Source organism: Numenius arquata, chromosome Z, assembly GCF_964106895.1.
Source record: "Numenius arquata chromosome Z, bNumArq3.hap1.1, whole genome shotgun sequence".
Taxonomy (NCBI): domain Eukaryota; kingdom Metazoa; phylum Chordata; class Aves; order Charadriiformes; family Scolopacidae; genus Numenius; species Numenius arquata.
The window spans coordinates 28,953,120-29,097,298 of record NC_133616.1 but is presented as its reverse complement, the minus strand read 5'-3'; the positions used below and the strand labels follow the sequence as shown (position 1 = coordinate 29,097,298).

The 144,179-nt window shown below is 41.2% G+C and overlaps 2 protein-coding genes across 2 annotated transcripts; one reads left to right on the top strand and one right to left on the bottom strand.

Annotated features, from left to right (window-relative positions):
- Nucleotides 1–57,502: 57,502 nt before the first annotated feature.
- On the top strand, nt 57,503–59,186 carry TMEM252 (transmembrane protein 252). Its single transcript, XM_074166340.1, has 2 exons — nt 57,503–57,780; nt 58,856–59,186. Exons 1-2 carry the CDS (start codon nt 57,503–57,505, stop codon nt 59,184–59,186), a joined length of 609 nt encoding a protein of 202 aa, XP_074022441.1.
- Nucleotides 59,187–64,968: 5,782 nt separating this feature from the next.
- On the bottom strand, nt 64,969–138,537 carry PGM5 (phosphoglucomutase 5). The gene is made up of 11 exons (XM_074165765.1): nt 138,204–138,537; nt 129,506–129,668; nt 126,838–126,984; nt 123,823–123,948; nt 120,718–120,908; nt 119,673–119,827; nt 92,797–92,912; nt 83,766–83,901; nt 82,607–82,790; nt 76,517–76,651; nt 64,969–67,482 (listed from the first exon to the last, which is right to left on the bottom strand). The coding sequence occupies exons 1-11, from the start codon at nt 138,462–138,464 to the stop codon at nt 67,393–67,395; spliced, it is 1,704 nt and encodes a 567-aa protein (XP_074021866.1). The 5' UTR covers nt 138,465–138,537; the 3' UTR covers nt 64,969–67,392.
- Between the last annotated feature and the right edge of the window lie 5,642 nt (nt 138,538–144,179).

Here is a 144,179-nt window from a genome sequence, read left to right as displayed (position 1 = left end):
ATTTTCAAGTGAAATCAGAAGGCCATTTGCAAAAATATACGGAACAATTATGTGGCCAATTTTTGTTCAGCTACCTTGACAGCGCCCACATAGCAAGTAATTTCTCTTCCAGATGGGCAATTATGTATCACACAGATACAGATATGCAACCCATTTCACACAGACTGTCTTAGGGATGTGGTGCCTTTCTGATAACTAGAAACAAAAGGCACAATAAAACCCTGTCTACCTACTCCTTCTTTCCTATTAAATCCACACGTGACTTTACCATTTTGAATTTCTTCTGAAACCATCTTTGGCTCTGGCCGTTCCTACCAGATGTTTAATTGGAATAAGAATTTAATCCAGTAGCATTTTGTTTCTCAGAAATTTTACTGAAATCACTACACACCCATCATTCTCACTTACGTGCTTCTATGCAGATCCTGGTAGGGTTTTTTGCCTGAAGGAGTTTCTGCAATTTTGCTTAACACCCATTGATCAGAGCGGTATGGAGCCTTACAAAAAAACCTGTAAATAATGCTGCATATTGTTGAGCAACATCTTCTGGTACGATAGCCCCATTAGCCCTGCAGCTACTGCTGCAGATGCAGCACAGGCACTCTCACACTAGGCAAGGCTTTCTTAGAAAGCTGTGAGGGCATGTGGGGACAGCATGGCTCCCGCTGCCTGGCTGGGGCAGGCAGCAATGCTCCAAGCCCTAGGTACCCTCTTTGGCTTCTTGACTTCTCCTGAGGCTGCTGGTGCTGCCATCTTCACCCTCTCTCAGCACAAGGGTGTTACATGTCTTGCAGGGAGTATTGGGAATCACCTCCTTCTGAGAAATAGCACCTTTCAAGTCACATTAACAGCCATCAGAAGAGGTTTTTTTCTGCCTCAGTTGCTCTCCGTTCGCCCCAGGTCCCTGGGCAAGGCTGCAGAACCAGCCCCCTACATTGTGGGTCCTTCCTGCACCATCTCCAGCCTGCCAGAATGAGGGAAACACAGCCTCTCCAGGCTGCAACAGCCTCCTGAGTGCTAGCAGCACAGCCTAGAAATGAGGATCCTCTCATCAAACATATTTTCTATTTTTCAGACAAGCAGAATCAGCCCATTTTCTCAGGACAAAGCATCACTCCATGCATTGTCCGTAAGGCAAGTGTTTGCTAACACTGTATGAGTGGGTTACTAAGTCAGTTGTCCTCTTTCCTCCCAAGCAGGTCATTTACAATTCATCATTTACAATGCAAGGGCCAAGATGGAGCAAAGGCACTCACAGCTTCTCTACCTGGCCATGGAACCCCCACATGCCTGTTCTTCAAGGAGAGGAAGGTAATGGCAGTGTCCCCCTTTCCAGGTGAAGGCAGGCACTGGAGGACCAGGGGCAAACACTGGTGTAGCCTTGGCTGGTCTCATGTCAGCTGGCATGGAAATGCTGCAGATGCAGAGACAGAGCTCGGCCCAGGAACGGTTTTAAGTTTTGCCCTTCATGGGCAATAAGCACTCAGCTCTGGTTATAGGAAAGCCTTTTGAAGAATTTCCAGAAATTTAATGCATAAATAATGTGCAACAGAAGATTATCAGAGCAGGTGGCAGACACATAATGAAGAACTGACAAAACCCACTTCTACATTGGGATCACTAGGGCTTCACTGAAAGTATTCCTTCTTTCTCCAGTATTTCAAAATTGCCTTACATTATGGTCCTTGCTTCACAGAGTTACCACTGTCCCCTGGTATTGAAAGTGAGAATACAAAATATATTTCTAGAATGTATTTTTACTTTGGCATCTAAGGAGTATCAATAAACAGAATGAAATCTTCCATCCAGCCCCTACAGTACCAGCCATTTGGAGGTCTGACCGTTTTCAGGGCCAGAGGAGTGCAGGGAAGATGAAGCTGAAAAATTAGAAATTAGTGTGTGTACAGTTGCTAAAATGTGCTAAAAGTCTAAGTGGCTGTATTACAAAACAGATAAATTCTGCATTTACGCTGATTGCAGAATCATTCCCCATGGTTTTTCGCCGTTGAGCCCTGGCTGTGGGAAAATGCGCTGCCCTGCCCCGTGCTGCTGCAACCTCAAGTCACCTGGAGCACCCAGCTACATGGCACCCAAGAGAGAAAGCAGAGGCCTGAGAGCATGGAGCTGAATTCTTCTCCCAGGTTAAAAAAATTGATAAGGAAGTCTTCACTTGGGTGAAAGGCAGAGGTGGGAGCTGGTGCCTGGCAGCATCACTCTGAAAACGAGGCAGAAGGCTTGAACAGTCACTTTTATGTGTTTTTATGGCCTTTGATGAGGTTTTTTTCTGTACTATCAAATTTTTACAGCAGCAGGATTTTGCCAATAGTGTGTGATACCAAAGCAGGAAATTCTGCCAGAGGATTTGCTTGAACACAAAAGGAAGAAGGAGGACAGTGTTCTTTAATTTTATGTCTGAGAACAAGCAGTTTATAAGGTCTGCATATTTAATGTACCTTGCATTGTTCCTGCATAATTCCAGCCTTGCTTTGGAAGCAAATACATGACTGATCATCTCAGTTGTGTTCAAAAGGTTTCCATTTCTTGACACCAGCTGACATTTTGTGAATTATTTACAGTGAGACACTGCAGCATGCATTACATTCCTCCTAAAAGCTTAACTCTTCAAGGCGACTGTCTGGCTTTCCTGACATTGGAACAACTCATCCAAAGACAGGATGTGGAAGCCTAATTCACCCTATAGCCCCCAAAACCAGTTGCTGCCATTTTATCAATCTGCATAGAATCAGACAATTAGTAATGCACATTGCACCTTTGAAAATGAGTGAAATCCAAAGAATATATTTTTTTCTGAAATATCTGCCAAACTCAACATGGGAATCTCTGAAAGACAAAGAGGTAAAAGCTCTGCTGTGACCAACTTCCTCACAAGCTGTAAAGCTTCAAAACTGCTGTCCCAGAGAAGACACAGCCCAGTTCAGCAGATCCCCACAGCCACACTGCTAAATGACTTGAAGGAAAAGATGGTGAACTCCTCTGGGAGACATGGACTCCACTGCCATGTGAGGCACCAAAACACGTGTCAAATAGCAACAGAAACCCAAAGGTTGCATGCTGAGACACAGCACAGAGTAAGGACATCCATCCAATGGGGTAGATAGGGACTGTAGGCTAGGACCACCATTCCTTGCAGCTCTGTCTAGCAGGCTCTGGGCCAAGCCTGGGGGCAGCTGAGCTCCCCATTCCTGTTCACAGCAACTCCCCTACAGGCTCAGGTGAGTATTACCATGGTAAAAGTGGCTGCACAGCTCCTTGAGTATCTCACCAGTATGGATCATAAGCATAGACCTGATTATCTTTGCTCTGCTTTTCTTCAAGAGTAAGGAAAGTTTTGCATAGGAGTGGATTTGCTGGTAACGTTTTCTCTTGGAAGAGAGAAAGTGTATGAGGTTAATGTCTAAGCATGCCTAACTTCAAGCACACGCCAATGCACTTAAGTACAGAATTCACTGTGACTCAAGCTCACAGAAGATTGCTGAGCATACGTTCCCTCGGTCACCTGGAAAATCCATGGGACAACTGGGAGATGGACAGGGAGTTCTTGGTCCTTTATGGACATGCAGGACTCTCCCACTCTACATACATGTGAAATCCTAGACTGGAAGCCCATTTCACACACATGCTTTAGAAATATAATATTCTATTAATCCCTTTGCATTACATGTTGATCATTCAAAAATTTCTATGCCCTGAAAGAAGACGTGCTGTGCAATGCAACAGCAGATAATAAAAATAAAGTCACATTGATTTTTTGGGTTGCTCAAGAAGAGCTGATGTGCAATGTAGAAAAGTCACTTACTTTCCCTGGTCTTGCTGTGCTACTAGACCAGTAGAGCAGACCAAGGTATAGGCATATTGCAAGCCTTATCTCTTTGAGGTGAGGAGGAAGGCCAAAGCAACGGCTTCTTCAGTATCTATTGCCTGCCATGTATGGGCATGCATTTGCCATAGCAAGAACATTTGAGAGCATTGTTTCTTTGAGTAAGACAGGTGCTTTGATGAATCCTTAGCCCATTAGGCTAGAATATGGGAAACTACTGTGCTCAAGCTGTACCTACTCACTAGTAAGCCAACAGAATAGAAATTCTCATCAAGAAGTTTCATCACAGCCAATATATTATGAAGAACAGGATCAGCTACCTGTCTCCTAAAGACCCCACAATGTTCTCTTCCCTGCCTAAGATGCGTGCAGTCACTGTCACCACGGCATCTGAAGACACTTGCAATACTGTGCCGTTGCCTAGCTCTCTTCAACAACCAGAGGAGGTGAGACATAAAAACCCCTCAGTTACAAGGGAATATCATGCACCAAGCTTCAACTTTAGAGAGCAAATTTAAATCCAAAGAGTCACAAACAGGCCTTTTTCTCATTGGAAGCCAGTTCTTTGGAAAATGGAAAAGCATGTGCTTTTTAAAAACGTTGCCATCAGTTGCTCGTTCACAGTGTTGTAGAAAATCCGTCAAGAAACAGCAGTTTGAACATGCAAGTGTCCAAAGCTGCAGGATAGCTCTTTATTCCAGGCCCCCCATTCCTTTCTTTTCAAAATGACTGTTTTCCAGCTGATAGCATTTGCTTAAGTCCCAGTTTATGGTGACTAAGAGGTTTAATGACTGAAAGAATGGCCTAAGGGTCAGAAATCTCCAGCTTGGTTCAGCCCTGGGTCACTGCATTGATCCAAGACTGCGGACAGGAGCCTGACCTCTCCAAGCTGTATTATGCCCTGTAGTGAAACGCAGGTATTGCAACTGATGCGTTGTTTATAAATGTAATTGATTTTAAAGAGCCCAGCGCCTCTTGGATGAAGCCACAAATAGCAAGCAAAGATATTATTGTAATTCTAAAAATTGCTGAAACAAAAGTAATGCTATAAAGAGCAAAGCCCCACCTAGCCGTCTAACTAGGATTTCTTTTTGTACACTCCTGTTCAGAAAACATACAGGAAAAATTATGAAATTTATACCCTGCTCTGATGAATCAGGCAGTATGTTGAGGTTACACTGGCAGTGTAAAGTGAACATTGCTCTGTATCCACACAGAAAAGTGTATGTGTGTATGTACATGTGTGTTATCTTTATACCTGAACACACATGAAAGCACATGGATGAAACAAGGTAAATGCATGTACAGCATTCAACGCAGGTCAGATATCAAGCTTTACAGGTGTCTGTACACAAAAAAAAATATCATATTTGTCTTCATCAGTTTCACATGCTTTGCTGTATATATCCTTCTGGAGAAGCAGCCAAAAAATATCTTATGTATAACTGTGCCACAATATGCAGTCGTATAATGGAAAAGGGAAGTAGCATTAAAGAACCCCAAACAATTTGGCCAGGAAAACATGCTGTGGTCTCCTTGGCAGCCCTTCAGAGAGCAGCAGAACTGGTTTAATTGGTCAGCCATCCGCACAAAACTTAAAAACATTTTCTGTTATTTAACTACAGTATCTATCATGTCATCTGTAGACCAGTTCCTTTCTGACAGAGCACAAGCTGTGACAGTCCCATATTTTATGCATAGTAAACCTCCTGTCTTCCTGTAAATTTATCCATCTGGTATAAATTAGTGTCTCTGTGAAGGGAAGTTTTGGCTCTTGTTTTTTTATTCATTACAGAAGAAAATATAAATATACGCTTTCTCTTTGGAAACTGGTCACGGACAAAATATGGCAATGCAGAGAAGGGAAAAGAAAAGCACAACATTAAAACCAAGCATGAGTAAGGGACAATTTTTTTTTTCCTACCATCTCACACAGCATACAACCAAAGGCCATTTCACATCTTTATATTCTCTCAACAGCACAAATACATTTTGCATACAAAACCCTGGGGAGAAATTACTAGAGAGAAACTCCATAGAGTTGTAAGCCAGCTTACCACGTGGCTCTTTGAGCTGCAAAAGTGACTTTTCCCAACATCCCCCACCACGAGCTGTCAGACGCAGGTTGAATGGCCCGAACCCCAGCTGTTGCCATTCATGAGAACAGGATTCGGGCTCTGCACATGTTATAGCACAGGCTGCAGGGCCCTGACAGCTTACTCCCATACATCCAAGCTGTATAAGGGAGCCCTATGTCTTGAACAACTCAGTAGAAAAATAAGCTTTTGATGACAAATGCAGTCATGCCTTTTTTTTTTTTTTCCTCTTGCAGAATAGATACTGGTAAAATGCTAAATGATGTTTTGACAACACTGTTAAAGGACTGCTTTAAACTGTTTATTCCATAGGCTTGCTAGGCCTGGAAATATGAAAACATGCCTGCAGTTTTATTGTGCTGGTAGCTTATGGCCTCAGTCCAGCAGTCCGTGTTGAAGAGCCCCATGTTGATGTTGCTGGGCTAAGCCTTAGCACTCGAGACACACACAGACACTTCACTGATAAATGCAAACAAGCAGCCCACAATAATATTGGTTTCTAATGCCAGTGACAATATCGCTATTACTAATATGAGTGCCAGCATCAGAAAGGTGCCGATTATCTCAGAAATAAGTCATGATGATGACAATTTGCTAGCATTGCCACAGTCTGCCAGAGGAAATATTTCAGGAGCCTGGAACTGGTACAGGGGATGGGGACATCGTTCCCCCACACTAACTGCACCAAGAGCTGCCAAAACTGCTGCAGCATTTCACTGAGGAATTAACACCTTCTTCCCTTTCAGGTAACACAATCGTCAGTTCTCAGGGTCTGCCACCCAGACAGGGAGAATTAATATTGGGCCATGCAGAAGAGCCCTAGGAAATGCTGGCTTTGGACCTTTGTGCTCCACGGGGGATTGGGGCTTGCTGAGCACCCAGTGAAGCTGCAGTAAAGCAAGGGGTTGGGCTTAAGCATCTCCCATGCAGCCCTTCATGAAACACATGGTAGGGGAAAAAATCCTCTCATGAACACATAGGTTTCTCCAAATTGTAAAAGGCCATCTATGCAAATTTTTTTCTACAGATTACAAAAATCAGATAGGGTCACAACAAAGTATGACAAAAGTGAAAAGGTACATTAGAAGTATGAAAACATCTATTTCTGTCTCTATGTGTCTCATGACTTTTATTTCCTCCCCGATTGCCGTTGGTAATTACACACACACAACAAGCGCCACAGCATGAGGAAAGCTGCATTTATTCACACGGCTGTTTGCTGAGTTTGTTTTGTTTGTTTTGCAGTTTTTTGTCCCAGTGTCTGACAAACAGCATCGTAATTGCCAAGGATTCTGGTGAAAGCAGCAGCAATGCTTCTGCAACGTCACCCAGCATGGCCAATAATGGTCTTAATCTCATAGACAAGCATTTAACTGCTGCAGTGCCCTTTAAATCAATGTGTTAGGTACATGCATTAATACTTAATATTGAAAAGCAATATAAAAATGTGGCAATGCTGCACATAAATAAGCGCATTTAATTCAATACAGTTACACTAAAGCTGAATTTGGCCAGCTTTATTGACTTTTGCAATTAAAAACAGAAGTACAAATAACCCAGCTGTTGAAAGAAAGAAACGAAACAAACATGTTTCCCAGGGGAAAATATACTCAAGTACTGAAAGAAAAACTGTATGAAAGGATAGGTTAAAACCTGAAACGCAAACCACATATTTTTGTGTAGGCTAAGCATTTGGAAAGTGTTTGTGCAATGCTATGGCAGTATTATTTCCCTTACAGAAAGGTGTATGTTGAAGAAGGAAGCACAAGCCAGTTGTGGTAAAGCGGGTGAATCTCAACAATAACCAGGTTCACTGCAGCGAGGTACACCCAGCAGTTCTGGTGCTTTTGTTTTAACAAGTCGCTGACCTTGGAGTTTTCACAAGTGCTTGTAAATTAGCTCCGCACCATCTTTGTTGTATGAGGACAGACTGTGTGTGCATCTATTAGCCACATAATGAATGTCAGAACAGCAGAATTCAAATTCATGCTGCAGCCAATTAAAACTGGACTGGAAGACATGCCAGGGGACTGGAGCAGCCGCAGCTCCCTGCCGGTTACTGGGGAAACCTTTCACCTGTGGCCTGCGCTTTCAACTGCGGGCCCATGCACAATGCCCCCACAATGTTTCCAAAGCAAACACAGACCGTACACTAAGTGTTTTCCCTGCCAGGCTTCACCGAAGGCTTGGTTTGCCGAGTGCTGTGCCAGGAGGGAGTGCGGACCACAGCGTAGCTGAAGCTCAAGATCGTTTCTGGGCACGAGAGTCCCAGTGCACGAGAACTTCCCAGTTGCTTGGATGCTCAGCCCCAGGAGAGAAAACCTGTAAAAATCCGTTTGCACTGAGGCAAAAACAATTCAAACCTTCTAAAACATCTTACAGTCTACGTGTTCAGAAAGAAACCCGAGGGCGTCTCTAGCTTCTCATACCTGTTGTAGCCCCTTGCCCCCACCCCCGCATCACCTTCACTTTCATGCTTAATACTTGTGAACATGTTCTGGTTTTGAAACAGTGAATTACTGGGAGACAGAAATCGTTTTCCTAGTCAAGAAACCTAACATTCATAACCCACAACTATATTTCAATTTGCTTCCCACAAATCCGATAACCCCTCAATGTAAGTCACATGTGGAAGCTTCCAATATCGCCTTTCCTTGCTCCATCCCCAGGCACCACACAATATCTGCAACCCCAAACAGGTCAAATATTCCAGCTGCTTCAAAACATTTGGAAGTTAACTCACAAGAAGCACTAGGTCTTTGTACTTCATACTGTAGATTTTCCCTCAGAGATGCTGAAAGGTTCAGGGATTGACAAGAGCAAGATTGCAGAACTGAGCAGCAGCACACATAAACTAATCAGTGAAGACAACACATAAGCAGCAATCTCTTTTAAGACTGGTTTAATCAAAATGAAAGATCTTACCTGCTCCAGACATAACACTTGATCAAGATGGCATTGTGTATTTGGATCACATTAGGGTAAAGGAGGGAACCACTAGGGAGTAAACATCCTTTTCCCTATAGACATTTCGTATCAGCATCTCTTTTTCACAGCTATATTTTGCTGTGGTCCAACCTATGTTGTACAAGTTGCTTTTCTGAGGAAGGACAAAAACAGCAGAGAAACAAAGTTACTTATAATTTCAGATTTTGTACTCTGCATTATGATTCGATATTTCCCAGGAGACAGGCTAGTGGTGCCTTACCCTGTGGCATAGGAGCAGTAATGTCTCACGATCAGTGACAGCTGCGAAAGTAAAATTTGCATCTCTTTCATTAACGGCAGCCAAGAGGAATTATGTACAAATGGATAAGGGTACCCTCAGCCTAGTGCTGGAGGCTAATGTATCATTGCTGTTTGCCTATATAATCCCCTGCCTCCATAGAAAACCATCATACTCTCACACCCATATCCAGCTCCAGCAAAAGTTTCTCCACGTTTGTAGTGCTGGACAGTGCTCCTCAGCAGGTGGTAACAGGAAGTGAAATAAAGGAGCATTGACACCTGGGCAACGTAAAGAGGGTAACCAGAAATAGCACTTGGAGGCTGCTGAGAAAGGATAGCGGGCAGAGGAGGACAGCTGCCTTTCTGCAGGCACTGCTGGGTGGAAGAGGCCATTACTCCTTGCCTCAGAGACAACTCAATGCAAGTGGTGGTTTCTCTGTCCCCCACAAAATTGTAAGCTCTCTTTTGCTCAGGAATGAGCACTGGGGTTTGGGTGGACCATGGTGGTGCCTAGGGTGGTGCCGTAGTGGAGGGCTTCCTATTTTTGGCCTGTCCTAACTGAAGTGGAGGACCAGAGCATTCACCGTGAGATGAGATCTAGTGTCCACCCGTGCACACCTGTGAGGCCAAGGCTCCAGTTTACCCAGGACTCTGGACAGACAGACACTCCAGGAATGCTCTTCATTTATTATCTGCAAAAATTATGTTTTCACCCCAATTCCCACACCTCTCAGCAGCACTTTTGCTGTAAAAGCAAAGTCTCTCGCTGGTCCTACTCTATTCCCACAACTTCTCTGCCAGTTTAAGGACACTGATGTGGTCTCTGATGCAGTCCCTTGCTGGAGCCACCGGCAGCGGCAGCAGGCCTGAGATGCGGATTGTCCACTTGATTTCACCACATCCACCATCATGGCATGATGCTGGGGCTGGCAGAGAAAAGAGGGAGTGAATGACGCAAGAGGCTCTTGTCTCGAGGATGTTCAAACAGCTGCTGGAGAATGACATTAACACATCGCTGCGGAACCATGGGGAGCATTTTAGCATTGGTCATATGAAAATGATACCACTGTTTTCCACAACCAAAGCTTGTTTTCATAATTTTTGCAGCTCCACATTACCACAAAAATAATGTCTTCATCATGGGCCAAAAAGGAGGCCAGATACTTGGTCTTTTCCATGGGCCTCCTGTCCAGGAGGAGCCATGGTGCCATACCAAGGACCATCAGCAGTCCACAAACTGACAGACTTCAGACAAACTTCCCAGAGTGGCAACACACAGGCTTCCCACATCAGGCAGAGATGGAATTTTTCACTGACAAGTTTGCTGTGCTCAGTTATTGTTTCCATCAATGCTTCCACAGATCCAAAGTTAACGTATTTTTGTCCTGTCAAGTGCAGTGACCCATATTAACCTTCTTCATGCAAATCAATCATCTACTTATTTCCCTCCTCATGTGCTGCCTTCAACAACAGATTGATAATGAGGACAGTTAGACAGACAGATACCATATGATTATGCATTAACCTCAAAGGGCACTGTAGTATCTGGCCCACTTTTCTTCCCTTTATCTCTGTTCTTAGGCATTGCCCTTCTCAAGGATGAAAAAAAAGGAAAGGAAAGTCAGGGAAAAAGACTGTCTTCCTGAAATCTGGCCCATTGCAGAGCTTTTATGCCTAGGCTCAGCTATAGAAGTAATTTCTGGTACTCAGACACAAGGCTACAGTCACAGATAATTGCTTGATTTAGGCTTGGCTACTACATCTTAACAATCTCCCAAACTGTGTCATGCTGTGGGGCTGCAGTGCCTGGCATCTGTTGGCTGGACATGCTTGATCAAACACACTTTGGGAGTGTCATATTTTAAATATGCCTTTGTCTCCAGAATAGGAAAAAAAAAAAAAAATGCCTGACATGGCGATGAAGCCTCAGAAAGAATTTTTTTTGGAGGTAGAAGTCAGAGGGAAGAGGGAAGGTTAATGAAATGTGTGAGGCAATAGAAAAAAATTTCTATTCTTCCCCAGTGATAGCTGGTCATTTGCAATGAAACAAGCGAAAAAATTCAAAATGAATAAAGCATTAGATACCAGACATTGTCAGAATTACAGTGCTGGAGCAGCGTTGTCTGGAGAAATATAACACAAGTTAACTGTTAACTGATTGATATCAGGGCAGAACACTGATTCCTCACAAGATTTCTCTGTTCAGCACTGCCCCTTTCATTCATAGGTTGCCTAATTCAGCACTTTTATCAATGGGAAAACAGTCTCATACTCTCATTATTGCTATTTTAATGCACAGACTTGCACTTCTCCAGCAAGAGTGTGGGGGGCAAAGAAAGCACACCAGCATAATCAGGCATGCTTTCTTTGGCCCAGCACGGGTGATGCATTGCCCCAGCGGCCTTTCTCTATGCTCATGGCTCGTGTCTCCAGTAGCACGTACCCATCCCAAGGGCAGTGAATGACACCTGCACTAAACGTTCAGGAGTGGGCCAGGTTGGTCCAAGGTACAGGAGCTGCTGCCTCCCCAGAATGGGCCATGCAAGACATCTCCTCTCCTGCTGTTCATTGCTGAAGCCCCACCACGGGTCTGTGCACGTACTGACCAGCAGCAGCATCTGCAGCCCACAGATCCCACAGCCTGGCACAGCCAAACACGTCCAGCAGGTTCAAAGTTGGGCATACATTTAAGCACTTCACTGAACCAAGACCCACACACCCATAGTAAGTGTGGTACCTTGTGAGCCTGCGTCTCATCACAGCAGCACACCTGATTCCATGTACCGCAAACCATTTCACTTACAGATTTATTTTAACATGTAAGGTGAGAGCTCATGCTTTTCCTGAGGGCAAGGAAGATACTGAAAAACTAAATATACAGCTCAGTAACACAGAAGAGTTAAGAAATATAAAGCCATGTTTGATGGGAATATATAAGTGTTTGACACCTGTCAAAAAACTTTTATCATACCAGGAAAACAAAAGGAAGAACAACATATCAGGGAAGACCTTCAGGCTGGAAATACCTAAATCATACACCTAAGTGGTTCACAAATACCGTCTTTCTTTAATGCTGTCAACGAGAAGTCCAGGACACATCTGAAATACGTATTATTCAGAAATAACTCATGAAGTAATTTCTACAAATTATCTTTGTTCTCACAAGGAGTTTGTAACAACTGTTTGGCATTCAAAATTTTTTGCTCTGTTTTGTCTGGTTAATGAGCCCAAATCATTGCTTTGGTCATGGCAAGGTTTAGACTCAGGTTGTTGGAGCAAATTCATTCACCTAATAATTTCAAAAACAGTTTCCCAACACTGTTGCCATATGTTGGCATAATACCTGCGCATCTGCAGTGCAGAGCATAAACTCTATTTTGAGACCTGACTTATGCTGCTTAGGACCAGCAGGGAGAAGTCAGGCAGCCCATGTCAAAGCTCCACAGCCTGGCTGTCTCTGCCCCAGCCCTGGGGACCTCTGCTTGATGGACCAGTGGGGGCAGAGGGAAGATGGTGTTGCCAGTGCAAAACCCAAGGAGTTGTGAATTGCTCAGCTGAGCAGAGACCCCAGAGCTCATCAGCTGGTCACAGAATAGGGTCAACAAGACACTCTCCTGCTCCATGCCCAGCTGTCACCAACAACAGGAAAGCACAGATGCTCGGCCGAGGGGACACTTGCCAGAGCTGTGGTTTGCAATTGTAGGGTGTCTTTGAGCCAGGCCAAGAAACAGTGAGACACTGCTTGGATCTACCTGGCCTCAGACTAGAAGAGGGCCAAATGCAGAGCAAGATCATCGACAAGAGAGATCCCAACATGCTGGTTACACATGGACTCTAATACTTCTTTGAGTGCCTTTGACATTAATTTCATTCTTTGTGTTTTGTATAAGATCACAATGAAAAGCTTAGGAAGAATAACAGAAAACAAAAAAGTGATAGGTCATAAGAAAGAACCAAAGGAAGGCTAAAAAGAAAGCAGAGTAAGGTTTTCTGCGTATTCCCCCAGATGCTTATATGAATGGTATACTTTAAATTGTAAAACCATTTCCTAAGAACAGTTTAGCTTATGAAACTCATTAGAATCACAGAATCATTTTGGTCAGAAGAGACCTTTAAGATCATCTAGTCCAACCATTGACAAAACACTGCCAAATTACCACTAAACCATGTTCCTAACCCAGCATCACACATCTTTTAAATAACTCCAGGGATGGTGACTCAACCACTTCCCTGGGCAGCCTCTTACAATGCTTGTCAACCCGTTCGGTGAAGACATTTTTCCTAATACATAATCTAAACCTCCAGTGGTTCAACTTGAGGCTGTTTCCTCTTGTCCTATCACCTGTTACTTGGGAGAAGAGACCAACCCCCACCTCTCTACAATCTCCTTTCAGGTAGATGTAGAGAGTGATAAGGTCTCCCCTCAGCCTCCTTTTCTCAAGGTTAAATGACCCCAGCTCCCTTAGCCGCTCCTTATAAGACTTGTGCTCTAGACCCTTCACCAGCTTCGTTGGTCTTCCTTGGACGTGCTCCAGCACCTCAACACCTTTTTTGTAGTGAGGGGCCCAAAACTGAAAACAGTATTCAAGGTGATGCCACACCAGTGCTGAGTACAGGGAGATGATCACTTGCCTGGTCCTACTCACTACGCTGTTCCTGATACAAGCCAGGATGCTACTGGTCTTCTTGGCCACCTGGGCACACCACTGGCTCATGTTCAGTAGGCTGTCGACCAACACCCCCAGGTCCTTTTCCTCTGGTCAGCTTTCCAGCCCCTCTTCCCCAAGCCTGCAGCGCTGCATAGGGTTGTTGTGACCCAAGTGCAGGACCCGGCACTTGCCCTTGTTGAACCTCATACCATTGCCTTGGCCCATCAATCCAGCCTGTCCAGATCCTTCTGTAGAGCCTTCCTACCCTCAAAGCAGATCAACACTCCTGCCCAACTTGGTGTCATCTGCAAACTTACTGAGGGTGCACTCGATCATTTCATCCAGTTCATTGGTAAGATATTAAAGAGAACGGGCCCATTTAACAGCTTAAGTTTAAAAATGAGAATATTTTAAATATACTGACCTCCTTTGGAACGGCTTTGAAAATTAATGGAGAAAGGCATTATCCAGGAGGTACGTGTTCCTCCACCATTAAAGGAAAGAGCTTTGCTGAATTCAAGACAATAACTGAACGACATTGTGAACAAAGATAAAAACTGCAGTTACAGTAAAACATTTAATTTAAAGAGCCCTAAGTTTTGGCAATGTTATAAGCTTTCATTATTCAGTGCACACACCGACTTGTCATCAAATGGGATTATAAAGAAACTTCTTTTCCAGACAGATTAATTTATGACTATCCATTCCAGTATCTTTTAATCTGTGTCTCAAAGCTTCTTCAATCATCACTGAATACTGGATTAGATGGACATCTCATCCACTATGGCAATTCCCAAGCTCTTATTCCAACCACGGATTTAAAAAGGAATGCAAACATAACTTAGATTCTGCTTAAAGAAACAGATTTTTTTTAATGTATTTAACATTTCATATTACTAACTATATACTCAGCTAATAAATTCTCCTTCCTTTGTCCTGAAAGTTTGTCCATCCCAGCATGTGGTTCCCTAACAAGGAGGTTATTTTCAAAATACTAGTCAACGCTGAAACATCCATTTCAACTGAAGCTATTTTAGTAGCTTAACTAGGTAATCATACCGTAATTCATGTTATTATCGATGCAGTTTTTACAAGATGCTTGCCTTGGCCATGTGAATGACAGGGAATGTGTGAGAGCATTCATTGTGCTTCAGTCTTCAGTTCTACAGGAATTTGAAAAATGTGCAACAAAAAAAATCACGCTTTCTTTGATACTTGAGAATTTAACACTAAACCCATGAAATCCTACTGGAAAAAATGGATAATGATCAGATTAGTTCACCCAGAACACAATGCCTTTATTAATGTATCCTATCATAGAGCAATGATCGAGCTGTATGTATAGTTCTCTGTATCGAGGCTCTGTATAAAGACTTCATGAACAAATCCCAGTGCTTCATTCAATAATTCTACCATATAAAGCATTAATTAGTGTTCTTGCATATGCCAAACATTTAGAAGACCTTTTAACTTTTGCAGAATGCTATTTCTGTACAGGCATAATTATCACAGAAAAAATACTTACTTATTTTACTACATGCTTAGCATAGCTGGTTTTAAATTTCACAAAGTAAAACACCCCAATAGTCTATTTGAAGACATTAATGTTACATTAAAAACTTAAAACTTCTCCAGTTCATATTCTTCTTGGCCTGAAGTATTTCTACAGATAAGTTAAAAAAAAAAATGAAGCTTTATTTTCACTTTCCATTCTTGAACTGGTAGTACATGGATTTTATACATTTCAAGCCATTTATCTCCTCTTTATTCCTGAACGCTACACCATAGTTGTCATTTTTTTCCCCTTTAGTGCTGTGAGGCAGAGGTTGTGCTGGTTTGGACAACAACCCATGTACAGTTGTGATACCAAGCACTACCCAGCTGCAGTACTGGTCCTCCTGGTTCCGGGGTTCCCAAGAACTTTGTGGTTTTCTGCCTCAGGGAGGTTCCAACTTCCATCACGTTATGTTAGCAGGGAAAACACAGCAACAGGGATTGTTGGGGTGAGACCCTCAAAACCAATAAAGGGTGTTGGATGAGAGGGGAGAAAAGGCAAATTCTTTGAGAAAATTAATGAAGTATCTGCACTGCATTTTATTGTTTGCCACCTATCTGTTGTAACTGTATTTACAACTTGGTAATTGAGAGTTTAATTCTTCACTCTGCTTGCATAAGGTTGTGTATTTTGTGTGATGTCCATATAGCGGAGCCTGAAAGGCAGGCTGTTTTCTACAGCAGCACTGATGGCAGTTAAGTTTGGAAACAGGGATATATTTGCCATCAACTGACAAAGAGTCAGTTTGAAGTACACTGGTGGCAAGCCCTAAGCTTCAATTGGCAAATGAGTTGTCCCTTGAATTGAGTGATTGTCTTCTATTTCTTTGATTTATTTCTTAGGATGAAGAAGCTTCACTGATAAGAAATTGATTCCCAGAGCAGAGCGAAACTGCACATCTGAAATGAAAACTTCACATTTGAGATTTTGGCTTTTAAAATATTGTACCTCTGCTTTTGCATCTGTGATGCTTGTGATGAAAAGGTATGCAGAGAAGGCGGCATCTGGGATGGATCACTGGTGGCAATGTGAGTACCAGGGGCCTGTGGATGTGGGCACTCAGTTGAAATGACTCAGAGAGAAGGGTGCCAGGCAGGACTGTGAATGCTGCTGCAGCCAGCTGCTTCCAGCAGCTTCTGGGGAGATACCATCCCAGAGGCCAGTGCAAATGTTTTCCCAGGTGCAGAGCCAGAGAGCAAAGGAGAGCTGGAGTCACAGGGGGCATGGCTGTCCTGTCACACTTCTGTCGTACTGCTGGGCTACAAAGACAAACTGGGGGCAGAGGGGGTGGGCTTCCAGTTTGTGTGGTGAGGTTTGGCCAAAGATGGTGCTGGGATCACCAGAAACTGAGGTCATACTTTGTACAGAAATAGCTTAAATCTCAAAAAACCCCACAAACCCAACATCTGAAAAGTATTTTCCAAATACTTCCTGCCCATTTGAAATAAATCCTTGAGGACTAACCTATATAATTCCACCTTTTGGCATCTCAGGCTAGTTATATCCCATGCATTTATCTCAAACTAAATACTGCTTGCATTAAGCCAGTATTAGTCTGGTATGCTGGATGTAGAAGGCAGACAGAGTGAGAATGACCTAAGGTTAAACATAAGTTCTATTTATATATTTTCAAGTGATCAAGTTAATCTGTATGTACATCTTGAGTGTGACAGTCACTAATAGGCCATAGCAGTTCAAACCAACCCCTTTAAAGGAGATAATACATTTCCTGGAAGGAGCAGAGAAGCGATTCTGCACAGATCTATGAAGATAACAATCACTGCCGTAAGGCTTTACTGTAACTTGTCAAATATAAGGCACCATGCAAATGGAGCAGATCATAAAAGACATTCCAGCCTGGCTTCTAGCAAAGCTTATGAATGGGTTCGTGCTAAGAAAAATGAAAATGCAGAAAATGGCAAAGTGACTAAAGCAGAAAGAGTGGATTATAATGCTATTCATAGTCATTCCCCTGGTGATAATTTTTTTTCAAGATTTGCACATAGCTGTATGATACCTTCTGATAACACAAAAATTTCACATATGGTCTGCAAAATAGTACTCCCTCTTCCAGCCAAGGATAAAACTGGAGTCTTGGCTCAGGTGCACATAATGGTCTCTATGGGCACAGTTGTCTGAAACTCTGGAAGTAACCAAGTTTTTTTGCTAGCTGTTTCTTATTACAGAATTGAAAAATAAATAATGCAAGGGTTTTGGTGGTTTTTTTGAGCCAGGAGAGCTGCATTATGAATTTTTGTATCTGCAAAAAATGTGCTACATCCAGTTTGGACCTTGACAACATATGGTCTTTTGCAGATGATTTTGGAACACAGAGTGAAGAAATACTTTCCTTTTACACATTAATAGCAAATCTAGAAATTTGCTTCTAGATAATTGTTCAGTTCAAATACTAAATTATGCAGCAAAATGCACCATAGATAGTCATAATTTGATCCTAAAGACTATAACAAATTTTGAATCACTTTTCTTCATCTGCCAAAAGAGTTGCAGAATGATAAAAAACTAATTTTGTCAAATATGAACATGCACAAATACCAAAGCATCCTCTCACAAGACAATTATGCCTACATCCTTCTGCTGATAGGCAGAACTTGCTTATCAGCTGTTACAATTTACTTCTGAATATCAGGTCAATTGGAAAAATCTGATCTTACATGCATTGACATGTACAAACAATACATTCCTTGAAGAAAAAGTTGGAGTTCAGAGTTTGCTTCAGCAAGCTATACAATTTGTTCTGTAGCCAAGAAAGTATTTGTCTGGGAACACTTTATAGTCAAGCAGGGAATTAGAAAGTGACTTAACTCCATCCTGTATTTGATCTCAGGCCTTATTGCAGATTACGAAACTGAATTAGCAATTGAAACAGGCTAACCTTGCTCTATTCTCTCCTATCTTTTATTTTGCAGAAAATGATGCTGGCAATTGAAGGTCCCAAGCCTGCTGGCAGGCTAGATAGCATTTGTTTACATCAATAATACTGTAGGCTGAGAAATACAGTTGTGTTCATGCATGCAACTTTTAAGATCTTTGTACCATTTGTAGTACATCCAAGTACCATTTTAAATAATAATCTGAAAATTACAGTGACTGAGCTTTCATTTTGGACAACAGAAAACATACCTTCTTAAGATGTGCTTTGGAACAGACAGCAAGGAAGAATTAAGAATTCACCTTGGAACCAATGACATACAAGATCTATGCATTCATCCCACCACACTCAACATGGCCGACAGTCCATCTTCTTCTCTGGTCCACAGGTATCACCTGCCTTTTTCAGCATCCAGAGCAGATGTAGTCTGAATTCAATCAGTCCACAGCAGGAACATGCGATCCCCTTTCCAAAGTGAAAAGTTCAGGCCATCATCCCTTTCCTCCCCCTTGAAGCATCAGGTACCCTTTTTCTGTGGCTGGGGGACATGTTCTTTCCTCCCCAAGGCAGAGTGCAAACGCACAGGCTCCACTAACAGTATGCTCCCTCAGCTGTGAACGCTTCCCACTTCTCTTCTCCCTTTAACATCCTGCTGGGAAGCCTGGGGTAGCTGGGATACCTGCAAACTGTTGTCTCAGAGCATCTCCGGGTCCATACAGACCTTTATTGCATCATTTATACTCAGGCAGCACGTTCCCACTTCCCTTCTAAACCCCGTGGAACAAATACCTCACTTCAAAATGGAAGAGTCTGCACTAGGTACACAGCGACAGCAGTTGAAGACACTGTACTGGGCAATGACTGGGTCCCAAGAACTAGAACTGAGAGAAGATATTTCCCTGAGTTTACCTCAAAGAGAGCTCAATAGACTCTAAACTGCAGCTGTGAATCTGGCTAGTGGGCTTTGGGCCGGTCAGGCGGCACCTCAGTCTTTCTCCCACATGCGAGAATCAGTAAGATTTTACCTTCTGCAAATGCTACTTCTTGAGTGTTTCCACAAATTTTGCTTTAACTGTTATCTTTCCAAATGAAAAATGGTGCACTCATGGTCAAAATCAGGCAGAAGCTTACAACAGGAGAACATTGCACTCCACATCTGCTGTGCAGGACACAAAGTGCTCTGTTTTTTCTGATTGTTGCCAGTAGACATAGCTCATTCATTTGTGAATTTTATAGACACATTTTCCTATGCAAACCTTAGTATGACAGACTTTTTTCCCCACTGTCCATGAGATTGCTTCCAGTGGGCTAGCAGTGATGTTCACTGCCACAGCAATCATAGCCACAGTCACTCACCTTTTTCCCAGAATGAATTTTCAAAGTATGTCCCTGAAGGGGATGTCTTTGAGTAGCTTAGTCAGAATTTAATTTGGCAACTCACTTTTGGACATGGAGGACTTGAGTCAGCAAGTCTGCAATGACCATGTTCCTACAGACTTCTTCACTTAAATAAAAGTCATGGACGGTATAATGTCTGAGTTACTTAGGCATGACATTAGAACATCTCCCCTCGTTTATCAGCAAAGAGCTTAGCAAAGACTACAACTGATGTTGCTGTTGCCTTATTTGCTTTCTCTGAAGTTAAAGCAGAAATTTAGGCCTTCTTTTTCTGCTTCAGTTGTAATGGCATTGTAGAAAAAATGTTCCTTCCCTGGCAGAAGCACAGTACATCAATAGATCAATTTGTTTTCCTCAGAGGTTTCCATTACACCTAACTGAAAATTGAATTTTTACAGATAAAATACCTTTCTGGAGCAAGGGGAGGAGGGCCTTTGATACTGGGGGCTTTTCTCTCTCTTGTTATTCCCTGCAACCCAGTAACGTGAAGCTCACCATAGCCAAATCCAAACACTACAGCCAAGCAAAAGCTGTTCTTTTGTTGCAGCTGTGCTCCTTGTATTTTGACCTGCAGTACTGCCCAGCACTGCAGTGCATATGCCCACACAACTGCTGCCATCTCCTGAGTCACTGGGAAATTAAAAACAAAGCTGTGACTCAGCAAAACAACAATCAAATCAGAAAAGAATATAATATGCAACACAAAAGAGTAGACCTCAAGTAACTCAGAGCCCAAAGGACAATAAACATCGAAGAAAACCACCACTTTTCTACAGAAGGATATTCCTCATTAAAATGGCATCATCCAGCACCAGCTGCTACAGCAGTTAAAATAAAAACAGCTATGAACACATCAATATCTCAGATGCTAATGTTTCTTTCTTTCTCCCTCCATGCACAACAAGCTTAAAATAGATAACTGTATTAGTGCTTGATTTTTGCCAGCCTGAGATTTCTCTCTCCAAAAGCCTCTTAATGCGCAGGCTTCAGTTGAGCCTGGCTTTGGTCAGCCTGTCAGCTACCCTGTGAAATTCCCAACTTGGAGCCTTAGGCTCTTTCCTGATTTCAGATGGCTTCCAGGTAGTGAGAGAGTTTTAACCTTCCCCTTCTGTGGCCACCGTAGCAAAGCAGGAGAGACCAAGGAGAGAGAGGACTTGCACATATTGTGTGGTGTATCCTTCCTCTCACAGATTGGTTAAGAAGTGTTTGAGCCCACAGCAAGCCCTGTGGAAACATTCACGATTGCATTACTTGGGAAGTTTCCTTTCTGAGGACCCTGCAGAAGCCAATAGGGTTTCCAGGCACACGGCAAGGGTTCTAGGCAAGGGTGCCAGCCTGTTGTTGCCAGCCATCAGCTTCTTCCCCAGCTTCCTCTTGCTGAAAGCAGGGCAGACCTCACTTCACGCAGCAAAACATGCAAACTCACTCCCATGCACTATCTAATTAGTCTCAGTGGAGAGTGAATCTCAAAACGTCAGCTCCTGCAAGCCATGCTGACCTATACCAATTGAGGATCTGCCTTTTAAAGGCTCTCAAGGGCACATTAATTGGATCCGAGTATGACATTCTCCATCACAGCTGCCTGTTCAAGGAGAGCAGTAGTGTAAGGGGAGAAAGGAGAAGTTATTGTAAGGCTGGAAACACTAAGTGCTTCAATGTCTAAACAATATGTTTTTAGAATATTTCTATTTCAGCAATACCCAAGTCAGGAAGTGGGAGCCATCTGTGATACATGGTTGTTTCCCACCCAGGTACAGAGCAGCTTGTAACACTGGGCACACAAGTCTTGCTTTTGTTCACTGACTTTTAAGTTATTATCTTTTGCTTAGAGTTTTAAGTAATGAACTCCAACATGAGAGATACTCTCTACTCTATCCAGAAAGAGCAAAAGAAAGCAAAAGCATGAGGAAAGCATTTAACGGGCTGTTCCTTTATTTCCTGATGTACACTTTCAGAATCAGACTCTCATCTCAGACCTCCTCCATGCCACATCTTGGTGACACATAGCTCCCACCGGCCTCTGTTTTGCGTTGCCATTGGGCGTAGCCAGATGCCCAAGCCAAAAGCGATCACTGACAGCCACAGCTGGGCTCCAGTCCCTACTACCCTGCTGAGTCTCTTTGGATAACAGCTCTTCAGAGTCTGCCAGTCTGTCGCGCTTTGCCACTGCCCATATGCAGAGCTACCGCGTCCTTTTGGATTGTGTTCAGAAGCATTAAAAAAGGACTCTGCTGCTGCGGTCCTCTTATAAAGCATACTCCTTGCCAGGAGCTGGTGCAGACAGTGATACATTTACTCTAGCATCTTGCACATTTCCAGCTGCCAACCAGTGGTAAGAGGTTCTCCACAGCTTCTCCAAAACACAGGCAGCAGGGCTGAGCTCTTCTGTTTCTGCACCTCTCTGTGTTCATCATCCACCTTGATGATAGGATAGGGAGAGGGAAAAGAAACCTGCTCCCCTCCTCACCTCTGCATTAGGTCCCCACCTGCCTCAAGCTCAGTAACAGCCAGGTGGCACTCAACTTCTTTGTGTGTCCACAGCACAACTGTTTTACAATGGGAGAGGGACCTCAATCAAAGATACCAAACCCAGAGCTGATTGGAGCCCATAGAGCATGCTTGTCTGAGGGCTTTCTCCTGTGATGCCAGCAAGGCTGAAGGTGCTCTGCTGCAAGCCGAAGCTACAAAGGTTGGCAAGAGCCATCCTGCTTCTGAAATCAGCTAGCTTCTCCTCCTTGATGAAGAAGTGAAGGAGACGGTGAAATTTTTACAGAGAGAGATAGATAAGGAACTTCAGTGCCCCAGGCAGTGCAGCTAAAGCAGATGGTGAGAGCTGCTGGGGGGGAGGTAACCACTATAATTATAACAGCAAACCATGGGCCCTGACTACTATTAAATAATTACTGAAGCAGAAGAATCAATCTAAAATCAAGTGATATACTGACCAAGGCTGAAGTTTATAAAAGCGATGCACAGCAGGCATCAGTAAAGAAAAGAGGTGACCGGGTAGTTTCAATTTTAAAGGAATTTTCATTTTAAGGATTTTTGGTGTCAGTTTCCAACAACCAGTTTAAAAAAAAGAGACCTATTACCTCACCAGCTTGTGGGAAATTAGCCTGGATAATGTCCATTTATATTAAGGCATGCACAAACCCCCTCGTGAAATACAGAATGCCCACCCAAAACCACCTGGACACCCAGATGGGGGAGCAGTAGCAGCAGCAGATGCTTTTCTCTTTAAGACCTGAAGGCTCAGAGTACTACTAGTTAAGAATTGCCTGGGCCCCATTTAAATACTCAAAGTGATTTTTATGGGAATCGTGCCCTCTGTTGATGTAAATGGAACACTTCACCAAGATGCTGCTGCTAGCTGAAGCATAGCTGCTTTAGTAAGACATGTTCTTATTTAGGAAAGGGTTGGTTTTGTTTGGTTGGTTGGGTTTTTAATGGCATATTTCAAGCAAGCCCATAACAAACATCTCCTGACAAGAATGAGCATGAATGGGCAGGAATGCACTAACCTGAAAAAAATTTTTATGGTCACTACTTATGAATTTTCCCCCTGGGAATAGTGCATGAGAAGAGCAGGACCATGTGTCCACCTCCCTCTGGTGTCCATGCAGCTACAGTAAGAAAAACAGTGGCTTGAGCAAGCAGGATTGGACAAGGTTATCTGCCGCCTTGAGTGCCAGTTGCTCCATTTGCAAGGTTTCAGTGTCTGAATTAAAAAATGGAGCGGGAATGAGAAGAATAATAACAAATTAAAATTCTACAATAAATTAATACTTCACAAAGTATCTGTATTACCTCACTCTTCCTTCAGACATTTGTCTTTTCCAAATCATGCTTCTAACAAATACTTTCTCCCAAAAGAAATCAGAGGAGGCACTGAAACTGCACTTGTCTTACCAAATGAAATATGTCATATTTGGCATAGAGAATATGCCAATACAGAATACCCATGACTTTCCCCTTAAGTAGTGCTCTTTAAGCAAGGATCTCTAAGCAAGCATGTTACCTCCCTTGTGTTTTTCACTCGTCTAACCAGGAGTGCAAGACTCTGGCTTGCCTGATGTACCATTAAACCACTGGGGGAGCCCCTCCAAGCACTCTTTTTGGCTTTCTGCCCTGTAGCCTTTTCTATTCAGACCCGGGTGTTGTGTTCATTAGGGAGATTTCTAGTGGCATTCACTCCAAGCCTTTCTAAAGTCTTGCTGCTTAGTGCCAATCTCCACTTTATTGATTTTTTTTAATCCTTATATGCTACTTACCTTCACACCACCATTTTCTTTTTCCCGTTTGTCACACTTGCTGTAGCTGTAAGCCTCCTTCCCAGCAATCAACTATAGATGTGTTATTTAATATCTTCTGATAAGAATATTTTCTATTTTTACTAAAAAAAAGAAATTATTACAGACACTGATTTCAAATCTTAGTGCAGTTCGTGGATTTGAGTTTCGAGCAGATTGGCTGCAGGGTATGTGCACAGACACACACTTGCATGGATAAAGCATGGCCAGCAGGTCAAGGAAGGTGATTCTGCCCCTCTACTCTGCTCTAGTGAGACCCCACCTGGAGTTCTGCTTCCAGGTCTGAAGTCCTCAGCGCAGGAAGGACATGGACCTGTTAGAACAGCTCTAGAGGAAGGTTACGAAGATGATCAGAGGGCTTGAGCACCTCCCCTGTGAAGACAGGATGAAAGAGTTGGGGTTGTCTGTCTGGAAAACAGAAGGGTCTGGGGAGACCTTATTGCCACCTTTCAATGTCTCAAGGGGGCCTACAGGAGAAATGGGAGGGACTCTTTATCAGGGAGTGTAGCAATAGGAGGAGGGGTAACAGTTTTAAATTGAAAGAGGGGAGATTTAGATTAGATACTAGAAAGAAATTCTTTACTGTGAGGGTGGTGAGACACTGGAACAGGTTGCCCAGGGAAGTTGTGGATGCCCCACCCCTGGAGGTGTTCAAGGCCAGGCTGGATGGGACTTTGAGTAACCTGGTCTACTGGGAGGTGTCCCTGTCTTGGCAGGGGGGTTGGAACTCAATAATCTTTAAAGTTCCTTCCAATCCAAACCATTCTATGATTCTGTGTTAAAATCTGAGGAGTTCTGTAAAGACTTGCTATTTCCATCTCAGAAATGAATAGGATATTTGTTATCAGAGATCAAGACATAAAACTTTGGGAAGAGTGAATATGGTTCAGACTTACAAGCTTTAAAGCCAAGGAGTCTGGCATCTGCCCAATAACAATACTGACTGATGCTCAACAGAGCAGGAAAAGTCTCATAAGGATCCAAGAACCTTTGGAAATGTTAATTAAATGTTGAAGTTGAGATTTTAAGTTGATGCACTTAGTCTGACCCCTTGTTTGCATTGCTGCCTGTGCCTAGCAAGTGACACAGCTGTCTGTCACGCAGCAACACAGGCTTTCTCAAGCCTCACCATTTCTCCATAGGGAGATAATATTCATCACCCAGTGCCCACAGTGGGTGACCCTGGCAGGAGGCTAGCAGGGGAGGCTAACACCTTCACTTCTTTCTCTTCTTACCTGCCTTGTCCTGGGGTGGCTGAGGCTGCTGCTACATAGCCTGGGGGCAACTCCTGCTCATCCTGCTCAGACAAGAAACACCAGGCATGACTAACATGAAGGGAGGCGCCAGGCTCAGACCATATTCTTGCAGATTTACCATAGCCCAAAGGGAAAATGAATACTGATTCCTAACCCTTAGAGACCACAATACATACATATTTATGCTAGATCACCACATTACGGGCACAAGTGTACACTGCAATGACAGCTTCATTTGGCACACATAATGAAAGCCAAATATAAAAGGATCCTAATAAGTCACCATTGCAACGAGACACAGCAGTGCCGCTGACAGCCCCGTTAGGAAGGAAGGGACTCTCTCTCTGAAACTACTGTCAGTATCACAGGTGCTTTCAGAAGTGGCACAGAAGCAGGTAGCAGGGAGTTTGAGCATAGGAGACAATATTAGATGCACAATTTCTTGGTTTCTTGCTCAGCTTTCCGAGGATGTATATCTCAATGTAAAAACGGATAAAATAAAATAATATATTCACCATCAATTGTTATTGCAGGGCTCACATATTTGTTTAGGATAGATAATTACAATATATCATGCTATTTTGTGCACCATTAAACACACCGACAGTCACTGTAGTCACCTCACAAATACACATGCTGCTTTTTTTACAAGAGTTTGAGATGAGAAGAGTATTTAGGGAGCGGGTATGCTAGAGATAAAACAGACTTCCCCCAAGCCTTTGCCTGAAAGAAATCTGATCAAATGTGCTTTCCCATATTTTGTAATAGCTAGCTGATTTCTTTTCACCTCTGAAAAGTAAGATCATCTCTGGGAGTCTAAAGATCTCATAGAGTAATTTATCATAACTTATCAATTTACCTCATAGAAAATTTCTCTCAGATTGGAAGAAAAGCCTGGATGTGTCTCATCTAAGCCCCTACTCAAAACAGAGTTGTTACCAAAATTAGATGAGGTTGTTCATGATCTCCCCAGTCAGGTTCTGTCTATAGAATCATCGAATTGCCTAGGTCAGAAAGGACCTTTCAGATTATCTAGTACGACCATCAACCTAACTCTGACAAAAAACATCACTAAACCTTGTCTCTAAGCACTATGTCTACCCGTCTTTTAAAATACCTCCAGGGATGGCGACTCAACCGCTTTCCTGGACAGCCTCTTACAATGCTTAGTTACCCTTTCAGTGTAAAAATCTTCACTAATATCCAATCTAAACCTCCCGTGGTGCAACTTGAGGCCATTTCCTTTTGTCCTATTGCCTGTTACTTGGGAGAAGAGACCAACACCCACCTCTCTACAACCTCCTTTCAGGTGATTGTAGAGACAGACAAGGTCTCCCCTCAGTGTCCTTTTCTCCAGGCTGAGCAATCCCAACTCCCTCAGCTTCTCCTCATAAGACTTGTTCTCCAGACCCCTCACCAGCTTCATTGTCTTTCTCTCGACACGCTCCTGCAGCTCAATGTCTTTCTTGTAGTGTCTGAGTACAGAGACCCCACAGCATCCTTCAACAGCCTGTTTCAGCGTAATGACTGTGATGATGAGGAATTCTTTCATAATATCTGCTCAGAATTTCCCTTGGTGCAAATTGTGTCCTTTTACCTTTGCACTTTGGAAAAGACTCTGGCTTCATCTCCTCTGTAACCCCCCAGTAGGTACCTGGGAACAGCCCATTTAGGTTTTTTATCTCCCAGCTGAACTTGGTTCTCTCAGTCTCACCACCCAGGAGAGACAAATTTCGATGTGTTATCCCACCCCTGACCCCTTGCAGAGGGCTCACTCAGGTAAAGTGCTGGCTGAGGTGGGAGGAAACACATTTTCATCCACCTAAACCTGCATTTTCAACTGCAACTTCTAATTACTGCTAACTTTCAGGAAGTTCAATTTTAAACGTCAACTGTTTTCCTCTATAGCCACAATTCCTATTCTGGCCCCATATCAGGATTAGCAAATAAAGGAAAGCACAAGACACTATGGTTTGTGTTGCTTCCAGCTCAGCCAAAATCAGGAAACAGTGAGTTTCTCTGGGGATATGGTGACACTGTGAGGCTGCCAGGCCAAGGAGATGTGGTTGCAGATAGAAAAACAGGACTCTTCCTGGGTTTTTTCAGCACAGCTTGTGCTTTTTCTACACCAGTACTGATCTAGTCCTGCTTTTGCATGCCTCAGTGGGAAAACACACTAAGAAAAAAGCCTGGGAACCTAACTTAAAAGCCTTTTGGAGAAACGAATGCCTTTCTTGGACTTTCCATATAGTACCGTGCAAGCTGACAGATCTTAAACAAGGGGTTCATAGAGAGGTAGTTTTATTATTAGGCACGTACAAAAGAACACATATGAAAAATACCCTTATCTTGCACTCAGAGCCATCAGTGACTCAGCACCCCCTTCAAAAGAAATTCCACTAATTTTAACATTGGGTTATGAACATGGGCCTCTTCCCATGTTTAACATTGAACAGATGAGAGCTGCAGCTTCTCTGCACCAGCTGCATGAGCTGCTGCCTCTGCTGTAAGTGCTGCAAGGATCAGATTCCTCCCAGTTTCTCAGATATCTCCATTGTCATTCTGTAAAAAAAAAAAAAGTAAAAAAAATACCTAACAGTATTACTAGTGACCATAATTTTCAAGAGGAGATAAAAAAGCTGACTACTTTTGGGACAGTTCTGATCTAAAGCCTTTCTGTTTGTATCCTCTGTGCCCTTCATTGGTCACTCAAGTGGGTGAGCACATTGAAAATCACCGGGTGCAGGGAGCCCTCACCTCCCATTCCCTTTTTGCATGGGGCCAGTCTGGCTTCATGGAAAAATACACTCCTGGGAGGCGTGAGGAACAGCCATGTTCCCCTGCTACACCTATATCAGGGGCTTCCCACACTCACACACCTGCATAATTGGTTATATTTTCCTTTGTGAAGGAAATAGTCACTGCGAATGACAGTAATACACACCCATGCCCTCTTTGGCACAAGATGGGAAAATTAAGTACCAGCAGTCTTCTCAAAATGGGCATTATTTCACCCTCATTCCATTTGTAGCTGTTTGTTTTACTTAAGCTTCATTAAAAGCACAGACAAGTATCAATGGTGCCCGCTACCCAACAGTGTAACACATTCAATATGGTAGGTGGCCTTTCAAAAATGTTTGCTTTCCAGCATCACCATCTACTCATGTTTTGTGGTGGAAGTTCCCAGTTAAGTAACACACAAATATGCCAGTGGGTTAGTACTTTTTCTTAAGGCATGCAGAGATCTTGAGAAAGGTCAAAACAAAAATTAGGCCAAATGCAAAATGCTGGTCTCAGAAATCCACAGAGTTAGGACACTTTGGCCTCAACTTGTGCTTGAGATCGGTCTCTCAACTATGCTCTGCAGCAGCTGTGATCTCTGCTTCTTTTCTGGCTGTCCCTTATTACAGCAATTTGGTCAAAAACTGCAATGCGTTGCCTGAAATGGCTGTGAAATGTCCATCTGGAGCAATTCATGGAGGTGCCTTGAGCAGGAATTTGATCATAGACACCTGATGTTCTCCAGCCTGGAGTCTGCTATGGCTCCAACACCTCCTTCTGATTCCCTATGTTGCTCCAGGGCATTTTTCTGTCTTGATTCCCAAACCATCTTCTGTAATCTCCCCTGACATGCAATGAAATGAGCATCACTTGTGCTTTATGCAATGTCCCATCAGCACGTGCTGATTATATGAATTATATGAATTATATGACACCCCCATCTTCAGGGCAAAGGCATATCAACAGCATCTGGAGATGGCAGGGCTCAGTCTCTCTGTTGTTGGATCTTCAGTCAACAGCCACGAGACAAACTGCACTGCTGATGGGCAGGGGTAAGATAACAGGTAGATCTTTTTTTTTCTCTTTTAAGTTTCGGAGGGATTGTTTGGTGGTTGTTTTTTTTTTAAGAAAAAAACACTGTCTCACTGACTGGATTTGGCAGCTGCTAGATTCCAAGGAAGAAAAATACCATCTTCAAGCTGCAACAACCCAGGAGCTAAACTTGGTTGTTCTCTTATCATGGTCAGAGCTCTGCCTGGGGCTGAGGACAGGGAGCTCCCCCTTCTCCACAACTTTCCGGCTGTGCTCCTCCTTCTTTCTCCTCTGTGCTGCTTTGCTGCCCCTCTGGTTACAGATTACTCTTCTTGCTCCAGGAGGGAACTGTCTGGTGAGGACTGTATGCAATGTGTACTAAGACAATACCAGCCATGTAACATAAACCACATGTACTGGAGAAGATTAATTCTGGTCTCCACATTATATACTTCTAAACTCACAGGTAAGACCCTTCATGTACAGAGAAAGATGTCACTTTTTGCTCTAATTGTGCCTTTTATTGTTGGTTCTAATATATTCAGTAGTCAGGGTGATTACGGTCATTATGATAATAGATTACTTCAATGTAACCACAAAAATGTAAATACAGCATGTATTTATAAAGTGCTGAGGAGGTGTCCAAATTAGCTGAGAGCAGTGCGACATTTGAATGGCTTTATTCTGAACACTTAATTTAATACCTGGCATTTTAAGTAGCCATGGGAGAATTATATGAGCAGGCTACTGCTGCCCTTCAGTGGGAGTTACTGATATAACAGCATGCAGGAAAGGGTGCCGACATTGCTAAACAAGAGCTCCTGCAAGAGAGAACTGTATCTATTTTAGGGTCTTGAAGAAGGTTTAAAAAAAAAAATCTACAAAGTGTGTGATCAGGGTCTATTACAATAATTGCAAGCAACTAGAGTCCTACCACCAAGAGGTTTTCCGTCTCCCAAGCTTTCCCTGCCAGAGGACTGTTCATAGATCCTCATCTATTGAAAATCACAAGGGTACATAGAATCATAGAATCATAGAATCATTCAGGTTGGAAAAGACCCTTGGGATCATCGAGTCCAACCATCAACCCCACTCTACAAAGTTCTCCCCTACACCATATCCTCCAACCCCACATCTGAACGACTCTTAAACACATTCAGAGCTGGTGAGTCAACCACCTCCCTGGGCAGCCTATTCCAGTGTCTGACCACTCTTTCTGTGAAGAATTTTTTCCTAATGTCCAGTCTAAACCTACCCTGTTGCATCTTGAAGTCATTCCCTCTTGTTCTATTGCTAATTACCTGTGAGAAGAGACCAGCACCAACCTCTCTACAATGTCCTTTCAAGTAGTTGTAGAGAGTGATGAGGTCTCCCCTCAGCCTCCTCTTCCTCAAACTAAACAGTCCCATCTCCTTCAATCACTCTTCATAAGATTTATTCTCCAGGCCCTTCACCAGCTTTGTTGCCCTCCTCTGCACTCGCTCCAGCACCTTGATATCCCTCTTGTATCGAGGTGCCCAAAACTGGACAGAATACTCAAGGTGTGGCCTCACCAGTGCTGAGTACAGGGGCACAATCACCTCCCTACTTCTGCTTCTGCTGGTCACACTATTTCTAATACAAGCCAGGATGCTGTTGGCTTTCTTGGCCACCTGGGCACACTGCTGGCTCATATTCATCCACTTGTCAATTAGAACCCTCAGGTCCCTTTCTGCCAGGCAGCTTTCCAGCCACACTTTCCCAAGCCTGTAGCGATGCATGGGGTTGTTGTGACCAAAGTGCAGGACCTGGCACTTGGTCTTGTTGGAGCTCATACCATTAACATTGGCCCATTGATCCAATCTATCCAAGTCTCTCCGTAGAGCCTCCCTGCCCTCATGCAAATCAACACTCCCTCTTAACTTGGTATCATCTGTGAACTTACTGATGATACACTCTATGTCCTCATCAAGATCATCAATAAAGATGTTAAACACAAATGGTCCCAACACTGAGCCCTGAGAAACACTACATGTGACCGACCACCAGCTGGATTTAACTCCATTGGCCACCACTCTTTGGGACCATCCATTCAACCAGTGCTTGATCCAGCAGATCATATGCTCATCCAGTCCACGGGCAGCCAGTTTTTCCATGAGAATTCTATGACGGGGGGAGGGTGTTCTCTGTTGGTAGGGTAGCAAGCCCCATCACATGCCTTAGGGATAGTAACCACCTCATTCAAAACCCTTTGCACTGCAAAACTTTGCAATAAAGAGTTTACAAATCAAACCTTGAACAAAGCACATAAATCACCGTGCATGAAGACAAGGAGACAGTACACCTCAGACACTGAGACAGGTACTCCCTGCAGTTGATCAATCTGACTCCAAATGAGTGCCAAATGACTGCCACCCTCTTCCTAGGTTCAGCTTCAGCCGAAGAAAATCTAAGTGCAGAGCTTAGAGTCAGGGGCAAAACTGATCTTACAAGAGCTGTTGTTTTATTGAGACAACCAAGATGACCGCAGAGGACAGAGGGAAGGAAACAAGAAATGTTTCCTAAGGATCATATGCTATATACAGGTATAGCAAAACACAGTAAGACGTAAGTGATGATTCCTCATATTGGTCATTACTGCACCCTCTGGCTTATTCATTTGAGCGAGTCCACGGCCAGGGGTGACCCTCATTGGTGGGAGAGATTGGATGGTGACAGCTGTTTTTTTTCTTTTCTTTTCTTTTGACTCTTTTATAATGGTCTTGTTATACTACCTATACATTACCTCATATTAGCTTTTCCATGCACATGGCCGTGCATATTACCAAAATATATGTATTTGGCACTGAAATCATCTTAGCTTGAGGTCTACTTTTCCTAGTTCTATATCAAAGCTTTCATACAAACTGTAGCTTCAAAAAATCAGTAACTTTCTTAGAAATCCTGTATGTCAGCAAAAGGCTTTCCACATCTGTAAGTACCAGCAAAGCAAACATTTAAAAGCTTGTGGTGCACACAGAGATACACGATGAAGTCTGTGCCTCAAACTGTGCTAAAGTGTGAGCCTGTGTTAGGGGCAGGGCATTAGCAGTGTCACAGCTATTTCAGCAGCACTTGTAACTGAAATATCAATGCAGAATGAGAACCAGGTGCTGTCCCCTCTTCCCATCCCTCTCTCCTGATCAGCAGGCAAAGCCACAGCTATTCCATAGTTTGTTTATGGGCAGCAATGCCTCGTGCCTTTCTGCTTCTACTATGGTGCACGTGGCTTTGCCCTGATTTTGCTCTTGTAAAACACATGGCTAGGTGTGCGCCTGGAAAAGCAAAAACTCTAAATCCCTTTGCACAGACAATTCTCTCCCAGGAAAGAGTGAAAGACCAACAAATGTTAATCTTGCAGGCTTACATGTACCACTTTGCCTTTATCACTACAGTATCATGAACCTTGCATAGAACTGAGTCTCCTCAGGCAAAAGCCTTAGAGAAGCAGGATACTTTCATCCAGCAAGTTTGGGAGTTGAAATTCCTGACTTCTAGAATATGAGAGTCTGTGTGCAATTCTGTCTTATATCCACAGGTGTCAGTGAAAGACCGGTACTTCTGAGTTTTCTGGAGCAAAAAGTCACAGAGTTGAATGAAACCACAGAAGTTTAACACAGCTAAACTCCAGGGCTGTAGGCCCATCACCTGGATAGTATGCAATTTAAGAAAGACTTCAAAAGACACAGTTTCCTGGCAAGCTCAGAAAAGAATGAGGAGGGCTGAACAATCATCAGAGCAGTTCGCTTCCACACCAATCTAAGCTTTTCCTTTGTGCCATGAAACCCTAACTGATTTCCCCTTTTAGGAACATAACCCCAATATTCAAAAAAGGTAAAAAGGAAGACCCAGGGAACTATAGGCCAGTCAGCCTCACCTCTGTGCCTGGCAAGATCATGGAGTAGATCCTCCTGGAATCTCTGCTAAGGCACATGGAAAATATAGAGGTGATTTGAGACAGCCAGCATGGGTTCACCAAGGGCAAATCGTGCCAGTCAAATTTGGTGGCCTTTTACAGTACTGCCACAGGCTTGGTGGACAAGGGCAGAGCAACAGACGTCATCTACCTGGACTTATGCAAAGTGTTTGACTCTGTCCCGCACCACATCCTGGTCTCAAAATTGGGAAGTCATGGGTTTGATGGATGGACCACTCGGTGGATAAGGAACTGGCTGAATGGCCGCACTCAAAGGGTTGTGGTCAATGGTTCAATGTCCAATTGGCGGCCAGCGACGAGTGGAGTTCCTCAGGGGAACTGGGACCAGTGCTGTTCAACATCTTTGTTGGAGACATGGACAGTGGGATAGAGCGCACCCTCAGCAAGTTTGCCGACGACACCAAGCTCGGTGGCGCGGTAGACACGCTGGAGGGAAGGGATGCCATCCAGAGGGACCTGGACAGGCTGGAGAGGTGGGCTTGTGCAAACCACATGAAGTTCAACCAGGCCAAGTGCAGGGTCCTGCACCTGGGACATGGCAATCGCAGGCACAAATACAGATTGGGCGGAGAATTGCTAGAGAGCAGCCCTGAGGAGAGGGACTTGGGGGTGTTGGTGGATGAGAAGCTCAACATGAGCCAGCAGTGCGCACTGGCAGCCCAGAAAGCCAACCGCATCCTGGGCTGCATCAAGAGAAGTGTGACCAGCAGGTCACGGGAGGTGATTCTACCGCTCTACTCTGCACTCGTGAGACTCCACCTGGAATACTGTGTCCAGCTTCGGAGTCCTCAACACAGGAAGGACATGGACCTGTTGGAATGGGTCCAGCAGAGGGCCAGGAAGATGATCAGAGGGATGGAGCACCTCCCCTATGAAGACAGGCTGAAAGAGCTGGGGTTGTTCATCCTGGAGAAGAGAAGGCTCTGGGGAGACCTCATAGCAGCCTTCCAATATCTGAAGGGAGCCTACAGGAGCGCCAGAGAGGGACTCTGTCAGGAGATGTAGTGACAGGAGAAGGGGTAATGGTTTTTAATTGGAAGAGGGGAGATTTAGACTAGATATTAGGAGGAAATTCTTTACTGTCAGGGTGGTGAAGCATTGGAACAGGTTGCCCAGAGAAGCTGTGGATGCCCCATCCCTGGAAGTGTTTAAGGCCAGGCCAGATGGGACTTTGAGCAACCTGCTCTAGTGGAGGTGTCCCTGCCCATGGCAGGGGGGTTGGAACTCGATGATCTTTAAGGTCCCTTCCAACTCTAACCATTCTATGATTCTATGATTCTATGATTTCTCTTTATTCTCAGGCCAGACACCTCCAGCTTCCCCATCCTATGGCTCCTCTCATGCGCTAGATTCCCTCTGTGTTCCCTTCCCTCCACTGCACCCAGAGGTCCAAGATCACCTTCTCTGTCAGCACTGGACAATTCTGCCTCATTTGTGCTTTTCCGCACCAACCCCATCAAGCTTCTAGTTCACTAAAAACATACAGAGTGCCTTCTGCAGCCCTCCTGATTAAGGTGCCCCAGACTCTTACTGCTACTCTGAGAGCTACTGAAAGAGCGAGGGAGAAGAGAGCTCATGTACAAGATGAGAAGCACCTTAGACATGGGTATTCCACACTTCCAGCTCTCATACCAGGCTCGCAGCATACATTTGGCCCTTGGGAACACCAAGACAAGTCAGATATTAAGGAGGACTGTTTCTGGCAAAGAGAAGGGGTGGATACTTGCGGCTGTCCTCAGGGACATGTGGTCAACTAAACTGTTGCACCCTCCTCCATGGGGTCTGCCTGTGCGTGATGCTGTGGTATTTGCTTCTTTGTGATCTCCATCCAGGCAGGGCACTCCTTTGGAAGCAGATGCAGGATAAAGCATTCCCTCACAGGAACCACCTGGGACCATTTGGGGATACAGCTGTAGCCTGACACACACCTGCTACACAGGAGCTAGAGATATAAAGCAACTCCTTGCTGCAAGGGAGAAAAGGGAAAATCACCTTTCCCAAGGAGATCACTGCTCTGTATTGGCCTAGCTGTATGTGCAAATGTCTACTGAATTTTCATTCCTGAAAAAATCCCTGTGTCATGCATCCCTTCCCAGGGCAGCATGCATGCACTCCTCATCACAGCTTCCCTGCAGAAAATCCTCTCTGACAGGGAACACACTGCTGCTAAATCACCCTCCCTTGTCAAAACAGAGCCGCAGATCAAGCTTGGAGGCAGCCACATGGCTGCTCCAGCCATTTCACTCTGCAGCTGCGAGTGTCCTTGGCTTCAGCCGGGAGCAGTGCTGAGCACCACCACCACTGCCAGCCACCAAGGCTGGAACAATCCCAGCCATGTCACGGCACCAGGGACATCCTTGCCCTGCTGCTGCTCCCTGGGCAGGTGCTCCTGGCTGCAGGATGAGGCTGGGTTGGGGGTGCCTTTCCTGGGGACTTGCTGGGCAGCGTTCTTGTAAGGGATAATGGGGTGCAGCTCTTTCAGATCACCAGGAGCTGGGCTTGATGTGCCTGCAGGTCTGTGTCTCTTCACTGGTTTCATCATTGCAATTCTGGAAATAGTAAATAAAAGTTATGTGAGCTTCCCCACCCGTCCTACAGAGGATCTCACTTCTGTGACATTTTCTTTTCCTTGATTTAACTTGTATTAGTCATGATTTTAAAGGAATATAATTAATTAAAATTTGAGAATTGAGATGGAACTGAGATGGAGTTTACCAGTGAAACTCAGGTAATGATTGTTGCAGTTGTGATGCTGCTGGCACGTTAGGAGGAAAAAACTTATGCACGTGATCATTTCTGAGGTGTTACATTTCTTGTTTGCAGGAGGAGGGAATAAGGTGCAATAATTAGAGAAATGGGAAGCAGATGATCCTGTGGAGTAACATCAGAAATGGTTGCCTGAGTGAAGGACACAGTATTTTAAGAGAATTTCCTGTTGTGCAATGAAAGTTAACATAAACTCTTTCTTTTGTTTTTTAAATACCTCTATAATATATGAATATATAAAAATAATTATATATGAATATATGTAAATACATGAGCGTATATAAATATTGTGCCCCTGCGAAAACCCTTTTTTCCATGAAAAAATTAGTGTTTAAATGTTGATATATGGTAAAAGTTCCCAAGCAAAAATGAGTGCTCATTAAATACTTCCATTTTATGTCAAAAGTAACCAGATGTAGAACTTTTATGCTAATTGCTGTATCTTTTGAAAACTTCACTTTACATCCAACTGCTCAAAAATACTTTGGATGTCACTGGAAGAGCAACCAAACCAACGTTACAGTCTGCACAGGTTTACAATAGTCTGCACTATTTGCTGTCAATGAAGCAATGCTTTGCAGTTTAGAAATGATAGTACTGACTACAGTGAGTCTGTCCAGTTGCCATTCTTTATCATAATCTGTAGAGCATCTACACAGTATTCAAGGCAAATGACTCTTCTGTTTTTGAAGCCACAATTACATTGAGGTGCTGGAGCAGGTCCAGAGAAGGGCAACGAAGCTGGTGAGGGGTCTGGAGAGTAAGTCTTATGAGGAGCAGCTGAGGGAGCTGGGGTTGCTCAGCATGGAGAAAAGGAGGCTGAGGGGAGACCTTCTCGCTCTCTACATCTACCTGAAATGTCAGTCTCTTCTCCCAAGTCACAGGCGATAGGACAAGAGGAAATGGCCTCAAGTTGTGCCAGGGGAGGTTCAGATTGGATATTAGGAAAAATTTTTGCACTAAAAGGTTTATTAAGCGTTGGAATGGGCTGCCCAGGGAAGTGGTTGAGTCACCATCCCTGCAGGTATTTAAAAGACGGGTTGACATAGTGCTTAGAGACACGATTTAGTGATGGTTTTTATCAGAGTTAGGTTGATGGTTGGACTAGATGTTATTAAAGGTCCCTTCCAACCTAGACAATTCTATGATTCCATGATTATTCTGTTGTGTTGTCCCAGTGAGCTAGTTTTGGACTTGGTAATTATTTTTTCCTATTTGGAGGAAAAAAAATGCATTAAAGTTAATTCCACTTCTGCTAGTCTTGCAGACTGCCCCTACCATACGGAAAAGGATATTTGGTGCTCAGATATTTGTTAAGACAGCAAAACAAGATCCCTGTAACATCATATGCATTGGAAGGGGGAAGAGTCCACAGCAAAGCCATTTTACTTCAATTCCATGTCCAAATCTGCACTGTACTTCAGAGGTCCATGAGCAGGTATGTGGTCTGTGACCTAAATCAGCATGGTGTAGGCAGTGGCAGCTCCCATCTGTCTCCCTAAGGCTGTTTCTGAGCCCTGCAGCTCTGGTCCTTCACAGTGTTCAAGCTTGCACCTCCAAATAGTGACCACCTGTTTGCAGGCATTGAGCCAAGCCTCTGAGCAAGTGTCTCTTCAGAGCAGCTACAGGGCAATTGTTTTTTCAGTAATTAACAGCCATCTGCTGTGACTGGCAAATTGTTGTGTGCATGGCAGCTCCTGGTCCCCCAGGCATCTCTGTTCTAACCCAGTAATCCAGCCTGGGACAGGCTGGAGGAATCATAGGGTTGCTAGGGTGCCGTAGCAGGGAGGCTGGCAAAAGGAGTCGAGCCGAGCCCCAATTTGTGGGACTGCAGCAGACAGGTTTTGTTTTGGATGTGTTATTGTCGGAGATGTTATGGCTCCTTTTTTTGGTTTGGTTTGGTCAGGCATCACTAGTTAGGTACAAGGATATTCTGCAAGTACTACCTACAACATAGAAGCACAAGACAACCATTTTATTGGCTAATGCCTGTGAGAAGCAAGTAGGCTGTAACGAGCTATTAAGCTGAGCACTGGCGTGCTCACCACACTGGTCAGGCAGGATGGGCAGGCAAGTACCCGAATCCCTGAGCTGTGAACTCATGCAACCCATGAGTATAAGACAACCACACAGCAGGCAAATGTCACCTCTGTGTAGACAGGGGACATGTAAGCAAAATAAATTATTTTGTGACAATATGATGTAATTTATTTTGCATTCATGTTTTGGAAAATTGCAAATACATGTATATCAGTTGCATTCTGCTTATTATATGTATACACTTTTGGATACAAAAGAAACTGAGTTCAAGTAACTTTCTACTGTGCTCAGTTTCTGGTGGTACTTTTTTCCCAAATATTATGATTATTTGAAGGCAATAGTTTTATTGATAGATGTCTGTGGATGTCTGCCAGAAGAAGTCATACACAATGAGTTTGCACTGAGTTGCTGCACACTAGTGCCTATATATATGCTCAGAGATGATAACACCGAGGTAAATTTGCTACAGTAGTACTGCCCAGAGGCTTTTTCTAGCAGCCTTATAGAAATGCTATAATGATTGAATATAATAATATAATTGAATTGATTGGGTTGATTGAATATAATGATTGTTACTACCTCCTAAAAATACTCAAATATCTGGCAAATATGTATTAGACAGAGGCTTTTTGTTATTTTTGAAAGCAATGGAAGTACATTTCAGAGGTCTGAAAGCATAGTACCCCATAGTACCGAAATAACAAGGGGAACAATAAAAATGACTGTTGTCAGCTTATTAATGGAGGTATTTGTTCACACTAAGAATTCACCAATGTGCACATCCGTCTTTTGCTGAAAGTGTCCTTTGGCTGCTCCTGGTGAGAAGGCCTTTTCGTTTTGCGCTATACCATAAGTAAACCCAATCTTGCCCAAAATTCTTCAGAAAAAGAAATTCTTTAGAAAAGGAGCTCTCTAGTGTGACCTCTGGTGAAGTGCAGGAAAAACCACTGAGCATTTCCAGTGTTCGTGGCACTGTTGTTGAATATATACAAGTAAGAAAATGGTACGTTTTCATCTGAGAGCACATGTTACTGTGGGGTTATCTGGCAATTTGAATGCTGCATACCTCTATAGCGACAGAGGTTTAAGGGTATGTTTCCCTTGTTTCAGCTCTTCAGAAATATCAAAATACAGCCTACATTCCATAATCTGGGCTGGATTTCCCAGTTTGACATCCAGCTGTGCCACGGGTGCAGACAACGCATCTGGCCCTGTCCAGGGAGTGATGCTGTACACCAGGATGGAGGTGCCCAGCAGAGCCACTGCTCAGGACAGGACAGTGTAGCCCCTGGAGGCTGTTTGGGCAGGGACCCCCCTCCCACTAACCATGCCAGGTCCACTACACTGCTTCAGCCACCATTTTATAATGGGTGACCACTTTTTTCGACCATGTCGTGACCCATATGATTTCATGCTGCCCTGTGACTGCCTACAGGACCAACCACCCCACCAGCGTACCCAGAAGCAGGTTGAGAGGGGAAGCCCCCACGCTGCTCCAGGCAGCATCATAATCCCCGTGCACTTCCCTGGGGCACCATCCTCCTACCCAATGGGAGAAAGGGTTGGGGGATTTTTAAGCCAAATGACAGTGTCAGATACCCCAAGACCTGTTTCGTCCTTTTGCCAAATTACAAAACTGACTTTAAATTCTCTGTGGGAGAAATTTGAACAGAGATCCAACCTCCCCCACGCCACCATTGTAAGAGAACCAGATGAGTTGCATGTTTATCCCTTTTCTCTGGCTCATGATGTGTGCTCATGTCATTTTTCTGATGAGGTATTGATCCCTCACATGGCTGTTGAACATATGAATGAGCTGCTTGTGCTCTCTCACACAGCATCCATTCTCAAAATCAGGCTGCAGTTGTTTGGTTGGTGTTTGGTCATCACCATGTGGCTCACATACAGGACCACAAGATTTGTATCATGAAGTTGAAAGGGTTCTTAGAATAATTGCAGCTAAAAGTGTCATTTTTTACACGCCTAATAATAACAAAGTCCAGCAGCTGTCCCAGAAACAAATTTTCCTGGCTGTTGACACAATTGCTGGATGGTGTGGTGAGCACTTTCATGCCCAGCCAGTCCATATCCCACCAACAATGGGCAAAGGGAGCTCCTCCGCCACCACCCAACGTCTCCATCTGACACTTATCTTGAGATATAGTTTGCTATTCATGGGCCCAGTGGCTGGCTCTTCTGGTTCATATGGTCCTTTTTGAGAATACCTTAAGGTATTTTTCTTATTCAAATAAATAGTTCTCTGTTGGGTCCACATCCAACCAGTAGTGTTAAGTTGCATAACCCAACTCACAGCTTTCTCCAGAATCTCATTTCAAATTCAGTTTGTAAGAAGTGGGTGGGATATAAGCTGATGATATTCAACTGCTAAGTGTTAACGAAGACTAGATCCTATGCGAACATTGAGTTTATAACACAGGGAAATTTTTGAGAAGTCTATTATAAAGTGCCTGAGCCAAAGCCTGCTTATTTAACAAGAGTCCTTGCATTTCAGAGATTTAAAAAACGGCATCCTCATGCACATCCTAAGCAACACTGATACTATGAATCATATACTTTTAATGTATTGCTAACATCTGTCTCTTTTCATACTGAGGAACTTGGCCATCCTTGTACAAACAGGATCTTTACTAGCTAAAATCTACAGGAAATAATCCACGGGAGGGAGGGATGGGGGTAGGGGGTGGGGGAGGAAAAAAAATCTACCATGTGGCCAAAAAGCTTGGACATAGACACATTTTGTAGTATATACTAAGATTTCTCAAAAAACTATGTACAATTTATGTATCCCAAACATCATCTGCCTAATTATTGTGAACAAAAGGGAAAACAAAATTCAGATCTTTTGTATCCTAGCTTTGTTGTTTTCCATTTTCTCTAAATAACACATGGAATTTCTCTCTTTATCCTGTTTTTGGGGCTATTTTATATCTTGCTTTATAAATCTTTCCTAAGGCCAGCCTCCACCTGGTTTCATTTTCCTTCCTATTCACATGCTTTCTCTGTGTGACTCGAGTATGCATTTTCCTTTGCAGCTAATGAACATCTCTATTTTTTTAGTGCAAAGTCCAAATTGTACTGCTACCAATAATCCAATATCATGGGTTCAATCTCAGGTAAAAAAAACCCTCCTCTTGGACAGTAGAATGTAACAGTGTCAGCTTTGCTTTCTGTACACAGCACGTGCTTTTCTGCAGTCCCAAATAGAAAGAGAGTGGAAGACAACTCCAATTTAGATAACCTGTATTTTAGGACTATTGGTTGTAAACACAGCTTTCTGACTGTGATCCTGTCATTCTCAGTTATGTACTACATGCAGCTAAGTTCTTTTATCCTTTACTTAGTCTGCTGTCTCTTCTGCTCAAGGGTATTTTTTTAACCTCGTGTTTGTGCAGTGCCTCACACTGTTCACGTGAGGCCAGAGTTATCAGGCAGGAAACTGCACAGGTAAAAAGGTGACAGTACTTGAGAAAGGAGGATTTCAGGTTAGTGGGGAAGATAAAGAGGCTGAAAGGTTTTCAGTAATTTTTATTTTGGTTGAGAATATTGTAATCTTTTCAGGTTGTTATTTAAGAAATGATGACTAGGAAAGTGAGCTGAAACCCTTAAAATGGACATACGCTTCCATAAACATTATGAAACAATTTAATTCTTAATTTATTTCACTCACTACAGAAGATAAAACACTCCCATGATCATGTTTTTCCGAAGCCATGGCTCAAGGCACACTAAAATTATCTCCTTTTTTTTTTTTTTTTTTGTGTCTTGACCTGGAGCATTTAGTTTAATTTCCATGTTGTTAAGAACAAAATCTTAATTAAAGCAAGGAATCTGTTGGGAGGGGGGCGAGTTTGGTTTACAAAGTTATATCCTGCATACAGATGAGTAATTAGGCTGCACTAGATACAGTGGTTTGCCTTTACCACTGCAAGATGAGTTACTTTCATCAGATAAACATGCAAACAGAGCACAGCAGAGCCTTAACATTAAAGCTGTCGCTAGCAGCTCAAGATGTTTTAAGTTACATCAAAGGAAATATCTCCCACAGTGAGATCACAAGTTGCACAGTCCAAAGCCTTTGTTATTCCACAGTTGGGGCAGGGAAATTATTAAAGTTGCATTACAAGAAAGTAACAATACAAAATTTATTTATTTCTCTTCTAGTCTGACCCTCCCCCAGGAAAAATAACTAAACAGCAATAAATATTCTTTGAAAATAGGATGTTTCATTCAGTAATAATGTGTGGACAATGGGATATAACACAATTAAAACTGAGGTGTGAAAAGGAGGCTTGTTGGATGGGGGGGCCCATGCTGAGTGCATATGTCCACGCACGGCCCCATCCCCATCACTCGTGGTACATTACCAACTTGGGGGAGCACAGAAATACATCTCTCCTTTTGCCACTCCAGAGTTGAGACATGGGGAAGTAATAGGTTTGTCAGAGTCACAAAAATCTGGACAGTCCCCAGTTCGGGTCTGTGCTCAGAGATACAGCTTTCAGGTGCATTTGGACTGTTTTATCATGAGAATCAGGCAGGTGTAGTGTGGCAACTGCCCCTGAGCCCTTTGAACCAGTGGAAACAAGGAGGCAGAAACACAGCTGTCTCCATAAATGGTCGTTGTTGTGTGAAGAGAGCAGATGAACCTAACATAAGGTGAGGGGAAAAAGAACAAAGGAAGAAATAAATGAGTGGGAAGGAGGGGAAGGGAGTTAAGAGACAAATGCAGGGATGAGGGACCTCATCAGCAAAGCAAGCAAAGAGAAAGGCACCTCCTTCTAAAGGTAGTAACACTTGCACGTATCTCACAAAATATGTAGTAAACAGTCTAATGCACAGCAAGGGTTACTTTTTTACAGAAGACTCTCACAGACTTCAATAAAACACACGTCAGCTGCCTTGCAGTCTACAGCCTCCTCCTTTTGGTGGGAGGTGGGGTATCCAACCTGCTTGCGGAGCGGTTTATACTGGAGGTTGAAGGGAACAACTGGATGCACGTCGGTGTGGACTGCAGTTGTGCACTCCTGCAGGTTAGCTCAGGACACCGGGTCTGTTCATCTTGCCAGCTCCATATTTTTATTACTCACTAGAAATACTGCCAAACCTGAAGCAGTGTGCTGATAACATGGTTTGTCTTACTCATAATTAATAATGGACTTACAGAAATGGGTTATAAGGAAAATCATAAAAATTTTTAAAAGAGATTTCTATTAGCAGCTCTATTCATGATGAAATGTTCATAGCAGCATCAGATACAACAGGTTGGTTCAGCTGGGTTTCAGGTAACTCCATTGATGGAGTGTTCACAATGCCTCTGGGCAGCTTGTGGCAGCGTTTGATCACCCTCATGGGATTACAGTGTTCTCCTGTGTTCAGATGGAATGTCATGTGTTATAGTTTGCGTCCTTTGCCTCTTGCCCTTTCACTAGGCACCACTGAGAAGAGCTGGGCTCCATTTTCTTCCTTCTCTCCCATCAAGTATTTATACACATCAATAAGATCCCCCTGATCTTCTCTCTTCTCCAAGAAGAACATTTGCAGCTCTCTCAGCCTCCCCTCATGAAATAGGTGCTGCAGTCCCTTAATGATCTTCATGGCCCTTTGCCGCACTCAATCCAGGCAACACAGAGATTGCTTATGACTTGCTCTGTTGCTCCTCCAGCAGATATCTGGGTGGTTCATGTCCCCCAGGAGAACCAGGCCCTGTGAATGTGAGGATTCTTGCATCTGTCTGAAGAAACACTCATCTACTTTTTCTCCTTGAACAGGAAGTCTATAGCAGGCACCAACTACAACATCATCCAGGTTGGTCTGACGGCTTGATCCATACACTTTTCATTGGCTCCTGACCCACTCCAAGGCAGAGCTCCATGTATCACTGCTCCTTGCTCACATAAAGGGCAGCTCCCCCTCCTCGCCTTCCCAACCTCTGTTTCCTCAAGATCATCTATCCATCTGCTGCAGTTTTTTACCATAAAATCATAGAATTGCCTAGGTTGGAAGGGACCTTTCAGATCATCTAGTCCAACCATCAGCCTAAGACTGACAAAAAACCTCAATAAACCATATCTCTAAGCACTATGTCTACCTGTCTTTTAAATACCTCCAGGGATGGTGACTCAACCACTTCCCTGGGCAGCCTCTTACAATGCTCAACAACCCGTTCAGTGAAGACATTTTTCCTAATACATAGTCTAAACCTCCAGTGGTTCAACTTGAGGCCATTTCCTCCTGTTCTATCACCTGTTACTTGGGAGAAGAGACCAACCCCCATCTCTCTACAACCTCCTTTCAGGTAGATGTAGAGAGTGATAAGGTCTCCCCTCAGCCTCTTTTTCTCAAGGTTAAACAACCCCAGCTCCCTTAGACGCTTCTTATAAGACTTATTCTCCAGACCCCTCACCAGCTTCATTGCCCTGCTCTGGACATGCCCCAGCACCTCAACATCTTTTTTGTGGTAAGGGGCCAAAACTGGACACAGTACTCGAGGTAGGGCCTCATCAGTGCCACATACAGGGGGACGATCACTTCCCTAATCCTACTTACCACGCTGCTCCTGATACAAGCCAGGATGCTACTGGTCTTCTTGACCACCTGGGCACACTGCCGGCTCATATTCAGCTGGCTGTCGACCAACACCTCCAGGTCCTTTTCCTCTGGTCAGCTTTCCAGCCACTCTTCCCCTAGCTTGTAGTGCTGCATGGGGTTGTTGTGACCCAAATGCAGGACCCAGAACTGGGCCTTGTTGGAGAGGGTGATGAGGGTGGGGCGGCAATGGGCAGCAACTCCTCAATGTGCCTCTGCAACCATAGACATACATTGCCAAAAATAATCTTGCCAAATTTTGGCTAAAGAGCAGATTTTCTTCATAGTCTGCAATTCAGTTCCCAAATGCTTAAGTGTTGTTAATGCCCAAAAGAGTATCCATATTTATCTTTTATATCATAGAGATCTCTGTGTTAAAAAAATTTTTTTGCATCTTTTATTCCTCATGGAAGGGGATTTTTCCTCTGCTTGGAATGTAAATGCTATCTTTTACTCATTCAAAGCTGAACAGTATTTTACCACTTTTACTTAGAAGTCTTAAATGGCTCAGCATAGAAAGCTTTCATTTCTGACAGTTTTTTACAAGAGCTGGTGCATTTGTACTGTGCCCAGAGTCCACAAATTTGATTAGCATGTAATTCTCTAATTTCTTCACATCCTTTGTGTTTCCAGAACCAAGAGAAGTAGAAATGTAGGTTTTAGTAACTCCCAAATTTGCCACTTGGTTGTGACTTCAAAATCTAGAGCATTAGGCAGAGTTTTAGTGATGAGACTGTACTGAGGGCTTTGCCTCTTCACTCTAATTTCGCAATTCACTCAATAAATTGAATAGTTTTATGCAGTTGAGTGTAATGATGACAAGCTTCTCTGGTGGGAGTATCTACTAAAAAAATGGTAAATAACTTTTAAAATGTATTTTATGTTTTCATTAGTTTGATACGATAGGGATGTAATTTTAAGCTATTATGTATTTAAATGGTACTGTGGATGGATCGCTTGCAAACAACTGTCCATATCCTTGCCCTCCAAGTTGACCTTACATCAAATGAAGATTTTAGAGAAGACTGGCTCGGGAACCTAAACAGTTACTGGCTGATAGCAATCTTATGCAGGTATCTTTTAGCCAGTAAAGGCAGGTACTGATCTGGTCTTCTGCAAAGAAGTATTGACCAATGGCATGATTTGGGGGAGTGAAATATTGTTAAAAAGCTGAATTTTTAATACACTCTTAAGCCCCTCCCCCCCCGATCAATCGATATAGAAGTCTTTCAGTTTATGTGCAGACATTCTACGTCTAAGGATAACAAGTAATTTCAAACCAGCTCTCATTTTCTTGTTAAAAAAACACTGATGTTTGTTTTCAGCTAAACAGTATCATTTGCTGAACATCACAAGTCTGAAAAATAGCAGAGTTAAAATTCTGTTTATCAGAAAAGAACTCTTTATGTGTTGAGGTGTTTTGTACCTGAGAATTCAAAGAAAAGAGCAAGGTTTCCAACAACAAAGCCCTGTAAATATCATAGGCATACTTTCTTGTGAGATCATGCTTTCTGTCATGTTTTTCATTACGTTGATAATTTGCAGATTGTCTTTGCTGGCCTCAGCATTTGCTGATGAAATGACCCAGAAGAAATTCAGAAAAGGAGGTTAAATGAAGCTGAAGACAAAGTAAATTGCAAAGGAAGGAGATACTGAAGAATAAGATGAGAACAGGAGACAACACCAACTTTTGGCAATATGCAGAGTCAAGGGATAGGAAAAAAGGGAAGCAGCATTCCCTTTTCCAGTAAGTATGAACAGTACCTGTGCAATTCAGGAGACTGAATTGCAAGCAGACAGGATACAGTCAACTAGAACGGTGGAAAAAAGTGAAAAATCTTGAGAAAAAATCAAGTGCTGGATACTTTCTCCCTCTAAAATACAGCTGTCTTCATTAAGCAAATAACATACTGTAAAGGAGGGGTAGTTTGTAATGTTTCCAAGTGAGGTGGCTTATAATAAACTAGCTGATCAACTTGAAAAATAATAAACCTACTTACACATACTGTTTGGTACTAATGGAAATGTTACATAATATATCGTAACATGCCTAAGATTTGTTTAAATATTTCAGCTAATGAATGTAGACAGCAGCCTCTTACACCACATGATTTTAAAAAATAAAAGGTGGCACTCTGCGAGCATTATAATTTTGGAAAAATATTACTAGCTATCTTTCTGGACCAATAAGCATCAGTCTTCATGACAAAATCCTTATGCTAAATGCTGTTAGAAAAGAGCTTGCTGGTAGAAAGAAGAGCAATATGAGTTAAATATCCTCTTGTATCTCAAGGTTGCCATGATAAATAACAGCAGTTATGCTCAAAGTACTAGATACTAGACTGTTGCCCTCTAGGCAATGCCAAAGAAAGGAAAGACTTAGATCAGAAGGCCCCTGTGGAAGTCACCTAATGCAGTCTTCTGCTCCAGGCAAGCTAGGTCAAGTTGACAAATTTTGAAAATCTGAAAGGGCGGAGATTGCACAGTCTCTCTGAGCCTCTGTCACAGACTTGTACCACTCCCATGCTTCTGTATTGTAACTTTTACTTACTGGGTTTTTTTTTTCTTTATGTTTCATTTCTGAGAAAAGTTTGGCTCTTTCTTCTCCTTCAGGTCCCTTCAGGTGGTGAAAAGCTGCTTTAGTTTCCCTACCTCATCCTGCTCCCACTGGGCTGAACAAACAACCCTCCTCTAGCTTTTTCTCACACATCACATGCTTCAGATAGAGTTATTTGAGTCATTCGTACCTAGACTCATTCAACTTTATTGACATCTGTTTTATAATGGGGAGATAAAATTGGCCACTTTATTGCCGTTAAACTTGAAACTTCACTGGGTTCAAATAACAATGCAGTAGAAATAAAGAAAGAAGTTGGCTTTGCAAAGAAAATTGGGTAAGAGGCAGGAAAAGCTGGGAGAAGATGGTGACAAAGAACAGGCAGAAAAATAAACTGAGTGAGAATAAGAGCTAGAAAGCAGCTTCTGTCTGAGAAATAAAAAACCCTACCCAGAATGTAGGTATGAACTGTTTCTCCTGTGGGTGTATAATCAACAAGTACACAGACACCAAAAAGGTGAAGGTCTGCCCCTTTTCCCAACCCAGCTGCCCATTTCTAGCTGCCCTTTCACTTGGGTGCAGGAGCTGAGCAGCTGCAAGGTGAACCAGACCAGCGGGAAAGGGAGAAAAACAATAGTTCCCTTCTCTGATTCATGCTGTGGCCATCTGAACAGGAGTGCTGGATCAAATGGGACAGAAGGGAAAAAGGGGATGAGAAGAACACAGGGCAGTGACTGTGAGCTTGGAGGTATGCACACAATACATTGGGTAGTGGTTTATGCTGACTGAAGAGCTACAGCATTATTCCAGAAGGTAAATTACTTTTGCAAAATGTTTAGTAGGAGCTGAGGAGAAAATATACAGTGCTTCAATTCTGCTTCTCCTTCAAGGTCGGATTATTGAAGGCTTTGAAGGATACACGTCCCTGAAAAATCAAGGGGCTGAGTCTGGACAGAAGAAATGGTTCTAGCAACATGCAGTAAAGAAAATATAAAGACAGTGGTCAACAGCTGCATTTTTAAAGGAGAAACCTCTGAAGGTGTACTTTCAATAGCTTTTGGTGTACTTCACACAAGTTAACGGATTTAATGATTGGGTTGTGATAGTAAAGGCAATGCATATCAGGAGCATGGGACATCCTACTTATGAGACCTAGCGTGGATCAGGTGGATAGAAACAGGGGTCATTGATGGACATGAGTGCTAGCTGGGATTGTCATCTGGGAAGAAGGAGCTAAGGAGGCAGCTCCTAACGAGTTAGCTGGGAAAATGAAGTATTAGCTGTCAAGCTAATGCGAGGTCTCCTGCAGGTGTATGGCTACAGACTTACATTTTTTCTTTCTCCAGAGAACAAACGATCAACGATATAAGTGAATTAACTTGCTGACACAATGAATTGGAGACCAGGTACAACTTAAACCTTGCAGATAAAATACCTCTGAGAAGCCTTCCATGCCTTCCTGCTTTGGAAGCAGCATGCTGGGAAGGAAAGAGGAAGATGGACATTATTTTTCTCAAAGACACCACCATTGTTCCAGTTAGGGTATGTTATATGGGTTAACATGGCAGTAAACTGTGGTTCAGGTTCACCTGTTAATATCAATAAGCAAACTTAATCCTTATAGGGTTTTATATCCTTCTCATATGGAAGCCCGTTTATGCAAAGTGTCTTGGAAATACAGGACAGGGAAACTAATCACTGCAGATTTCCCTCTTCTAAGCCTACTCATTTCCAGGCTGAGTTTCTTCCTGGCTATTTTGAATACTTTTTTTTTCTTGTGCTTCCATTGTTAATAATTTTAATAGTTCTTTTTATCCCTCCCTTGGTGTTCACTTGTTGATGTGTTTGTAGACAATAACCATATTGCCTCTCAGCTTTCATTTTGCCAAGTACAACATGTCCAGCACTTTCAGTTGCTTCCTGTACAATGGGCTCTTGATTCACCTTAACAGCACTTAACAGCACTTGATTGATTATTTAACAGCACTTTTGTGCATCTGCTACAGGCTCAAAGGATCCTTGACCAAGACAGCATAAGTTGTGCATGGCGTCATTGTCTTTGAGTATGGATATTAACACTGCTCCATCCCTGCAGAAGAGATCTTTACTGATGCCTTCCTATGGTCATATTTGTCTGTATTAAGGCTGTGTGTCACGAGCCATGGTTGTAATCAGTAGTACTGCAGATTTATTCCCTCCCCGCTCATGAAGCCATAAATGTTCTCAGTGAAGTGTTTATATTTCTCGGTGAGTCCTCTTGGTTCCTAGGAACTTGAGTCAGTCCAGTAAAATGTACATTTCCTACCTCTCCTGCTCCTTACTAAGACCATCTTTGATATTGTTTGTGTTTACTCCTCATTCCTCTTGAGTTCCAAGTTCAAGGTGGAGCTGCTGGTTGACTCATCCAGACTTTGCTTTTGGTTAAGCTATTTTCCAAAGAAAAAGTTCCTTTTCCTTTATTGCCCCTTTTTTTTTTTTCTATTTTTCTGTTAACTTGCTACTTTTTTCATATGCCTTCCCTTCCTTTTGTTTTCAATCAAAAGCAATGAGTTTCTTAGACTCTTACACTATTCATATATGGGAGGGCATCTTCAAATCATAACAATCAATGCCACTACAGTATTCCGCATCAGCCTGCAAGAACAAAGATCCTTCCAGGAGGCACGAAATTAGCTTTTGCAATTGGACTATCAAGCCCTGCATGAACTTGCTGGTGATGCATTTCAGATCCTAACAGACATTTCTCCTTGAATCATCAGGGGACTATCAGTCTCGGGGACTATCAGTCTCCTGCACTCTACATACAGCACCTATCTAGATGTAGGCCTCCTTGCTTCACGCATTAATGAGCAGTGTTGTGTAGGTATTGCCTGCCAATATCAGCAGTTCTAGTTTCCAAACTGAAAATTGAGGAGCACTAGGACCCTGATGATGCTCTGCTAATATTCTTAGGTCTACTCACCAAAATGCAGATCTTAGTCTCAAACCTCCATCTGCTAGGACTCTCCATATTACTCTGTCCTCTCTTTTTTTTTTTTTCTTTTTTTTTTTTTTCTGAGTATGGTTGGCAAATTCTCCCTAAGGCACGCCTGTTCATTTGCACAAGAATGTGACAACTTTACACGGTGAAGGGTTTACACATACTACAGGCTATAGCTTTATTCCACATGTTTCCCCAGCCACTGCACAATTGTGCTAACTGCTGCCTAGGCCACTGTGTTTCTCTCTTTTCTTTTTTTTTTTTGGTATTTGCTTTTGATTTTGCATTTTCTTGTGATTTCCATCTTCCTTATTTCCTTTGGCAAATCAGGTATGCTGTAAATGCTGAAAATCTGATTCTTTTAAACCTGATTGCATGAATGATGGATTGTTGAGGCTTCGTCAAGTTCTGAATAACTCATTTAGTTCAAATCAGAGATGGGTAAACTATTACAAACAAAAGCACATGCCAAAGCATACACTGCAGTTACAGAAACAAATACAGGTATTTGCCATTTCTTATACCAAGTTCACTCCTCAAAATAATTGCTAAAAATTATTTGAAAGCTTGGCCACCGGGGACCTTCTGTAACTTTTGTGTGAAAGTCTTCCACAGGGTATTTCCTCCAAACTATAGCAGGGCTTTTGTAATTTTCCCGCTTAAAATTCTGAAAAGTTGCACCTATAACAACTAAACTCTAACTACCGGTTAGTATCCAGTATTTCATTGTAGAGCTTAGCCAGCTTACTGGAATGATGTCAAATAAGAAGAGTTTCAGGAGGTTCAATCTAATTACATCATAATATTTAACCTTATTTGAAAGCAAATAGGAGCTTTTGTTTTAATATTAAACCTTCCAGCACATCCAAAGAGGCAGGTGTAAGCTTTTTGTGCTTTGTCAGAACAAGAGCTATCAGCAGTTCCTTCAAAGCTCACTTTTAATCTGCTTTTAACAGAACTGATGAAGTCCTACAGCCAAGCCTGAAGAACCCATTTTGCTCCTGCTGTCAATGGCAAATGGGCATCAGTGCCAACAGGACCGTGCTTAAGTGCTTTCCTCACCATAAAACTAAAGATAGATTAAACAAGTGCCTAGGGTAGTCCTCATCTTTCCTAAAGGAGTATATATGGGCAATGTCATATGTCATATGTTTGCATGCTTATCTGAGCCCTATTTGGAAGTATCTATAGAAGGTATATGTCTTGCTTTGATTCCTTGCACAAAAACATATTTTACCCTTAAAATTCACTTTAAAAACCAAAGAAGGTTAATCCTAGGACAACCGTCTTCTGCATGAATGAAGTATGTAGGGGGAACGAATGGAAAAAAGAACAGATTTTTGGAAAACTGACATATAAATTTTGAATGGAAATATTGCTTTTGCACTTTCTCCCAAAGTAACTTTTTTCCAAAGACAGTTTACACTGTCATTAAACAACAGTCAGCTAATTACAGACAATAGCACTGCTTTCTAACAAATTTGTGACTGTATACTAATTTGCGATTAGAAGTCTGCCAAAATCTTTATGTCTGTAATGGTGGATTATGAGACTCTCTGTAAGATGAACACTTCAGCTGGCACACCATCTATGCTTTCAATGCATGAACAAAAGGGAACTTGTTTCCCATACAGAAGATCCTTATTCAACAGGGTAAAATTCATCCATGTTTGCTAAGCAGTGCTGTAAAATTGTTTCATACTCAGAAGACATGCAGATGCAACTGTCCTTAAGGCACCACTGTGCAGCAAACTGTTGGTAAAGGCCAAAATGGAAATTACTGCCCTACATACCCTGTAATTCAGACTGCACATTCAGTCACCCTGTTTTACTTATGGCTCTAATTATTACATCTAGGTAAACAAATGGCAAAACCTTTTGTATTTCTTTTTTTTTTTTTTTTCATTTTGAAAGCTTTCTAACTTCACTGTACATGTGACAATTTTTAATCCTTAATTCTACAGAAAAAACCATAATGCCTATTTCAATAGGAATGCATATGATATTCATAGCTTTCCGAGGCTCTTAGATACCATGAAAGATGTGATATTGTCAAAGGTGTGAGTGTGAGAAAATTCAGCATGTCTGTGTTTTCACTTCTAGACTGGGAACTACTGAAGACAGTCCAGCAGAGGGCTACAAAGATGATCAAGGGACTGGAGCACCTCTCTTATGAGAAAAGGCTGAGAGACCTGAGTCTGCTGAGCCTGGAGAAGAGAAGACTCAGAGGGGAGCTCATCAATGCGTAAAACTATCTAAAGGGTGCGTGTCAGGAGGATGGGGTCAGGCTCTTTTCAGTGGTGCCTGGTGACAGGACAAGAGACAATGGGTACAAACTGGAACACAGGAAATTCCATCTCAACATGAGGAGGAACTTCTTTACTTTGAGAGTGGCAGAGCACTGGGACAGGCTGCCCGGAGAGGTGGTGGAGTCTCCTTCTCTGGAGACATTCAAAACCCACCTGGATGCATTCCTGTCCAACCTACTCTACGTGAGCCTGCTTTGGCCAGGGGGGTTGGACTAGATGGTCTCCAAAGGTCTCTTCCAACCCCCACCATTCTGTGATTCTGTGATTCTGTGATTGCTTCTATTCTCGTTCACTCTTAAAGTCTCCTATGTTCTCAAAACCGTTATAATTAATTCAGGTATGATATGGAGAAAAGACTACGTCTGCAGAGCTTAAAATCATTTCTTATGCCCTCAAGTGCAAATTTTTAATGAATACTAGAATTGATAAAGAGAGGCCCATTGGTAAAACTGCACTGAATTATTGACAACAACATAGAATATCTCTTGAGTCACATATTACCAATAAATTATGTCAACTAAGGGTGCTAGAATGTGAGAGAAGAGGAAACAAAACTGGTTTAAATTCTGAGTGTTCATTTAACTAAAAATAATACATTTTAGACTAGAGCAAAACAGATAATCTTGAAAATTCTGGTAAAATATCAGTTTTTAGTACCAGCAGTACATGTTACCTGAAATATATTATTATCTTATACCAGGTATTGTCATATGATATGCAGCTGGTACTGCTACATCCCACATATTTCCGTTAAAATGCTGATTTTTTTAATTTTCTGATTTTAAAGTTTTTCATTTTATTAATATTTTTAAAATATGCTTGTGTTTCACAACCTTCATAAAACCGTCTATGATATCACAAATTTCTTTTTGAGTGGCATAATTCTAGCAACTCGTTTGTAAGAAAATTGTCTTACAAGTTTCAACAGGATACAGGATAAGAAATGACTTTTCCAAGTGAAACGCAAATTGCAAAACAATTGCAGTCGTCAAATCATCCAGTGGAACATCCATTAAGTCCATCTTCAGTCGGACTTCCTAAGTGATTTTTTTTGTGCGTCTGGGCTGCTGCCTTTTGACCTTGGCCTGCAGCCAGTTCTACTCAGCAACCTTTACACCATGTTAGCTATTCCCTTTTCCCACCTGATCCTCATTAGAAGCAACTTTCTTCCTGTTTTGTAAGAGAAATAGGAAATCTGCTCATTCAGTCTAACGCAGTCCAAGACACTCACTGCCAATAAAACAATCTAGCTGCAAAACATTAGGGGAGTTGCAAAAAGGCCATGAACAACATTACAGGAAATCATAAGTGATGGAAAATAAGAAAAATAATGGAACCCTGAAAATTAAACTGCCTTATGGGTTATTTCATCTTCTCATCTTCTCATTGTTTTTCTTTACATAGCGAGTATGTGAGATGCAGCAATTTAAATCAAGTGCTATTTTCAACGATAAGATATCCGTAGCCTGTCATCACAGACTTAGCTGACCTCTTGCAGAAAGCACCAAACTTCTGCAGCTTGCAAAAACAGGAAGCTCTGTGAATGTGAAACAACTGGCAGATGCATACCTTCCCCATAAAAAGATTGCCTTCATTTCTTCTTTTCCCACAGCACCACAAGGGACCGACCCTTCATTCCCTGGTGACCCCTCCACCCACAGCTTTCATGCAACGTTGGGCAATCCTCTCTTCACTGCACCTCACAGTCGCACTTGGCAAGAAGCCTCACTCCTGCAAGCCTGCGGCCTCCCCGGGTGGAGGGATTCTGCCTTCACCATTCTGTGGAGACGGTGGCTGCCACTGACAGATCTCACTTGCTTCTTTTGAATTTTTTTAGAGTTGCTAGGGAACTGGCTGAAATAGAGAATTGATTTATTTTTCCAAGGCTGAAGCTGATCATGCAAACCTGTGCTTCCCCCCATGTAACGTGTAGCCTAGTCACTGGCTTTTGATTCTTCTGGCATAAAGATTATTTAATCTTTGTAACTTCTTCATTAAAGATTTTTCAGAATATCTCTTTTTATCTCTTTTCCTAGCATAGAAAGGGAGTCTATCTGATTTCTTACATTTTTTATTTTTTTTTACAGAATATCATCTCCTCTCCAGCTTTTCCAGTAGCATTTAATTCAGCCTGCTTCACCACAGATACGATGCTGTCATGTTCCAGCTACAAAATTAAAACATGCAGATCAATGAGTGCAGATTAAGAAATACAAAACAGGAAGTAAAAGGTGTTTTCACCAATGTAATTATTTCAGTAAATATTATGTGGTAGTGGAAGGACAAGTACTACAGAAGATATGAATTACAGTAATTACCTGAGCTTTAGATAGCAGTCACAGATGACTCTAGTATTTCTATTTATGTGTATGTGTGAGATCTGAAAGATCTGAAACATCAAAAAATGGAAGTAAGAAAAATTCTTCCATAAAGTATGTTTAACAGAGAAGGAGAAATTGCAAATTTACAGGAAAAATGTTATTGTAAATTCAGCTGGATCGCTTAGCCTATGCAGAAAACAGATTCCTGCACTAGCAGGGAGATGAACTGGTTGGGGAAAAGTGGCTGGAGAGCTGCCCAGCAGAAAAGGACCTGGGGGTGTTGTTCGACATCCAGCTGAATATGAGCCAGTAGTGTGCCCAGTTGGCCAAGAAGGCCAACAGCACCCTGGCCTGTATCAGGAATAGTGTGGCCAGCAGGACTAGCGAAGGGATCCCAAGCACAAATATGGGTTGGGCGGAGAATGGATTGAGAGCAGCCCTAAGGAGAAGGACTTGGGACTGTTGGTAGACAAGAAGCTCAACATGAGCCAGCAAAGTGAGCTTGTAGCCCAGAAAGCCAACTGCATCCTGGGCTGCATCAAAAGAAGCGTGGCCAGCAGGTCAAGGGAGGTGATTCTGCCCCTCTAATTTGCTCTGGTGAGACCTCACCTGGAATACTGCGTCCAGCTCTGAAGTCCTCAGCACAGGAAGGACATGAACCTGTTGGAACGGGTCCAGAGGAAGGCCACAAAGATGATCAGAGGGCTGGAGCACCTCTCCTATGAAGACAGTCAGAGGGAGTTGGGGTTGTTCATCCTGGAGAAGAGAAGGCTCCAGGGAGACCTTATATCAGCCTTCCAGTATTTGAAGAGAGCCTACAGGAGCAATGAGGAGGGACTATTTATCAGGGAGTGTAGTGATAGGACAGGGGATGCAATTTTAAACTGAAACAGGGGAGATTTAGATTAGATATTAGGAAAAAATTCTTTACTGTGAGGGTGGTGAGACAGGTGAACAGGTTGCACAGGGAAGTTGTGGATGCCCCATCCCTGGAAGCATTCAAGACCAGGCTGGATGGGGTTTTGAGCAACCTGGTCTAGTGGGAGGTGTCCCTGCCCATGGCAGGGGGGTTGGAACTCGATGATCTTTAAGGTCTCTTCTAACCCAAACCATTCTATGACTCTATGATACTATTCTATAGCTGTACTTGGTCAGAATGTGTGGCAGCTCTGTACCAGCTGCCATTGCCTTATAAATACTCTGATTTGTTGCAAATTAACATCCACCACATCTGGATAAAGAAGGGGCAGAAGAGTACAGCACTGGTCAAGCAGACATGAAACATTGCATGATACCATAAAGCTTCTGTAAGATAAAATGTGAGATTGCATGTTGTGGTGCAGCACATACAGATACAGCCTGGGACAGGGTGACACTGGAGACCCAGTGCTTTCAGGACTCCTGGTCAGTCAGAAGTCAAAACTCTTTCCCCTAAGTGGAACATCATGAGGCTCAAGTGCCATATGGAAAGTGCCTGTAAAAAGCTTCCTCCTCTTGAGCTGCAGGGAGGGTCTACAGCAGGAAAAGCTGGAGCCTTCCTCATCCCATCAAATGAGACTCTCTCATTCAGTATTTGCATAAATGACCTACAGCATCTAGACCCAAGCAGTATATTAGAAAGGTTTATTGCATTGACTATGGAAGTCCTACAGCTGCCCCAGACTGTGGTTGTGAAATAAAGAGTCCACAGTAGGCACTAAGAAACCTTCATATAGACCATGGCAGAAAATTCTCATAATCATTTGTTGTTACCTGTGTGTAACTACCTCATTGAATATCACCCAGCAACACCTGCAATAAACTCATTATTGCAATCAAGTTTTGATCCTATTTTTAAATGATCCCCTGTTCTGATTTGCTCACTGTGTGCAATGGAGATTTTACGAAAAACCTAGGTAAGGTCCAGTTAATTACTCCATTGTTGAAAATATTCAGAAACTTAATTAGTAATGTTCCAAATAAGGTAGCACCAATAGACAAGCCAAGGTCTGATTACAGAGTTTTCTACGCCCTGTCAAAAACTAGTGGGTATACTCTCCAAGAGAAAATTCGTAGGCTAATTCTAAAGATTATTTTTTCCATTGGAGATAGCAATATTTAGAGCTAAAAACTGTTGGTAGCAAGCATGTCTGAATTTCAGATGTCTAAGTATATTTGGAAAACTGATTATAGATGTTCCTGCATAGCTATGAGCAGTGATCCTTTTGAAAATCAGTCAATAAATATTGGTGGAAGAGAGAAGGGAATAACAGTAAAGGAATCAGAGTATAATTGAACCTGCAGACAAAGAAGATTTCTTGTATGCCTATGTATTTTTTTGACACTATGCAATTTTGATTTATTTCATTTTATATACTAAATTCATTGATTATATCACATTGCAAGCTAGAAATTTATCCTTTTGCAAAGGACTATTAAAAATATGAAGGCAGTTGAATAATGTGTTAAAGATAGGAGACAAAAATCCAACAAAAGGTGAAAATGAGTGATTAAGAAAGAAGTATATTTTCCCTTCAAACTTTTAACAGGGAATTATGAGCAGTGTTTTTCGTTGTTTGTTGTGGGGTTTTTTTTTAGACAAACAAATACAGGCCTCATTCATAACTAGCAAAGTGTGTAAACAATTACAAATTGTAACATGCAATGAATGCAGCAGTTCGGTATGCAATCCGAAGATTACCTTTGTAAAGGTATGCTGCAGGAAGTTCCTGTTTCCTTCCTTAAAGTAGGTTTAAGATTACAAATTAATCTCAAAAGAGATTAAGAGTATCTCAAAGAGTTAATGAATATCTTAGAACTGCCTGTTTCACTTAATTGTCCTAAGGTCAGTTGATCCTGAAGTATATAAAAAACCAATGCACGAAGAAACACAGTTGAACCAGACAGCAAACAAACAGCAAACAGGAACCAAGAGCTGTGTCTGCTGGGAAAGATGTCAAAATGTGTTTTCACCTTCGTTCGTCTTTTTGTGCTCTTACTTGGTTTCTCCATTATTTGTGTGGGAGTCCTTTGCATTTCCACAAGCTCCTCCACATGCAGTTGTGGAAATAATGAGCTGGTGGTTTATTGCCTGTTAACTCCAGGGGTCTTTCTCCTTGTGATTGGCATTTGCTGGAACACTTGCCACGAAGTTTTGAAATACAGGGGCCCCTTCAGCATCTTCATTCAAAACCCCAGCCGCAGAGAGCTACGTATCAGCACTATAGACAGGTATGTGTTGCAGTTCTGCTGCCGATGAGCTGGGAGGGAGGGATGTTGCTCTGTAAACACACTCTGAGAAGAAAGAAGCTATACAAACAAAGTGTTTACAAAATAAATTTTAAAAGTAGCCATTTTATTATATTTCTATGGAAAGAATGGTAGTCAGAGATTTGATTTCCTAGAGCAAGCAGCAATGTGTAAACAGCAATTTTTACACAATATTTGTAAGGTAAGGTATATTACAAGAAACACAGCAGTTTGCACAGAGTGGTCTAAAGCAATGCATGGAGGGAGCAGGTGAAGCTATGCCTACGTCATTATTTTCATCTCAACAGACAATCCCAGATGTGCTGCCGTGGGATATCTGCTTGTATTACTTATTACCAGTGAGGTACACAGGGAGGTTCAGTTCCCTATATGGTCCCTGTTAGAGTTTTCTTGTATAATTGACCCTGCTATTTCTGAGCAAAGTCTGATGCTTTGAGAGAGAGAGAGTTTCTTAAACTGACTGGCAGTAGGCCTGACAAAAGTCTTAACAGGGTCATTGGAGACAAATTACTTTTCTCGGACTGTTGTGGAAACCGCACCAGAAACACTGACAATGGGTGCTCCAAAAGCACTATGAGAACACCATTCAGCAAATTTTGGTTAGATAATCAGAAGCATGCAAAATGTATTTTAAAACTGTGGAAAACAATGATTACTCTAATAATAAATAATTCACTAATTTAATTTCTTTGGACAGTGACCTCTTTCTTCTCCAAATCAAACTTTTATCAGGCCCTTGTGGAAATACTCACAAGCATCAGTGTTTGTATGCCATGGCTAGGAACTCTCATGAGGAAGGCTTGTCTTTTTAGAATGCTGTGTTCTAATAAAACATTTTACAGAATAACATAGGTAATGATGCCAGCTGTTTTATATTAATATATTCCATTGATCTAAACATATTTATGTTTCCTTTTACAGTTTAAGCCTCATCTAAACTTTGGAAACATAACAGACAAAGCATCTAACCAAGCTCTCTGAGATAAATCACATTTCACCATAATGTCTCTTTTTCTGGTTTGTTTTTTTTTTTCAGGCCTGACTTCTATCCCCACTCCTATGAAGATAGCACAGATCCTGAAAAACAGACCTTACCACTGCCAATTGCCCCCATTCTGAAACAGCAAGAAGCCATCAATATCCCTCCGCCTCCATATAGCGAAAGCAGCACAGAGTTCATTAGTGAAACTAATGAGCAGGAGCAGCCACCACCTTACAAATTAGCTGTGGGGCAGCTACAGCAGCAGCAAACAGCTGACCAAGACTCAAACCCTGGAAGGGAGTCAGAATCTCATCCATCCACACAAGAAAAGAGTTACCAACAGGATACGGATTGCCACGGCACCTCAGAAAGAGTCAGAACATGAGACAGGCAGTGGGTAAATCCTGTGTCTGAAGCAGGGAAAATAGGAAGAAGACGTGTGCCAGTGTTCTCTGACAGTACATCACTTAGGGTGAAACTGCCCAGGAGAAGCATTGACCATTTGTGTGTTCAAGTGGAGTTGGAGGGGATATATACAAATGTTCTCAGTGTCTCAAAGCAGAATGAATCTCTACAGAGGTAAAAACGATAAGACTGTATCTTATAAAAGTCAACATCCCTGGCAATACAAGTTTCTTATGCTGCAAGATAAATGAAGCATCATGCTGCCATCAGTCTTAAATGTCTTCTGCCTCATAAGGAATGTTGGCTGAAAGTCCTTATTTGTGGGTTTTTAACAGTAGCTGGCCTGGGAAACCTATGAACTCAGCTTTTGTTTGGAATTTGTAAACTGTTTATTATAACTGATTATTTTTGTATCATATTTCCTTTCAAGTTACTTGTTTTATTCTAGGGTACTAATATCTGGTATTTACTATTGAATTAATGAATAAATTTTGTATTCAAAACAAATGCCATGTATTTGCTTATATGATACAAGGTGTCCATGGTTAAGGATAAGCACACAACAGAATACATGTAATACACTTCCGAGCAGCTAAACAGAAAACCCTGGTTATGCCCACAGCTCCTCTAAAGAAACTAGCAGTTGCAGGAGGAAGAACTTTCTCTGATTTGCTCCTCTATTCTGTCTCTAAAAGCAGTTGCTGCCACTACAGCTTAATCGAGACTGTGGGAACTAAAAAAGAGGTCCTGTATCCTGTTTCTGGCACAAGTGACCTCGTGGTTGGGGAACAAGTACGAGAACAAGGACAGGCTTGGACTCATGCTTCCTCTGTTAGCTGTTTCCTTCCTTCCACAAAATCACTGAAGCAAATTTGCATCCAGACCACTGTCATCCATAATTCCAGATGACAAGAAAAATTTCATGGACATTCACTGCAAAACTGACTATAAGGCAAAACTGAGTTTTGCTTTTTTTTGCAGAACCAGCGAGATAGATAGATAGAAAAGTTATCACACTTTCCAGATGCTCACATAACCTAAGTCAATGACTTTCCATTATGGCTGCATATACATTAGAAATCAAGATGTGGTGATGGTCTTAACAATGAGGCCAGGGAAGTGACAATCGCATTAGTTTTTTCTTCCAAAGAATTTCATTCTTTATGGGAAGGACTGATAAACCTTCAGCTGATGTAAGGAGAAAGTAAAGCAGGATAAAATGGGGTGAAGAAACTACAGAGAAAGGAAAATCAATTCAACAAGTTGAGGAAGAGAAATGTATTATAACAATCACAGGCTAAAAAAGAGTTCCTGAAAAAAAGGTAGAAGATAGAAAATGTCATCAGCATATAAAGACTTTTTGAAGTGATTGAGAAGTTGCACAGCACAGAGAACAGTAAAAGTCAAAGTAACACTGCACTTTATTTCCAAAAGAGTTGAAGTGAGGATATTCTACACCAAGTTACCTTGTTATGGTCTTAACTTCCTAGCACTATTATATCTGCACCTTGAAATGCCTTGCTTCTTTACTCCAGGGCCCCGGATCCTGAAGGCTGTGTGCACTGCACAAGTATTGGTGCAGGGATCAATCACAGCAGATGAGGTTGATTAACCAGGAGACCTCCTGTGGCAAAATGCTTGTCCTGTGCCAGTTCAACATTTTTTTTTTTTTCCTGTGGAAATCTTACTTTTCCACCAGATAACTTTTAAAGCAAGACCATATGAATGGGAAACAATTGAGACTACAGGTAGCTCTGAGAGCAAGTACTGCAGGAGCACCACTGAAAGTTGCTCTTGGACCACCTTGCTATAGGAAATGACATTCAGATTCTTTCCACATAGTTTATGGACAATTACGAAGATTGAATCCTCTCTTCCTTTCCCCCAACCCCAGGGCAGTCCTGCAGTGCCCCTTTTTAGTTCCAGCCTTCTGCATATGTTGTGAGGTCTCAATGGATCCAGAAATGTGAAACCAAAGATAACTGCATCTTCAACCTGTAATATGGAAGAAAGTATTTGAGACATGAAGGTTATTGAGATAAGAAGACAACTGAGGTTAATACCTAATATTTTATTTGATACAATCAGTTTTTCGGTTTGTCTTTTCAGCTAATGAACTATTTGGCTATGAGCTTAATGGAAAATGGTGCAGGCAATCAGCTCAAAATTTTCAACAATCTTAAAGCAGCAAAAGCTTTAAACGGTTTGCATTTGATCAAACTTACTAGCACAAAGTCATCTTTGCCAAGAATAACAGCTGGAAGTTTTAGGTTAAAAGGAATTTTCTTTGGACTGGAGGATCCCAACAGGTCAAACTAAGGCTTCAGAACAGGTTCTTCCAGTGCATTGACAACAACTTCCTGACACAGGTGACTGAGGAGCCAACAAGAAGGTGCATGGCTGTCCTGATACAATATCAGAAGAAATGAGTGGGCATATGAAGACCTTTGGTGCAGCGATCAAGAGATGGTGGAGTTCAGGACCTTTAGAGGAGGGACAAAGGCAAAAAGGGGGACCAAAATTAGCAGAGCAGAGTTTAATCTCTTCAGAGATCTGCTTGGAAGAACGCCATGGGTTATGGCCCCAGAGAGAAGATAGGTCCAGGACAGCTGTTTGATTTTCAAGGACCACCTCCTTCAAGCTCAGGAATGGTTCATCCTAACACACAGAAATCAAATAAAGACACCAGGAGGCCTGCATGGGTGACCAGGGAGCTCCTGACTAAACTCAGATACGAACAGGAAGTGTATGATAATTGGAAGCAGGGACAGGTGACCCAGGAGGAGGAATATAGAGACACTGTCCAGTCATGCAGGGATGAGATTAGGAAAGCCAAAGCCTTCCTGAATTGAATCTGGTGAGGAATGTGAAGGGCAACAAAAGAAGTTTCTACAGGTACATTACGCGAAAGAGGACATGGAAATGCTGAAATGCTTCATGCTTTCTTTGCCTCCATCTTCACTGGTAAAACCAGCCTTCAGGAATCCCAAGGCCTTGAGACAAGAGGAGAAGTCTTGAGCAAGGAAGACTTAACCTGGGTGGAGCAGGATCAGGTTTGGGAGCACTTAAACAAACTAGACATACACAAGTCCATGGGATGACTTGGGATGCATGCACGGTGCTGAAGAAGCTGGGCCATGCCATTGCAAGGCCACCCTCTGTTATCTTTGAATGACTGGGAGAGGTTCCTGAGGACTGGAAGAGAGAAACTGTCACTCCTGTCTTTAAAAGAAGAAAGAGGATCTGGGTAGATACAAGCTGGCTAGCCTCATCTCAGTCCCGAGAGAAGTGATGGGGCAACTATCCTGGAAACCCTATGAAACCCATGAAGGACAAGAAGGTGACTGGGAGCAGTCACCATGGATTTATGAAGAAGAAACAATGCTTAACCAATTTGATGGTGTTCTACAATGAGATGACTCACTCAGTGGATGAGGTGAGAACAGTGGATGTTTGCTTTGACTTTAGTAAGGCCTTTGGCAACATCTCCCATAACATCCTCATAGACAAGCTGGCACAATACGGTTTAGATAAGTGGACAGAGATGTAGATTGAAAAGTGGCTGAACAGCTGGGCCCTCAGGGTTGTGAACACTGCCACAAAATCCAGCTGGAGGCCAGTTACCAGCAGTATGCCCCAGGGGTCATATTGGAACCAATACTGCTTAACATCTTTAACGAGTGCACCCTTAGCAGCTTTGCAGATGATGCAACACTGGAAGGAACAGCTGACACACCAGAGGATTTTGCTGACATTCAGAGGGACCTGGATGGGCTGGAGAAATGGCCCGGCAGGAACCTCATGAAGTTCAGCAACGGGAAATGCAAAGTACTACTCTTGGGGAGCAATAAACAAAGGCATTAATACATACTGAAGCCAGTGGGCTGGAAAGCAGTTCCACACAGAAGGACCTGGTGATCGCACGCTGGGCATAAAGTTGACCACTTGCCAGCAACTTACCTGCACAGCAAAGATGCCCAATGGCATCCTAGGCTGCATTAGGAAAAGCATCACCAGCAGCTGGAGTGAGGTGATCCTTCCGCTCTGCTCCACACTGCTGAGATGCATCTGGAGTGCTGTGACCAGGTCTGGTCTCCCCAGTACAGAAGAGACATGGACATACTGAAGTACTTCCAGTGAAGGGCCACAAAGATCAAGGTACTGGAGCATTTGTCATATGACAAGAGGCTGAGAGGGCTGGGAGTGTTTAGCCTGGAGAAGAGAAGGCTCAGGAGGGATCATATTGATTTCTATAAATACCTGATGGGAGAGAAAGAAGAGGATGGAGCTGGGCTCTTCTCAGTGGTGCCCAATGACTGGACAATAGGCAATGGGCACAAACAGAAACATGAAATTTCATCTGAACACTCAAGAAAGTTGGTAAGTTTTTTCTTTTTGTTACTGTGGGAGTGGCCAAGCACTTGGAACAGTTTGCCCAGAGAGGTTTTGGAGTCTCCACCATTGAAGATAATCAAAATCCAACCAGACATGGTCTTGGGTAACCTCCTCCACCTGACCCTGCTCTGAGCCAGGGGATGGACTAGGTGATTCTAGTCCTGATGGACCTGGTCCCTGCTAACCACAAGGATTCTATGATCCTGTGGTTCAGGTACCACTGCCTTCCAAATTGTCTCTGAACACAATGGGCTTCTCATCCTGCCACTAACTCTCTTACAGAAGGGGACTTCTCCCAAGGGAAAACATAATAACCATTTAGCTGTGCTGACAGGTGAATTTGCTGTTATTTTGACTTAGCTCAAACCATTTGATGCTGAAGAGTAGATGCTTGAAGCCTGTGTGGTAAAAAGCCCCAACCATGCTCTCCAATGAGACTAGGCCAAACATTTTGTTGCTTCTAGTCACATTGGCACTACTCTTCTCCCATTTTCAGTAATTCAGTCTCAGGCATTGTTTTTGTAAACTGCTAAAGTAAGTTTCATCAGAGTCACCAATTCATACTGCTCCAAATTTGCCCTTATTTCTCCTAGTATAGACTACTATTTATCTTAGATCATGGGAGCAGTTACTACAGTACACTATCATTAAACAGATGAGATTATAGACAGTTTTGATACTGAACATTATTAAATCATTCTTAGACTACGCTCCCTTCCCAACTTTAATTTCTTTTTCTCTCTTTCCCTCTCTCAAATCCATTGTTGTGCTACTAGGATTCTTCTACCACATCTCTCTTTCCAGCTGAATCCAGCACTTTGTCCTCTCCTAATCCTCTCTACCACCTGCTGCTTCTTTCTCTGTTCCTAGCACCCATCCAAACCCTCTGCTAACGTATCTTGAAATTGCTCTTTCTCTCACTGGTCTCTGAATTCTTCTTTCTCCGTTTCCTCCAGTGTGCTTGGGAGTATGTCTTTGTATTGCTGGGTTCAGAAAAATCTGAGGATTTGGGAAACAGAATTACTGTCCCAGTAAATGTTAGTGCAATCACATCTGAACAACATGGGAATCTTGCAATTTCCAGACTTGATAACGCTGCTAGTCCAACTATAGCCACAGAAGGGTCTGGGTCTCTGTCACAGCACCTAGACACTGTGATAAGACAAACAGTATTAATAATAGTTTTCCCTCTGCTAGATATACGGCCTGTTTTTAGAAGCCTCACATCTTTGTGTAAGTTCATATATGTTGCTCTTTCCCAAGCATTCATCTCTCTTGTTAAAAAAGACCTCAGGAAATGGAGCACACTTTATGAGATTATGGCTACAGTCCTTCCCCAAACACATCAGATATAAAGATATACACTGCGCTTCAGCCTTAGAAAGTTTTATTCATCTTCTTGCAGAGATAAGCAATTAATTGGAAAATACAAGTTGTTATATTTTATCAACATCAGCAGTCATCATAAAAAAGGGATGGTGAATGGATTTGAGGTTAGGCTAGTTCTGGAAGACTGCTGTTTGACAGCTATTCAAAACCACACACAAACAGCCCTTTTCTCCATTTCAGTGTAGAGGCCCAACTACTGTTTCTGAAGCACAGGAGGAAGTCAGTACTGAGATTTTAAAATATATTCTTTGTTCACTGCCTTCATGAAAGCAGACTACCATCTACTAAAGCTAATGGTCTAGTGACTTTCTGATAAAACCACAAGTATGTTTCTTCACAAGTCCTGATTTGTTCCTCATGAGTCTTCCCACCACACCTGGAAATACACTTGGCTTCAGTACATCTTGCTTTTCAAAGTGCAAGTCCCAGAAGCCTGGCAAATGAGATCCTTGGAACTAGCTAGTTCGCCACGTGATCAAAAATTATTTCATTGACAGAGAACGGGTAAGAGATTTTAGAAGTTCTTGAACTGCCATTCAAAACGGTCTTTCACGCAACCCAGTAATTTGAACTAAGTGTCATAATCCAGAGTATGTCTATGCTTGACCATGTGTGTGATCCACTAGTTAGAAGCTTACTATCCTGCACCTTGAGGAATTTGATCTGTAACGAAAGATTAGATAAACAAAGTTTCTGTAAAGATGAATATTCATACATTCAAAAATAGATACCCAAACTGTGTGAGAATGCCACGGTCGTCTCAAAAGTCTTTATAAAAGAACTAAAGCCTTAAAATCTCCTTTGGTTTATGGGAATACTTAACGCTAAGGTAGAAGACTATGTGAGAACATTATTACCTCATTTGTTTAGAGTCAATTAAGTAGATAATGTAATTTTATTAAAGGCAGTTTTATTAGGATGCTTGAAAGTGCAGTGTGTCTTGTCAACAATTACATATTAAGACAGAAATACAGCATTACTCTTTATTGTGTACTAAGTGCCAATGAAGATTTTTGACAGAAGTGTTGAAAGAAATCAAAACAATTTCCTTTGCTGCAATATTATATAAATTGCACTAAAATTTGACAACCACAATGAATTGAAATACACTGCAAAGAGGCAAGTTGCACAAAGCCACCTTGACACATGATACAAGTGACCACACTGTTCCCAAGGAAGCAAAGCTTTCAAACAAGTCACATGCATAAAGTGTTTGTGTTCTTCTTCAGAGTACAGTATTGTAGCTAGAACTGCAGTATCATTTCACAAGCAGAAATATGCTGATGTCCATATCCCCAATATCCTTCTCAGATCTATGCCGGGACGTCTTCTCTCCCTTTGCACTCCCCAAATTTTCATTCTATAATCTACTGTTACAAAGAATCTAACAGAAACTGCATCCAGATGGTGAATCAGACAAGTATTTCTATTTCATTGATTAGTGTTTGTTTTCGTTTCCTCTTCACTACACACTTCACTTACCACTTTGCGGTAAGTGAAGCATGAGTATTCCAAAGACTTAAGAAACTTCCATGATAACACCTCCATGAAAAATTGCTGAACTTGCAATGATTACCTTTCAAACACAGTAAGCACCAGTATTACCTGCTGACATGAGGAATATATCAAAAGACACCCAGATTCCACACCCGACATACTGCTGGAAGGACACAATCAGCTTCTATAGCACAAATGCCTCCCTTTGGAGGAAAAATCCACAAAGAATCAAAAAAATCAGGAAAATCTAAAGGCACAAGTCACATTGATACGGTTTAAAAGCAGGGGTAAAAAAAAAATTATGGGATAACCCCTTCTTTGGGAGCATGTGCAAGTGTGTATACAACACTGCTGCCAGCGTGCATTTGTGAGCAACTGGAGAGACTTGAGGAGTGGTGTCAAGTGAGGAAATACACCTTCTGCAAAGCTTAGTATAGAGCCCTTATGCCTCAGACATGTTCTGTGTATGTCCTCATAAACCAATAAGAAGTTGACATGGATCCCAAACAATATCCACCAAGCACGTCTTTGCTTTGCAACGCCTCCCCTTCTCTCCCTGACTGAAATTTTCCCAACCTCTATCACAGCATCCAAAAATAAGCAGTTCTCCTTTTCTGCCACATTGCTGACAACATTTGAAGACTAAGGCCTCTTTCTTCGGTTATATTGTTATCTGAAATTAAGATATTGCAGGTAAAACAGAGAAGTCAATACACTGTTGTATTTGGAGATCAACGCAAATGAATATGCTCAAAATTATATTGAATTTTTCTTCCCACCCTACCTCTATCCCCAAGAAAACTTTTAAAATTATACAAGGCACAAATGGCTAATATGTTTCAGCAAGGTCCTATCTCTTCCTTGCTGTTCCTCTTTTGGCCCTGGTTTAACAATCTTCCGTGGCTTCAGGTGATGACAGTGGGTCCCTTTCGCCCTGTCCTCTCATGAATCTGAGATATTTTCAGCGCGATTGCTATAAGAGGACTCAGCACAGCCTAAAGAGGAAGAAATACATTGAATTACACAAAGCAGAAATATCAACAGACATCTAGTATTTATAAATCCCCCTTTTAACTGCAGTATTATATAGTAGTAAATCATTTAATAAAAATAAACACTGACACAGTTCCAGTGTCTACATTGTCATACTTGATATAATGAAGTATCAGGCTGAGCATATGTTTTGTGTAATCTTACACTGAGTATGCCTGAGCTATGCAGAAAAAAGATACCAGTAAATACACTATACTGACAATGTCTCTACATAAAAGGAATTGTGGAGTTTTTGTGAAATCTGCTGTACAAAACAACCTAGAAATCACAAAAGTATAATTATTTCTATTCTGATGACTGGAAGCCATGCAGATGAGATTTTCTTCTGATGTATACTTAATCTATGAAGCTCAGGGTCAGAAAGTACTATAAAAATTACCTTAACAGAAATCACAAAAGTGTGTTTTGAGTAATTGTATTAAATAGGACAAATTCCAACAGAAGCAGCATGAACTCTCAAGTTTCAGGCTACAGACTTTACTGAATGGCCATATGTATGAAACTGCCCAGATGGGTGAGTGCAGATAACAACTATGATAGTACCATATGAAAATCAAGTAATTTATAACTTTTCAAATGGCAACTGAATCTTCTCTCATTTAATTAAATGATATGCAAAGATAAACTGGCAAACCTGAGTTTTGTGTGAAAACCTTCTGTTCGGAGAATCATTTCTTTGATTACCAAACCGGTAAGGTAATTTTCTGACCCTCAGAGACTCCCCCCTGCCACCTCTTTCAATAAACCACATTCTAGCTTTAAACTTATCAGGTTTAAAAAGCAAATCAAATCAAATCAAACAAGACAGTAATTCTGGAGAGCTTAAATTTACAGGTATCTTTTTAATATGCTTAACATAACCAACACTTTGAATCTGTTTCAGCCACCTAAAAGGTTCTGACAGTATGGGCTGTTTGCTTTATTTATACAAATGGTCAGAGGGTTAAATCAAAAGAGTGAGGAGAAAAACTAATTGTGCAAACAGAGTCATGGAGTAACACCATGAATGCCATTGATGTCAAGTGAGTTTGTGATCAAACTTAGTTATGCACAACTGTGAGCAGTCTGACATGTTACTGTTCAAAAAGCTCCATATTTGTAGATATCTATCTACTGAATAATCATTGAAGCAGAATACAAGTCCATTAAAGTCAAACATGCTTAGAGGAGATTAATATGCGGAGCACAAATTCACATCTCTGGGCAAATACTGCAAAAGTAAATATTAAAATGTGCCAATTTATAAGGTCTGGACCATATCATTCCTTCCTTCCAGCACCATGGATTAAGGAGAACTGAAAGAAGACCAAAGCATCTGAAGTCCCTCTGGCACTCCCCTAGAGAAATCTCTTCCCTATTTAATCTAAAAATCTAAAACAATCAACCCTACCAACCAGCTTTACTTGACCTTGCTTTCTTAAGCAACAAACGCACTCTGAAGAATAAAACCAAACCCAAACAAAGCTCTATACAATACTTTGAACAAAACACAAAATCAAACGAGTTTATGTGATATCCATTTACATAAACAATTTAGCTGCTGCTCTCTTGCCAAGCGATTCCAATTACTACTTAATATTCTCCTTGTTACTATCACACCTCTCAACAGAGAAGGTCCTATTTTAGTTCTGTCCTTTCACACTTCAATTTAAGTACACTTTCTTCCTTCTGCAGATGTAAAAAACCCAGAAGAGCATTCTCTTCAGAATGGCAAAAACAGAGCAGGATAACGAGGAACTAGAGCTGTATTTGCCTTTTAAAAACTCCTTTATCTCTGCAATGAATAGTTTATATTTCAGTCACAAAACATAAATCTTAGGCAGCAATCATTTACAGTTAGTATGAGTCTAGAAAAACTTCTATATCTTAAAGAGAACTTGATTTAAAAATATTTTTCAAATAGTTCTTTCTACTTAAGAAATTGTAAAACTTTACTATTGACATGTCAACTCAAAACGGCAACTGCAATCTCTCTGTACCTTAACACTGAATTTATCTCCTTTAACTGTTTGGGAGATACGGCATGTTATCCTTTAGATAAAATTTAAGAACTGGAAACTAACAGAACTGACATATCAGAATATTGCTTTAGTAATATACCTCCAAAAAAGAAACTTGTAGGAATGACTATTCATACCAGGAAATACATCTAACAAGCAGATATCTAACATAAGGCAAATAAAGATCAAAAGCCCTTTGCTTGGGAATTATCTGTACCACAGTGTAAGAGCTGTATCTTTCCTGTTTGACTCATGTAGCCTTTTTTCTGCCTGTGACCCTGCAAGAAAATTCCGTAGAACTGCCCTTCTTCTAATCAAGTTCTCAGGTAAGATTTGTCCCATGATACATCCAGCTTATCAAAGGCTCAGGCGGGCCAAAATGTACATGCTTGCAGGTTAAAAGCTCAGCATGTGCCTGGAGTTTGGCTTTAGAAAACATTTTTCTCAGAATGGGTGGACAAAGGGCACCTATATGCCAAGAAACACCTTGTGTAAACCTACATTTTAATCTTGTTAGGAAAACCAAATGTAGGTGAGTTTTACACAGTCTAGGCATAGACATTTTCCATAGGTCTCAAATTCACTTTTCCCAGGCCAAGCTAAGTCTCAAAACCAAGTTGCCCCATCAGTCTCATCAGTCAAAAGAATTCTCCAGAATTTATCTGGGAAAAATAAAGCAAAAAAAAGAGCTCAGAGAGTGGCAATACCCTCAAATAGGATCCAAACATTTCAATGAACACCAGGTAACTACAACTCTGTTTTAGAGTTCTCAAACTTTTGCTCAGTCTTCTCTTACCATACTGATCTGCATTTTGCATTCAGCATCATGTCCACCAGTGTTATTTTGGGCTTTCTCAGCTTTACATACACCCAAGTGAATGTACAGTGTGGAACACTAGGAACACAGGGACAATTATTTATATATATGTCAGTATTTGTAAAACATTAGACACTGAACCATTTGCTCCTTGAGACTGGGAGCACAGAGAGATGTAATGTAAGGCTACCCAAATTAGCCAGTCATTAAAAAAATGTCCAACTGGGGACAAAGATCCAGCACCAATCATCTAAAACTTGTGTGTTACATAGGCATTTAGGCACCTGAATTACTAATAATCAAAATGACACGTCAGACAGTAATTATTTCAGAACAAACATTCAAACCTTGCTACAGATTTCTAAGCAGAGCCAGCATAGTACTACATGTTCCAGAAGAATTCACTTCCCTAGAACAATTGTTAATGCCTCAAAATTAGAGAGAGATAAACAAGTGGGTTAGTACAGCATGAAGTCATCAAAGAAGGGCTATAGCCCTTCTTTGGAGCTCTGTAAACATAGATAATGTGTCAAGTGTTTTCCATCTCTGCATCTTCCCTCTCTAAGAACTTCTATCAAACCCCAAATTCTATCTCCTCAGCTGTCTATCAGATTTAGAATCAATTAGTTTTCCAGTTCATAAAGGTAGCTTTTAGAAAAACATGCTTGCAGAATGCTTTGAAGTCACCAAAAGCTGTAATTGCTAGGTGGCGTTATTATTATTGTATAAATAATGATAAGCCTTCAAGTTTCAGGCATGAGCTCCAAATCCTTTCTTCTTCTGATTCTTAAAATCATTCTCATTCCTTCTATTGTTATCATTTAAACATTGCACCACCACTACACTATAAATTACATTATTTTAAATGCTTACATTGAATTTTTTTAATATACTTTGCACAGAGAATGATGGTCATTTTTTCTTTATTGCTCCTGATTTTCCATTCTGTTGATACTAGCTTATAGGAAGAACTGAACTACTCAAAGAAAAAAAGTAGCTGTTCCTTATCTCCCAGGCATGAAGCTGTTTCTGACAACTTCCTTCAATGGATTGTTCAACAGCCAGAAGCCACTGCTATTCACATTTATCTATGACCTCGGACTTCTAATTATTGGCATATTTTACTATTTTCTCTTGGACTCCTGTTGTTGATCATGCAGTTGTCTATGCTTATTTTATTCTAGGTGGAAGGTATTACTAATTAATTGTATGAAAGACGCTACTAAAATAAGATTTGGGTGACCCTTACATTCATTAATAGCTACTGTTTGGCCTGCATATAAATTGGAACAAAAGGTCCTCACGAGCCTTGCTTCTGTCTGGTTACAGGAATGCTCTTATGGAAGGTGTAATGTCTCTGACGGAAAATACACACTTAAAGGCAGTAAGGGATGAAATTCAGCTCTTCCTGTAAAACTCATGAAGAGTTACACAGAAGTGAAGCACAGCAAAGCACGAGGAGGACTTCGCTCGAGCACCACTCACATGAGTGGCTCCATGGGGCAAAATATAAAAGGCACAGCTTTGAGCAGCCCCAAAAGTGTTTCAGAGTTTGTCAGGCTTTCTGTTTGGTATCAAATCAAAGTAGGGCCTAGAGCTAGCACTCTCATGGTAGTTGAACCTGGATGATATATTGAGCATTGTTACAGATCTTTGTCCAAATTTTATTCTGGACAAGATTCATCATAGAACAGCCCAGGTTGGAAGGTACCTCTAAAGATCGTCTGGTCCAACCTTTTGTTATGGTCATCCACAGCAGTACAGCACCTCTAATGTGAATGATTAATTCCATCCACCTCAAGTGAACAGGTTCTTTTAAAAACAAATGTACTCGTACATGCGTCTTTACAGTATGTCTCAGTAATCAATTAACACGGAAAGTGCCACAATGTCATACTGGTGTTTCAGGACAATATGCATGTTTCAGCACACATATTGGAAGGTCTGGTTTAGATTTCTGCTCATCTGTGGAATATTCACCATCAGCAGTTGCACTATCAAAGAGAACAGAAGCAAACTAGAAAAACTTGAAAGCTGCTGAAAAGTTGCCTGATTAATTTTGGAAAAAGCTTTGTCTGAAAGAAAGAGCCAAAAGAAAAAAAAAAAAAAAGATGCTGATGTGAGGCAAACTCAGGCTAATTACCATAATGATACCAAAAAATGGCACTGTAACTTCCAATATAAATGAGCTGTCTATCAAAACAGAGAGATTTCATTTCTTGTGAAAAAGAGCCAAAAGGATGTCTCAAGGTAATTGTGCCCTTTGTTTCAGGTACTGCCTGGAATTGTCACCAGGAAAAAACATGGAGCAATGCAAAGCATTCATCTTCCACTTCTCTATGTAAACCATGAAAAGAAGGTACAGGAAGAAGGTGGTCCAATAACACAGAAGCAACCAAGTATTTACTTAAGCAGCCAATCATCAAATAATTTTGACTTGGTTTATGATATAAAAAGTATGGAAGAGAGTTTTTCCTGATCAGCTCTTCTAGGCAGAGTGCAATGATACAGAAGCTACATGTAGTCATCTTCCCAATTACAAAGATCAACTATACTTAGAGAAAAATAAGCTTTAATCCCAAATGAAACCATTTCCTTAAATACTATATATAAGGTACATACTTTACATACTTCTTTACATCACTGCTCTTTGAATAACTAGTCACTTATAAATATGTTGACTATGCCCCTGTTACTGAAAGTAAATAGGAAACAAAGTACTTAAAACTTCAAATCTGTCATAGTTGTTCTAGATGTAAACGTGTCAGAATGAATCTCAAATCAAACTAAACAATAAAGGAACTACAGTATCAGGAAAACTATGCTGCCCCTCCCTAGCAATGCTATTTTCTGAAAAGGGGATTTGCTATTCACACTCTTCCACATATTTCACTGAAGATTATCAGATGTTCTCCTGAGAAATTTTTAATTACTATTGTACTAACATGAGGATCAACTGAAATCAAATTATGTACTCCCTTGAAATCCACCATCTGCCTGCAGGACACAATCTATGACCTTGCAGTTTCGAATGCCCTCATGTTGTTGGCAATGTATCCCGCCAGGGCAAGGTAAGAGGAGCAGTAGGAACTGTGCAATACCATACAATGAGAAAACAGAGAAAGAATTTATTGAGTTACTCTAGATGAAACTGCAATTTGTCGCAGATTCTGCACACATGGCAAGAGTCGAGAAGGTTTTTTACAGTACTATGTAATTCCCGAAGCAGTCTGGATGTTAACATGTCTGTCTGCATTGCATGAACGCGGGAAAGTCCCTGCTACAAGTTTCAAGGCAATGACATTTCTACCCCTGGGATTATCTGTTCACTACTAAATATCCTTGATAAGCAGCCAAAAGTGTAACAATCAGACAGGCTCTGATACACGTATAGAAAAAAAAATTTCCAGCCTTTTTTCTGTCCCTAGGAATAACAGACCCCTTTGGTGTCCAGAATAAAAGACCAGACTCCAAAAGCCCTGAAGCCTACTGGCCCTGCCCAGTCTCCCCTGAGAACTGCCCCTGGCAACCTGCCCGTGGGCTCACATGGTCCATTTCAGCCTGCCCCATGGGTGTCAGTCCCTGCTGGAGCCATGCTGTAGGGTCGCTTGCCTCCAGACTCATCTCTGGCTCTGCTGCATGGGTGGAACTCGGACCTGTGCTAGAGGTAGCTTCTCTCCCTGAAGGACCCCCTGGATGTACATCGTAGCTTGTCTCCTGGGTGGAGACACATGCTGTTGCCTTGTCGGTCTCTGGTCCCATCTCCTGCTGCTCCAGAGGGACCCTGAACCTGACCCACCACTTCCCTTCTCTGGGATGGACAATGGACCTTGTTACCAGAGCCTTGCTCTGCCTGCTCTACTTGCCTGCTGTGGGAATGTCCCCTGGACACCAAGGGCACTATCTGTGCTGTAGCTGCTCTGGGTGCTTGGCTCCTATCACTTTGTGCAGCAGCCCCATTCTTGGTGCTCCCTGGACACAGTCTGTGTTGCCGGTGAGGTCACTAGACCTTGCAGTGGACTTTATGTACCTTTCTCAAGCAAACCCATGCAGAACAGAGATGAAACATAACAGAAGGGCTGCACATTCCTTATTTTCTGAGAATGGCCTCTGCGCTCTCAATCTAGTCTCTTCACAAGTGGAAAATGCACCGAGAACATTTGCTATTTTCCACTTATTTGAAAAAACATGTTAAATACTTGGCATTGATTGCAGGTTACTTTAGGAGGCACACAATCTTAAAGTCTTCCAGCACGTCACTTATCTCATATTGCATATCTGGTAACAAGTAAAGTAGGACAATCTCTTAATGCAAAAAGGATTCAATTTTAACAGGCATGCTCTCATTTGTAATTAGTCAAAAGTTTAGCTAGATGAATGCTGCAAGTATATCCTCTGTTGTCTTCTAGTATTTTTTTGTTGGGATTCATTAGACAGGAAACACGGTCAGATCATACTTTTTGTGTCACAAGGTTACTCTAAGTCCACTGCAAAGCTCTAAAATGAACTCTTAGTCTACCTCTTACCATGACTTATTTTCATTTTATCTACGCCTTGCCTACACAGCATAAAGAACCATATTTAAAATGGTCAGCATAATTGGGACTGATAAATAATTTGTGCTGTAACAAAATTTGACACAGCTGTGGTGCGGTGACCTTGGGCTGGCCACCAGGTGCCCACCAAGCCCCTCTATCACTCCCCCTCCCATTCTTCACTGACCTTGATGTCTGCATAGTTGTTTCTCCCACATATTCTCACTCCTCCCTCCCTGCTGCTGTGTTTCTGTGTTTCTTACCCCTCCTAAATATCTTATCACAGAGGGGCTACCAACATCACTGATTGGCTCAGCTTTGGCCAGCGGTAGGTCCATCTAGGACCCAACTGGAAACGGCTCTGTTCAACACAGGAGCAGCTTCTGGTGTCTTCTCACAGAATTCATCCCTGCAGCCCCCTGCCACTACCAAAACCTTGCCACATAAACCCAATGCAGTAGCAAGTGCAAATGGGGTTGCAGTAATGTTCTTCCTTGGTCAAAATATATTTACGGCCCTGCTAGGTGGCTAAATTTGGGAGCACAGAAAAACAATAAAATTGCTAAAAAATGGTCCTTTATTCTGTTGGAGGCTTAACACTATACATATTCCATTCAAGGAGTAACTAAGGATGCAAACTGTTACTTTAAGAAAAAATCAAATAAAATGAATAGATCATATCTGCAGGAATGGACTCTGCAATATTTCCGGAAAAAATGAAGCACTTTTCATGACTGATAGACAATTGTTTAACAGCATAAGAAGAAACTTGCTCAGTTTATGGTGGGAATCTGGTAAAAAACCAAAGTCAAACATTTACCTAGGGTTCAAATGCATTTAACAGCATTTATGTTTCAGGAAATTTGTATTCGCATTCCAGTCATGAATACACAACTACATGGGACTTCAAACTACAGGGTTTTGATTTACTACAAACCAAATGCTTATCCTCTCTTCCACAAAACATCCTTAGTCCTCTCTTGTTGCATATCACAGCGTAAAGGTGTTATATTGGGAAAAAACAGAGAGTTCAAAATGTGATTTACATTATGAATTGTTTTAGGCATGTGCTGAACTATACTGCAACTTGCTCTCAACCTTCACTCTTCTTAGGGAAGAGTCTGGTTATGATATAATTCTCAGACAGCTGCAAGTTCTTCCCTTACAAGGAATCCCTACATTATTTACACTCTGGCATCCATATTTCCTAACTGTACTCTCATCGTGAGGAATCCCTGGGATGCCATAACTAAGTGTTCCTCAGATAACCTGGGTTTTTTTATTGTTCTATAACTCAGATTACAACACCTACAAAAAAAAATGAGTGAAAAATAAATTAGCGTGTCTTCTCTTAACAGAATAAAAGTCACTGCCCAGCATTTATGACCAGGCAATCTCAACTCTTGACATTCCTGTTGTGTTAGACACTGCATAAACATGTATTAAACTGTTGGTCCTGCTTCAAAATGTGTACAGCCACATGATTAGGGAAATAATCCACAAATACAGTAAACAGGGGTCAAAGTGCTGAGTGTTCCTTCTGATTAAAAATGAAAGCCTGTAGCTATTTTTATTGCAGAGGAAGTGAATTACTTATCAACTTTTTACAATGTTTTTGCATTACCTGTGGTTCCTTGTTGTGTTGGCTAGGATCCTTTTCATAACTCTCTGCATAGATCCGGAGAGTAGCTCTCACATGGCTAGAAGCACTCATTCTAAAGATAAGCCTGGATGCATCTGAAAAAATAATTCGCAGCCCCTATGGGAAAAAGAGGAGCAGCATATATGTAAGGTGGCAATATATTTACAAATCACAATTCACTGCTTTAAAATAAAAAATGAAATTAAGACCCATTTGAGTGCAATTATTCTTTCACTGAAACTTTGGACAACTCTTTTATTACTCTTTTTTCCTTCTCTAAAGACTAGAAATTACCATGTGTATTCCCTCCCACTCCTCCGAACAGGGATCCTCTTACAGCTGTTTTTATTTTCTTTAGCTGATTTGTTCTGCTCTGTGTGGCAGAGCACAAAATCAATTGCCTGAGAAATAGTTTTAAGATCAGCAAGGATCAGTGGCCTAAGAAATAGCTACAGGAATAAAAAAGAAGTTGTCAGTAGTGAATACAAAAGACAGGATCGGTTGCTACTCCTTATAGACCGTGCATCAGTATCTGATTACAAGGTTTCCAACAGGAGTCTGTAGTACAACTCAGAATCATAGAGTGGTTAGAGTTGGAAAGGACCTTAAAGATCATCGAGTTCCAACTCCTCTGCCATGGGCAGGGACACCTCCCACTAGACCAGGTTGCTCAAAGCCCCATGCAGCTGGTCTTGAATGCTTCCAGGGATGGGGCATCCACAACTTCCCTGTGCAACCTGTTCACCTGTCTCACCACCCTCACAGTAAAGAATTTTTTCCTAATATCTAATCTAAGTCTCCCCTCTTTCAGTCTAAAATTGTACCCCCTGTCCTATCACTGCACTCCCTGATAGTCCCTCCCCATTTCTCCAGTAGGCCCCCTTTAGGTACTAGAAGGCTGATATAAGCTCTCCCTGGAGCCTTCTCTTCTCCAGGGTGAACAACCCGAACTCTCTCAGACTGTATTCATAGGAGAGGTGCTCCCACCCTCTGAACATCTTCATGGCCCTTCTCTGGACTTGCTCCAAAAGGTCCATGTGCTTCCTGTGCTGAGGACTCCAGAGCTGGAAGCAGTACTCCAGGTGGGGTCTCACTAAAGCAGAATAGAGGGGTAGAATCACCTCCCTTGACCTGCTGGTCACACTTCTTTTGATGCAGCCCAGGATGCGGTTGGCTTTCTGGGCTGCAAGCGCACATTGCCAGCTCATGCTGAGCTTCTTGTCTACCAACAGCCCCAAGTCCTTCTCCTCAATCCATTCTCCGCCCAAACTGTATTTGTGCATGGGATTGTCCCAACCCAAGTGCAGGACCTTGCACTTGGCCTTGTTAAACTTCATGCAGTTTGCACAGGCCCACCTCTCAAGCCTGTCCAGGTCCCTCTAGATGGCATCCCTTTCCTCCAGCATGCCAACCACGCCACACAGCTTGATTGGCAATCTTGCTGAGGGTGCACTCAATCCCACTGTCAATGTTGCTGACAAAGACGTTAAACAGCACCGGTCCCAATACCAAACCCTGAGGAACACCACTAGTCACTGTTCAGCACTTGGACATCAAGCTGTTGACCGAAACTCTTTGAGTGCTGCCATCTAGTCAGTTCCTTATCCACCAAGTGGTCTATCCATCAAATCCATGTCTCTCCAATTTAGAGACAGGGATGTCATGTGGAATAGTGTCAAATGCTTTGCACAAGTCCAGGCAGATGACATCAGTTGCCCTTACCCAGTCCACCAACACTGAAACGTCATCGTAGAAGGCCATCAATTTGTCAGGCATGACTTTGCCCTTAGTGAAGCCGTGCTGGCTGTCACCACTAACTCCTTATTTTCCACGTGCCTTAACTTTCCATTTCCCTTAACTTGCAAAAGTTAACTTAAGCTGTTAAATTAATTTAAAGTACACTAATTAATGTCCATTAACTGTCTGTAGAATAAAAAGGATTTATTATTTTATTTAACTGTGAATTTGCTCTTTGGTCCCATCTTCCCCTCTTTTTTTCTTCCCTCCTCTCTCCTTCCATACTGTATATATGAACACATTCTTCTACCAACCACAGACTTGGATCCACAGTCAACAGTCTTTCTGGAAGGTCATTAAGGCCAAAGGACTAAATTTCACAGTTAAATAGTTGTAGTGTTTCAATACTCTACCAATTCTGCACTAACACGCAGTCTAGTTCCCTTTCTGGAATGGTACCCTTAGGCTAAGCGCCACCTTTGTTATGCCACTGAACTTTATTTCCCCTTTTAGTGCTGCTGTTGGCAAATGCCTAGTGGATAAACTGAGATCCTTGCTACTTCTGTTTAAAAATGAGAGAAGATAATTAAGCGAGAAGCATTTTACTCTTCCAGTTTTATCAGCAGCTTGAGAAGACACTGATGTTAGCAACACAGTGCTCCAATATGCTAAAGTCTAAGTAGAAACCTTTGTTTCCTCAGGCATGTTTGTATATGTAAGACTAGGATTCCTGCCATACAGCTGAAAATAGTCTGTAAAAGGGAATTACAGAGAAACAGTGGCCGTACTCCTTAAAAACAATCCTAAGTGCCAGGGAGAAATCATATGCTATGGCTTTTAGAGCTAGACTGTCAAAGTCAACCTTCAAATCACGGTATTTGCACTTGGAGATTTAGTGTAAATCATTTTTCAGAGAGCCTAGCAGCAAAAAATCTGACTTTTGATTGCCCCTTGGAAACAGTGATGTAAGCACTAACAAAGAATTTAACTCATGAAGGCCACACAAATTAACGAGAGCTATTAAATTTTTATATTCCTCATTGTTTTCTGGAAATTATACCTAAAAGCTGTGAGTTACAAAGATTCGTTAAAGCCAAAAACCCCAGCCAAAAACACTGTTACCAAATAAATATAAAACAGCATTGCCTGGAGAATAACCTGCAACTCTGCATCTCTTGTAAAGACAAAACCAAACTGGTTTTCCCCACTTGTTACAGAATACAGTCTAACACATAAAAGTTTCCTTTTTGACGTTTTTGAGCTTTTGTGGTCAGCAACGTCAAAGCAAGCTGGTGAAATTGCAAGCAGCCTACTTACTGTTTGTTATGACGGTCTTTTTTCACCTGACATAAACTCCATTAATTTAAAGCCACATATTTGCTATTTACTATATAGGGAATGTCAGCTCCATGAAATATAACATTTTATTAAAGAGAGGAAAAAAGAAGAGTAACACACTGAAAAGCCCAGCGAACAGAATAACTTCCAGTTTAAATAAAATAGGACACACTATTTGTCACAAGAATAATGTTTTCTTATGGGAACAGATTATTTTTTTCTTGGAGGAAGCAGATGAAAAGGTTCAGTACACTCCCACACTGAACATCTGCAGATATTTATTTTAGGCAAATTGGGCCTGCTAATGGATATTAATGAGCTGTGTGGAAACGCTGAAATAAAATTATGTTCCATGGTTAACCCACTGACTTTGAAGATGATATGATTAAGATGGAGCTTCACAGGGATTTCCTTCTTTTACATTACAATCCAGCTAAACAGCCTACCGATGTATTAGTATCTATGAAGCACTCAGAAACTAAGCCTATTACATATTGTACTATGTAGCTTGGTTTCCAGTGGTTTGGGTTTTTTCCAGTTAACAATTTCATAATTAAATAAATAAAAATAAATTAGCATGAACAAGACTGAGGAGCAAACAGACCAAAATACCTCAGGATTTCAGAAAAACATTGTTAAAGAGCAGGGAGTAATACCAATAGAAACTCTAGCCTAGCAGCAACATACTAGACATAGGAAATGCACATAAATTAGGAGCATGTGAAATGGCTATACTTTTACTTCAAAATACTGAGATTATCACAATTTTTATTTGCTCTTCTATTGACCTTTGAGTGTCCCACAGGCATAGCAGGCCACACTCACTACTGTGATGAGAAATACCTTATTGCTGATACACAACTGAAATATCATTCTGAACAGAGAAGAATTTTTGCCTTATCTCTGGAGAGTTAGTCATAGTAACTTTTTTCCAGCTTTTCCAGTGCCTGGCTCCTGACCCTTGCTCAAACTGAAATACAAAAAAACTAAGACAACAAGCGGAATCCTTTGCATCCCAAATCTAACACAGGAGCAAGAACACATTAACAAACTTCTAATAACAAAGCTCCAGAGTTTTATTCTGTGAATCTCAGAATGTAAGAACCCTTCATTAAAGAGCTCAAAGTTAACCATTAAAATGGGCAACCTGTAGTTCTCGTCCTTCTAATTCAAATTTCACACAAAAATGCAGCTGGTCCCGTTTCTGCCTTGCAACTGTTACGTGCTCATGTGCACAAAAGCTAGCACAATAGGACTTTAAAAATGAAAACAGTCTGCAAGAACAGCAGAACGTTTCATTTAATTTCATGCCTTATTATTGCACTGTGATAAACAATATTCATGAGTTTCAACAGTCAGAACGAATTAGAAGCCACAGTCGGGGCATGCTGTTGGCTGCCTATTTTGTTGTTGCTGTCTTTGTTTTCTGAACCTGCTGTTTATTAACACTGATGAATTATCATGCAGCCAACTTCTCATTTATGAGACAGTGCAATTACATTGAATATAAATCTCTCCCCTTCCTACTGGGGAACAAAACTTTGAACAGCTTCCTGAAAATCTAGCTGGAAAACCTGCATGAAGCTCATGACAGTCAGAAAGGGACATCTGTATTTACATGAAGAGCAAGCTACCTGAGGAAAATGGCAGCAGTGGACTGTTGTTTCATTTGCACGGATCAATGTCCTCTCTTATTTCACTGTGCTCAGAGAATCCCACTGAGGCTGCAGACACACAGAGCCAGGAACGTGTCCTTGCCAAAAGACAAGCTGGTTGAACTGTGCTCTCAATAAATACATGCTTCTCCCTATGAAAAGACACGCTTTCAGGTTTTATGGGCTCACTTTCAGACTCCATCTGAAAACAGGCCAAGTCATGTTTCTCTATTTGTGTTACATGGTGATGTGATTAGTAATTGTAATCCAATTTAGGACAAGGGCTTTGGATGAAAATTAAGGGGATGAACAGTGCACTGAAAATTCGCAAGGAGTTTTTTAAAAGTACAAGGGCCACAAGTCTGCTGTGCCTGTACTTTTCCAGTGGACTTGGATATGACAATATCCTCATATCTTGTTTCAGCAGTAATATGCACAAAGAGAGTAGCTTGGTGGCAGGTGGGCTGCTTGTATTATCTGGATGCAACGATGAATGGAAACTATAAAGACTGAGCATAATGGCATGACAGTAGTTTTAATGGCGTGTAGTATCATTTGTTAGGGTCTAGTCAGGTCAAGTAATTTACAAACCAGAGAAACTAGGACAATAAAAATAAAAAGCATAAAATCAAAACACATTTTAATATGAGTCATGGCACATATTCAAGATGTTTGAATATGCATTTATACCTGGCAAAAGTACGTGGTTAGTTTTGAGCACACTGAATTTAAAAACACTGAAGGCACAGTTTGAACTACAGTTCTTGATAGCTAAGGAATCTCATTATGGACACAGCCCAGAAGGAACACAGAACAGGTCATTTGGGCTAGAGAAGTCAAATGTGCCCACATATGGTACAATCCACTAAAGTCTTCTGCATGCTATTGGCTACAACAGATAATGTGCCTTAATTATGCAAATCCCGTGGGTCAGCAAGAGCAAGAACATTTTAAATTTTTTTTGTAATGTATAGCAAATGGAGATTTCAGATAGAGAACAGAAAAAGGAAAGACTGTCTTTCTACATGACACTTTTGAATTGTTCAGGAAAGGGAACCCTCCCTATACATGCATTGCTGTCAACAGGGACTCCATCCCCTCCTACATTCTCTGTGACACTTCTGCCTCCAGTTATGCAAAGCAAGTGCAAGCGAAACCAGAGGTGGATTATCTTATCCAGACCGAACTTATCTTAAGTAGGAAATGCGGCATCTATCAGAGCAAAGAAAACACCATCCTATAAATAAACGGAGAGGCTTGCCAGCTGACTGTTAAAAACAACACTGCTAGAGACAATATGACAGTTGCAAAACCTTGCTACTCCATCACTACAGAGCCATACCTGTCTTTTGGTCACAGTGCCATCCACAGGATCTATGTACTCAAAGCTGTCTGTTCTTTCCACACTGTAGATATTGTTACCCACAGCAAACTGCTGATGGCTGAACGATTTGTCAGTGATCAAAGCTTCCAGGTCTCTCATTATGAAATATGCTGTTCTGGGTTCCAGTGCTTCATAATCAAACCTTGCACATATATTAAAAAAAAAAAAAAAAAGTAGAACCAAGAAGTAAGTCCCCTACACCTGAGAAAAGAGTTCTGCTGTCACAGAACTCAATATACTCACAATTAGCAATTTAGTTCTTATTTCAAAAATCAAAGTTCGATTTGACTGCAAATCAAACCAGCACAGGTATGCAAGTTCTGTGCAATTTGACTATTACGTGTGTGCACTACAGTTATACACTGGCCACCTGACTCTGAGTCAACAGAAATCATTTAGAAAACGCAGTTTCTAAAGCAGCATAGAAAACATCAGTGCACAGCTATCTTTTCCAAATTAAGGACACAATCAGTGCAGTGCTCAACAGCCAAGGGAAATAAGAGAAAACTTTGCTACAAGTTTTGAGGCACCGCTGTGTGCAAAAGGCCTTACATATATGTGAACTCCTCTGGATTAAGTCTATTCTGAGAGAAAAAGACAAGCGGAAGCTAAGATGTAAATGACAGTTAGAATTCACCCTTTTGAGACCTTAATAAAAATAAGTAAATGTTCGGATCTTTGGAGGAGTTCTCCTGAATTAGAAATAGGCATAGTTCCAGGTCTCACCAAAAGCAGAAGTTCTCTTCTAACACAGAAGCACATACAGAAACAAATACAGGAGTAAATCTTGCTAAGATTTTGATTTTGCTGTGCCTACAGATTCCACAAGTAAATAATTCAAATCTTTCTGCCATTCTACATCTGAAAATTCAATTACTCATATACTAGAAGTGACATATACATGCTGCTCCTTCAGTAAGTAAATAACTTCTGCTGCCACTTACTCATCGGAAAAAACCTGCCTACAGAAGAGTGGCAATGTGTGGAAAATTTTCATTCTGTGGACACAGCAAAGGCACACCTAAATTCAGCTAAGCACAGCTAAACAAGCCACACTTGTAGCAGAATTGTCCTATGAACTGCATAACTTCCTGCACCCTTTCCTTATTTTTCTCACCTGCAGTAGTAGTGCCGGCCAAATTTTGTCCAGTGATCCCTGACGATCTCCTCCACGCTCTGCTTTCGAGCTGCTAGGATTGAAAGCCAAACTAGCACAGCCCATAGTCCATCTTTCTCTCGAAGGTGATCAGACCCTAGAGAGACATATGTAAAGCACATTATTTGGTATCACCGCAACTCAGAAAACAAGGTAAAGAGGCTGGGAAAATATCTCATTTAACTTTGTGTGTCACATAACAGTAATCAACCATACTAACCCCAGCAACTCTGATACCTTCCAGACGGACAACCAGAACTGATGTTTAAAATGTGATTTATTTATATGTGACAAAGTCTGTATTCCTAAGGTTAAATAAAAATATGTACAAGTACTCGAACAGAAATGGTAGTAGTGGGAAAACATTTTTAGTCATGTTCCTGCTATTGGCATAAAGGGTGTTTTCACACCTCTGGTACTGTTTCCCAGAACTGGGCTAGATAGGCAAACCCCTGGCCATGAACCAGAATGTTCTGAGTTATGCGAGTCAAGTTCAACAGCATCTCCTTATCTCTGCAGATGTTCATCTGTCAAGCTGCAGAGAAAGAATTTTCCCATACCATGAAAAAATGAAGATTTCCAGAATGTTTATGACCTCCCATCAGGACAAAAAACAAGAACCTGAAGAAATGTTTCTGGAAAAAAAACCCAAAACAGAGAATAGCACTTCATCCCCTTTCTGTATTTTTCCATACCCCTCAGTGGTAAAGATGTTTGGAGGGTTTGGATGTAAATCCCTTCCTAGGTTTATATTTATGAAGACAGAAATTGATCCAACAACGGAGACTAAACAATTTTGGAATACCCCACAGGATTTAGCACATACTCTCAGATAAGGGAGGCACAAGTTCAAGTCTATTATCTGAATTCAAAAGAGCACAGACTTGATCTTGCACTTTCCTAATCCAAAGCCAAAATGCCAACTTCGAGTAATAGACTGCTCTGCGACGGACATCTAACTTATCATAACCAGAAACATTTCTATGAAGCTAAGCTCTGCCTGTTAAAACTGGAATGCATCAATCAGCAAAAAGTGTCAATATAATCAGTATTTTCTAACAAAAGACTGTTTCATGGGAAGGTTCTTGGTCAGCAAGTGCCCTCTCCTTTTGGATAATTTAGAAGTTGTTTTTATGGCAGTATGTATCTAACCCAGATTACCAACAAAACCCAAGGAGGCATGAGAATTAACACAAAGTAAGATCCGAGATACCTAACACTCAGCAGATGCTGATGATGACTACAAAGCTAACAAACTCAAGAAACTCGAAGAGACATCAAAGATGTGGCTGTTGCTCTGGCTTAATAATACTAGATTTGGTTGCAGTTTGTTAGCTGCAACCTTGTCATTTTCTGTCTAGTCACACATTACTGAAACCCTGAGTACAAAGCAAGTGCAGTAAAAAAACAAGTTTTGTTTCCTCCGTGAATTACCTACCAATCAGGGAGGCAACCAGTAGAACTATCTGTGCCCTTAGAAGATATTAGCAAAATCCTCCAGAGAGGAATCTAAATACAAAGTCTTAGATTGAAAATCTGTTTTATGAAATACCCTCCTTCCTCACACAAAAAAAATCCTCTGGCAGTAAGACTGCTTTGCAGTGCTGTGGCTTTACATAACAGCCTGAAAGGTCTACAGAGTCATCTGTCAAAACAGCTGTGGTTTGGTACTGGCAGAGGACGTGATTCCCACAATATAAACTGATGCACTGAAGCTGTTAATCCTGTGAAAAACTGTCAACAGAAAATTAAAGACATATAAAGAAAATAGCAAGACATGCAGAGAGGCACTGTGATTCCTAGAGTTCAGTCTTGGTGTCCATCTTCCAGGCACTGCTGCCGCCTTGGACTTGTAGACCTTCTGCTTGGGAGAGAGTAGCAGCCACTGCATCAGTTGCTACTCATACATACCGGCCAGGAGCTGATCGTCCTGGGCCTGCTGCAGCTCTGCCTGCCACTTATACTTCTTGTGTTATGTTCAAGCCTGGGGGTGTAGACCTCCAACAACCTGAATCTAACACTAAGCAAGTCATCTACCACAGAGTTAACAAAATGCCAATTACTATTTCAGCACAATATCTGAATTATATAGGAATGATGACTGCAGACTTATGAAGAGGAAAAAGATTTACGTGAAGATTAGGTCTGTGTCTATGAGCTAGGTAATGCAGAAAACAAGGACATAAAATACTGTAGATGGATTTAAGAGCTGAGAGAGACAGTAATGTTCCTTTGCATTTGCAAAGTAGCTGACATGATAGTAATAATACCTACTTTCTGACACTTTTTATCTGCCTTGATCTGTAATCTGCAAGCTCTCTGCAACAAGGGGAGTCTCCTACTGCAGTGCCCAGAGCTATGTGCTGGTCCTCCAGGAGCTGCTGTAGAAAGAGCAGCAGCTGTGTTCCCCGCTCCAGAGCCCAGGTGCTGCCAAAGCATGGAGCACAGACTAATCAGAAAGAGAAAGGGCAGCGTTATTTATGAGCTCTCAGGTAGAGCTTCAGATATGACAGGAAAACAAATCACAGGAAGTCAGCCCTTCGGACAACCAGACGCTCACCTTTCCTACTCCCCTGCGGTGATAAGGCTAGATCAGCTGAAGGATGCCTTCCATAGAAACACCGGCAGTAAGGCCTAGGAATAATAAAGTCAGCTTTGCTCGCAGGCAAAGCAGGTGGCATGGTCACAATCACTCATTGTAGCCAAGAGTTTGCTCCCAGATAATAGTGCTGGTGCAGGTTTCTGCCACCACCACCAAATGACAGAGCTAGAACAGAGCTGTCACTTCCCACCGGTGTCCGTCGTTCCCCTGGCAGCAGCAGCAAAAGTTGTGAGGCTGGGGGTTCCCTGGTGTCCATCCGGGAGCAAGCAGATGGGGGAACACCAGGGTGGCCCCAGCCCCAGGCATCAGGCACCCCCTTGGGGATGGGGCCAGGACGTGGGCCCATGGGCAGGGCTGTGGGGAGCTGGGGATCAGCCCTGCTGTGGCATTGGGCTGGGGCCAACAGCCCCTGGGGGGTGACACGGGGCCACGGGCAGGGTGGGGGAGCCCCACGGGGTGGGCAGGACCCTAGGAACAGAAAGCCCACCCCATCGTGGCTTTTCCTTCCCTTCCTAACCTGTCTGCCTCTCCTTTCAGCCATAGCACCGAAAAATTCAATTTCACCTAAAAAAGCCATCTCTGCCGCTGATACTACCAGCGACTTAAACCGCTTTAGTGTCTCAACAGACACCAGCAAGAAGCGGAGGACTGGTATTGAGCTAAACACCTCAGCAATTTGTTCCAGTGTAAACGATCATTTATTCTCCTGTGTGTAACACTGCAGACTGCGAGCCATCAAATCCTACAAGGCAAGGCACAGCATTCATTCAGCAAAACGGCCTATACATCATGACAGGACTGCAATGGTCTGAACTGAACACTGAAGAAGAGATCTGTTCTGATTTAACACTTTTGAGTGTGTTTCATTGAACCAAAATGGTCCAGTGAAGCACGGACAGAAGAATTTTTGGAAAGGTCTCTGTTGCGCTGAGCCTTGCTCTGGCATGACTTAGCTCATAAATCTCTATGAAGAGGGATGAGTGTATGCACGTATCATTCTTCTGATCCATTTAGCAGCTTTGGCATGTGCTGTGTCCTTGTGTGTCCTTCAGGATGACATACAGATTGTTGCTTCTCTGGAAAGAGAAAGCATTGGAAGAAAGTAAACCAGAGGAAAAAAGTCTGGATGGAAAAGCTGGAAACAACCCAACTGTTCCAGAATCGAAAATCACTGATTACAAACACTAGCCGGATCGTAGTACAGGGACAATAATCCTGTGTGCCCAAGCAGTGTCTCTGTTGTTCTTAGGAGGAGGAAAATTGACAACTGGGATTTCTCAGAATCTGTGTTTATTTCCACCTCTTTTATTTCACCAGCGTATCAATCAACTGGGTTACTATATGCACATACGTTGTTTTATTTCTTGTTTTTCTTTCTTTTAGCAAATTAAAACCCACTACCACAACTCTGTTAGTCAACTTTGTTTTTTCACCTACTGTACCTTTGCTGGTGGCTTTGCCCTGTCTCACTTATTGCTACTACCCAGCCCACATGGCAGCAACTGTAGGGATGGAGCTCGTTCTGCTGCCTCCGTTCAGCTAACAGCATTCGTCTCTGCTTTAGAGATGCACTTTCTGCTGCGGTGGATCTGCAGAGGCAAAGATGCCCTACACAAAGAGATCCAGTAAAAGGTGCCTCACAACTATGTATTGTTGAGATTGCAATACTAACCGTCCTACTGACTTGCTGGGGGCTTTCAGCAATCCCAGGATAATTCTCAGTAACACTTTTAATTGAAACATCTGAAGCATTAATGAATTCCGGCCTCTGTTTAAGGAGTTGAAGCAGGAAGTGGCAACAGAGCAGTGGAGTCAGCAAATATTTTTCCGATTATCCCATCATATCTAATTTGCCATCGGTGAGGGAAATTATAACAACAGCAACTATTTCGACAGCTTATTTTTAAGTTAATTTGTCACATATTTTTCCATATAAAAGTAGCAAAAGTTATTTTTTACTACTGCAATGGTCAATTGCTGTGGCCTGACTCAGAGTAAACAATATGGGATAAACTCTCAGAGCATAAAGTACCTTTCATAAAGAAGTACTCAGCTTATACAGGTTTAAAATGAAGTAAAGTCTTGGGATTCAGTAGCCTGAGACATAAAGTAAAATCATGCAAAAATGTTCATATTATGATTTTTATGATACTGTAGATTTGTTGGGCATGCAGGCTGTCTTTTACATGTCTAATTTATTGTGTATCTGAGAAGATTTCCAAGTCCAAGACAGTGAGCTCTGAGGGTCATATGCATGAAGAAAATGTAATTGCTTTTCCCTAAATTATTCAACTCTATCTAGTGTATTGCATTCTGTAAGTGTGATTTTAAAACAAAAATCTGACTTTAGCAAGTATACAAAATGACAGTAAATCATTCTGTTTGCACACACTTTGGTTCTTGGAAATTTATCACCCAGCAATCTGAAACGGGATGATATTTTAGGCAAATGGAGATTTAGGGGCAGTCTGATCTGTTCCTTTATTCAAATTAATGAGATTATTTTAGATTTGTGTTACTGTAACAGATACCACCAAAGAGCTCTTTTATGGCTTTCATTAATTTCAGCAGCAGCACATCTTTAAAGTCCCCACTAGTTCTTCTTCCACATAATCTTGCAGGAGAAGGCGGCTGGTATTAATGGCATCTGGAAATCTGGAGATGAAGCATGTAAATTTATGAAAGATGTAGCAATTACTGAAGTGGCTTAAACAGCAGAAAGATAAATCAGCCACACAGCTCTCTTAATGCTGATTAATAGTTTGCTGATGAAATTTAGAAACTAATTGCTGCTGCTGACGCCCTTCTCTGAACTGTGTCCTGGGCATTAGTCATAGAACCAGAAAGCTACTAACCTCATCTGACAAGCTCCCCACACTGCTACAAAAATGGAAGAAGTTTTTAAAGCATTGGTTGAGCTCCAAGATCATCTGCCAGCAAACAAGTCTGGGAAACACAGCCCTATGGGATGTTTTCAAAATCTTTTGTCCTTTTATAGCAGAAAATTTGCTTTTATTTACTTGCCAGAGCAAAATCCCTGATATTATAAAACCAAGGCTCTGTATTATTTGGAAATTCCAGCTGGGCTGGATTACCTGGGTGCACAAGCAATCGGTCTCTAGTGCTATTCAGTTAGTTTGATGATAGAATGTGAATCTGTAAAACCCCTTTCTCTTGCAAGTTTCCCACTCTGATCAGGTACATTTCTTTAAATATTTCACGATGAAAGCTAAAGAAGTACCAAGTTTAAGTTCCCTAAATACATATGATAGAGGGGAAAGCTGTAAAATTGATTCAAATGCCCAATACTGGCAGAAACTTGTGAGGGTCACACAGCTTAGGACATTACTAAAAGATTTGCAATAAGGTAAATACTTATTGCTAAAAACAGCTCACATTGCTGAAGTATTGGTCATCTACAGACCAGGCTGCGTTTTACAAATAAACCTCCTGGCATATGAGATATTTTCAGACAGCTGCATTGAATTGAAAGATGATAAGGAAACTGAGGCAGGGATTAAAACAAACTTTAGGTATCACAGTTCTTGTATAATTGTCCTGCAGGCACCGTCATGATTCATTTACACAGCAACTACACACACAGTGAGGAATTTAAACCCAGTGCTCAAGTTGTCTGGATGCCCATGGGATTGAATCTTGAGGGTTCAGTCTAGTCTTTAGATGGCATTGGCTTAAACGGGAGGTCTGAAGGCTTTCTGCACTGAAGTGCTGCAGGTACAACACAGCTCATCTGACCAGAACGTACTGGGATGCACAGATTAAGTATAGCTGCAGAGCAGCTCGCAATGCTGGCCAGCAACATGTTGTTCAAGCACCCTTAGAATTCACAAGAGACAGAATTTATCAGGAATCTGCAGAATTAATGATAGGATAGGAGAACCAGATGAAGACAGGAACACAGAGAGTGCTAGGAATGCAGAGGCTGGTCTGAAGTCAGGAGACAGGAGCTTCAAAATCGGGAGAGAGGTTACAGTAGAAAATGCAACTGGGCCCTCCAGAAGGATGTAAGTGAAGGAAAAAAGTGAAGTGCAAAACCAGAAAGAAGTCAGAGGAATTGTCTTGCCTACCTAGAAGAAAAGACAAACTCCAGAGGCCCTTCCTTGACCACTAAGAGATACCTGTCCCTCTTTCCCAAATTCAGCAACCATCTGATATTCAATGTAATAAAGTTAGGCCAACACAGATCACAATGCCCTCAGTGTTTCAGTAGATCAAGCCCCGAAATCACTTCTCTTTACTCCTATATAACTGGTACGCAGGGCTAAAGTCCACTAATGCTTGGAACAGCCTGCTTAGCAAGACCTGAACATGCTTTTTCAATGTGCCAGCAAAATTTGATGTTTGACAGTTTTTTACAACTGCAGCATAAAATTTTAATGACAAGTCGCCTCAAAGGAGACAAGGCTTCTACTAGGCGACCAAAGTTTCTTTCCTTACCCCTGAGAAAGAAAGCATTTGAACGAGTCATACTTAACATCACCAGATGAAGATGGCCTTACTTCTTCAGAAACAGGCCTGAGGCAGTGGTTTGTCATGACATATGGCACATAGAGGCCACCCCTGCTAGCTCTACATACCTCTACAGATATAACTGCATGCAGTAAGAGATGCTGCACTCTGTGGGCTAAGGAACCCAGAGGTACTCCAGCCTACAGGAACTCACCATCAAACTCCTACAAACTCCTTCCAGTCAAAACCCACACTTCCCTTTCTTCAGCATGATGATGAAGGCAGGAGGTTTTTTCCAAATAATTTGGGTACTAATGGGGTCATACTGGTGTCTTAAGACCCACCCAAGTTTCATGGAAATATCTGGTTTTGGATGAGCAGGAAGAACTTCAGTATTTAGACAGGAGTATAGAATTGGCCTGGTGAAAAAGCATCAAAAAGCAGTGAGAGTTGAAAACTCCCCAGTCCAGATTTCTCATGGGCAAACAGAAATGCAGTCTAACAACCCACCACAACAAATGGCAGTACATTCTGAAAGGTGCAAGATCTTCCTGCCCTTCACTCCAAGTTAGAACTCACTCAATGACCTTGCAGAACACCCTTTGAAAATGTTTATTTTCAAAAGATACATTCTAGGCAATACAAATCTGTGCCAGTCACAGCAATTAAGCTAAGACATCCAGGTTGCTAATGATGGGATAACCATGGGACACTGGTTCCCATTCACAACAGAAATAAAATGAACATTCATTATTAATTTAAATTCTCTTACTTTTTACAGATGGACACCCAAAGAAATCTAACACATTTGTGGTTCTTCCATCATAGTCCGCTCAGATACCTACAGAAAGGTTAATGACAGGCTAACGCATAAAGGGGCATGTCTGTGGCTTGAAGGTATGCTCATTTTTAAAAAAGCAGCATTCTGCTCTAATTGATCTCAACCAACAAACTTAATACTAGACTTAACTCAATCAAAGCAAAAAGAAATTTGTAACCAAGTTTCAATGTGTGATAAATTTTTTTCTATGAAAAGCTGTAGCCAATTAATTATACACCAAAATAAAGAACTGTGTGGAACCCACATCAAGATATAGAATAAATTATTAGCCAGGCAAATGGTTAAGTTATTCTGATATGTGCGTATAAATAAAAAGAAGAGAGAATTTCTGTGCCAGAATCCACAAAAGAAAAAAAAAAAAAACACTGCGAAATTTATTCAGTTTTTCTCATAAATGAAAACAACATTTATGCAGACTTAGAGACTACATATTTTAATTGTTTGCTCTAATGTTTCCTGTCAGTACTGAATTCACGAGGGCTCAAATTTGTCTTTCAGTCTGCATTCTATTGTTTGACTGGTTCTTGGGACAGATAAGGGAGAAATACTTAGGGAAAACACAGATGCTGACATGTAACTGAATTTCTTCTCATGACGATTTTATCTGACTTTTGAGTAATTGTGATGTTCCAAAAAGACATGCGTGCAACAGGTTTGATTAAACATACTAATCCTCATACTTTGAACACTGAATCACATTAGGAAAAGCCATGTGGTTTTTCCATACAGGCAAAATCCTTCCAAATGCTGTTATAGCCTGTGAAAAGCTGTGGAACCAGCAAGACTTTTCTGCATCATGTTCAAGTCAGAAGAGAGTGCCAGGCACCTCTGAAAGCTGTCTGGGCAGAGATAAGATTGCCTCTGGCTTCTGAATGTCCATCTTCCACAATTTTCATACCTCAAGGTACTGGACACCAAAGTTTCAAGAAGACCCTCAAGATGTGAACAACTGACAGTTCTCTGTTCCAGCACAAGACAGAGTTAATTTGCTGATTCTTTTGGATTCAACTTGAGGCATCCAGGAAAATTGAAAGTTGTCATTAAAAGTCCGTGGAAATTTTTGACTATGTATTACTTACCAGTGCCAAAGCTTTCCTCTCCACAAAGCGAGCAACGTCCAGAGTCCATGAGATTAGAAAAATATCTCCATCCTGCTGGTGTTTCATACACAGGAACCTTCATTACTTTTGCCACTCTGGAAAAGACACAATAAGACATCACACAATTAAGACAGTGGGTTTTTTTATGTATGGCCTGAGATCAGTTGAGGAATGTTCTAGGTCTTGCTACTTCTTCTGATAGCTGGGCTACCAAAAAAAAACCAAAAACAAAAACAAAAACAAAAAAAAACCCAGAGCAGATCAACAGCACCATTCAAAACTGATCCTTGTCTCAGAACCCGACTTCAACCAGAACCCAGGTATGTTTATACGGTAAGTCTAGTATTTTGGAAAATGCAGGACCTCAGCTCAACAGAGCAATACTTTATCAGTATCTTTGCTGAGCAAGAAAGAGTTGTACAAAGAGATAGACAGTTTTGTTATACTAACATGTTAATTAAAGTTAAAGCATCATGATGAATACCTTCCTTTACAAAAAGTGGCCAACACCAGTATGCTTGAAAGACACTTTTACTTCTGTTCATGAGTTCAAAGACATGACAATACAGAAATGTTTCCATGATGCAGCACCTCCTCTAAAAAAAGCTTTCTGAGTCTCAACCTGCGTCTGAGCTTAATTTCCCCAAGCCCTCTGACAGACCTAAATGAAACACTCCCGTTATCTGGCTGACCAGCCAGTATTTTCAAGAACCAGAATAAACCACCGTATAAGATGGATGCGCTCTCCCTTCCCCAGGTTGTTAACTGCCAATTATTCCTATTATAAACTATAATGAAAAAATTCTTTTCTTGAACTAAAAAAACAAGGAAAAAAAAAAAAAACACTAACCAACCAAAAATCAAATCCTCTAAGGAACACACTACCAAGCTGGGATTTATGCAGAATTAGTACTACCATTCTTTTTTCTAATTATATTTGCTCATTTTCATTGTGCGCCTAGGATTTTCAGAGCCAACTGTTTTTTAATATGAAAAACAAGACTTGAGATACAGTCAAGCAATCTGCCTGACTAAAAAGGACCTTACAATCTCCCTAGGATTGCTGCAACAATCACACCTGACAAACATTTCCTAAATTCCACCACAGAAGAATACTTGATGTGAGTCAATTTACATAATTTTAACTACAGTCAAGCCCGGGCAAGGCAGATGAATGAAAGTGGGATTCAAGGGGCTGAACACAATCCACCTAGAGGTTATGTGCCCAGGTGAGAGCAGTCACCTCTCTGAGCGACAGGGAGACACCTGTTCAGGCGTGTAAGGTAGACAGGACGAACTGTCCAAATATGCAGATACTGACCCCTTCAAAACCTAGTACATAAATGTACCAAAATACATTTCAGCCCTTAAGTATTCTCGCTGAAATCTTTATGGTATTAATTTTCCATATCCTTTTTTTTTTTTCTGTAGGTAATAACTATCCATTGCTATCCAAGTCTCCTCCTATTCAGCCTAGTTGTTCATTTTTGTACTTATATATTACTCCTAAAAAGAGTAGTTCTTAAATGAGACAGCGTAAGAATTGCTGATACTTCTTTGAAAAAAACTCAAGAGGTATACCTGGAGAAAAAAAAACATTATCAAAAAGTTTAATCCTAAACTCGGTTTTCGTGTCTCCAGTTTAGAGGCAGAGGCAAGTGTATAGCCCCTTGTGTTTATACACCACTAGCTATATTATTGGCCCTTAGAAATGCTGCTGCATAAGGGACGTTATTCAGTGCAGAGCTGAACAGGTTTTCTGGCTGGCTATGCAAAAAAAATCAAGAATTTAATCTATGTGTGACAGTAACTGCAGGCTGGGAACAGGACTGTACTGCCAAAAAGTAGAAAACAATCAACCAGAAAACAATGGCTAACATGCTGGAAGAGCAAAACCAATTCTCCTGAGGTAGCCTAACAATACAGCAGGAAAATCTCTGCTTGCAGAAATGTTCCCATATCCTGGCACTGTTTTTGGAGAAGGAAATCTTTTCCCTTTCACTTTTCTGTATTCCTCTAGGCTGGGGACAAAGAACCTCAGATGAACCTATCTTGACCAGCACCAAAGGCTTCCAGGGGCTTTAATGGCTTTCAGAGACTTCTATGCACTAGGCTAGCACTGAAAATACAGATGTTGATTCTGCTGGGCTCACTTTAAACTAAGCCTTTCAAACAAACATACATAATACACATATAAACATATACACACAAAGTTTGTAGTGAAATATGAAGGACTCTTCCTTGCAATATTTTTTTGTTCTTGACTCTTAAGACTTTAACAGAGCAAATAAGTAGAAGCACATTGAAAATTTAGCATACTCTTTTGTTATTGCATTTTACTGAAATAAAGAATTGACACTGGAAGCACAATAAATGCAGGATGTGCCTTTATACAATCTATGGACATTTAAGGTGAATGATCACCCCAGGAAACATGAGAGGAGTTCCCACAGGAAGTAGCAAAAAATTCTCAATGCTGCAGACTCAGAGAAATTATGTGCTGCACCAGACCAAACAAATAACAATGCAAATTACAGGAAAATACCCTCTGAGGAAGGAAACTAGTATTTTATAACTGGGAAATCACTAGATCTTCAAAGCCAGGGAAAACAGATTAAATGTGGGAAGGGGGAGGGAATTTTTTATGCTCCTACATCTACATCTTTCTAAACAAGAAACACAGCAGGTATGACCTCATTGCAGAGAAAGTTTTTTTATTAAGGAAAAAAAAAAGTATATTCATTTACCAAAACTTTTTTTTTCACTTTACATTCACCAATCTGCTTTCTTGTAGGCAAAATGACAAAATGAGAGCTTTCAGCCACTGCTACACCAAGTAGTCATATTTTTTTTTTAAAAAAGTCACAGATGATTTAGTTTCTATGTACCACTTTTTAGTAATTTAGTTTCTATGTACCACTGAAGTTTTCCAGCATTACCTAATGCAGTGTATGAATTCATGGCTGGCTTCAAAGATACTAAGGAAATATTTTATTTTGCTAGGCAAATAAATGCTTAGGATCAGAGTTTCTGGAACATGTAATTCTGCACGAACAATTCCTGGTGAGTCATGGTAAAGGTTTTTGTTTTATCTGTTACATATCACAGATCCATTAATTACAATCTATGAATTTTTTAGCAACTGTACCTTTACAGAACAGTTCAAAGAAGTCTATATATATACAGCTTTTTAAGTTTCTCTTCTTTCTGTATGTTTACACTGAGTCTCTAAGTTTGGGGGGTTAGAAAGTCAAGTGGTTTTATCATCTCTATGAGATCTCTTGGTCAAAGAGGACACTAATTCTCTCAGAAAGTGAGTTTTGGAACTGGGGCTGCAAAGAGTTTATATCTTGCAGAGGTCTCACTCATCAGAGTAAATTTTATATGTCCTTACACATAAAATCACATCATCACAATACTGATGCAGTAGTGCTCCTGTAAGGGCAATACCTCAGTCTCTGAGTTCTCTGGGTGAAGGTGCTAGCTGTCAAAAGGCCTGACTTGATGGATGACATATACTTCCAGAGCAATTCAAAATAAAAACTGGAAAAAAAATATGCCATATGAATAGGTTCATTTTGCCAGTCTATTTGAAGTAAAGGCATTCTATTTATATCTAACCACACAGTTGATATACCTGTGTTTATATGTTCTATGAGTATGAACTATGTAGAAGGAATACAACAAACGATGGACATTCTGGTTCTTGTCACCTCAGACATTTAATGGGATTGACTTCAAACAGTACTCTTGCTTGCCTTCTTTCAGCATAAGTGCTCACTACATCAATGAGATTACACAATAAAGTTTCTTCCGTCTGTATGTAGCACTATTTAGTGTAGCACTCTTGCTACACTGGGAAACAGGGTATTTACACTTGGACCTAATCTGAAGGGCAATCACCTTAGTTATTCTGCCCATATCAGAGCTAAAGGTGTTTATGTTCCCAGTATTCTAAAATACTAATTAAGGAGGAAAAAAAAAATCAAAGAAGAGTGGTCTGTGCTTTTTGCAATTACATACATTATTTAAAACTACATTTTGTGAATTTAAAAGAAGCAGGAGCAGCTGTTTTTAAATGGGGAGATAATAAAGTGAGTTAAAATAAGAATATAAATTATTGTAAGGTCATATAGTTAAATTTACCCTCTTCCTACTGTACAACTTCATTCTCTTTTTTTCTTTTGAACAGCTAGTCTCGCATTACCTATAATGATGACCCACTTTTTATTAAAACGTAAGGAGAACACGTACAACACAACCATGAGAAGCAGATTGAGTTATTTCATCACTAGAAAACAGAATTATCGGAAAGTTTAGAATCCAACACAGAACTGTTAAGCCAATTCCTGAACTCTATAAATAAGTCCCACCAAAGCATGAGCTGGCCAATTAATAATGAAGGTAATAATGAACATAATAATCTTCATAATGAAGATTTTTGAAATTTTTGAAAATTTCCTGTCAGAAAAGAAATATTAACAGCTAATTCTAAAATTCCTCCTGAAATCCTTAATGTGGAAAACTTACCTGTTCTTTGCCAAGCAACTGGACTACTTACTGTACAGCTGCACATCTGACAACCTAGATTTTCTTCCTTATACTTCATAGCCATATGCATGTCACCTAACTATGAAAAGAGTGTACAGGACTCTTGACATCCCAAATGATTTTCCTTGGCACTACAGTAAAAATATTATCCTGCTTAAATTGTGTAAAAAAAATAACTTCCCATTGGAAAAAAGAAAAAGTGTTCTTTTATTTAAAAGGCTTAAAGGAATACCCTTGTGATATCCTTCTTTCAGTTTTCCACCCAGTGGAGACAATAGGCTATTTCTCACAGATAGGCCACTACAGCAAAGTGGTCCTTGAGGGTATCTCGCAGTCACTGTGGTTTTGCACTAGCAAAACACCACTGACTTTAGCAGAATTACCCTCACTTACATTAACAAAAGTCAGAGGGCAGTTTGACTCCAACCTGTTCTCTACAATGCCAGGAAAAGTCCTGATGAATGCACATCATTCAGATACAACAAATGGCCTGCAGCAAGCTGACTTTCTTGCACCCAGTGAAACTTTTATAACTTCTGATAATAGACCAGTCAATCAAACAAAATTATCCTGCCAAAGTTGTGACGCCTGTTCACCACAAAGATAAAGGTCACAACGCTGGGGGAAGGGCTTTCTTTGACAGGTGTCAAGAACTGTTGTAAATGCCTGGCTAGAGTTTTGCATTGTAGGTGAAATGCTGGCTAGGGTAAACTGCAGCATCGCATTCCTTCTGGAGTCTTAACTTGGAGGAAGAAAGAGATACTAATGAAAGAATCACTGAAGAAGCTGCAGTTGCATGTCCTTGACTCTCTTGTCTTCTACCACCTGCAGATATCAGCTGCATGTGTGAAAGATGCTCACAGACACTTGGGTGAGCAGGCTCCAAAACAGAGACTGGTCTTTCATGGACACGTTTTTTCAATCCTACTACTCCTCTCTGTGGAGCCAGCACTGAGGTAGAGAAGGTGCTGTAATTTAGAGAGCAACCAGTCTGAATCTGCAGAAGGCTACACACTCTTGGGCCCTAACAAACAGGAACTGAAGGAATTTGTGGGACACACGTGGGTCACTGTAGTATATAGTCTATGGCAGCAGCATTTCACAAGAGATCAAACCTCTGTAACCGTTTCTTTCAAGAGTTACTGGCCATAGAAGAAAGGTTTCACACTGGGTCTTCTAAATCTCTACACAACCACTGAAGTAGACTGTGTTATCTAATCTCTAGCTGATAAAAGATTCATTTGATTTAAGACCTGAAGAATACTTTATTTTAAAGACAAGTCTATGGCTTGACTGAAACTAAGAAAACCAGTTTTTCTTCCTGCTCCTGTAGTCTTTCTTCACACACAAAAAGAAAAATATCTCAAGTAAGGATCTGTATTTTATTTATCAAGAAAATCATTTCTCTAGCTGAAAATAACAGTCTTCACACAATCTAACCTTGGCATAGAAATGTGTTTTATTTGATATTTTACTGTCTGAGATGCTTCAAAATTTTTGTAACACTGGACACTTCTGAGATCCAAACAACTGACTTAACGTTTGCCTACAACAACTTTTCCATCCCTTTGTTAGAGATTATGCTTTTGCTATTCTCTAACCATATACTACGGTCTTTGCCTTGATGGACTTACTGAAGTGTACTTGCAACCAGACCTAAAATTTCATGGGTTCACTCTTTTGGACCACTAAGATGACATCCAGGATTGAACTTCTATCATGCTGCCACAGTTTCTTTTGCCTCCAATCATTCGCATTAGTTATCTCATTCTCTCTCCAACATTCAAATTTATCTTCAAAGAATTTTTTTACAAACTTTATTGAAAATTTAGACACAATATTCACTGCCTTTTTAGTTACTGAGTCCTTATCCCTTTCTCACTCCATGATGTTTCCACTTGCTCTTTCTATGGTCTCTTCTTGTTGAAGTTCTGAAAAGCTCTTTGCTACTTGTTTCTCAACTCTGGAAGTCTAATTCTGCTCACCTTTGGTCAGTTCACTCTTCATCCTTACTATTTCACAAGATGCAGGAGCCACAAACTAATTGTTTTAACTTTCTTCTTCAGTCTCATGTGTAAGTCTCCCCTTCTTTTTAACTATGCAACTGCAACAGCCTGTGAGAAATTTACAGCAGTAGCAATGACAGCACCAGCACTGGCACCAACTATAACGTGAAATGGATGTTCTGCTTCTGGATGTTTTCACTCTGTCTGCACTGCCTTCCCTTAAAAGGCTTCAACTGCATATTGCGCAAGGAGCAGAACTAAAACAACAGTCACTCCCCTTATATGGTCAAGTATTACAGTGTTACTCCTTCCCAGTCTTTAATTTATTAAGCAAAAAGCAGTGGAATGCTAAGCCCTCACACACAACACAGATAACCAGGACATTTCACTAAGATAAAATGTAAACTGCCATGGCTGGCAGAGAGGATGCCAGGAGTGCAGGGCAGACAGAAAAATAGTTAGTAGGCAGTAAGTTCCTTTTCTTTTTGCTTTCTAGTATGCTACATCTCACAGAGAAAGATCATAGTAACAGAAATCAATAAACAAAAAGCATCTGAAGACACTTTAGCTACAAAGGATCTAAAAACATTCAGCTTTCTTTGTTTTGCTTCCTCTCCGCCCCTGCAAGGTTTTAACTCTAAAATGCCTCTGCAGGTGGACTAAAGGTACACTGAATCAAGGTCTGGTGTACACGGGTAGTTTCTGTCTTGAAAACTGGTAACTGCAGGTGAATTGTTTTGGCTGACAATAGTTCTGAGGACGGTTATGGCCTGCTAATAACTGCAGAGATCATCTCCTTGTTAAATTGTATTCAGGACAATTTGAATTCCCTTTCTATCAATGAAGCCTCCTGGCACTCATGCAACATAACTGTGGTGCCAAATAACTGTTCCAATATTCTCTCATGCCTCTCAGGCTCACAATGGCGTTTCCCCGTGTTTGAAATCTTTCAACAGCAAAAACTAAAAATTACCCCAGCAGAACTGCAATGTCCTATAAGCACGACCTGCCTCGTTGATGCCTTGTAAGACACAGCAACCACACATAGTAGAAACTTATTTGAGCTCCATGGAACACACTCATCTTCAGCACAATCACTACTACCCTCCAAGCACGCAGACTAATGTGTGGAAGGCCAGCCCCTTGGCTTTAAATTACAGAATCACAGAATCACAGAATCACAGAGGTTGGAAGGGACCTTTTAAGATCATCTAGTCCAACCAATGAAAAAAAAAAAAAAAACAAAAAAAAAAAAAACACAACACAAAAAAACAAAAACAAAACCACCACACACGCAACCCACACACACACCACCACACCACCCAACACTAATCCATATTCCCAAGCACTATGTCAACTCCTCTCTTGAATACCTCCAGGGATGGTGCCTCAACCACCTCCCTGGGCAGCCCATTCCAATGCCTGACAACCCTTTCAGTAAAGAAATATTTCCTAATATCTAACCTGAACTTCCCCTGGCGTAACTTGAGGCCATTGCCTCTTGTCCTATCATCTGTAACTTGGGAGAAGAGACCGACCCCTGCCTCTCTACAGCCTCCTTTCAGGTACTTGTAGAGAGCAATAAGGTCTCCCCTCAGCCTCCTCTTCCCCAGACTGAACAACCCCAGCTCCCTCAGCCTCTCCTCGTAAGACTTGTGCTCCAGACCCCTCACCAGCTTCGTTGCCCTTCTCTGGACCTGCTCCAGCACCTCAATGTCTTTCCTGTGGTAGGGGGCCCAAAACTGGACGCAGTACTCGAGGTGGGGTCTCACCAGTGCCGAGTACAGGGGGACGATCACCTCTCGGGTCCTACTCACTACACTGTTCTTGATACAGGCCAGGATGCTGTTGGCCTTTTTGGCCACCTGGGCACACTGCTGGCTCATGTTCAGCCTGCTGTCGACCAACATCCCCAGGTCCTTTTCTGCCAGGCAGCTCTCCAGCCATTCTTCCCCAAGCCTGTAGCGCTGCCTGGGGTTGCTGTGACCCAAGTGCAGGACCCGGCACTTGGCCTTATTGAACCTCATCCCGTTGGTCTCAGCCCATCGATCCAGCCTGTCTAGATCCCTCTGCAAATTCCTAAAACAAACACATTAAAACCTTAGTACCTCCCTTTGGACCCTTCAAGGTTCATTGGGGTTTTTCTGCCTGCAACAGGAGTGGACTTGAAAAGGCTTGCACCATCCCCGGGGCGGTGAAAGCAGCCAGGACCAGCGAGCTCCGGCTCCCGGGCGCACACCCCTGCGGCTACTTACACCCCGTGTTGCCACCTACAGGCTGCGGTGTGAACACACAGCCCAGCCAGACACACCATCCTGCTTTCCCGCACGTACCGCAGCCAAATGCTACAAGCGCCTTGTGCAACGCACCCAAGAGAGACAAAAAGAGAGTTTCGAAGTATTCGAGACACTCTAAAAAAATAGTGGTAAACTAATGTGTGTCCCAATCCCAACAGGCAACTTTCTGATTCAATCCCAGGGGGTAAAAGTAAATTCATGTGCCTAACTTGCTGAGCGAGGGGAGCACTGCAGAACTGGAACGCGTTTCTATGTAAGCAGGCCGACAGCTGCAGCGCAGCTCTGCTTCAGATCTCTGAGAAAGGGCTGCAGAATGCCTCTGCCTCTGCCCTGCTCTTCAGGGAGTACGTGGTCAAAGTAAAAATAGCCAGCACGGCTCCTTGCTGAGTCTGCCTTTGCCTTCAAAACTAATGTGATAATCCTGTCCGCTACTGGCAGGAGGTGTAAGGATTCTTTTTATGGATGCTGTACTTTACCCTAGTTTCCCTAATTTGCTGTGGAGTGAGGTGTCACTGATGCAGAACTCACTGGTGAACAGAGACAGTAAATGCACCTTTAACAAACATACAAAGCAGACGGCACGCAAAGCTGGAATTTTTCACCCCATATTTGCGGGTGCCACAAGTAGGTTATTGTCGCAGTGATCAAGATATGAAATTACTGCCAATGTTAAAACTATCAATAGCATGCAAGCTAGACATGTATTACTGCATTTTTGAGATTGTTACCATCCCCAATTTGTGGGCACTACGAGGCATTAAAGAATCTGTTTCTGACAAGTTCAATCACTTTTAAGAAGTTGCATCGGAGGAGACTTCATTCACAGGCTTAGGTTTTAAGGCCTTGAATACAGCTTTGGCTCATAAATTCCTCTCTCAGGTCTGATGATAACACAGAGTCCAAGCAATGAAATTCCATGGGAGAAAAAAGTTCTCTGAAGACCTAAGTCCTTCACTCAATTTAATTGAAGTTTGCATATATGGAAACAACTCTCCTTCTTTTCAAGGAAATAAAGCATTAAAAGATCCCACCATGAAGAACTGCACTTTATCAAAAACCTCTCCTTCAGATAGGAAACTGGCCAATGAGCCTACGATATCTATTTCTGCTCAGCCATATCATGGTATGAACAGTGCTGTCAGCATGAAAGCACTGGAGTTCAGAATACAGAACACACAATTCTTTGCAGTCTCCAGAAAAAAAAAAAAATTAAATCCTCCCTGTCAGCATTTAAAAAAACCTCAGCACTTTGCAGATTTTAGCATGGAGCAGATGTTCAGAAATGAACACAACTGCACGATGCTAGACTTTTGCACAATAATAATAAAACACTGATTTAGTGGTATTTTCTATGAGTAGAGCTACTAAGAAGCACTTTCTTGAAATTTCTTTTAACATTGGAATTCTCCTGTAAAAATGACACTAGTAGGTCAAGAGAAAAAAAAAATTCTTCCTGCCTTTTTTTTTAAAGAAAAAATAATTTAATCGTATTAATCGTAATGAGAAACCTTAATTCCAGAAGCAGTATTTGCACTCTTATCACAGGCAGTGGAACCAGATCCTATGTGAATCCACATCTAACTGCTAGAAATTATTCTCAGTTACTTTTTACTAGGAATCAGTTGAGTGTAAAATTCTGTTTCCAAACTATTAATAATTTTACCCATTTGAACTCCTCACACGGCCAACAATTCTCTTGTCTTTCTCTCCCATTGTATGATACGAGTCAGAATGAATCCACCGTGTTTAAAACTAACCCGCACTGTCAACCTGAATGCCTGTAGCTGGACTGAGTTTGCTAAGAGCAAGAGTTTATTCTAAGTACAGTACTTATACTAGTGTCCTTTTCTGCTGAGTGTGAGGGAAAACACAGACACGATAGGATGAAAAGAAACAGGAGGGACCAGGAACAAGTCTGTAGCATTTCTCAGGTGCAACTCCACAAAATTTGCAGTCCAAATTTTTGTGGGAATAGAGGGCTAGAGCAATTTAAGTCCTACTGGACACTCACAAACTTTCGGCAGCTGTGATAGTGCCAATGACAGTAAAACATACGCCATAGTGTACAACTGAGGTTACAGGTCCAGGGATCTCTAACCTCACAGAGAAGAAGCTATCTGTTAAGCAGGAAGGAGTCTGGTCCCATTAAGTGTGACACTGTGCCCCCTTTGCTAGCACAAACACACAGCCGGTGGGACTCTAGACAGCATCTCTGCAGTGCTCTGTATTGTGCCACATAGACATTTGGGCTTATTCAGGCTTCGATGAAAAACACTGCACCGTGTGAAGTAGGCATGATTCAGGCTTTGCTGAATTACTACACTGTACTTGCCTTACACTGTATTCCTGGAGCAGTGTCCAGAATGTTCACATGCTTTATTCAGTTTCAAACTGCAGTACTGCCTGTGGACATGCAACCCAGTCTTCTGAGTTGTGTTCCTCCAACCCTTTCCACTTCCACGTCTTTTCAGCCCTCCTCCAGCAGGCCACCCATGCTGAGATTTATGAAGAGAAGCAACCTAGGAGGCTTGTGCTAGGGGATGCTGACTCAGTCACAGCACAACTTCAATTTCTCCTTTACAGGACAAGTGTTTTATGAAAGGGCTCAGAGCCAAAAAGCAATGAGAATAGTACATAATAAAATGGGGGGAAAGATAAAACACTGAAGTCACAGAAGAACTAGTGCTTTTGCGCAAAATTTTTTTTTCTATATTCTATATTCATTTTATTTAATAAACTGTTACAAAAGGCTTTTCCATCCAAATCTCTGGGGGTTCTCATGAGTTCGGTAGTTAACTATGTTCAAGTATTTTGCTGAACTGGTGCCAAGAGGCAAAAGTCAAGTAATTTGCTTTATTGATTATTAAAAGCCTATTATAAAGCAAGACTACTACAAAGTAAGACCTATTTCCAAGAAATGTGATAACAAATCTAGTACCTTGCAGACAGAAAAACTGCTCCTTATAAAGAGAAAAAAAAAAATGATGCCAAGGTGGATAGGTCTGTGTAAATAAAGATAAGTTGGAAGGTTTATTTTTTTAAAGGGAGGGAAGAAGTAATTTCAATGTGCAAAAATGGATGTGTTCATTCTCTTGCTTCTGATTTCTCCTCATTGTGTACATCTACATAGAAAAACAGGATGCTGTGGACACACCCTATAAAGAAGCCCAGAGATTCTTTAGTGTAACTAAAGCCAGCTGAGATTTTTGTCCTCAGTTTGTCACAAATTGCAGCTGAGACACTTCCAAAGCTCACAGGAGCAAGGCCAGTTTGTCAGATCCACATGGGGGGACCAAATCACTTAGAAGAAACAGTTACTGAATGTTAAGAAGTTCTTTTTCTTCTCTATGTCTCTGCACATATGGATTCAACTCACTTACGGTGACTTTCTTGCAGTCTCCCAAGTCACAGGGTGATGTTTAAAAGATCCTCAAGATAGGTGGTTAAATAAGAAGCAGGTAAAACAGCTCTCCTTAAATTGGGGCATGAGAGCATGCACAGGAGGAACTCAGTAGACACCTTGCCTATTTTATCTCAGGTATTGGGATACTCTTAGGCATGCTAAAGTGTTGCCAAGACTCTCACTCATTCATTAGTAAGAAACTTTTACTGTGCTGGATAATCCATCTGAAGAATTTCCAAAAAGATATTGCCAGGCTTTTACAACTCTTTCCAGTGAAACAATAAATTGACTTATCTGGTACAACTAAAAAAGTGCTCTGAAAACATATGACATGCGGAGCTTGATTCATCCTGCATTTGATGGTGGCTGTAAGGATAGAAAAGGAAGGGTCTGACGGGTTAGTTTAAGCTGCAGTTAAGTATTATTATGATCAACTCACAAGGACATTCTACAAACACTTCATTCCAGTGAGTTACAAGAACTTACTACTGAGTGATACCCACCACAAAGACTATTTTTTGCAAAGGAGCAAAGTAAGATTTAAACTGGATGAGGAGCACACAGCTCACAGACTAGTAACAATGTCAGTAAGATCCTAGAATTGGCAAAGGCAAGCATGAATCAGGGCTCTTAAGCATTTCTAGATGATGGAAGAAAGAGCAAAAGAAACCATGTCTGTACAGAGCTTTGACAGTAAGAGAGCTCTAGGTGTACATGATGGGGAGCTGATTCATTTGAACAAGACGCAGTAATCTTGTTCAAATGTTAGTTTATTAACTTGTAATATTTAAATTTTATATTTATTAACTTAATGTAATCAAGTTACAGATCTATCGCCTCACAGTAGGCCTCCTGAGAACATATACACTCATATGATTCAAGACCACAATTTCTTGTGTTCCCAAAGAACTATCTCAGCAAGATTCAGGTAACTAGGAGGGGTGTAGAACTAGCTCTTAATTCTGGAAGACTCAAGAACCAAGAGCTGGTGTGGACCAGTGCACAAGAGCTGACAACCAATGCTGTCTGGCCCACAGAGGTGCTATCCTTACGATCACATCATGCCTAGTCTTCCCTAAGAAATTAATCTTCACATGGGAAGAAAGATAATGAGAAAAATATCACACTGGAAGATTGCAGAGGTAAAACAATCCAGCAGACTACCCCAGCAGTGAGTGATCAGCGAGTCAGGAGCAGCTGCTAAACAACTTGATTCTCCAATTTACAAATAGATCTATGACTAAGCTTATTTCCTAACACAACCCAGCAGTAAGTGTACGGAGACATTTGCTCTATCTGTATTAATCCTTTCTGGAATCACAGAAAGATTCTGTAGGCCAGTCAAACCACCTGTAATGACTGCACATTGGCATTAAGTAAGGAGGCTCTCTAGCACCCTACAGGAGACATACTGTGAGTCTACCTGCCAGAGGAACAGTAACTGTGGAAAAAGAGACTGGGAGTGGTACCTTTAGCATGCCACCTGGGAGTCTATCTGTAGATAGGGTTCTGTCAATCTTGGGCAAAGGGGAAGCAAATTTTGCCACAGCATTGTGGTGTTTGGCAAGGGAAAATAGCTAAAGTGTGGGGTTGCTCTCTCACTCTTGCTAGATGGAAAGTACACAGTAAAAGTTAAAAAGGAAATGCGGAAAACTTGAAGAAAATGGAAACAAGGAGCAAACAACAGTCAGGGCACTGAAAATCCCTTAAACAATATGAATTACAGTGATTATGGACGTCTCTTAACCTAGACTACCTATGATGATTAGTCATGTTTATGGCATTTCAACAGAAGGACATACTGGAGAACCAGAAAGATATTGCTGAACTTTGGTAGTTAGAGATGAAAATAAATATCTTCTAGATCACACACAGACAGACCACAAGTTCCCATGGTGCTGTAATTCTACACATACCACACCTGAAATTCACACTACCAAACAAAATAAACAAAAAAGAGCAATTCCTAAAGGAAATTTACAGGCTGTGGCCTAGTCCACACTGAAACATTTTGACATGATGCTGTTTTAGTGGTAATAAATGCTACTTGAACAGCAAAACCCTAATGAGCTTCATCAACAACAAAGCCCATACTTCTCAGAAACTCAAATGGGTGATATAACTGATATAAGTGATGAAAACATGAAAATTCTCACTGGTCTCCCAGTAAAATCAACTAGGGTAAAAACCTATTTATGCATTACAGTCACAAGCTATATATATAGGAAATTACTCTTCTTCTCTTTAATAAACACACATACCCCATATATAATACGCAAGTTCATGAAAATGCCATCACTGCCTTTGAACGGTACATTTCCAGGAACTCAAATTTACCAGTTTGAAAACTTCTAACAAAGATTATTACAGCAACTAATGTTGTTTTCAACTGTTTCTCTTGGTTACAAATGTATTGGAAAGCTTTGCACAAGATGCAGTCTGCGCAACTCTTTCTTATTATGGGTTTGTTTTCTTCAGCATGTGGGATGCTAACAGGTGTACTCATCATAATGTTCCACACCAAATGCTGTTCTCATGTTGCTTGAGTCATCAGTTCGAGATTCAAATCCAAAATGCATAACTTCGCACCCTCTTTTGCAAATGTTTCAAGAGTCATCTCCCAAAGGAAGTATAACATTCAGGACAGAGTGCCTGTGACTCCCTGACTTGTGAAAACTTCATTGTCCCCTTCACACAAGCTCTAATAGAATGACTAGAAACAGCTGTTGACATATACAGTATCTAGATATGGCTGTGCTAAAAGTAAGGATAAAGCAAGAGACAAAAGCTGCTTTGCTAAGGACAACTAGCAAACACAAGCGTTTCTATGAGTATACAATGAAGGAGAGATGTGCTTTGGCAGCAACATACCCCAACAGAATTTCGTCTTTCACATAATAAAACCAGCTGGCACAGTGCTCAGAGTCCCTGTGAGGTGAAATTAAAATCAATCATAGAATATTGCAAGTTGGAAGGAACCCATAGGGATCATCGGGTCCAACTCCCATCCTCCTCGCAAGACAACTGAAAACTAAACCATATGATTAAGAGCACTGTCCAGATGCCCCTTAAACTCTGACAGGCTTGGTGCCATGACCAGTTCCCTGGAGAGCCTGTTCCAGTGACAAATTGCACACATATGTACTGCAGATCCTCACAGAATCTGAGGTTTGATTGCAGAGTTCATAGTACAAGTGAAGAGAAGTCCAACCATCTGGCAACCATGTGGCCACGCTCTCCAGATGTACTGCAGTAATCCCTAAGGTTATTCATGCCCTTCCTGGCTGAGACACAAGAATCACTTTTCATTACTATTTCAGCATTCATATATCTATAGAGTGAGTTAACTCCTCCTTGTCAGTAAATTAACGGACGAAGGAAATTGATAGCGATCAGATATGATGACTTCTAGCACTTCTCAGTGAACTTTTACAAAACAAATATAGTTTCTTTAAAGATTTCAAGCTTGATATAGCCTCCAAATTCTGCCATGGGTCAGCAGCAGAAAGATTATGCCTTATTCTAGGAAAGATACTGTCCACTGTTTTTATGACTGCAGGTGACTGTATTAGACAGTCTGTGTCTGTCCCATTCCCAACAGCATGGCCTATGACTAGTTAAGCTCTAAGAGCAAAGGCAGGTTTTTTGGTATATACATCCAGAAAAACAGCTGTCACTGCTACACTGCAGTATGGTGTATTAACAGCCTGCCTTGTTACTGGCTTCTTGAATAAGGCAGATAGGAGGACTATCTTCTTAATGCATGAAAGAGCAGAAAGAAACAAAAAGACTCAGGTGGCTTAAAGCAACACTGTCCCTAGAAAAATAAATTCACCTACCAATATAAGACACACCTGAGCACAAAATGACACAAATGCATTTCAGTAGTGGACTTTGTCCCATTAAGGATTTGGCAAAAGCTTAATATTTAGTGGAACAATGAAATGTCAGAAGGCTCTGTAATGCATGCATACTATGGGGAAAAAAACCACAAAGCTTGAAAAGGAACAACCAACACTCAGAGCTTCCACTCCTCTCCACTCTCAAACAGGGACATTTTCTGTTCGAGCCTTGAGTTACCCACGGTCACCGCTGCATACAAAACCTGTAAGTTTTCCAGCAATAAAAGTGGTCTATGAAGGCAGGTTTTGTAAGTTCTCTTATTCTAGAGAAACTGTCAGGGAGATTTTATTACACTGGAAAAGAGAAGAGATGTAATAAATGGAGAAAAGAGAAGAGATATTATCCTTACAACCTTCTGCAGATACTTACTGAAGTGAGCCTCAGCAATGTCATCACCAATGGTTGGCAAGACTTGTGGTCTTTTACAGGAAAGGTAATAATCCTATGAACTAAGTACAGGGAAAAGACTCTGCAGTAACTGAGGAGTACACGTGGCGAATAATCATTAGCCTTTTTAGGCCTGTTACAGTGAGGTCAGTGGTTCAAAGGTGCTGTTCCTATGCTCATTGACCAAGATGCAAAACAGATGTGAATATAACCACAACATGTGGCACCAAACTCTGTATTGACAGCGATTCAAATTGGGGTTTTGATACTCTGAATTGTCTGAATAATAGAGAAACAACAGCTTTAGGTACGTATCAGAAGTTACTAGTAGATTCCACAGCCTCTTCTTCACCTCCCAGGTACTGTAATACTACATCCATCCTCTCACACAGAATCAGTAGGATAGCTCAGAAAATAATCAGGAAAAAAAGCAGTGCAGTGTCTCCAGCTGGATAACTCTTTGGTTTAGAAGAATCTAAAAAAGTAAATGATTTAAGGCAACACCAAGGTTTTCTATACATCACCTTGCTGTTAATCATGGTAACTACAAGACCGCAAGAGTTCAGGCAAGCTCAATAGTCAGTCTTGGTAGCACGAGGACTTTCCAGCAAAGGCCTCATCATAGGCCCATAGCATTATAAAATAATTCAGATTGGAAGTGACTATAGGAGATCTCTAGTCCTTCATCCTGACCAAAGCAAGATCAGCTATGAGATAAGACAAGGTTGCTCATGGCTTTATCCAGTTGAACACTGAACAACTTCCTCGTTTCAAATCAGTATCGCTGCCTCTTGCCCTCCCACCCTCCCAGCTGTGAAGTGCTCTATCTTCTGGACAGCCTCTCTGTAGGTACAGGTGGCTGCTGTTAGGTCCCAACAAAGCCATCCTTCCCCAGGCTGAAAAAAAACAGTTCCCCAGCCTCTCCTCATACGGCCTGTGCACCAGCACCCATCTGTCTTGGTGATCCTATGCTGAACTTGCTCCGGTTTATTGATGTCTTTCCTGTGCTGGGGATCCCCAGACCAGACACAGTATCTGAAAGTGGTTTCACAAGTGCTGCACAGAGAAGAATAATCATTTCTCTCCCTCTCTGGCCCATCCTTTTATTCATACAGCCCAGGGTGCTGATTCTGATTCCAGGGCACGCAGCTGGCCCTTGCTCAGCTCACTGCCCACCACGGCCCCAAGTGGTCTCTGCAGAGCTGCTCCTCAGCTCCTCTGTCCCCAGCCCACACCACTGCAGCGCTCTGCTGTTTTAGGGGCAGGACTCACCATTTGTCCTTGCTGAATTTCAACAGGTTGCTGTCCATCCATTCCTCCCAGCTGTTCAGACTCCCCTGACCAGCAGCTCTGCCTCCAGCATACCAACAGGTACCACCCCCAATTTGGTGTCATCTGCAAGCTTGGTTAGAGTGACCTCCGTTCCCTCCTACAGACCACTGATAAAGATGTTAAATGGGACAGGTCACAGAATAGACCCTTGCAGTACCCGACTTCTTACCAGCTCATTAACCAATGGTCCTTGAGCCTGACCACCAAACCTATCCAGTTGTCCACTCATCCAAATCATAAAGTCCTGAGTTAGATACAAGAATATTGTGAGGCACAGCATCAAAAGCCTTACTAAAATAGAAGTAAATGACATCTGCTGCCTAACCTCATCAACAGATTCAATTTTTTTATCACCCAGGCAATCAGGTTGGTTAAACATGATTTATTCAAGTAGCTCCCTAATGAGGCCATTTAGATTTGGACTTCCTTCCTCACGCTAGTTCTGCTTTTTCTCTCTTACAAAATGTTCTGTGGATTTTAGTGAGTGAGAATTAGTAAGTGCTCTGTGAGATTGTGATACTTGGCTGGGAAGAAAGAAAGCAGTTTCACAACTTTATGATAGAGTTCATAGAAATAGAGAAAATTTAAAAGGAAGAAGAAACTATACTACGCCATAGAAATAAACTGTTACTACAGAATCACAGAACTGAGGTTGAGGTTGGAAAGATCTTAGGTCCCCCACAAAAGGAAATGGAATACGATGTTTCTACTCCTCCAAAATTATTTGACAATTCAAGTTACTACGACTTAGAATAAGATCTGTTCTAGTGGGACTCTCAAACTTCTTCAAATAAATACCTTGGCTCTACCGCAGTCTTACAGAGATCTTCCTCAAAACACCTAGAATGTGAAGAACAATTTCTTGTCTTTTTAATCTGCAAACAACCTATGTAACTTAGCACACGATTATTCCTTAGTACACATAAGAAGTAGAATTTTAAACACACTGTTTTGAAATTCTGTGCCAGCAAGGTTTTCTTTGAAATCAGCAGGAAGACTACTCCAGGAGGGTCACCCGTGTACAAAAAATCCTTTGATGGGAGAGGCTGCTTCTGGGCTGACACCAGCTGTGCTGCCCAGCACAACCAAAACATGTTCAGACATGCTAATCCACGTGGGAGCCTTTCTAGGTTGAAGCCCAAAATAAGACTGCATAAGCCCTTGAAAGAAAAGGGGCCTTTATTTTAAATGTTCTTTTAGTAGTCAAAAAGTCTTCTGTAACCAGCTTGCTGTAAACTTCCTCAGATTGTTTTATGTAAAATGCTGTTGGACCTTTTTAATCAGGACATTTGTAGGAATTCCTGTTGTTTAGTCACAGCCGCAGATGGAGCACTAAGAAAACTGTGGACCTTCTGTTACCTAACATTTGTCTATTGCACAGTGCAAGGCCTGCTCACAACATTTTGCAAAAAGTTTATTCAGGTAGTTTTTCACATGTGGCATATTAAGACCAGACAAAAGTCAGTTCATGAGAACTGCAAATAAATATATTTCTTAATAAGAGTCAATCAAGCTTACAGAATATACTTATGTCCCACCAAGCACTAAATCTTGCTGTTTCTAATTTTGGTGGACAAACTGACCTCACGTACCGTCAAAGCTTAAGCTGGAAACAGAGCACCACATAGTTTTTAATTCATCTTTTCCTTCTAAATGAAGAGAGCTTTCAGTACACCTTTCTGCACTCAGTCCTGAAAGTTGCACATGGCACAATGAACTTGCTCATTTTAGGCTCAGCAGCCATAGCTGTCCACTCCAGGCACGGGCCAGAGTGCAAGTGACTATGAATGAGTGTGAAAGTTGTATGTTGTGTAAGGCTGCTCTGCAGCCTGTCATTCTTAATAGGGATGGGCTGCCTTCAGGCTCAGAACCAGCAAGTGAATCCCTCTTGGACTCAAAAACTAAGTTGTGTGCCAAGTAAAAGGAAGTAAGCCACAGGACTTCCAAATCTCTCTTACCATTCAGCCATAAAGGACAAGACGGAGTTTTCTACTGATATTTCACAGGACACCATCTCTGCCCTTTTTTTCCCCAGCAATGAAATGTAGCCACTGAAGAACACAAGATGCAGTATCAATTCACTCTCACATGGGAAGTTCAAAAGTATCCCATACATTGAGAGAGGTTCGTTCCCATCTTTGGCTGAGAAAGTATCTGAGAGTCTGACTGCTGCTGTCCCAAAAAGTGTTAAGAATAAACACCCCCACATTCATCCAAAATGTGACCTGCCATGACCACAGTGGTCAGCATGTTTTCACCAGTGCAGGCTAGGATAATGAAACACTGGATGGCGAAGAATACAGCGGGCTTGCAACAGTGAAATACACCACACTGTACTAAAGCATACCAAATCCAGCATCAAAGAAAATACAAAGAAGAGGAAGACATCTCTTTAAAGATATTCTTCAAAATATTTGCAATGATAAATCACCTCCACTGCTTAAAAAATATTCAGATATGTGCTAAAAAAATAGCACAACAGCTAGATTACAAGCACATTGTAGAAATATAACTAAGAGGCACAGCTAATGAAAGGACATGAATGCCTTGTAATGACAGTTGTTTTTTTTTCTCCACAAAGCTTTTTAAACATATCATATCTGTGTAAAAAAAACATTTAGCTGCGTAACATATTTGAAAGCTGGTACAGAAAAACTACCATCCTTTACTAGATATAAAAGTATACCAAGGACATATATGTTTATTTTTAATATTGCAATGTTCTTTTAAAAATTACAAATTCTGAAGAAATTTTTAACAACAGCGCTCAAGAACTTTGTATTATGTTTCAAACATGTTAAATTATGTTCATGAAGGTTTTATGCAGTTGTCCTTCTGCAGCATTCCAGAAAAGAACTTGTCCTTCTGCTCTATCTAATTTAAAAACTGCTTGAATGTGACATGGACTCATTTTGACAGAGGTGTCTTAAAAAATTCACAGCAAGCCTATTCCAGATAAGACGAAGTGAGACTGACTTATCCTACTGAAGGAAGATAAAAAAGAGCGAGGTCACAACTGGCATAACTTGAACAAATCACAGTCAGAGTGAATGCAGTATCAACTGTGTAGAAAGATGTATTTATATCTTGGAGACGTCTTTATGTTGGAAGAATCTTTTACAACTCAACAGTAAAGGACATTCACGTAGAGAAACACACAGAGCCTATCCTGCCTTTGGCACAAACTTCATTAAAACAGATGATCAACAATACAGAAGAAAAGCAGATAGTTGAAAAGAAACAATAAGCTACAGATTCACAAGAAAAGACAGACAAAAATCCATGCGATATTTGTAAATTAAGAATTCAAGGAAATAATCACAAAGGCACTAGTGGACTGTGGTGTGCTGTCCTCCATGGCCAGAGTTTCTTTAATTGCTACTGCTTATTAAACAGTGATAAAAGGCCCTGCCTGTTAGTTCATCCAAAAATGTTTTTCAGTGTTGCAGAGGAAAGACTAAGCTTTACAGGAAGAAGGAGCAGAAGCACTTACATTGGGCAATACACCACTCAACAAAACCATACAGGAAGGGTCCAGTGCTTCAAGATGAAATCAGGTCTTCTTGGGTTTGTATTCCCTTGTTGAGACCTCGGTTTAGACCACTGACTCCCAGCAACACCGTCCTTGCTGGTACCAGGCCCTGTGTACCACCTGCAGAGGAACAGTCAGCCCTTTTTTCTTCACCTTCCCATCCACTTATGTCAATTGTTGTGCATTGCTTGACTTTGACACAGCACAGTATGCACTAGCTCGTTATTCAAGCTTCATTATGCCCTTGTGGTTTCTTTCTACTATAACTGCATTGTAAATGGCACGGAGAAATGTTTATTATTTGTTAGTAGAGATAATTTGCTTCTCTAGTGCTTCCAGGTAGGAGAGATACAAGCAAACTGATCTAAGCTGAGAACGAAGAGAGGACCTCTTCTTGCGTAATTCCTACCAGCCAGCCAATTCCTTCTTTGTTTCCTAATTCTCTCAATGAGGTAGAAACACCTGGAGCAGTGCTCCTCTCTACACAGTAAGAGAGAGGAACTCACCTGATAAAAATGAGTAAGCAGAAATTCAGACTTTGCCATAACTGGGAAGCTTTGCTAGATAGCTGGGCAAAATAATTGTAAGAAGACAGTTAGCTGAATTAATACTTTTCATCCTATCTTTGTGTTCTTCATTGCTGCTCATAACATTTGGGGCTCCTGTCCAAAAGAAACAAGCCAAGATTCCTGTTGTGCTTCAGAAGAAATGAACCCCACTCTAAACCAGCACTGTCAATTTAAGAGTTTCTTGCTGCCAGGGTCAGCCTCCCTTCTGCACCCAAGGCAGCTTGTTTAGGGCTCATCACGTCTCTGCCCTTCACTGCATGAAGGCATTTCTTTAAACACGTCAGAACAGTCACTGTCACTGCAGGCTCCCTTGAAACCTGCCTCTAGCTGGCCAGATAGTGAATGGATAATCAGCAGACAGGGCACCCATGTGTCAAAGCTGGAATAAACGATGGGCTACCAGCTGTAAAGTGACAGTGCTGCCTGGTAACGTGCTTAGCTTTGCTCAGGGTAAGGATAATCAGAGCACCTACATGCTGTTGCAATGGCCTGGCTGTAGAAACAAGGTATTAGATAATGCTAGTCACAGCAGAATTCTCTAAAAAAACCTCTTTTCCCGTACCAACTTGACTGCTATTTTCCATACCCATTCGGCTTCATAATTCCTACAGAATAATAATTCCTACTCACCCTTGTGATTCTCATTTTGTATACAGTTAGCTAACATCTCAGTATTTAATTTCCTTTCCTGTTATGCAGGCATCAGATAAATCAGAATACAAGGATATGAAAAAGAATAGTCTGTTGAACAGGGTACACAGTCCTTCGCATTCCCCACAAGAAAAAGAACACCAACCTAAGGGTATGTATTGCCAGAGAATTGAAGTCTGGGGACGTACTGCCACAATCCTGTTGATGTTGGAGCATATTAAAGCAGATGTTTCCTGTCAAGTGTTACACTCTCCCTACAGTGCATACTAGCATATTCAAGGAGTCACTTCAAGCAAACACATGTAGATGCTAAACATCTTAAGTGAATTCTTTTGTAACCCACTGCTCCATTTGTTAATGCTGTATTCCTAAGCAAAATTTAAGTCCTCTGGTTTATTGCTTCCTTCTGTTTAATAATGCACTGTGAATAACTACTAAATAACACATGATCATCATGCACACAAGTGAACAAAGCATCAGATTTTCAAAATCCTTTCTTTCAGATACTAAGTATGACCTTTTTTATAGCTAAGGAAAAGCTCTAGTAGCTACGGACATCAAAACATGCATGTCTAGTACAATGACTTAGGCTTAACTGTGGCCACGCAATATGGACGCACCATAAGAAGAGGTGGTTTTTCTTTGGTCTCTAGCATAGACTTCAGGAGAGAGGCCCATGACCTCAGAAGACAGTAGCCAAGTGGACAAGCATTGATCCAATTCCCTCACGTGACAGCTACTCTTATTACCAAGGTCCAGAAGCAGGCCAGAAGAGACAGTTGGGTACACTACAATAAGAAGATTCACTTTGCAGACACACACGCAATTGCACCTTTCCGACAACAGCGGCGCTCTGAGGACCAAAGAAGTGCTGTTAGAGAGACATTGTGATGACACCATCAGATACAATGAAGCATGCCTAGCAGAAGCAGAATGTATCTTTCTCTCACCCTAAAAAATTAAGGAATGTTCACATGCAAGATCCTTTTGACCATCATTATCTTTGTTTCCCTACTCCGGTAACCACCATTGGGAAAAGATTTCCAAGCATTTTAGTTTCTTATGGAGTAGTGACAGTATTATTAAATCCCAGTTAGATGTGCCTGAAGTTAGCATTTCCTGACTTCTAAGGAAGATTGAAACCTATCAAGTAGAACACAAGTTCCATTTCTTTTCCTAGATGCTAGTTCTGCTATCCTACTGCACCTAACATTACAAATGTTGCCATTTCCTTGTCAATCATCTTTATTTTAATGGCTTCTCAATTTCTAGTGCTAAAACAACAAAATACAGTAAATAAGGAATATCAGCACTCGACAGCACAACATAAATATTTTTAACTGTCTATTAAGTGGGCCCTCTCCCCTTTGTTAATCAAGTCTTGTTCTTACCCTTGCCCATACTATTACATGATGTAGACAACAGTTGGCTCTGAACGTGCTTTTCCTTTATTTATTTCTTCTAATTCACGAACAAAAAGACTTTTCAAAGTATTTTTAAACAACCATTTCCATGGAACTGAATGGTACTGAACACGCATTAAAGGCCAAATCATGACTAACTCAAGCTATCATACTTCAAGAATAAATCTAGCAAGATAAGTAGGACAAGTCTAGGAAACCCATGGAGGTAGACTGGTATGAGTAAGAACAAAACTTACCGCTTAATCTTTGTAAATAAGAAGGTCTGCTATGCATCTGCTATCTCAAATGGAATAAAAGCTAATCTGAATGAATGACAATCTAGATGTAAGAAAAATATTTAAGTAATTAAGGGACCTGTTTTAGATGTTGTATGGGTGTACATAGCAGGGTTCCCAGCAGGGGGGCTGCAGGTATCAGACATCACATTCTGGAAGAGAAAGGAATTCCCTTTCTATTGCAGAAGAACAGACTGAGGTTTTAGAATTTTAATATTAGGCCTTATACTGGTGTGCTAATTCATCACAGAATTGCTTAATCTTGTTTTTTTTCTTTTTGCCTCATTGTGCTAGGAATATTCTTGTTCTTCCAAAAGGCTTTTTTTTTTTTTTTTTGCAGGTTGGCTAGTTAGTCCATGGGAATGGAATCATGAATGCCTTACACATATTCTTTTACACTCACTGTTTCACTGTAAGATTTTGCTGACACTACTGGAACTGTCCCTTATGTTTATAGACACATGAAACTGGAATTCAGTTCAACATGAAACCTATACTGAGAATCAACCTCTCTGGTATCCACTCCTTCAAGCAATATAATGGATTTCAAACAATGACATTCTACTATTTTACTGGAAAATTCCTCTTACAGAGAACCATCTTTCTTGGAAGCTCATCAGTTCCTTATGGTGGGCCTCACTGGAAATCCTAGAAGGCTTGATGGCTCAACAATTCATGCAGTGAACCTCTAAGGAACTTGTTTTTTATACTGTGATCCAATCCATGTGGCTAGCTAGTATATAGGAAAAGAGAATTGCTTATGATGAATGTGATTTCAGGGCTACGCTGGGCTCTTCAGTGAGTGAATCTGAATTCAGCACTGGCACTCATAAACTAAGCAGATAATAGAATTTTGGCCATCAAAGCATGAGAATCTCTAGGCAAGATTATGGCATTTTGACAGAAAATTAAAATTCAGGTACTTGGGATTGTCATGCGTGTAAATGAGTTACAAAACAAAACAAAACTGAGCACCTTTGAAAACATGTAAAATCTAAAAACATGTAGAATTTAAATCTTCCAAAAAACAAAGACAACACAAAATGAAAGGGAGAAAAAAAATCAAATGCCCTAGATACAGACAGCAAACTCTGTAATAATAAATATTTGTAAGAATGGCTGGGAAAATATTTACATCCTTCCATCATTATCAATTGCACAGTTTTATTTAATAGTCAGACTTAGCTCCACAGAACTAAATAAGGCAGTAATCACCATCAGGCGATCTGTGCTCCAGAAGGTCAAGTAAACATAATTCAAATAGTCCTAGTGTTATTGAAGGGGACTTCAGTACATTCATACTTTCTGACCTATTTACCGAACTTTAAGAAAGAAGACAAACATATTTAAATATCACTGTTTCTTCAAGTCTTAGAGGAATGCAGGTGTCCCAGTTTGTATATCCAAATGAATCTCTATTTTTGTATTTCACTATCATAGCAACTTTCACTTAAACAATGAGATTTTTGGATCTCTAAACACAATAAAAAAATTACAGCAAACCCTTACCTAACCGTATTTCCTTAAACTAGAACAAGCACCTACAAGTAAGGAATATTTCCCACTGTCCATCATTAGAGGAAGCTGCTAGCTCTGAATTTAGTAACTTTTATAAATTTCCTGAATAGGGAAGCACACTAATATCCTTGCTTTTCAAAGAGCAATCAATCTTTTCATACAAGCAACATTTCACTTTAAAATTACTGTTTCCTGATCAGACACATTTAATAGGGGCAGCAGATCATTCCTGTTTTAGTAAAGCTATGCAATCAGATCAACACTGAAACACAGTCATCTGAGGGAATGCTCTTTCCACACAGAATATATAACACAATAACATTTGGTTTAATCCCTTTATGCTGATATTTACAGAACACTTAGGTAGGCCTGGCTGAGACTTGGTCAAAATTCAGCTGCTAACACAGGATGCACATTCAGCAAATCTTTTAAGAGCAGATTTGACTTGTCAGAAATAGCTTAGGTATAGTTTTAACCTGCCTTGGAACTGAGAATGGATTTCATGACTTCTTGCAGTTCCTTCTGGGACATTTTCTGTCATAACAGATTATATACTTCAAGTGCTTAAAATAAGAGGGGGGATTTGTTTGGATTTTTTTTAATGCCTGTTTAGTACTGAATTAGTGCTTTATCTGTTTTAAACTTCCGTGACTTTTACAAGAAGGGCTGCTAGATTAGGCTGTAAACCATTATTTACTAAGAAAAAGAGTGAAGTTATTTTGAAAAGGAATTACCAGTCAAGTGTTTGTACTCTTAAAAAGATTAAACCTATTTATTTCTTTTCTAGGCTGACTTAAACTATTTTCATCCAAGTAAAGGTTGGTAAAATCAGTCTAGATAAGATCAAAATATCATTGAAACTAGTTAAAACAATGAAGCATATAAAGATTGTGAAAATTAGAAGCTCTTATTAAAAGATTTCACAATTTTGGAACTGCTAAGGAGTACAAAACAGGGAAATAAGTAATGTAATGACCAAGGTGATACAAATAAATGTTTAATCTTACTTGTCAAGGGCTGTGCTGGTAGGCATGCTCCTACCAAATCCTCGGACACCCATCTGACAGAAGTATGGAATGCAAGACAGATTGGCAGCAATTATAGCCAATGAATCTGACGCGTTAACAAAGAAACCATTTTGGCCAAGGATCATGTAGCGGTCCTGGAGAAGACAAAAAATTCAAAAAAACATCTTAAATCCTATGTTTTGATAATTTCTTTTATTAGATCCACTGTAGATGGAGGGAGGGAAAGAACAGGCTTTGGGCATCCCTCTTCAGGCAGAATAATTTATTGGCATCATCCTGGCAGGCTTATAATCTCACTGTCACACCATCACTCCCTCCAGCCTTGCAAATCGCAGTTCCAGATCAGTCCATAGCAGCTTCAGCCTCCTACATGCTACTTCAGTAAGTCCGTTTGTGCCAGGGAATGCTTGTGTAGGAGAATCTTTTTGCCTGTGACACACACTATGCAGTGAGTAGGAGGGTGTTTTACGTTTACGGACATCAGAAAACTTCTTCAGAACCTTTTCATCTTTCTCCCACCCTGTCAGGACAGAAAGCTGTTTCTGTAATACTTTGCTGTTTGTAATGTTGATAATATGACATTAAAAAAAATTTAAACAAACAGAAATTATGATCCAGTGCTTTATTTAGCTAAAAAATCCCTCAGTTTACAATGTTAACCAACAAGGACTTAACTTAGTTACTACTTACTGTGACAAGTCCATTTCATCTACATATGCTGTCTCTTCCTATCGAGGGAATAAGAGTGTTACACCAGTACAAGATAAAAACACCCTAATATTTAAAGAATTCTCATTCTGGATCCAAATCCTGCTCGATTTGCAGTCATCTGCAGAGACAAATTGCAACATATGTGTCTGATTTATGGGTTGCAAATGCTGTCATCTGTACCTGAAAGTAATATCCTTTCTGCTTTGAGGGCTCACTGAATGAAAAGCAAATAAATTATACTTACATGTCCCATATCTGACCCCAGACAGAACAACAACTATGGTGAAACCTCCAGACAGATCAAAATACTTACTCCGTCAGCATCAAAAGCAGCTCCAAATCCATACTCTCCGCCTCTCATAGCCTCCAGCAAGGCAGTTGCATATGTTAAATTGGGATCAGGAGGCTGTCCACCAAAATCCTCCAGAGGAATACAGTTTATGGCAGAATTTGCAGGAGCTCCCAATTCATCACACAGGATTCTTCTCACATAAGGTCCCATAACTGCAAAAACAGAAATCTGCCATGCAATCACAAAAGCCTATGCTTGACATTCAAATTTTTCACAGCACCATGAAGACTTGATACAAAACATACTCTCGACAATTCTATACGTCTGTCCTAGCAAAAAAATCCAAACTATTACTTCACAGAGGAGTATGTGATTGTCCCCTGCTAAGCAATAAATTGCCAATTCAACACTAAAACACAGTTCCCTACTAGTGGAACTAAAAAAATAATTGCTGAATGGTGAAAGATGCAGATTTTATTTACCCATTATTAAGTTAAGAGACTACCATGCACATAGAGGGTTTTTCCTCACTATAATAAAAATCAGATGCTATTCTATGTGTTCTGGAATGCAAACAACAGTTTAACACATAATAGCAAGGAAAGTAAACAGTAGGGGAATGCATGGGAAATTAAACTTACCTCAACATTCCAATTCATATTAAAATTATAACAGGTTTGTCCGCCAAAGAACTTTACCACATCTTAGTTACTACCATGTAGATAAGAGATAAAAACTTTCTCAAAAACTAACTCCAAAATAACTTCTTTATTTTGTTGAAGATATGGCCAAGTAAGACCCCAGATCATGCTACTACGTATGTCACAATTATTATATGCAATGCTGTGGGGTGTCCAGATTCATCTTGGAGCAGCATTTTATTTCACCTAAAATTCCACATTAATGTCTTGGGCCTTTTCTTTCTGTCATAATAGGAATTTCCCATCCTAATTTCAACCACTGAGTGAAAGTGTAGATAGTTCTATCATTTAACCAATGAATTTTCATTTTAAACAACTATAAGGAATGTTTTCTAAGTATTAATAGCAAATTTCTATAATTTCAGTCCAGAAATAAAAGGATCCTGAATACATATGCACCTTGAAATGCAGTCATTATCAAACTGTCCAGAACATTGTTCAACCCTGCAATCAAATCTTTTGCTTCTATGGAGAAACCGCAGTGTTTGTTGTGTATGAAATCTACACTTGTGCATTGGGAGGCTGAGCGGACACTCACAACGGACTGAGCTCTGCATCCCTGAGGCAGGTGTGAACAGGTCACTCAGAGGTAAAAAATTCATGAGTGATTCTCAGTTTCTCATGCTCTCTCTTTCTCCTACCTTGCTCCCAAATCTTGCTAACTGGAGCAACTGTAACCCGAGCTAAAACTATGTGAGAAACCTGTGTTCAAGAAAATTTAGATGCTAATTCTGCAAAATGCACAGTAAACAATGATTCAGGTTCTTATCAAGAGTAGATACCTGACAAATTACTCTTTTCTGTGCCAATGTTAAACTATCAATGTCTACAGGGATTAAAGCGTATTCCAGAGTTGCAGAGCTAAAACTTCGGATGACAGCCTGTCCATGTTCACATGTGGTCCTCTCTAATGTTCACTATATTGTGGCTGCTGACTCACTTTTGGCTAATGCATCTCATCCAGAAAGTCTTTTGATCTGATGCCACCAAGAGAAGGACAAACTCCGAATGTCTTTGGTAGACTGTTCCAGCAGTTATTCACTGTTACCCATAAACACGTGAGCTACATTTCAATTTAAATTTGTCTGGCCTCAACTTCTCGCTATTGATTCTTTTTGGTATTTTTGAGTATAGAAGACTGAGAAATAATTTTTATTCAGAAAAAAAGAACAAACAAAACTTTCTCAGTTGCATAAATAAATACTCTTATATACACTTAGTGTACGTATACTATGTATTACTATATGCCTATTTCTCCACCAAGATACAAAGTCATAAAGGCAATTCTCTACCACTTTGTAAATAAAGTAAAACAAACTCAGTCCTTTAAACTTTTTGTGATGCACCAGTTTTTCTAACCCTGAGCCAGACCATGCATCTTTTCAACGTGTAAAATTTTTCAACACCCAGTCGTAGATGTGCACATCAGAATTCTACACACTGTTTGAGTAACGTTCTCCCCAGTACTGTACATGGCAGGAGGCAGTGCCTTCCTCATTGCTCCCTCTGCATTGTTCAAGAACATCATCTTCCCTTTTGCCACAGCCTAGCAAAACCGGGTGTTCACACTTGACTGTATGCCCACTGTAATCTTTTGCCACAGCCTGTGAACTGGGTATTCACACTGACCGTATGCCCGCTGTGATCTTTTGAACAGTGACTTTCACACTGTACTAGATAGAATGCTTTACAAAAGATTTGTAAGTCTATCCATCTCCCTTTATCAATCTGTTTTTGTAATCCCATTAAAGAATGAAACCTGATTTGTTTGATGGAATTTGTTTTCCATAAGATGATGTTGAACATCATTATCTGTAGAAATCTTCAGTTATTTTTTCATGACGTAGCCTAAGATAGATCTCATACTGATTTATGTTTCCCCAAGTGACACAGCTTATAATTTTTAATATTGGCACAAAACTGGTCCCCTTGCTGTCTTCTGTGTCATTTTCTTTCATCTTGTCCCCTTGCCCACTGAAATTTTTTAACAGTCAACGTTAGTGAGACAGAGGTCTCCGCCAACTCTTTAAGGACTCTTGGGTGCAATCTATTCAGACTTAACTAATTTTATACCATTTAGAATTTACTCTTAGTAGAGACTTTTTTGAAAACTCCTTGGTTACTGCAACATAATTCATCACCCTCTTACAGCAAGATTACCTCATTCTGCATGCTTCCAAATGCAGAAAGAGAACGTTTATTGGACACATATGCCTTCACTTCTTAATCAAGAAAGATAAGGCTCTTTGCCTAACAAGGGACCTAACCCATTGTTAAGATTGCCTTTGTTACTAGTATAATATTCAAATCTTTTCTTATCACCCTTGCCCTTACTTAAAAGTCTGACTTTTATATGCTGTATCTTTATTGGGGAACTACTGCAGTGTACCTACAATTTATTCCTGATATTAGCTTAAGTTCATACCTCCATTCATGGCATCAATCCTTATTTTAATCTGGTTGGGTCCAGTCAGCAAATTTCTGATCGCATTGAAGTCAAAGATACTTCGAAGGAGATTGAGGTAGATATCCACAGAATCCACAATTTCCACTAGAAAAAAAAAGGTTAGGAAAAAATCACTACAGTTCACACACATGGAAAAATATCTCTTCCAGCACACTTCCACCAGCCATGCACATCAACTAAAATCAGTGTGCAAACCCCACATAACATGGATTTGCTCTGAAGCCCATAGAGGCAAAGTCAAAGACCTCCACTGATTTCAGTGTGGCTACCATCAAGCTTTAAGCCTTGCAAAGATCAGCCTACTAAAGGGCTGTAGAGATAACGTAAGTTGACAATTCCTATTTCACTGAAAACATCCATGATAGTACAATATATTAAAGAACTCTATTTATCATTCACTAAATCACTCAACAACTTTTCAAGCTAAACAGGTTTCTTCTCAGAGGATGGAAAACGTCCGTGATGAGTTGAAGCCACACGTTCTATTATTCCATCTGACAGCAGTATCTATCTGCATCATTCCATCAGGAGAGACATACAGCCTGTTCTTCTTGGTTTGGGCACCTGGAATATCTGCCTCCAGTTTGTTGTCAATCTACCACAATACTCTTGCATTTTATATCTCACTGATTTAGGGAAGTTAGGCTCAGATACAACATCTGGTTTTTGCTAAGGTCTTGCTGATTTGAATTCTAAATTCATAAACGCAGAGAACTATATTTTTTTAGGTCTTTTGGATATAAAACATTAAACTAAAATGAATTAATGGAAGTAAGTGTGTCATAATGAAAGCAGCTACCAAACAACTGTCAAAAGCCATGCTTCTCAGTCATCTTGGAACGTACTACTTTTCCTGATTAAATTAAAAAGCATATGTTATACAAATGTCTTTTTATCTGGTTAAATGAGTATCTTGAAATATTTTAGTTACAAGTGAAATTATTACTTAGAATATCAGCCAGGTTTCCTCAGACACACTGACCTCACCCTAATGCTCTTCTTTAGGATAACATGAAAATGACACAGACATTTTTTGAGCCTGAGAGTAACACTTAGACAAGACTGTGAAAAGACACTTGAATGAAGAAACAAAAGAAAGGTTCTCAGGGCTGAAAAAAACCTGTAAAACCTATTTGAAAATAAGTTAATTCTATGGTACATGTTGAAACTCTCAAGGATTCACTAAAATTACATTACTGCCAATTTTCTATGCCCTGCTCCTAACAATGTTTACGTAGGCTCTAGGCTTTACACAAATCAACAAATGCCTCAACTTCAGTAGAGATCCTCAGACATGTTAAGATAAAGTGCATGTAGGATTAAAGTCTAAAAATTATTTTAGCTCCTGTCAAACCCAACTGGGTTAACTCTCAGTTGCTTCAATGCCTCTGCAGCCTTTATCCACAGCAGTTAGTTCATACAACTGAAAAAGCAGAAGTTTTAAATACATCAGGTAATGTCTTAAAATATTTTTCAAATTATTTTCATTCTTTATGTGCTTTCATTCTGCACTCAGACTTGTGTAACTACACTTATTCGTGCACTTGTAAGCCAATTTCATGGCTTCAGTAGGGATCCCGGGGAGTTCTGCTCTCCCAGAATATGTATTCTGGGAAGACATGACTGTGAAATTATTTTTCCTTAGAAAAACATTCAAGCAAGTTGAAGTTATTTTAAATCTATTTTCATACTACATGTTGGGTGGGATGTGTCTCATTTTCATTCAGAAAAATAAAATTTGGAGAGATTAAAAAGTTGAAAAAGCAAAGTTTAAATCTGTGGCAATCATATGATTCCAGAGTGGTGCTGCAGCTGAATTGTCTTTGCTTTTTGTTTGCCTAAAAAGCCAAACATGTTCTTTGCAATCTAAAAAACTGCTTTGGTGGAAATAATGTTTTGGTGGAAAATAAATTGACTTTCATTTTATGACATCAGGAATGAGGAACAGTTCTTGAGGCCACACAGAGTTTTACAGTATTTGAAATATGGTCTGGACCCCTTCCTTTGCTTTTGACTCCTTCAGGACAAAATGGTTGTGTTAGCTCATTTTCAATCAAGTGTAAGCATAGAAGTATTCACATGCTTAAAATTAAACATATGCTTAAGCACTCTCTTTATATTTGGAGTCACTGGATGTATAGTGCCTCACACACGCCACAACTTTTCAGAAAGTGTGAGCAAAAAATGATTAAACTGAGAGTCTCTCAAACTCTTTTGTCAATTAGACTTACATGAGCAAACCACTCCTAGTCCAAAAATGTTCGTGTTTGGTATATATGCTACCTAAGTATATATATTTGGCAAAGGTATTTGGCTAAATGATGAGGCCTGATGCACTTAAAAGTCTGCAACTTAGCTTCCTCATGTGCAAAACAAACACAACACTTGCCTATACTGCCTAATATTTTGAGTCATAGAATCATAGAATCATTTAGGTTGGAAAGCACCTTTAATATCATTAATTCCAACTGTTAACCTAACACTGCCAAGTCCACCACTAAACCATGTCCCTAAGCACCACATCTACACGTCTTTTAAATACTTCCCAGGATGGTGACTCAACCACTTCCCTGGGCAGCCTCTTCCAATACTTGACAACCCTCTGGGTGAAGATATTTTCCCTTATATCCTATCTAAACCTCCCCTGGTGCAACTTGAGGCCATTTCCCCTTACCCTATCACTTGCTACCTGAGAGAAGGGACTGACCCCCACCTCACTACAACCTCCTTTCAGGTGGTTGTAGAGAGCAATAAAGTCTCCCCTCAGCCTCCTTTTCTCCAGGCTGAACAACCTCATTTCCCTCAGCCGCTCCTCATAAGACTTGTGCTCAAGACCCTTCACCAGCTTCGCGGTGTTTTGAAGGTGTTTTGAAGAATTAAAGTTCTCTTTAAATGTTTACCCATTATCATTCTGCAGCAATTCTAATATATAAAATCAATGGATGTAGCATGCATAAAAGCATACATTGATACCTCGGAAAGGTTTGAATTTGTTCTCCAGATCAAATTCTTGTCTTCCTAGGCGTGATAAATCAACTCTGAGGTCAGGACAAATGGCATATTCCTCCAAGGTTTTGCTGATTTGATAGATTTTATCTGAAACTATATCTGGAGCAGGCCCTATAAGAAAAAAAGAATGTGGTGGCTCATTTTTTAAGAATGAAGGTTCTCTACTTAAAAAGTGAATGCTATAGCAACACTTTTGTGAATGTATTGGAGTTATTAAGGAATAAACCCAAACAAAGAACTATAGTAAATAAGGTCTTTCAGTGTAACACAGGTTTAAAGCATTTTTTGAAAAAATGTAACATGGAAATACAATGCCTTACTCGCAACATGTTGATTCCCACAGAGTATTTAAATCAATCATAATCCAGGGTAGGGGGGATGAGGGAAGCAAAAAACACACAACCATCTTTCTTTGGGTTTATTGCTCAAAGACTGCCATTTTTCACTCTACACAGAATCTCAACATATGTATTAAAGGAAACTGTCCTTCAGCAGCAGTTTCTGGTGTTTCATAGGGCTTTCTGCAAATGCACACTTGTGAAGGTGAGACAGCTTTGTGTTTCACATTATTCATTAGACATAATTATCATCTTAAATCTTACCAGTTTCACAATGGTGTTCTCTTGCAGTTTTCCTCCAATGGCTTAATGAAATCTATCTTTGTTAGAATTCCAAATACCTTAATTGCTTAACAAGTAATTATGACTCGGAACAGGTACGTCATTCAGAAACACAAACCACATCTCACTTGTGCATTACTTTTATTGCCAAATCCTGAAGACTGCCTCTATTTTCAAATATTTACTGTCAATCAATTAAAAGTTGCAGGCTTGGTGCAAAAATTACCAGATCAGCTATGCCATATGTAATGTGAGAGTTGAGTCTCAGTTACAACAAAAGTCTTTTCTGGCTTATCTGACTCTTCATTGCTTATATTAAAGCCACACTTCCACTCTGAAAAATTACTTCATTTATTCTCTTTTACACGCTCTCTCGTGATCCAAAGCCTCTGTCTTTTCAGTGCTAACTTCCCACTTCCACAGCAATGCTGCTATATTCAGTGCAGCTTTGCCATGTAAATTAGCATGTTCCATCTCAGATGCAGTGTACCAGATGCTCTAAGGCAATTCAATAAGTAACAGTCACTTAACTCTTCATTTAGCTTAGAAATTGACTTCTAACTCATCTAATCCAAACCCATGAGAGGGGTGAGGACAGGTTTCATTAGTTCCAGATCATCCTTGATAGATGGATATATTGTCTACTGACATTTCCAGCTAAGGAGATCCCACAGTGTCCCTCTGCGTTCTCTCCCACAGCAGTAGACGCAAACCGCTTCTGCCTGACCTGGATCTGCAGAAGAGACTGAGCGAGAATGCAGAGCAACAATAGCCCTCCCTAGGAGCTTGTCATGATGCCTAACTACTCTTTTAGTTCAAAAGCCTTGCCTAATGCTTAACCCACATTTTCTCAGCTGCAACTTAAACCAGCTACTTTTCATTACGTCCCTGCTGATTATCATAAATAATTGAATCTTGTGACCTGTGCTTGAGGACTGTTTCATATTTAAAGCTTTTTTGAATTTTCTTTAAAAAGGCAAAGCACACTAAAAGAATGCCCCACCGTTACCCGTTTATCAAACACATTTTAGGTGTACATGGTGTTTTAAAGTTTATAGAGTGCTAATGCATCTAATGGTTTGGCTCTGGTATGTTTGTGCTGTGACCCTGGCTTTCTCACTGTCTGACCTTACACAGTCCCTTTAATCTCTCTGGGATTCAAGTCTATTCTGTTTGCAAAATCACACTGGTTTAACCATGGACATTTTCGAGTTAAACAACGGACAAGAGAGAAGCATCCCCTTCTCAAGTTCTCCCACCTTGAAGATGGAGAAGGAAACATTTTTAAAGCACTTTCAGTTTTTTTCAGATGGAAAGAACTCCACACATGTGAGGCGTACAAGGTGTCAGGAATTTTCACCATGATGTTTTATGGGTGCGCACAGATCTATAACTTAAAACATACATAATGTATAACACAACTACACGTTAGCTTGCTGATTTTGGAAAACAAGACATTAGCTATACACACAAATTCCACTATGCAATAGTGGATAGTTAAATGGTTAAAATGGTACAACCCTCTCCCTGGATAAGAGCAGTTATTTCCTGGGCAAACATAAGAAATGCTTTCTTCCATACAAGACAATGAGTTATACTGCTTACAGCACTTCTGAGATTACACGCTTTAAAGTAAATGCCAAGACAAGCAACACAGAAATATGAGCAAAACAGAGCTCCCTCCTAAGCATCTTCATAAAAGGATCAGAACTGTTAGAATGATCTGGCAGACTACTTAATACTATAAAAATGGGATGGCAAATCTCTTGTTTATAGAAATCTTACAGCTACCACAAGGACTTCAGTGAATATTTAATGCTTATTGTACAGAAACATACAAATAAATACACTCCTATTACTGAAAAAAAAAAAGATATGCATATGTTCTTCATAATTTTAACAGAATAAATGAAAAACACATAGTTAAAGTCAGATAGTTATCCTTGCCAGCATATTTTCATCATACCAAGATGAAATGTTGGAATGTGTTATAAAAAAAAAAAAAAACCTACCTCCATTGGCAACTTCAAACTTGACTCCAAACTCTCCTCCAGGTCCCCCAGGACTGTGGCTAGCTGTTAGAATAATTCCACCAGCTGCTTTGATCTTTCGGATGATACATGAAACAGCAGGTGTGGATAAGATACCATTCTGTCCAATAACCAATCTGCCGATCTAAGTGGAAAAGGAAGTCAAAGTACTCTGAATGGTACTGAACTTTTGAAAATTAATAAACACGCACACACACATAGGTATACAGATATAGGACAGAAACTGTGAAGTCCTAGTATGGAACCTATTCTTTTGCAGACAAGTACACATGCACGACTTGGTGGCATGCTAATCTAGAGTGCTGACAATAAATACTGTATCCTGGCACATTTAACCCCAGTGGCCCATGTACTGACAGTAAAGCAAGAGCACAGCCATGGCAGGGATCTGCAAAGCTCCCAAGCGTAGCACTGGGCTATGATCCTGTTATCAAACCTTCCTAGGTATCTCCATGAACCAGCAAATCCCCTCAAGTATCAATATAGCTTAGGGCTGACAGTGTGGATACAGATTGCAGGATTGGGGCTTTAAGCAGCATAAAAAGAGAACAGTGAGCAAATTGCCTTTCATGGAGCGGCCTTTCAGTGCAATCGCAAATACCACTACATACTAGGACCTGTCCTCTCTGTGAGTCACATCTCGGTTACTAAGACACCCTTGGATGTCCTGCCCTACAGAAAGTACTGCGTCTCCTCCAGCCCTCAGTGACTCCTTGGCTATTTCAGATGAAGAGGGTGTGTTTCCAGGGCACAGCCAAGCAGGGGAAGTTCCCACCATTCTTAAAGTAAAAAAAGCTTTCAGGTGGTGTTATTAAACACTGACTCAATGTGTTTGGTATTATGTGCAGTTGCACTGCAAGGTTCCAATTTCAAAACCTTGCCTTCATCCCTACAGTTTCAGCTCAACATAAATAATCTAGGAGACAACCAGAAATGTATTTACAAAGAAATACAAGAGAGTTCCAGTTCCTGGGAAACAGGCAGACACAAAAAAAAGGAGAGGAGAAGGGGAGGCTAGCGTCACAGATGAGAACCGAGGCAGATGCATATAGAGCTTAAAAGGATAATGCCAAAGTTGGGAGCCTTTTTAATATCCTTACGTAAAAAAAAAAAAAAAAAAAAAAGGAACTAACCAAACAAAAAAAACCATCACCACTATTGACTAGCAGTCTGGGAAGGAGACAGAGGGAGAGAGGGGGCAGGGGGCGAAAGGAAGGAGAGGCAGAATCACTCTCCATCTAAAAGCAGACTGGGAATTCAACCTCAGATACCCTTCTCTAGTTTGAGGGAGGTTTGATAGCTCTACTGTCTGTGTGGCAAAGCAACAGGAGAGGAAGCATCACTACATGCCTCCTTTCTACAAAGAGACATTCCTTCATATGACGGAATCAATAGATCACCAATAGATGACCACCTTCTGGGTCCAGCGCTTGTATGAGGCCCTTAACTGTTGTTTAGAAGTGAGGTTCCAAATAATTTCAGAAAAATAAAGGAATAATAGATGATCTATTTAGCCTATTTGCTAAATCCAACATCTGGATTTTTCCTGTTGCTGAACTACTTTAATAAAAAAAATGACCAACTTCTAAAGTAAGCACACTTTTTTTCCTGACCCTCAGAAAGCACGAACTACAGCTAGCCATTTCTCTTTCACTGAGAACTACAAGATGTGCTTTCAAATTTAAAAAAATGTATAGAACAATGCATTCTATTAACTGAGATTTCTACCTCAAGGTCTGATGACAGGATGATTGTTTTTCTACCTAGTTCTCTTTTCACAGTTTTTGAAGATAATTTTGAAGCCTATGGATTGTTGCTAGAAAACAGGAAACCTGTCAATATTATAAGTACAGGTCACAGAAAAGCTTCAGTGTTCATTTGACATGCTCTTGCTACTATTGGGAAAATGTTTTGTTTCACTGTCTTTTTTTCTCCCAGGTTGAAACAATTCTGAAGGAAATGAAAAAAGAAAAAGTTAAGAAACAAAAAATCTTGATTCCTCCCTTTCCTACTGTAATGAAAATATTTTCCACGGAAAACAAGTATCCTTTCCAGGAATAAAAATGCAAATCAGCAGAGCCCACATTTTATGTTTCAACAGATTATTTTAAAGCAGAGCTTCCACTGACATGGTCAGTTGGTGAGGGTGGAGTGTATGTACAGTTGACACACACAGGCCACAGCTGAACCTCATTTCTGCTCACTTCAGTGGTATTGAACAATTTTATTTCCTATTTAAGCCTAACAATACAGTTTCATTAATTTACAACCAAATTATTAAGAGCAACACCATCTTCCTGATGCCAACGATAACGTAAATACCTTTGGTTATTTGTGAAACAAAACATAACAGTGAATACACTTTTCCTTTAAGAACAGATTAAATGTGCACTGTGCCAGCATTTACTTGCAAGATTCTGTATCGCTTTCTGACTCTATGTCTCTCCTGCCTTCCCACTCTTGCTTCTCCCTGAAGATAAAATTAAATAGTACTTTACAGCACGTGTAGTTGTAAGTCTCTCAATTTATAATAATTTACAGACCTTAGGAGCAATAATAAAGGTATACTTCCTCCACTCCTAGCTCCAAGCCAAGTGAAACAGTTGATTAAATGTTATTTCACTGATTACAGAAGAAAATTGGTATCTCTCTTACTGATCAGACCTCTTCACATTTATGTAATGTTCTTCCCATCTTTTAATATGCTTTTAAATCTCCAAATGCTACATTTGTATTTTATTTATTCACATTTTGTATACTAAGCTATTTAAAAATACTTTCTATGCTAGCCTATTTGTTACCACAGAAATACAATTCCTACACTGTGGAATAAGGATTTTTTTAAAAAAAAAAAAGCATAAGCATTTCCAGTTGTTGTGGGCTGACAACTGAAAGACATACTTTTGCCTCAGAAAATGCATAGGGTAAAACTTCATCTATCAGGAGCGGCACTGAAATCACCAAGAGCTCCAGCACAAGCCTTGACACACTTTTAGAATCAAGCTTAAGAAAGAAAACTTTCCATTAGCCACATAATTTACTGTTTTATTTAAACCAGCGATATGTAAATAATTTGAGAGAGAAATAGAGGGGTTTTTCAAATTGTTCTGAATTTCAGTGTGTCCTTTTATGGTTTTTTTTTCAGTCCATGAAGCAGCTTTTGGACAACGTGCCATGTCTTGCCAAGACTGTTGTATTAATGCTGTCACTTAATCCCTATAGCCAGTTGTACCAAAACATTAGAAAAAACAGAACATTGGGAAACAGACTTTAAAAAACTTTCTTCCAGTCTATACAAGAGTCTGTCCCTGTACCTTTATTATGGAAAGAAAAGCATGATGAAAATAAATACTGAAAATGTTTGTTTTGAATATTGTCTCTCCCTTTTTTAAACTATGAAGCATGTAGAAAGCTAGGGCAATGACTCAATCTTCCAAATACAGCTGTCAGAAATGGGTGCCAGCTCTTAAAACAGCATTGTGTATGGGTAAGCACAAGGAAGATGACAGGAATTACGTTTTGCAAAAGGCTTGAGAACAACAACAGTGAATCTATCTTGAGGTACTCAAGTATAAATGCATTAGCAGTTGCATACAGGCTTATCATGAGCACGTTGCCTGTACTTCTAAATCTAAACTAGTGAGGTTTAGATTTTTACTTTCATGCAAATCAAACCTGTTTTTTTTAAAGTAAGTAGAATACTTAGATTATTCAGAATGCAGAAATTACCCGGCACTATCTGTTCACCGTACCTTCATTATTTTCATATTCAATAGATGTTGCACAAACCAGCTTTCCTATTTTTCTGGATGTCCAATATTAATATGAAGAGGAGCAATTTGCTTTGCCTTCAGCATCTGTCAAAAGGCTATTATTTCTGTACTACTTAGAAATATTATTTATTATATTAATTTCTATACTACAGAAATATACAATGTTTAGTATTCTAAAGTAAGGATGTTGAAAGTGAAATTGCATGAATTATATACAGATATTTTATTTGTGATGACTACTGCAAGGAGTTTCACCTTATGTGAAGGTCTTCAGTGCTTTTATGAACTCCCTGAGAATAGTACAGACCTTCTAAGCATATACACACTACCCATCTTCCTCTGCTTTCTTCATTTCGGTGGCAAGAATGCACAACCTCTTCCTCTCTTGGCCCAGAAGCTGTTCATTTTGTCTCTGAACCAAGCACTAAACTGACATTTAATTAATTTTAGGTAATGAACTCTCAGATTTACAGACATCTCTCAATCTGGGCTGAAACAGTAACCAAATAATGTCCATGTACTGACTCACAATTAAAGTTCCAGTAATACCCTTCTGAAAATCTTGGACAGTTTCACAGTATGGAAAGATTATCTTTGGAATTCAAAAACTTGCATGGCTACGAGATCACAGGCATGTAATGTCTCTTCTAATACTGTGCTCCTACACCACGTTCTATTTTGTCACTCTGCTCTTAGTAGCAACAGCAGAAACAAACACCATGATCCTCAGCAAACTGTTACAGCTGAAAGAATAGTCACCCTAACAAGTACTTCACAAGAACATTTTTATGCAATATTACCACTTTGCAGCTGTGCATTTTCAGACGATTCAGTTAATTACCATGGAATCAGTTAATGCTTTTTTTTTATTATTTTTCCCAGTAATCTCTCACATGCCTCAGTCAATTAAACTTGAAAGAATATGAAGCAAGCAGATTACATCCTGGACAGCACGGGGCTGTGCCTTCCTATCTTTTACTACAGTATCCTAGAGATGACTGAGTGCCACGTTCAATGTAGAAACAAATACATCATTCATAGAGGTGCAGGGAGGGAGGGCAAGATTTGCCTGGAAGTCCATGGAAAATAAAAACAACATGGTATTACAAAGAAGACAACTGGAAAATCCTTTGCCATCTCAAACTTCTACAGCATTACTAGCAATATTCTGCTAGTAATAGAAGGATCTTGCTATGACTTTCCATATTCAGAGTACGATCATCAGCTTCTGATCTGCCACTGAGACCCGCACATAGCAGCTGCTCATTCAAATGTATCCTAAACTTTGCATCAAAAATGAGACACCACATCCAGTTGATGGGTCGAACAGAATACTTGCATTTAATTTGTGGTGGGACCATATTATAAAAAATAGAGCCTTTTATCTCAGTTCTTCCAGACATTAAGGTATGAGGACACTACTACTGACAGGACAGGGATGAAAAGGGAAATGGAGCCTCAGATACTCTCCTAGCACCCCACTTGGGAAAACTGCTTGTTGCAACCCGGAATGGTACAGGACCTCTGCCTGGCTCTCCCCATGCTCCCCCAGCCTCCCATGACGTGCAGTCCCTTACCCCAGTGTGTTTGCGGCAGCCCCAGCTGCGTGACCCATCAAAGGGCCACCCTGGCTAGCCACCTTCAGCTTTGAACAGAAGGATTTGGTGCAGCATGTGCTGATGATGGTTGCACAGCATGGAGCAGCCTATAGCTGTGGCCAGTGGAAGCCCAAGCAAGATAGAGCTGTGGAGTGTGCACCTGCAACCCCAAGCTGGAGGGCAGTAGCCAGAGGGACTGAAGAGGAGAAGGCGGCAGGGCTAGCACCAGCAGCTGACCAGGCAGGGGGCCTCATCTCATTCCTTGTGCTGGGGCCCATGCCAACTGTGCTAGGCTGTTAACACAGGGGGAATGCGGGGTGAGTCACCAAATTAGAACAAGGGGAACCTAGCGACTCTAAAGGGCAATACATTTACAGTTGATAATAGAAAATCCCTTTTATTTTTGTACTCAGCAGGCACAATTAACCATAAGACTTGGTATGTGTCTTCCAGGAAGGAGATTCAGGTTCAGTTTATCAGCACTATGTGGGCATCCCTCTCCTGGCACTCAGGGGTGGCTAAAGGTTTTGAATGCAACTTCAAGGCTGCCGTACATTTCATCTGATCCTGCCTACAGCCACTCACTTCTTTCCTTGTGATAGTGGCTACATGCCTTCTAATGACATTAACCTCATCCAAAGGGAGAGATCTTTGCCCTCAGGAGTATTCCCTTCCTCTCCCCCTACTTACATAGCGCAGCACTAAACAACACCTTTAGGGAGGGTTAGGTATTTTCTCAGCAGATATATTTTAACAGCCAAAGAATAAAATATACAAACAGTATTCACTAAGTAAACGTGAGGTTTATGCATTTACAGTGTGCTTGAGAGAAATACAAGTGAGAGTGAGCAGGGTGAGGGTGAGTAGAGAGGGGATGGAGCTCCAGCACATGGAAATGGGAAGCCTTTTCAGTATAGAATCATAGAATAGTTTGGGTGGGAAGGAACCTTTAAAGGTCATCTAGTCCAATCCCACTGCTATAAGCAGGGTCATCTTCAAGTGGATCAGGTTGCTCAGAGCCCCATCCAACCTGACCTTGAATGTTTCCAAGGATGGGGCATCTACGACCTCTCTCGGCAACCTGTTTGTAAAAAATTTCCTCCTTATATCTAGTCTAAATCTTCCTTCTTTTAGTTCAAAGCCATTACCACTTGTCCTATCACAACAGGCCCTGCTAAAAAGTTTGTCCCCATCTTTCTTGTAGGCCCCCTTTAAGTACTTAAAGGCCACAATAAGGTAACAGTAGCACCCCATCAGCTGGCCTGCTGAACTTGTGAGGATGTATCATTACTAAGACTATCATGCTTGAATTCAGACATTTGTGGGAACTGTGAGCAGAAAAGATTGGGGTTTGGCTTCAGAAAACACTAGGGAGGAACTGTGTTTCCAAGAAACTTGCAGTAACTTAAGAAAGGGGAAGCACTACCTCAGGAAGGTGCCAGAAACATGTCAAACTGGCAATCTCCTCAGGTCAAAAAGTTTTGATCTTCAGGAGAAACAGAGCAAAATGGGGAACGTGACAGAAGCAGCAGGAAGGAGGCATGCTGACAGGAAAAATTAGTTAGGAAGGAGTCCTGAATACAGCATAACCTGGCTGACAAGTCCCTGGTCTTCTACACCCTGAACTTCTTGTCTTTGACAACACATCGGTCCTTGTGGTCACCTTGTGTCTGTAACCCACTCTGTAGCTCTCACCAGTGTGCAAGGGCAAGCAAGGACCTCAGCCTCGGCGGGGCAGCTCTTGCTTTAGCTCTTTCTGTGCTTTATCCCGCTGGGTAAAGAGGTACAATTTCCAGCAGCAAGGCTTTCTCCACCGAGCTACGCAGGGGAAAGGGCTGGGGAGCTGCACTCCTCTGGGCGCCCTCCTACCTTCCTCGCAACACCCCACACACAAGCCAGCTCCTGCTGCTCTGTGCCCACCGCTGTGGATGAAACACCACCACACTACCCTCACGGGTGTCCCCATCCTCGCCAGTGTGCCCCCCGACAGCCTTCCTCACACCCTGGGCCACCTAAGACCTGGGCCCTACTAAGTCTCTGTGTGAACAGTGAGTTTGCAAAAGCTAGCTAGCACATAACACAGCCAGTCTCTCTGAAATCTCAGGTATCACTCAGCATCTGCTAGAGAGTATCAGCATGGTGAGTAAGTACATTAGGAATAAATTTAAAACACCCATTATTTACACCAGGCTGGCTAAGCCATATAGCTTGTAGGTGACAAAAATTCATCAGGGGAAATTCAGACACATGCAGAGATTTGTTTCAAAGTTGAAAGATCTCCCAGTTATAAAACAGGACTGCATTTAAAGAATTGAGCTTTTGACAAAAAATTAAGAAAAAGTAAATTTACTACAAAAAAAAAACCACTATAAAATTGTATCACTTCTTTTGCCAGATCTAGAGAATCAATTTAGCCATCATAACAACAGACAGCAGCTTCAACTCTGTTTTGAAGTAGAAACTGGAGGGCTGCATTTGCTGGTATTTCCAGCTTTCTGTACCTACATACACACCGACACACGAATGTGCATGTATGTACCAGAAGACAACAGTTTTCTTCCTGAGTTTTCTTCTGTTTTCAAAACTGCAGAAGTAAACCTGTAACCTGCCTATCACAGAGGTTTTTGCCTATGTTGTCTTCTTGCATTTCAAAATACGTTCACATGTGAACAGTAGAGAAGTATTATTTTCTTAAGATGCAATCAAAATGCCAAATTCCTCCCGCTGCAGTAATACCATTTTCCTTGAATATTTTTAAAAGAACCCAAGCAATACACACACATCTGACACCTTCATTTCCCACATACTTATTTTTAATTCTGCCACATTTCTCCTGCAGAGTCAACCGTGTTTCTCAGCTCGCGTTCCTGCCTCAAGTCTAAAATAAGGTGTGAAACAGCACAGTGCGGCCTGATGTCTCCTGAGGTTGTCACGATCACCTCCGCTACACACAGATAAAGCCACCCATGCCCAAGCCGAGCGCGACAGCCCATAAAGGACGTACGAGCCAGCACTGGGGCTGACCGGGGCGCAGACCACCAAAATGCACCAGGACGCGAAGTTTCTCTCATTTTTATTGAGTCTCATTTTTATTTGTTTCTCTCACTTTTACTGCCCACAGCTACACGCCTTATGCCATGAAAAGGTCCATCCCCGCTCCTACGGGACGGCTCCGCGCTCCCTCACCGGCGGCCGCCCGCCCAGGGGTGGCTGAGGGGTCCCGGCCCGCGGCCGTCGGCGGGAAAGGCAGAAGGCAGCCCCGAGGGGAGGGCGAGGGGCCCCGCTTACCCCGTTGGCCGCGGCCATCTGGACGACGATCTCGATGGCCGTCTTGCTGAAGTACCTGCCGTCGCTGCCCACCACCATGGTGCATCCCTGGCGGTCGCGGAGGTCGACGGAGGAGAGGAGGCTCTGCACGAAGTTGGGCAGGTAGTTGCGCTGGCTCTCGAAGAGCCCCGTCGGCCGCCGCAGCCCCCCGCCGCCCGTCGGCCGCTGGTCCTCGTAAGGCGCCGTCGGCACCGTCAGCACCGGGATGGGGGTCCTCTCCATGGCGGCGGCCGCCCGCCCGCCCGGCTGTGGCTCCGCTGGGGAGCGGCAGCCCCTCACGCAGGCTGCCTGGCCGACGGGCGGCGGGGGGAGCGGAGGGGCGGGCGTTTCTCTGCCGCGGGGTCGGGCTCCCCGGCGGCCGGCCCCCCGCGGGGCCGGAGGCGGGGTCGCTCAGCCCCCTCGGTGGCCACCGCTTGCCCCTCCCGACGGGGCCCCGCCGGCGCCTGCCGCCCCGCAAGGGCGCCCGGGGCTCGACAGTCCGCTGCCGTCAGCATGCGGCGGCCCCGGCCAAAAATAACCCTGGAAAGGGAAGCCGAGGATCGCGGTCTCCTGCCAGGGATGTAACCGGAGGCAGGGGGGAGAGGGCGAGCCGGCGCGGCACACTTGCTCGGGGGGATCACGCTCTGTCAGCGCTGGAGCCGTCCCCACCGACCCCCGCCGGCCGCCTCCCGACCGGCCAGCGGGAAGGGCGGCCGGAGTGCCCCGGAGGCCGGCGTGGGAAAGGGCCGGCGGGCTCGCCCCCTCGGGAGCACCTCCCGGATGAAGGTCTGAAGGTCGGGGCAGCAGCCACAGGGAGCAGAGGGTCGGGCCCCGGGCTGGAGTGAGGCTGAGCCGTGATACCGTCCCGTTTGGCAGGCAAGGAAACCGAAAAATAGGCAACTAAAGAATCAACAAACCCTTTCACTGCTAAATCTTAAGCGAGGGGAATGGATTTTTTTTTTTAACTATATTGCTCAAAAGAAAGTTTTTTTATGTAGTAAGCAAGCTTACAGAGAGGTCTTTTGAGTTTGGATTTTTTCACAGCAGGAGCTGAGTATTACAGGAAGGGTCTGGTCTGATTGTAGGATAACCGATTGTGCTGGTTGCTGTCCAGGCTTACGGAACGTGAGGCCGAGCAACCCTCTGAAGGTGTCTTTCCCTTTGAAGTACTGTAAGGTACTCATAGGGATGTGGTGAGGCTGAGTTCATTGACTTATGTGTCCATTCTGCTTCAGTTCATTCTGCAGAGGTGGTGGCACTGGCAATTGCAAAGATGCCTGACATTTCCCAGTATAAAGGCTGTGTTTACAGATGCCTGTGACTGTCAAACATGAGCTGAAATTTTCCATCCAAATGCTTCTTTCACACTGGGCTCACACAACAATATTGTGCTGAGACAACTCTGTTGGCTGGAGAGTTGGAAAAAATAGTGATGTTACCTAGACATCTTCCTTCTGCTTAAGAAATGCCTGGTGTAGACCTGCACCTGAGCAGACAGAAAACATTTTCTAAGGCATTCTTCAGGTCTCTATGAAGGAGTCTGCTCCTAAACTGCTCAGAAGCACGATGGACTGTCACAGCTCAACAAGGCACCGCGTTAGCTGTGTGACAGGAGGTGGCCACACAAACATGGGGTAAAATCCTTTTGTCTGTTACACAAAGAGCTCATTAAGAGTCAGTGAGAGTCAACTAATGAATGGAACCAGAGGAACTCAGTTGTGGTTTTAAGCCCCATCTCTGCAAACTCTTTAGTCCTTCATAGCAGATGGAGTATAACAGTTTAAGATATGATTGTCTGCTACTCCTTTGGCCGTGACCCTTTGGCCGTGACCACTGCCTTCACCGTAGAATACTATGTATGCTACAGTAGGCAAGGCTCAACAGTTTAGTTTCAATAAACTAATCCACTGAAGCAGATACAGGAATTCTACCTCTGTTGAAGGAACACCTGTGTACTAGGCCATATACTCTGGCAGAAGTCCAGAACAGGTACAGGGAAGCAGTAATCCCTTCTTTCTTTTTTGTTAGACCTGCTAGTCTGTAGTCACGTTTGTGGCTTCCTGTATTGATTCAGAATTTTAAATAGAAAAATGAAAAATTCTGCAGTACGGAAAATCCAGTTCTCCTATCCCTAATGTAAATGTGCATTGGCACAGCTATAGATGAGGTTGTTACATGGTAAATAATTTGGGGCACTGCCAGTAGTGAAGCCACGATATATAGTCTGCATTAGTGAAAGCTGAAATGGAATCAGATAACTGGTATCTACCACAGCGAGCATCCAATAAGGAAACAGCAATGAAGGCTGAAAACAACGTATGGTAAGTTCCAAATGCCAAATAAGGGAAAACACATGACCAAAGTGAGAAGCAAAGTAATATAGCCTTCAAAAATGTGTTTTGCATTTGGAAGAAAATATATCAGTTTGAATCAGTTTGAAAAGCTCTGCCAACAGTGGCATTCCCAGAATATACTTTTAAGAGGGACAGTCAGTGACAATTTTCTAGAACTGTTTGTCTTCACCCGTATTATTTACATAAATGGTGCTGAAGAATAAAGAAAAAATATGTTTTGCAGTCTTTTCAAACATCACCTTGACAATGGCTCTACCAGCTCTACCAATGGTGTAATGGCTTGTGAAGAGCGCTGTAAATTTTTTGTTTCAAACTCAGGCTCTGCTTGAGATGTCCAAGCAAAAGTTTATGTGACCCCTCTTTTACTGTGATTCTTGTAATACTTTGCAAAACTCAGGTTCCCAAAGTCATGCTATTTCATGAGAAGCTCCAGTTTTGTTAAAAAAAGATACAGCCTTCACTGTAGCAGTGCAAAGCATAAAAAAGTTTATGTAGAAAGCCTGAATATTCTAGTACAAAAGCTGAAGAAAAGGAAAAATGTTTTACTTTAATAAATGCTTCCATTTTCAAGTACCTGGATTAACATTATGTTGGCACATTTTTGCATGGGGATGTGCTTCAAATTCTTTTTTATAGCAATGCAAGTCCCACAAGCAGTTCTGCTCTGAGCAGATTTCATTGAAGAGTGGAGGTCTCTGTAAACAGCCAATATTGCAGTGCATTAAGTGATTACGGTTATGTATCTCTAACAAAGGAATAATTATCAATATGGGATGATATTAAAAGCCTGGAATGTCTTTTTAGAAAACAACAGCTAAATATATTCTTGGTATTACCATAGTGTGTTGTGAGTTAGTTTTCAAAAGGTTGTTAAGATAAAAACAACTTAATGGAGTGATAGGATACATGTTAAATTTGTTCCATTTCCAAGCAAAACAACCGGCTTTCTGGCTGCCAATTTTGCAGGCTTGGTTTGACATAGGCTATCTAGTTCAGGAACATTTTCATTTACTTTGATTCTTAAAGCTCTTTACCCAAGCCTTAAGATGTTTACCATAACTAATTTGTCTTGTGCAATTGACGGAGTCAATGTTAATTGACATGATTTCTGTGTTTCCTCAGCTGTTTTATCAGCATTGTACTGGTGACTTTCTTTGTCCCTTTAGGTCTACTTTTTTCATGCACTGTGCTGGGCATTAGGTTGTTGTCTGTGTTGACTCAAAGAAACCTGTCCCACAGCAACAGATTCGGTTGACCTGGTGACCAGGATTGCCCCCTCTGCAAGATGGCAGAAACTACTAATGGATCTTCTGACAGGTAGATTATGGAAGCCCAGCCCAGCTCTGATTTGATGCTAATGTACGAGACATTGCTGTGGACCTGAAGCTTACCTTCTGTTAAAGAAAAATATTTTGTATCTGCCTGTAAATGTTGCGGCAGGACTGTACCTGCACCATTAACTAGGCAAGTTTTGCTCCTTCAGGTGCACTAATAAGTTCACAATTCGGCGCTAGTATAATACACAGGTTTTAGAGGGAAACATATTTTTACACTTGTTTCATACAATATGTGTTTGTCATAGAAATGTGGATACTCAAAATTAATTCAGCCGTTCCTCATGGTGCCATATTTTGCAGTTCAAATTCTCATTCTGCCACTGAACTGGATTTTCAAATTGTTCCTATGGTGCAGTTATAATTTGAAGAATGGCATACAGTAGTGTTATTATAAGATGAAGATTGTTAACCTGAGCTATTGGAAAAAGCATTTTGCAAAAAGTTCTAAAATTAAAATGTTGGCTTATCAAAACCACACAAAGAAAATGGCTAATTTCAGTTAGTATATTGTTTTGCTAATAAAAGCAAAAATATTTTTAAAGCCTAATGCTTTCCTACTTGTGAATAACTTGTTTTCTTTGACTTGCAATGACTTTGTTTCAAATTGTAAATTTCTTAGGAGTTTAAAAAGTTAAAAGATAAAATAAAATTGAGAATTTTTCAGATATTTTGACTGACTTGATCTGTCCTGTCTTTCAGTCCATGAATGAAAGCTTTTCTATGTAAACCTTGCTATAATGTTTAGAAAAGGCAGAGAAAGTATATGCTTACAGGAAAATTAGATCCCTTGTAGGAGAGCTTTATTGAGAAGTGAGAAGTAGTATTTATGATCTGGTGGATATCACAACTCAGTGAGGCTGTTTTCTGGAAATTATACTTAATCACCAGAAAAGGCTGTATTTCACTACAGCTGGTAGTCTCTAATTACTGTGAAACAGGGCAATTGTTCTAAGGAACATTTTCACACAAACTTACATGCAAATTGATTTACAAAGCCCAAACAGGAGACATTCCTTGAAAACTTAATTCTCATAATTGACAACTGATTTACTGATATATCAGCAACTCATGTTGTACAAGTCAGGTCTGACTTACAAAATTGCCTGTTACTATCCATCAAATCAGGAGAAACAAGGAAAGAACTGAGGAAGGAAGATCACCAATCATTAACCTAACAGACAAAGCAACTTTTGTAAAAAGAGCATCCCCCCAAAATGCACAAAGACTCAGCTGCAGAAAGTTCATTCAAACAGTTTTGTGCATAGAAGAGTAAATCAAGATAAATATCCATTTCAAAATTCTATCGATATGCTCCAAATTAGTGGTCTGGATATCGTAGAATCACTAGCAGTTTTTCCTTTTCCATCGTTACCAACAGACCAGTCCCATCATTCTTGTTTTCAACAAGTAATTCCATAGAAATACTCAGTCAAACACATGGAATGCCAGGCTATGAGGTGTTACGCAAGGGTGTGAACAACAGATCCACCATGTGATGCTTCTTGCCAGAAATCCTGAAATCCAGGATATAGTGGATATGCTTCTGCACAAATTGCAGCTTCTCATTAGGCAGCCTGTCCGGATTGGCACAGGGGGTGGAATAAATGCTGCATTGATAAAAAGGCTTTCAGTAATATATGATTCAAGTTTTTCCCAGTATTGTTCAGTAACCCTTGTTTAACAGCTGCTAGATTCGATCACTCAAATAAGCTGTAAAATTTGTACAATTCTTTGGGTGCACACACACTAGTCACCAATATTAGGAGTTAGGACATCTGCAGAGGGCATCTGCTGGGAAGAAAGTCTGTAGTTTTAACTTGGGTTCATGTTGGAATTTATACAAAGATGTGAGATTATTTTTTTTTCTGTGTGGGAATTAAAAATAAATTAATACCAGAAAGTTCAGGACAGAATGATGAACCATCAGCACATGCGGTGTTTGTTGCTGTCATTTAATTAAGTACAGATTGGGAAGTAATACGATTCAAGGGTGGAAAGAGCTATGATGGGGATGAGGAAGGGAAAAAAGGGAAGGCTGGGAACAGAAAGAGCTACGCATTTTAGTGGTCTCCTTTCTTATGGGAGGAGAAGGCAGTTGGAGAGGACACTCCGCAGTACGATTCCCTCCCCCCACAATGAATGTAGCAGAGATGCAATCCCAAAAAATCAAAGATGTCTGACATGGATCCCATGTGAGTTCTTCACAAAATATGGAAGTGTACTTAAGCCATCTAAAATACTAACATTCTCAAATATTATAATTTTTT

Bases quoted from the DNA above. Each gene is read 5' to 3' on its own strand.
- TMEM252 (XM_074166340.1), top strand. From the start codon at position 57,503: ATGTCAAAATGTGTTTTCACCTTCGTTCGTCTTTTTGTGCTCTTACTT. The intron at 57,781-58,855 runs GTATGTGTTGCA...TTTTTTTTTCAG, and splicing joins CGTATCAGCACTATAGACAG to GCCTGACTTCTATCCCCACT.
- PGM5 (XM_074165765.1), bottom strand. From the start codon at position 138,464: ATGGAGAGGACCCCCATCCCGGTGCTGACGGTGCCGACGGCGCCTTAC. The intron at 123,949-126,837 runs GTATCAATGTAT...TTTTTTTTCTAG, and splicing joins CAAATTCAAACCTTTCCGAG to TGGAAATTGTGGATTCTGTG. The intron at 120,909-123,822 runs GTATGAACTTAA...CTGTTTTTGCAG, and splicing joins GATTGATGCCATGAATGGAG to TTATGGGACCTTATGTGAGA.